General features: G+C 49.0%; 1 protein-coding gene and 3 long non-coding RNA genes across 7 annotated transcripts; 2 read left to right on the top strand and 2 right to left on the bottom strand.

Annotated features, from left to right (window-relative positions):
- The first annotated feature begins 61616 nt into the window (after window positions 1-61616).
- Window positions 61617-93823, top strand: LOC139437133 (uncharacterized). Its single transcript, XR_011646803.1, has 3 exons — window positions 61617-61790; window positions 69568-69632; window positions 91957-93823. It is a non-coding gene; the product is annotated as an uncharacterized lncRNA (long non-coding RNA).
- LOC111761934 (uncharacterized) lies at window positions 65490-96660 on the bottom strand. Of its 2 annotated transcripts, none has more exons than XR_009182359.2 (3): window positions 96508-96660; window positions 96197-96431; window positions 65490-65578 (listed from the first exon to the last, which is right to left on the bottom strand). It is a non-coding gene; the product is annotated as an uncharacterized lncRNA (long non-coding RNA). The 2 variants fall into 2 exon arrangements; XR_009182358.2 differs by lacking the exon at window positions 65490-65578 and adding an exon at window positions 87414-87898.
- Window positions 96426-140305, top strand: NLRP1 (NLR family pyrin domain containing 1). 3 transcript variants are annotated; one of them, XM_058283727.2, is made up of 16 exons: window positions 97174-97866; window positions 98232-98530; window positions 99339-99494; window positions 100792-100980; window positions 103967-105593; window positions 108646-108816; window positions 114288-114458; window positions 115162-115251; window positions 117355-117446; window positions 118023-118185; window positions 119502-119725; window positions 128207-128466; window positions 128981-129106; window positions 134961-135102; window positions 136935-136979; window positions 137395-140305. In XM_058283727.2, exons 2-16 carry the CDS (start codon window positions 98254-98256, stop codon window positions 137727-137729), a joined length of 4068 nt encoding a protein of 1355 aa, XP_058139710.1. In that variant the 5' UTR covers window positions 97174-97866; window positions 98232-98253; the 3' UTR covers window positions 137730-140305. The 3 variants fall into 3 exon arrangements, with proteins under 3 accessions (XP_012377066.2, XP_058139710.1, XP_058139709.1); XM_058283726.2 differs by having other exon boundaries at window positions 118020-118185; XM_012521612.4 differs by having other exon boundaries at window positions 96426-98530; window positions 118020-118185; window positions 137422-140305.
- On the bottom strand, window positions 97765-99953 carry LOC139437134 (uncharacterized). The gene is made up of 3 exons (XR_011646804.1): window positions 99440-99953; window positions 98290-98878; window positions 97765-97849 (listed from the first exon to the last, which is right to left on the bottom strand). It is a non-coding gene; the product is annotated as an uncharacterized lncRNA (long non-coding RNA).
- Window positions 140306-143060: the final 2755 nt, after the last annotated feature.

The raw sequence follows: 143060 nt of genomic DNA, 5'->3' as shown, positions 1-143060 counted from the left end.
AAGGCTTTATTCACTTACCGCAGTAATGTAAGCAAGAGGTCAGAAGGGACCCCCAGCTGCCCCCGGTTCCGTTTCCCCATCCCCAACGAACGGCCCAGGCGAGGGTCAGGCGTGGTGAGCTGGCCTGGAAATCATCTCACTGCAGATGAGCCTGTACAAAAACTGTTGTTGTGTTCTGGTTTCTTTAATGTATCTGAGGACCAGGTGGAGGGAGAGAGATAGCGAGTGAAAAAGAACTGAGGTGGAGAGAAGTGCCTTAGTCAGGAGCCCCTGATGAGGAGGTCTAGGGGAGCTACCTGCAATGCCTGTGAGCACAGCTGGGGTGCAGGGGAGGGGGACTGAGCCCGGAGCCGTAATTCCCTCCAGAGACTGCAGGGCACCGTGTCTGGTACGGGGAGGGCAGCGTCCCGCCTCCCCAGGAAGCCTGCCAGGCAAAGCCTCTGCAGTGACCCATGGGGAAGGGAGGCAGGTGCCCCAAGGATCACCCATAGGCTTGTCGCCTGGAGCCTGATTCCTCAGGCTCAGCTGAATTCGGAGTGAAGAGACAAGGAGCAGAATGTGTTGTGTGAGTTGGAAATAAATACATCAATTTTCGTTACCATAAACCACTAAGATTTGGGTTTTGTTGTTGTTACTGCAGCTTCACCGAGTCTATCTGGACTGGTAGAATTCAATCAACAGACCCAAAACCCAGGGACTTCAGCTTTGGTGCTGGGACCTTCGACTGAGTCGCTGAGCTTTCTTTGGGCACATCACCCCGCTGAGCCTGAGTCTCCTCACCATTAGACCTGTCCTGTCAGGACATCGTCATGAAATGGAAAACGCTTCTCTCACTCCTCCCTTTCACCTGTGCCCCCATCTTTCTACTCTTGAGTCAACAGGACAGGAGCAGTCCAAGGTCCAGGGCCATGTGGCAGATGAGGAAAAGAAACCCTGGCCTCCTCTCATCAAGCACGCCCACCAGCTCCACAGATTTTCCACCAGAGGAGCCTGCCGCCCTGCCCTGCCCGTGAACTTGTGCCTGCCAGAGAATCAGTCCTTTGGGAATCCTACTTTTTTTTCTCTCTCTTTATTTTTTTTTTTGAATGTTACATTCAAAAAATTTAAGAGGTCCCCATATACCCCCCACCTCCCTCACCCCTCTCCTCCCACATCAACAACCTCTTTCATCATCGTGGGACATGCATTGCATTTGGTGAATATATTTTGGTTTTTTTGTTTGTTTTGGGGGGGTTTTGGGGTTTTTTTTTCCCTCTTTATTATTTTTTTAAATATTACATTAAAAAAATATGAGGTCCCCTTAGACCCCCCCCCAACCCCCTCACCCCACTCCTCCCACATCAACAACCTCTTTCATCATCGTGGGACATTCATTGCATTGGTGAATATATTTTGGAACACTGCTGCATCACATGGATAGTGGTTTACATTGTGGTTTACACTCTCCTCCAGTCCACCCAGTGGGCCATGGCAGAAAATGCAATGTCCAGCATCTGTCCCTGCAGTACCACCCAGGACAACTCCAAGTCTGGAAAATGCCCCCATATCATATCTCTTCTTCCCTCTCCCTACCCTCAGCAGCTATCATGGCCACTTTCAACACATCGTTGCTACAATTTCTTCCATTACTAATCACAATAGTTCCATAGTAGAATATTAGTAAGTCCACTCTAATCCATACTGTATTCCTCCATCCTGTGGACCCTGGGATGCTTATGTTCACTCCACCTCTATACCAAGAGGAGCCTTAGATTCCACATGAATGATGGATGCAAGTCTCCTGCTTGCAGTTGTAGGCACTCTTGGCTCCCTGGTGTGGTGGTTGATCTTCTTCACCTCCCTGTTAGCTGGCCAGCGTAAGTCCAATAAACCAGAGGGTAGGAGTTGCAAGTCTGCTGAGGCTCGGGGCCTGGCTATCACATGGACAGTCCAGAGATTCAGATTCAGGTCTCCTGAGTAGATCCCAACCCAGCGCCAACCACAGGTTAAGTAAAAGTGACGGAAGAGGCATGTGTAGAAAGGTCACATCTGAGTCCAACTCCATCACACTCAGGAACACAAACTCCAAAGTAGGGCCAACTGACACGGCACTGAGCAATCTGCCATGACCATAGAACCTGTAGGTTTCTGTAGTCCTCAGGAGAACCAGTACCTGGGGTTGTATCTACTTTGGCTGTCTCTGGGACCCTGCTGAGGCGTGCATAAGTGCAAGCCCTCTGATGACCTCCTGACTCTTTTTTTGGAGACTGATAGCCATATAAACTCATTTGTCCTTTCCATTTCCCCCTTTTATTCAAGGTCAAAAAGCAGTTTTTAACACCTGATATTACATGTAGGCTGAGATATTCTGCTGGTCTGAGTTGACCCTTTTATTCAAGGTCTTTTTCTAGTTACATCATCAGCTGGTGCTTGGTAGTAAATGCTTGGCACCAGGGAGGCTCATCCGTGGGAGTCTTGTCCCACACTGGGGGGAAGGTAATGCATTTACATGCTGAGTTTGGCTTAGAGAGTAGCCACATTTGAGCAACATGGAGGCTCTCAGGAGGTAATTCTTAGGCACCCTGCAGTTCTAGGCCTAGTTCATATTTCAGGCAACGGGCACATGAGCATAGTCATCAGTATCAAGGGCTCATTGTTGAACCATCCTTCTTTATTGGTCTTTGCCATTGCACTTGAGGGATTGTTGCTGTTCCACTGGGGAATGTGAAAGAGCTCCCCTGGTTAGGAACTCAGCACTCCCTCAGTTGTCATTTTTAACTGTAACCACTATGAAAATATGCAAGCATTTTTATGTACCCTGTATACATGTCCTGGAGAACTCCCTCCCAATCATATGCCCCCCATCAATAACAACCCACACCAGTGTTCTTCCCCTGCCATAGTTGAACCTCTCTGTGGTCCAAAACTTCTTTGAAATTGAAGCCTAATATATTACCAGGATCCATTAATAGTAAAATGGAATATAGTGATGGGTGTAAAGGTTAGATATAGAATATATACTAATTTAGAAAAATTAAATAAAGTAAAAATAAATTGGGGTATCAAACAATGAAAAAATGAAAAAACTTTGTTTTCGATGTTTTGCCTTTCATCACTTCAATAGGTGTTGCCCTGTATGTACTTCCTCAGTGTCTACATCCTTTCTTTTTTTTTTTTTAATTATTAAGTTTGTCTTCACAAAAGTTTTAGGTCACGGTAATTCACATATACAATATACAGTACTACCACATATCCAACGTCAAGCACTTTGTCCCTTCCCCAGCAGTGATCTTTTTACATGTTCATATTATATTTGCTGCAGCTGATGTATAGATATTGAAACATAGCTTTCAAACATGGTTCTATTTGGGTTTACATGATGGTTTATATTTTAGACTGTACAATTTTCTAAATTTTTAGTTATGTTTTACATCATGGTTTACATTTTAACCTATAGACTTTTATACATTTTTGGTGTAAGTTAACATGTCCCATATCCATCATTGCATGATGTTGTGGAACACTTCCATTGCCCCACAGTTACACTGGGAATCCTACATTTTTTAGGGTGTGGTGTGTGCGTGTCTATGAAGCTCTCTACAAACAGGAGGAGGGGGGACCTGCACAAAGCAAAGCGTGACGAGGAGATCTCTGACGACAGTGGCCATTTGTCCTCCACTTTACAGCTTACAAGGCACGTCCTGAGATGCACCATCCCCCTGCAGAGGCGGCCTTACAGGTGAGAAGACCGAGGCACAAGGCTGCGGGACTGGCCCACGTTTATCAATAGGAGACTAAGAGCCAAGGTTTCAAATCTAGACCTTCTGCCTCCCAAGCCCATTCTCACTCTGTGACATCAAACTGCAAAGCCAAATGCAGTCATTTTTCAAATAAACAGGCTGGAGGTGGGGCATGGATAATCTGACACCATGATTGGAGCAAAAGTACAGCCACTCCTGGATGAGCAGGTGTGCAAGGCAGGTGAGGGGTAAGTTCCAGGGCTCTGGACAGGTAGGCCTGCGTTCTGACCCTGACTCAGTCACACACCTGTGTCATGACTTTGGGAAAAACATTTCTCTCCCCGCCTCCCCCCTTCCTCTGTAACCTGGAGATGGTCATTGCTCCTCAAGGGCGAGGACTGAATGGGATGATGAGGCCTGTGAGTTCTTAAAAGGAGGATTGCAGCTGTTTTTCACTCTGCCTGGAGACTGCACTGTGCACCCACAAGTCTCCTCACACGATGGCTTTTCCTTGACCTTCAGGTCTCAAATGTCACCTCTTTGCTGTCACTGACCTCCCAAAATAAATGATCACATGTGCACTCACGGTCATGCTGTTTTATTTCCTTTGCAGTGCTTATATCGCGCTGAGGTTTCTTTGTTAACTATCTTATTGTCTATGTCCGCCACTAGAGCATAAGCTCCGTGAGGGCAGGGGCCTTGTCTCTCTTCACTGCTGAATCCTCTGTGCCTGGCAGGGTCTGGCACAGAGTAGGTGCTCAGTAAATATTGATTGACTGATTGATTGATTGACTGGGAAAGCATTTGGCTCTGAAGAATGGAAAGGTAGAGAGGGCTGGAGAAGGGAACATGAGGCAGAAAAATGGCGTGAACTAGGCATGGAGGTCTCCAATCATGAGGAAGCATGGTGGAGGGACAGTAGTTTTGAGCTTTGAAGTCAGACCTGAGTTTAAATCCCTGCTCTGCCACTTACTGCTTATTTGACTTTGGGCGAGTTGCTAATGTCTGTACCCTCAGTTTCCTCAGCTGCAAAATAGAAATAATCCTGGCTATCTTGCTGGTTGTTGTCAAGCTCAGAAGTGCTGGCTTTTAATCTAAGTGGCCAATTCTGTACACACTCTGAGACTCAGCCAGCTGTCCAAGCCTCCTGTAACATCCACATCCTCAAAGGTCCATGAGCGTCAGCTGGTATTTTCACGCAGCAGTGGCATGCCACGTGGCCCACTGAGGCAGGGCATGGCATGTATTGCCTTTCTCGAACCAAAGACGTCCTCTCCCTGCGGCTGAGCCAGGGCTTCCGTATCTCCCTTCCATCCTTGTCCAATATGGTGGCATGGCCCCTAGGAGTGAAATGTCCCCAGTTAATGCCAGGCTGATAAGCCCCATGAGACGGGTGCAAAGGCAGGCTCGAGAGCCTCAGTGCTCTGTTCACCTTTGAATAGGTGCCCTCAAGAGAAAAATTGTATTGGTCCCCAAGAATAGGTCGGGTCTGCTCATAGTTGAACATGGTGAGAAGTGACCTTAAACCAATCACAGAACTCTCCAAGGCTTGGTTTCCTCATCTGTATAAATGATGGAGAGCTACCATGAGGATTCAACGAGCTGAATTATTTAAGAGCACTTAGCACAGAGCCAAGCCACAGAGTAAGAGCTTAGTAAACGTTTAATTGAGATTATATTTCCCCATTGAGACCCATGAGTCTATAAGAGCAAGTCAGCAGCTGTTTCGCAGGTGTGAGGGCAGCCCCAGCACCCGCAGAGCCTGGCATATAGTAGGCACATAAATACGTGTTGACTGAATGATGGTCTTCTCATTTTCACTCAGTCCTGGAACCCATCACCTTGTGTTGAAATGGACTATTTCGCTCTCAGCCCCCAGAAGGCCCAGCCTGTGACTGCAATGGTCACAGTGTGCCTGAGGACCCAGCTCGAGGCTGGCACAACAGAGAGGCGCCATCCAGTCAACCAAGTGAATGAAGGGGAAGGACAGCTCCGCTCACAGGCTTTGGGATCAGAGATAGAGGTTCTGATGAAACCTTAGGCAAGTTACTCCGTCTCCCCATACCCCGGTTTTCTGCTTTTTCATAGATTAAATGAGCCAGCAGATGTGAAACCCTTAACCCAATGCCTGGTATGAAATAATCTCCTAACTGATGCTGCTTGTTATTATTAGGATCATTAATAGCCAGCAAGCATGGATGCTCAGCGCAGGTGTGCATCCTACGAGGCACTGAAGACTGGCAACCCTCTGTCCAAGCTCTCATTGAAGCCCAAGAAGCCCTTCCTTCCCCTTCTGCAAAAAGACAAAGGCATATCCGATTCAGGCTGGAGCCAAGAGCGCTGTGAGAGACTATGAGAAGGTGAGAGTGGCTTCGTTTTCATGCATCTTCCTGGGCTCTGGCACCGGCAACAGGGCTTTCACCTTCTGCTGTTGGCTCGTCCTGATTCACGACCTGAGCCTCTCCCTGCACACCTGCCCCTGCCGGCCGAGCAGGAAGCCTGGCTCCAGGTGGGCCTGATCAGAATTTGAGGGCTCACCCAGTCCATGGACAGGACTCGGGGTGCCTCGTGGCTCCTCCCTACCTCACCCGGCTAAGCCGTCTCCTGTCCTCATTTGCTCCTTCCTCCCCCCACCTCAAGAAACCAGACCAGCCCTCCCGCGTCAAGTGCAAATGACCGCAGGGTATCGGCTTTTAAAACACCCGAGTGCCTCAGGTGTGCGGACTACGCGGCGTTTCCCTGTTTGGCTTGGACGTCCAGCAGAGCATCAGACAGCAGTTTAATCATTATTACCAGGGCTGCGCCGCGACTCTCCCGAGAAGCACTAAACTGGAATGAAAAGGAACTGACATAATTAGTCTGACACAGTTCAATAGGGAACTATTACACCAAAGGTAATGAGCTCCAATGATATGTTAATATTATTGTAAGAAATTATGCCCATGCAACAAAGTGGCTTTGTGTCGGGGAGGGAGCGGGGGAGATCACGCTTGGAGTTTTCCCAGGCAATGTGTTCATGGAAAAGAATACTGACAAGGCTCATAAAGGCCCCTCTTCTCTGTCTCCAAGGTGCCTGTGGTCACTCGGGGTTGAAGATCTATTATCAAAGCCACGGGATGCTGCCGGGGCGCACAGGCAGCGCTGCCGCTGACAATATGCACAAGTGGATGGATATTTGTTCAACCGGGAAAATAAAAGGCGCAAGAAAATTACTCTGAGCACTAAAAATCAATGGAGGGATATTGTAATGACGGTTCTTTACAGTTGTTTGAAGCTGCGCAGTTTACAGTGTATTTTCACATCCCTTATAAGAAGCAAAGGGGAGCAGTCAAAGGACAAGGATTACTAAAGTATCTTAACATTTACGGGCCTCAGTTTCCTCCTCTGCCAAGTGGGAACAACGATGCCTACCTCACAAAGCGGAAATGATGCACATCAACCTTTTATTACTGGGCAGGTACACAATACGATGCCGTTAATGTGCCAATTAATTGTCCCCGTGTGGGCAAGGCTGGCAAAGGCCAGACCCTCTTGATAAACATTCAGTCTCAGAAGAGAGGACACGGGCAGCACCGCTGCCATCCCAAACCAGCAAATGGCAACATTTCCGAAGCATGACAATTTCCCAAGCCCAGATAACAAACTAGCCCGTCTTTCGTGCTAGCTGGAGCCTTGGCCAAAATTGGTACGACAGCCAAAGTCTGGACTTTTGCCTCTGTGATTTCCTGTTTTGATCTGAGTTCTCCAAACATACGGAGGAAAGGGGAGGAAGCCAGCACCCAACTCCCCTCTTCATTCTCCTTTCTCCTCTGTTTGCCTTTCAAACTTAAAATGACACTAAACACACATGCACACGACTCGCCATTTTCACCTTGAGTTCTTATCCTCCCAAAACATTCCCAGTGGGAAGGGGGCATATTTTCATTATGTCCATTCCACAGATGAGCAGACTGGGGCTCACTCAGTAGGTTAAGTGCCCCCCAAGATCACAGGTGCAGGAAGGTAAGGCAGGACATGAACCTGAGCTTCAATACCAAGCCTGGCAACAGGAAGGTTCTGCCACTGTGCTGCCCTCTGTTCCAGCCACCCTGTCCCCCCACTAACTTCAGCACCCTGGCCCAAGGCGTCCTTGGGTAACTATGCTAGCAGGCTCCTACCTTCCATCCCAGAAAGGGTTTTGCTTGCCCCTGGAAGGGGTGGGGGTCCGGGGATCTGCCTTAGGTTTCTCAGCGGGGAGCCTCGCTCCTGGTCCGTTATCCCCAAGGGAAGGACAGGGGCCCAGACCCGTGATCTGGGGGATTCCACTGACCCCAGGCCTCCCTCGATACTTTCCCTCTGCCTTCGCAGACCCAACACATCGTGAACCAGATGGACGTTTAAGCAGCTCTCTTGCTGAAAGCTAAAAGCTGTGCCATCACAGCGGAGCACATCCAGGCTGCTGGTTCTCCAAGTGTGGTCCCAGAACCAGCAGCATCAGTGACACCAGGAACTTCCTAGAAATGCAAATCCTCAGGCCCCATCCCAGCCCATTCGAATCAAAAACTTGGGTTGGGGCCAGCAAGCCATCCCTGCTCAAGCCCTGCAGGTGAGGCCGGGGTTTGCTGAAGTCAGAACCACCTGTCCAGACGTCTTGCCCTGGGTGTCACGGGGTAGAGAGAAAGGGACAAGGTCTCACTGGGGTGCATCGTTGCCCCTTCCTCCAGCTCACCAGCCCCTCGTGTCTCCTGCCCAGAACCCCCCACCTTTAAATCCGGCCCCCGAGTCGTCCTCAGCCGTCTTTTGGGACTCTCCCCATCTCCCAGTGCAGCCACAGTCGTGCCCGCTCCGTCCGCAGCCAGAGGCCAGGTTTCTGCCAGGGGCAGGAGGAGGAGAGCTCGGGCCCCTGAGCTGAAGGCAGAAAGGGCTTTATCTCGGGGTCAGCCTCTCCCCACCAATGACGGCTGCTGCCAGGTTTCTTCTAACTCTTCAAGGGCACCTTTTAACCAAAAATTGCTTTTGCTCTGAGCCCAGCCCAGCTAGCTGACAAGTGACGAGAGGCCTATTCCACGGGAAGTCACGGCCCGGCCGCCTTACACCCGAGCCGCGTTTGCTGCCTCCCTGGCCTATTCTCACACCGCGGGGCCAGGACTGAACGGAAGCTGCTCCCGAGTCACCCCAGCTGGCCCCGAGTCCCTACTTCTTGCTTGATGCCGAGAGGGGCTCAGTTCGCCTCCTGAATGGGTGGCTCAGTCGAAGGAGCAGGACTGGAGGGACCAGCAGGGAGGCTGCAAAGACCACTGGCCGTGGGCACAGGCCGAGCAGCATGCCCACCCCCATCGGGACTTCCTGGGGCCGGGCTCACTGGACACCCCTGTCCCCAGAAAGGAGGCAGCAGGGCAGAGACAGGGACCCCAGGAGGGTGCCGGGCTCCACCTCCTAGAGCTTTCCTGGGACAATCCAAAGACAAGGGAGGCCCAGCTCCACGGCCCCTGACTTCTGCTCACCCCACACACACACAACTATGGCACGGGCAGGCCCAGCTCTGCAGCCTCAGGGGCAGGAGGCCCAGCACACGAATTCCTGCTCAGAAACTGCTCTCCCGTGTGGCTGCAAGGGCCTTCCACCCCAGTGAGTGGGCTGCAAACCACAGGTGTGGGACCCCCCACCCTGGGCTGGTGCCGCCTGCGTGGGCAGCAGCGTTGCTCACGCGAGGAGCATCACTGCGGCCCCTCCTCTTCCCACCTGCACCCGGGAAGCTGCAGGCCTGAGCCCTGCCCAGCAATCAGGCAATCCCATGGGACTGCATGGAAGCAACCAGAGCTCCCCAATGGGCTCTAAACTGAGGGACCTCCCAAGAAGACCCCCAACCCCAGCCTGCGCCCCCTGAGCCCTGGCTCTGGCACATCCAGATTGGACAGGTCCTGGGCCCCCCACCCCCACCCATGGGTGCCCCAGTGCTATCCCTGTGGAGCAGTAAAGAACACAGTAGATAGGAGCTAAGGTGCCTGCTCAGATGGACCTATGTTCAAATCTCAGTCCCACCATTCCAACCTCTGCGGCCCTAAGATGCTGCCTTATCTCTCTGAATCTCCCTCCACATACATGAATAATAGTAGCTACTTCATAGCCGCTGGCCCCGTGGTATGCACTCAGTAAGAAGGGTAGAAGGGCCTTTTCGTGATTATCACTTCATTGTTTACAATGGGAGCACGATGAAAGGTAGTTACAAGTGGAGAGTTATAAGAAGCCTGGGGACACTGGGGCCTCAGACTCCCCTCTGAGGGTAAAGAGTGCCCCCTTGCACCTAGAATGTGTCCTGGGAGCTGGGCCAAGAGCCCTCAGGCACGGAGAGCCCACCCTAAACCTGGACAGCCAACCTCTCCACAGCTGGACCGGGAGAGAGCCAAGGTCTACAGCCCTCCCTAGACCCTCGCTCTGGCTTTGCCAGGCCCCAGAAGGGTCCCCACCCCCACCCAACCTCTCCAGGCTCTTGCCCACAACGTCATGCCCTATTTGACTTCAGACTCTTAGGGTGCAAGCAATCAAACCATCTGACTCAAGCTAGCTTAAGTAAAAGAAGTATAGGCTTATGTAGCTAGAACCCAGATAAAGATCTGGCTGGCTGCAGACATGGCTGGATACAGGGGCTTAAAAGTCTATCATTTGGCACACTGAGTACCTCCCACGTTTCAGGCAGTGTCCTCAGCACACAAACCAACCCCTGTCGTCTTGGAGCCTAAGACAACATATAAGTGGGCACCCTCACCCCATCTCTCAGAGTCAGCACAGCCAGGCTCACCTCATGGCCACAAGTGGCTGGAGCAGCAACGAAGGCTACATCCTTCCAGGTTCAAATCCATCAGGAAAGAGTGAGTCCTGGCAAAATCCCAGAAACACTCTGAGCCAGAGATCCAGCTCCCACCCCTGAACCATAACTGGCCAGGGGAACGCGATGTCGTGGTGGGTTCCGGCCTGACTATTGAAACAGGGTGGAGGGGGCAGCGGCCAGAAGAAGGGGCAGCAGAAGCCGGGGAGGCAAACAGCAGGTGTCTTCTCTGCTCCCGTGGCAGTGGTCTCCTTGCCTGGGGCTCGCTCTCCTTCCTAGGATGTGAAGGATGAGGGTGCTCTCCTTTCTCCCCTATTTCCTCCCGAAAGAAAAGCAATAATTTTTTTAAAATCTACATATGTACATAATTTACAGTTTACACATTAACTTCACATCCGTTGTCACATCCTCTCCAAACAACCCCTGTGAAATAGGACGCCGGGCTGGACCCCTTCGTGCAGGACCGTTTGGAGGGGCAGCAGGGCTTTGGGGAAAGGTCTCCGCCACCCCATCTAGCCTGGAGGAGGAAGGAGTGGAGTGGAAGGAGAGGCTGGGGATCAGCTCGCACAGATCCAGCCTCCCTCCAGCCCCACGGCCTTGGGCTCTGGGGTGAGGAACCAGGAACCTCAGAGCCAGGGAGCCAGTCACTTCCTTTCCTTTCCCGGGCCTCAGCTTGTGTGGGAGCCAGAGCACCGGCTTACCAGGCCAGGCACCTGGTCTTCAGTCTTTGCTTTGTCCCTGGCTTGCTGTGCGGCCTGCAGGTGGCGCCCCTGTCCCCACATCTGTAAAATGAGGGCGTTGGATTACAGACCCACCAAGATCCCTTCCGACTCTCGCATACTTGTCTGTTCCCTGGAGATGCCGAGGAGCTCGGCCAATAGGGAGGGGTGGAGAGCAGCTGCCCAGGGCTGGGCGGACCTCTGCCCGCCCATCCTCCACTCGGGGTGGGAGGGGAGGGGGGACAGGGTTCCCACAGCCCCAGGGAGACTGGCATCACCTGTCCCCCCACAGACCCCCCCGGCCGGGCCCAGGTCAAGCCGCTGATAGAATTTCAGATGCTTAGTCATACTTTTTTGAGTAAATATCATGGTAAAAAGACATGACATTTCCGGGGCCAGTCTTCAGCATTAATAAAAGATTCCAAGAACAGGGTGACCTTTTCACAAAGGATTTGTAAATGCCAAAAACTACATAAAACCTCTCTTTCTGAGGCAGACAGGATTGTCACAGCTCAGCATTTCTTCCCCACATGTGAGGCTGGCTCTTGTTTCTCCTCTTCCATGTGCGGGCTGCTGAGAAGCTCTAGAGCCCTGTCCAAAGGGGTGGGGGGGAGAAGAGGGGGAAGAGAGGAAGAGGAGGGAGGAGGGAGGAAGAGTGCAAAGGGAGGGGAGGAGGAGAATGAGAAAGAAGAGGAAGGGGAAGAGGATGAGAAAGAAGGCAAGAAGAGAAAAAAAGGGCGGCGGACTTGGCCCAGTGGTTAGGGCATCCGCCTACCACATGGGAGGTCCATGGTTCAAACCTCGGGCCTCCTTGGCCAGTGTGGAGCTGGCCCATGCGCAGTGCTGATGCACGCAAGGAGTGCCCTGCCACGCAGGGATGTCCCCACGTAGAGGAGCCCCACACGCAAGGAGTGTGCCCCATGAGGAGAGCCGCCCCGCACGAAAGAAAGTGCAGCCTGCCCAGGAATGGTGCCGCACACCTGGAGAGCTGATGCAGCAAGATGATGCAACAAAAAGAAACACAGATTCCCGTGCCGCTGACAACAACAGAAGCGGACAAAGAAGATGCAGCAAATGGACACAGAGAACAGATAACCGGGATTGGGGCGGAAGGGGAGAGCAATAAATAAAAAATAAATAAATTTTTTTTAAAAAAAGAGGAGAAAAGAAGGAGGGGGAAGATGGGAAGGGGATAAGAGGATGATGGGGCAAGAGGAGAAAGGAAGAGGAGGGGAGGAGGAGGAAGAGGAGGAGTCAAAGCAGAATGTAGGGTGGGGCCAGCCCTGGAACGCAGCCTGGGAGGGCGCTGGAGTCTCCCTGCTCCTTAGCAGGCCCCCTGAGGACAAAGCATCTGAACTGCCACCATTCAGCCACCTGAACGGGTCTACCTCACACCCACCTGGACAGGGCTATCTCACACCCACTCAGACCAGGTAAAGACAGCTCCTGCCAGCCACCGACCAATTCAGTAGGAAATGAAAAAGGTGCCTGAGGCGGCTGGCCAGTCCCGTGGGAGGATAAGAGCCCCAATACCCCTTCCTTGCCCGCCTTCTCCCACCCTTACTGCACAGAAGCTTGGCGGGGAGGCAGCATGGCACATTGAAAAGAACGTGAGTTTTAGGGGCAACTCACCTGGTTCCAGACCAGGGTCTTCCCGTCCTCACAAGGAGCCTCCTTCCTGAGGGTTGACGAGGACGCAATCGTATCTCCTGGCAGCAAACACCTGGACACTGCAAGGAGCTGCCCCTCCCCGCGCCCCGCACCCTTCCAGTTCTGAGGCCCTGGAGACCTGTCTGCTCCCAGGTTTCTGTTGTGCGGGGCAGATGCGGAATTCTGAGCACTTAACAAGTGGCTCATACTCTCAGGCCCGAAAGTTCTATCAAATCCCTCCCACTCCAGAGAGAGGGAAGCCTCCCATGTGGAGCCGCCGTCTGCAGTGTCAGTAACAACCAGCGGACAAGCAGCGGGGGCAAACGCTCCCCCTGCACGGCTGCTTCTGCTCCGCCAGAAACTTGACTCGCTGCCACTGGCTGCCCTCTCGCTAGCTTTATTGTGTAATGGTGCTTGACAGATCCTAATTTTCTTTTAAAAAGACATGCATTATAGCAGAGGAAATAATAATACACGTTGGTGACATGAGGCAATTGTCCAGTTAGTGAGGATAGAGTGGGTCTCACCGGCCAGCTCAAGTGCCTGACCCAGGAAGGATTTTAGAAAGTCTGGAGTCTGGGAGGTGATGTTGAATCAACCAAGTCTGCAAAGAGCTTTTCAATTCAACCGCCGTGCTTTGGGGGCTCTTGGCAAGCCAGACCATGTGCTGAGCAATGAGGATCCCCTCCCAGATAGAGAAGCCTGGTCCCTGCCCCTTGGAAGCCCCAAAATAATGATAGACAGGGCAATGTGAAACAGAAGGCCAGAGTGGGTAAGTAATTTACCTCAAATTGCACAGCAACCAGAGCTCAGAACTTTTCCTGTTGGTCCGTTTGCTTTTGCCCACACCGGAAGCCAGCTCTAGACTAATTCCCAGGTGTCATTTAGGCAGGATAGCACTAAGAATACTGAGCTATGGAATCAGACAAACCAGGTTCTGGCTGACATTGATTATGCCAATTAAGCCCATTTCCTTTGTCAGTGGGCAGGAATGTCCCTTGACTCAGTGAGGCCATGAGCAACTTCATGGACAAGATGTCTGCATGGGCAAGGTGGAGAAAAGGGGCTAGGTTTTGGACTTGGGAGGCTTCCTAGAATCTGCTCCTCACACACACCTTTACCTGGCTATCTCCCCTTTCACAGGGTGCCCAAGAGCATCAATTAAAGATGACTCAGGAGCAACCTGGAGGAAGGTCTCTGTTGACCATCCTGGGTTTTCTCTGCTCTTGGCTTTGTCCTTATTATCATTCATACATTCATACATTCATTCATTCAATACATATTCATCGAGCACCTGCCGTGTCCCAGGCTTACACCAGGCAGTGGGGATATGATGGAAAATAAAACGATCCCTGCCTTGACGGAGCTTACAGCCTGGAGGAGATGACAGATGACTCAATGAGCAATTGCCATGGAGGGGGACAAGTGCCATGACTGGGAGGCAAGAGTCTCATGGGAGTCGGGACGCAGGGAGGGGTGGGGAGTGGCATCTACACTGGCAGGCAGAAGTGAGTTAGCCAGGCGAAGGGGGTGGCTGGGAGCAGGTTACAGCCAAGGGGATGCATGTGCCAAAGCCCAAATTTCAAAGAGAACGAGGAATTCTGAGAATGGGCCAGTGTGGTTAGAACACGGACTGGTGGGGGTAGAGGGGTGGGAGGTACCGAGCCTTGGGGATGGAGGAGAGAAGAGGGACCAAATCAAGAAGTGCTGGGACACGGGCCAAGGCCAAGGAGTTTGGACTTTATCCTGAGAGCAGTGACGCTCCACTGAAGGTTTCTGAACAGAGTTGCCATGGTCAGATTTGTCCTTGAAAGAGGCTGCTCTGGTTGCTGTTGGAGAATGGGCTGAAAGGGCCGAGCCTGGAATCGGGGAGCCCAGTAGGGAGCTCTGGAGTGGCCCAGGTGACAGCTGGATTGGACGAGGGTCATGGTAGTGGAGATGGAAAGAAATGGACCAACTCAAGAGGCATCAGGGAGGTAAAATGAGCAGGCCTTGGGGACTGAGGAGGATGCTGCTGGAGTTGGGGAAGGTCCTGGAGAGTAACAGAGTTCACCTAGCAAGAGCACATGGTGGCCTTTCACCACGCTCAAGGTGCCTAGGTCCAGAGGTCAGAACCCAAATCCCCACCCTGGGAACTCAAGGAGGTAGAAACTGGAAGACGAGTCCCAGGAGGCCCTGGACGTGCAGAAGGAGGAAGCCGAAAAGGGTCGGAAAACCAGGGAAGGTGACCCTAGGAGGGCCAAACAGGGGCAGGGAGGGGCCAGCATTGTTCCACCCTCTAAACAGGATCCTGCTGCCCCTTTGTGTGGGGGGTGGGGGTGGGCAGTCCTTTTAAAGGGGCCAGCACAGAAGAGACAGCCGGAGTCCAGATTACAGCAGAGGTTGGCAGTAGAAGTGGTCCATGGGGACAAGGTCAGAGCGGGAAGCCTGCCCTTGGGCTCTAAAGCCAGGCGCGGACGTCTTAGGCTAGCAGCATCTCCAGGGGACGGGCAGGGCACCTCCATTTGACTGTAGGTTCTGCGGGAGCTGTCAGCAGCGTGTGGCTGCCAAGAAAGCAATTGCCTTTTCTGACTACATTAATAGAGCTTAGTGTCCCGATCAATGTGGCTAAGAGCCCCGCTGCACTCGGCGCTTGTCAAGCTGCATCGGGCGCCCAGGCGCAGTGACGAGCCGCGTGCCTCAGACTCTTCCTGGGGGCTGCCCCAAAACCCCAGTCCAAAAGGCCTACACTCTCCCCCTTGGGTGATGGTGGCCCCAGGTGCTGGGCTGCTGGGCCTGCTTCTCTTGGGGGTGCCCCACCTCCAGCTGGAATTGGCTGGGAGGCTCTGGTCGCAGGCGGGCAGGGCCAGTGTTGCCAGATTTCCCCATATTTTAGGACGTCAACAGGCCAGCTCTGTAGCTGACAGCTAGTGATGTTCTATTGTGTTTTAAAATCCAGTACCGGCCAAACGTGCCTATGAGCAGAATCAAGCCTGCTCAGGTCCAACGGGTGAGGACAGTGAGGCTCAGAGCACACTGTTGGAAGGGAGCCCCTCCTTTGTTCCGTGCTTTTTGCCCAGTCCCCACGTCTCTATCCTGATGCCTGCTCCCTGAGCCCCTATATTTGTGCCTGCCTTTGCCTAGGATCTCAGCACCCACAGGGCTCTGTGGAGCCTTGTCTTCCAAGGGCCCCCAGTTCGGCTCTGACCCCCAGTCTCTCGCCAAGTTCCCCTCTCTGCTGCCAGACCTGTCTCCACGTTCTTCCTGCATCAAGAGGCTTTCAGCGGGGCTGGAGGGCTAAGGCATCCGCCTGCCCCCATGCCTGTGCCTCCCTGACTCCTTACATGAGCGTCTGATTGCTGCTCTAACAAATACCACAAACTGAGTGGCTGAAAACCACACAAGTGTGCTGTCTTGCAGTTCAGGAGATCAGAAGTCCAACGTGGATCCTACAGGCTAAAAGCAAGGTGTCAGCAGAGGCTCTAGGGAAGAATGTCTCCTTGCCTTTTCCAGCTCTAGAGGCTGCTCCATCTTCACAGCACACCACGCACACCTCTGCTTCTGGCATCACATCCTCCCTGACACCCTCCTGCCTCCCTCTTACAAGGACCCTCCTGATGACACTGGGCCCAGCTGGATAATCCAGAATCATCTCCCCATCTCAAGAGCCTTAATTTTTTTACATCTGCAGAGTCCCTTTCGCTATGTAAGGTAATGTGGTCACAGGCTCCAGAGACAAGGACGTGGGCATCTTTGCAGGGTGGGCATTATTCCATCCTCCGCACTCTTGGTCCTTCAACCTGAATGCCTGCCCAAGGGGGATGGATCCAGTCTCCGGATCCTGCTGAGCTGTGGATTCCCACCAGCTGGCAGACGGGCAGGTGGAAAGACATGTGGACAGGGTCAGACTAGAGCAGAAAAGGAAAGATATCATGCAGGTATGGGGGGGTGGGGGAGGTCACCGTGGAAGGGGCAGGAAACCCTGACTCACAGGAAGGTTCTTCCCACCCCCACAGGTACTGCTGCCTAAGGAACCCCTTGCCCTGAGTCCATATCATCGTCTTTCGCCATCCCCAAGTCACTTACCAAATTGGATTAGCTGTGGACAGGGCCCATTAAACAAAGCACCTCCCAGCCTTGATTTACTGGAAGAAAACAAGAGACGCTTCCCTTTCTGGGAAGGTATCATTCTTCTTGCGCTAATGTGCAAAGACCTGCAGGCTGTTTGTATAACCTGTCTCCATCAGGTCAGGGGATTCCGCTATTTAGAATCCTAGGATCAGAGTATCAGAACTGAGGGTTTATTCATCCCAGGTGTATTCGTCAGCCAAAGGATCGCTGATGCAAATTACCAGACGTATGTCGAGTTTTATAAAGGGTATTTATTTGAGGTAGAAGCTTACAGCTACCAGGTCTAAAGTGTCCAACTCAAGGTACCATAAGAGGTACTTTCTCACCCAAAGTCATTTGCACCTGTTGAGCAAGATGGCAGGCGATGTCTGCGAGGGTGCAGCCTTCCTCTTCCTCTTAAGGCTCTGTGGTCCCATTTTCTTCCAATCTCAGCTGTAGGCTGGGATAAGTCTCATCTCTCTCCTGGGCTCATTTCTCTCCGGGCTCAGCTGCAGCTATAGGTTATCAGGCTCATTCTCTTCCCGGGGCCTCTGCTGTGTCTAATGAGCTGTCTCTATTCCTCTGTGTTCTTCTCCAGTGTATTTACTTGCCGAAGCTATAGCATAAAACCCAAACTACAACTCTCTCCTCTGCCAGGTCATTTTCTCTGTGAGTCCCCACCCCCTTGGTGGGCGGGGACGCAATAACCTACTGACAAGGCTAAATCAAAGCCTTAATTTTCATTTAATCATGTAAGAGTGAAACCTCTGGACTTAATACAATCAAGGGGGAACACGCCCAGAGGAACAGACCAGTTTACAAACATAATCCAGTATCTATTTTTGGAATTCATAAATAATGCCAAACTGCTCCACCAGGGAAGAGGCAAGGATTTGCCCAGAGGCGACACTGCTTGTCAAGTGAAAGCAAATGGCCCAAAGGGCCTGGATTCCCAGCTCTGGAGAATTAAGAGTTGGGAGGGGCTTGGAAGTCAAGCCCATCAGGGAACTTGACAGGTGACACCAGCACATGACAGGACCTCGGGTGCTGCCCACTCCATCCCATACTTGACGAGGAGCTCAAGGTAGAAACATACTGGGCAGATGGGGAACAGACTGCAGCCTGGATAAATGAACCAAGCTCGCTGAGCAAGACAGCATGCGCAGGTTAAATTCTGGATTTAAATTCTGGGCCCAGTGTCATCGCAAGGGTCCTTATGCCGTGGGAGGCAAGAGGGTGCGAGTCAGGGAGGAGGTGAGGACGGAGGCAGAGGTTTGAGAGGTGTGCTGTTAAGATGGGGGAGGAGGCCACACGCCAAGAAGTGTGGGCGACCTCTAGAAGTTGGAAAAGGCAAGAAATGGGGTTCTTCCCTAGAGCCTCCAGAAGGAATGCAGCTCTGCTGACAACCTGCTTTTAGCCTGTAAGATCCATTTTGGTCTTCTGGCCTCCAGAACTGTAAGGTAATACGTCTGTGTTGTTTTAGCCACTCAGTAGTGGTCATTTGTCCCAGCAGCAATTGGAAACTAATCCGAGGCCTCCGGGAGGCTCAACAAGGCCCCACTCCCTGCTCCAACACTTGTTAGTCCTGGGATCTCAGGCAAGTCACTCAGCTTTGTGCCTCAGTTTACTCCTATGTAAAACGGAAAAAAAAAATTCACCTCTTACAGTTATTAGAGAAATAAATGCGACACTAGGTGCAAAGTGATCAGCACAGTGCTTAAACTATAAAGACAATTATTTGTAAGGTCTGTATATGAGGGCAGGACCAGGTTAACAACCTGGAAGTCTTGCTGTGGAGCCCTCAGTGTGACAGCAGAACCACCTCAACCCAACTGCTGTGGTCCAGAGCCATTCTAGGGCCCAGGCTGGGACTGCACCAAGGTGGGACTGAGTCAAGCAGGTGTCCAGCATGGCACTCCCAGGCAGGGTCATCTAAGACCAAGAAACCTTTTCTCAGACCTCCCTCCCCCACCAGGGCCAATTTCTCCAGGTGAATGAAGCTGGTGAAAGCACCTTCCAAACTAGAACACCCATAGCTAGCTCAGCCCCAGGCCTCCAGGACAGGACTGAGTGGACAGAGGCCCCTGGGCCGGGAGGGACAGGGAGGTGAGGGTGGCCTGGGGCACGTGGCGTATCCCCTTTGGGTCTCTCCCTTCTTATCTGTAAAAAGTAGAAGTTGGATGCAGTGGTCCCTAGGGCATTTCTGGTCATTTGCAAACACCAGAATCTGCTCTCCACATAGTTCCAGAAGAGAAGGGATTTATTAGCATGGGGACAAAACTGACCTTGTTTCTGCAATTATGGATAAGTGAGCACATGGTGTCTCCAATCAGGAAATGACACCAAATATAAGAGAATAGCCTTGTCTAGTTCTAGTTCCCAAAAACAAATGCAATCTTTAGCCTTTCTGGTAATTTGCTAACTTCATAACAAAGCAAACTTTATCCCTGACTTTTGCTATGCCGATCTTTGAAAATCAGTCACGACTTTGTGGACATGCCAATATGGGAGAAAATCTGCTGTGTCCACCAGGAGTGAACCAGCTCTAAACTCAGCAACCTCAGTAAGTCTGTGCTGTGCTATTTGTTTGGGTTTTTTATTTTCTTTAAATTCCTGCTGATGTATTTGATAGAGTCCTTATGAAGCCTGACTCCCTAGCCCTCTTTCCAAATTAGCTTTTCCTTTTCACATTAGGTAGCCCACAAAATCATTGACTGATGAGAGAAAAAGATTCACAGGCAAGCTTCCACAAGAAATATATAAACTGACAACCACAGAAGTGGCCGGAAGTGGAACCAGGTGGCTGGAGCTGCCATGCCCTGAAGGTCAGATAGTAGTGAGACAGCACTGCCAGGGGGTCAGCGCCCCAGGACAGGAGACACACCCCTTGGGGACCAAGTGCAAGACAGGTGACCTCAGTAGATACGTGACTATACCAAGACTCAGAACACCCTTTGCAGCCCCGTGGATGTGGGTTGGAATCTTGGCCCCATTCCTCATACGACCTTGAATGAGTCACTTAGTCTTCCTGAGCCTCAGTTTCCTCTTCTGTAAAATGGGAATAATTAGAACCAACTTCATCGGTTTGTGGTGCATTTAAAGGATGAGAAGAAAAACAGGGAAGCAGACTTGGCCCAATGGATAGGGCATCTGTCTACCACATGGGAGGTCCATGGTTCAAATCCCAGGCCTCCTTGACCCTTGTGGAGCTGGCCCATGAGCAATCTGATGCGCGCAAGGAGTGCCCTGCCACGCAGGGGTGTCCCCCGCACAGGGGAGCCCCACGTGCAAGGAGTGCGCCCCGTAAAGAAAGCCGCCCAGCACGAAAGAAAGTGCAGCCTGCCCAGGAATGGCGCCGCACACACTGAGAACTGACACAACAAGATAACTCAACGAAAAGAGACACAGATTCCCGGTGCCACTGATAAGGATAGAAGTGTCACAGAAGAACACACAGCGAATAATGGACACAGAGAGCAGACAACTCGGGGCAGGGGGGAGCGGGGAAGGGGAGAGAAATAAATAAAAAATAAATCTTTAAAAAAAAAAGCATATTTAAAAAAGAAAAACAAGTCCTCAGCACACAAGGTTTGCTTCCTGTCCCTGAGTTTGGAGGCACCATTATGGGGCTGGGGTACAAGGATGAGTCTCTGTCCCTGAGAAAGGGCAGCCAGCAAGAGCTTGGTGGGTTTTACTCTGAAGAGGGGCCCTCCATAGACTGAACGAATTCAAGCTGGAAATGGACCCCATTACCAGAAATGGGAGCACATGGCACAGGGGGCAGAGGGGTAAGGGCCAGGGTCGAGGTCTGGAGAGCACAACTCAGCCCCAGCACGGGGGTCTGACCACCTGCTGCAGAGACTGGATGCCGAGCCCCAGAAGGGTGAGGCTGGACCCGTCTCCAGGCTTGGGTCAGATGGCTCCCACTGTGGGGTGAGGAGGGTCTAGAGGACAGGAGCTGGGCAGGATCTCACAGAGTTGCCACCCAGGAAGGAAGGGACTGTCACAGGGTGAAGGCACCGTGTCCCACATCCCTGGCTGCCACTTCTGCCCACAGTGGATGGGGCTGCAACTGCTGGTTTCCAAACTTGGCCACCTTCATTACCACTGAGGTTGCCCCATGAGCAGCTGCTACCTGAGGCCCTACCTGACTCTGAAAACAGACGACCTTGGCTCGAGACCCATGAGGAAATCAAGTTGCAGCCCCAGCGTGAATCCCCACTCCTTCTCCTAACAACCACATTCTGGGGGGTCTCCCGTGTGCACCCCAGCCTATCTCCCCCAACACTCAGCAGACATGGTCTGCTAAGACATTGCCAGGCACAAACAGGCATACCACCTGTTCCCTGGTCCCAGGCTGGCCCACGGGCCAGAGGCCTCCTTGAAGGAAAAATCACAAACATGGCCACTGGATACTGCACCTGAGCCCACGCTGCCCTCTCCAGCCCCAAACCCCAGCCTGGCCTCTGGAGTGTGGCCTCGTTTTCTAGGCCTTGGACTTAGGAACATCAGAAGCTCATAGCTCTCGTACAGACACTTGTGTAGTTCTTCAGGTTTACAAAGCATTTCACGCTTCCGGTCCTATTAAATCCTCACAACACCCCTGATAAGTAGGCAGAGCAATAATTATGCTGCACATTGCACAGACAGGGCAGCTGAAGCTCAGAGAGGACAGGTCACTTGCAAGGGTCAATGGCTCGTAAGTGCTAGAAGGTCCTCTGGCCCCAAGGGGCATACTTTCTCTTCTCTCCCTTGCTACAGCTTTCAAGGAGTGAGCTCTCCATCTGGTGAAAGCGGTGAAATTGTACAGGGGCCTCCTTAGGAGTTTGTGTTAGGGAAGTCCCTAAAGTTCTGGGTGAAGGCATATGTAGATATGTCATGAGTTACGTTGAAAAGAAATCATGCTCAGTTTTTGGGCAACAACCACACACCTGAAAGCATTAACCACTTCTCTTTCTCACCCCAAGGAGGAGAAAACACCAAAAATGAGGCAAGGTTGCTTTTATTCCCCCCTCAAATTAAGCAGCAGGAGGGACAGGGTACTCACAGTCAAGACGGAGAAGAGTCCTGGTCCTGGCCTGAAGTCCCATGGCTTTGGGTACAGCAGCGCTCATCTCTCTGACCTTGGTGTCTTCATCTCTAAAATGGAATAAAACCCTCCCTTCATCACTACACAGCTCCATCTTCCTGCTTCGGACCAGGAAAAGAGAAGAGAAGACCTGCTTGGAATCCTCTCCCAGACTTTCTTGATCCACCATCCTCCAGCTCCAGCTCAAACCCAGTTTACTCGGAACAAAACAAGAAGCTCATTTCAATGGAAAAAATCAGCCCAAGCAATTGTCTGACCAAATTGACTTGTCAGTCACCCTGCCTAGACAGGGCCTTGGAGAATCACCTGATCTGCACACAGGAAAGAAAGATTTGTAAGCTTTGAGGCCAAGAGGAAAATCATTCAGGAAAAGGCTAACAAGAGAGAACAAATCAGCCTGAGTTTCCATAGCAATCCTGGGAGAAGCAGAAGGCGCTCATGCCAGGGTGGTACCCAGCAATCACCTTGCTTCACCACCGAGCGCTAAAGCCCCCGGATCCCCCAAAACATCCGCATGACCCACCCAACCAGTTCCCCCTCCAAAACTGCTGCAATCCACCCATCCAGTCCCCAGCCCCTGAAGCCAGCAAATTTCCTTCTCTGAATCCCTCGCACCCTTTCTCTGGTTTGGGAGAAGAATCCTAAAACGTTGCAAATCTGGGTTCATACAGTATATCTCTCTGGTCTGGCCTGAAGTAAAAACATCACATTTACATATTTGTCCTGAGAATCGAGAAAAAAACAGCGCTGGACTGCCAAGCTTGCCCCCTTCTGAAGGTTTGTGCACCCATGTGGCATAGCCACACCCCAAATCAGGGCTACCAACTTTTGTTGGTGGTTACAAATAAACTTGAATATTAACTTCTGAGATTTTAGCATCAAAAGTGGTTCTTTTTCTAATGCACTTTGGCTTTGCCTGTCTGGAGGTATCTCGTATTTGGCAGTAGATACCTCCTGTGCCACCTATTCTGGAAATAATAAGAAATATGCTCCAGATGTTGCAAAGCCGCTCCCATTCTGTTCCAAACAGGTTTTTTCATAACCTGGCAAGCTGGAAATTCAGGGAATTTGGTCTCTGCCTCTCATGCCTGGGTGGGGTACGGGGGGTCTTCTCTGCCCCTTCTCCTCCACCATCCCTTCTTTCCAGCCTCTACCTCCCTCACCCCTTCCCTGCTGTGGTCTCTCTGCCCCTCTCCACAGCCTCCTTGTTTCATTGCCATGTCTCAGGCTCGGGCTGTATGTAGTGCAAATCTCTCCTGCTCCGCCTTGCTGAGCCTCCAAGTGGAGCCTTTGGACTTTGGTCCCAGGAGTGAGAGAAGTGGGGCCCCGTGCCCCCTGCCGCTGATTTCCTCAATAGTTTACTTAAGATGCAAACACACCACACCTTAGCCAGTGAGGAGAAAAGGTTATTCTTCCTATTAATAAAACGTTGACCTTGTCCTTTGAGGAAAAAAAATAACCCAGCACATTTTTATGCTAAGGAAAATTCAGCTCTGTCCTGGGCTTGGTTTATATGGCAAGAGCTTGTGTTCGAGCTGGAAATAGCACTCCCTCAGTGGGTGCAGGACAGCTCTGCTTGGCTTCTTACTTCACCTCTCGTGCACACACGTACCTGTTAGAACAGGATGGAGGAAATTCCAGTTCAATTTGCCACATCATGATAATTTCACTAAAATAGCATTTATAATTATTTGAATATTATTATATTAGTAATATAGTATTACTATATTATATATAATATTCTGTTATATATAATATATATTACTATATAATATTACTATATTAGTATATTAGTATATAGATATACTATATTAGTACATTAGTATACTATATTAGTAATTAGTATATTAGCATGTTGAACAGCATCATACCTTAGCATATCATCCACATTTGGGGAAGCGGACTTGGCCCAGTGGTTAGGGCGTCCGCCTACCACATGGGAGGTCCACGGTTCAAACCCCGGGCCTCCTTGACCCATGTGGAGTCGGCCCATGTGCATCTGCCCTGCCACGCAGGGGTGTCCCCTGCATAGGGGAGCCCCACACGCAAGGAGTGCACCCCATAAGGAGAGCCGCCCAGCACAAAAGAAAGTGCAGCCTGCCCAGGAATGGCTTCTCACACACAGAGAGCTGATGCAGCAAGATGACGCACCAAAAAGAAACACAGATTCCCGGTGCCGCTGATAAGGACAGAAGTGGTCACAGAACACACAGTGAATGGACACAGAGAGCAGACAACTAGCGGGGGGGGAGGAGAGGAGAGAAATAAATAAAAAATACATAAATAAATCTTTAAAAAAATATATTTGAATAGTATTTGAATTACTCGACTATAACAGAATTTCAGGGTCTGTCACCTCCCTGGACCACACAGCATTTCACAGGTTGGGAAGCCCTTTCAGAGTGAGGCGATTCGCCTGCCTTTTTTTTTTTTTTTCAGACCAAGCAAAAACCAAATTTCAGCAGAGTCTGGCTAAAGGTCTTAAGGGGTTACCCTGAACAGTATGAACTCAGAGCGTGTGTTCTTGGTTTAAAGGAAGAACATCACATGCTCAGATATGTTTCCCCTGAAAAAGACGGTAGTGACCATCTTGTACAAGTGGCTTAGTCTGGGGTGGGAAAAGCCTCACGTCTGAAGCAAAAGAACGAAGGGTTTAAAGGAAACACATCAGAGTACCTGGAAATGCACTCAACTGCCTCTGACCCAGCACTGCGTGTGTGACTCTTGCCCATTCTTCATTTAAGAATGAGCTTAAGTGCCACCTCCTCAGAGAGGCCTGCTCGAGTCCCTGCTCTCAGTTATGTCCTCCTATTAATCTTATGAATAGATTCTGGATTGTTTCCCAACAAGTAGCTCCCGTCATGTATGAATTTATACTTATTAGCGGGTATGTTTCTTTTAATGTCTTGTCCCTATAATGAGAGTGGAGACCATATCTGTTTTGTTCATCCTGTATTCCTAGGGCCAAGCATAGTCTTTCCCCAAAGTAACCACTTGATAAATATTTCAGGAAAGGGAGGAAAGGGTGCAGAGTATGTTCCTTTTTTTTTTTAAAGATGCATAGATCACAAAAAAATGTTACATTAAAAAATATAAGCGGTTCCCATATACCCCACTCCTCCCACATCAACAACCTCTTTCATCATTGTGGCACATTCATCGTATTTGGTGAATACATTTTGGAGCGCTGCTGTACCACATGGATTGTAGTTCACATTGTAGTTTACACTCTCCCCCGGTCCATTCAGTGGGTTATGGCAGGATATATAATGCCCAGCATCAGTCCCTGCAATATCATTTAGGACAACTCCAAGTCCCTAAAATGCCCCCACATCACATCTCTTCTTCCCTCTCCCTGCCCTCAGCAACTACCATGGCCACTGTCTCCACATCAATGATAAAAGCTCCCCCATTGCTAGAGTCACAATAGTTCTATAGTTGAAAACCAGTAAGTCCACTCTAATCCATATTTTATTCCTCCATCCTGAGGACCCTGCGATGGTGATGTCCTCTCCACCTCTAAAGAATGGTCCAATGTTGGGCCTTGATACTGATGACTATGTTTATGCGCCTGTGCGCCTGAAATATGAGCTAGGCCTAGAGCTGCCGGCTGCCTAAGAGTCATCTCCTGAGAGCCTGCATGTTGCTCAAATGTGGCCCCTCTCTAAGCCAGAGCATGTTCTTTTAACAATGCAGGATCAACACGCTTGAGAGTGGGAGGATCTGGGGAAGGGCCAAAGGGCAGAAAGAGAAGCCTGGTGGTTGCAGGAAGGTGTCCCAGTGGCCAGATGAGAGGTAAGCCTGGGGAGGGGGTGGCTTTCAGCAGAGCTCTGGACACAATGACAGGAAAGGTTACCTCTTAACTCTTCACCTCCGGGTAGACCCACCCCGCAAAAATGTCAAATCTGATGGGCTCTTTAAGGGCTTTGAACTGGCTTCCGATCAGAGCAGCCCCAGGGCTGCTTACCCTGCTGGCTCCAGGGACAGTGGTGCCACCCTCATGCCGTATTGCTGCACCAAGTCACCGAAAACAGAGGCTTAAACAGTATAAATTTACCACCCTGCAGTTCTGGAGGTTAGAAATCGGACATGAATCCTACAGGGCTAAAATCAAGGCGTCGGCAGAGCTACGTTCCTTTTGGAAGCTCTGGGGGAGGATCTGTTTCCGTGCCTTTTCCACTTTCCAGAGGCCGCCCAGATTCCCCCGCTCCTGGCCCCTGCCTCCACCTTCAAGGCCAGCGATGGCAGGTGAGTCCTCTTGCATCACTTCACTCTGGCCTCCTCTTCTGCTTCCCTCTTCCACTGTAAAGGACCCTTGTGATGACATCGGGCCCACCCAGCTAACCGGAGACCAACCCCCTATCTTAAAGTCAGCTGATAAGCAGCTTTAATTCCTTCGGCACCCTTCATTCCCCTTCGCCATGTCACATAGCATATGCACAACTCCTGGGGATTGCACTGTGGACATCTTTGGGGGAGCCATCTAGTCTGCCTACCACAGTCAAAAAGTCTGGTAGCTGCCACCATCTCCACAGACCAAGGGGCCCCGTTAACACCATGGGGAGACCACCCGCCTGCTCACTAGCTAGACTAGACCTTGGGGGCTCTGGCTTCCCTGGCAGCTGCCTAGAGGACATCACATGGCTCTCTGGAAACAGCCGCAAGACCGAGCAACCCCCTGCATTATGGCAAAGCAGTGGCACACTCAGCAACAGCCCTTTGTTTTTGCTCTTCCCACTTCCCTGCCTCATTTTTCCTTTGCCCTCCTTTGATTCCCAGGGATTACACACATCCCCCTCCCCCAATAAAGCATCAGAGAGGAAGCCTTTGCCTCAGACTCTGCTTCTAGGGAACCCGGGCTAAGACAGTGGTTATCAAGAGTAGCCCAGAAAGCAGAACCTGGGTATGGAACTCGAGCACTGGACTGCCCACCTGACTTTAAATAATAAGACTCGACCCGATAGCTGTAGTAAAAGGATGGTGATAATTTGGGGCATGTAATGGCAACGAAGTACAGATGCTGTCACCTGTTAGTGGAAAAAGGTTTATGTGGAAGGTGCTGTGTTAAAAGATCCGACCTACCCACCCTGGGGCTCAGCTGCCTGTCTTGCTTCCCAGCCAGAGCAGCCCAGTGACATCTCATCCTGTTCCCACGCAAAGTCCCAGCTGCTCTTCCACAGGCCAAGCTCCTTTTCGTGGCACTAACGAAGAAGAGAGATCATGTTCCAGTGCAATAACCATCCTGGACTGCTGGAGGCTCTGGCTTCCCCAGGGGCTACCTAGAGGCTAGAAAACAATGTTGGGCATTGTATTAGTCAGCCAAAGGGGGCTGATGCAAAATACCAAAAATCCACTGACTTTTTTTTTTCAATTTTATATATTTCTCTCTCCTTCCCCCTGATTCCCCTGTTGTCTGCTCACTGTGTCCAATCGCTGTGTGTTCTGCGTTGCTTGCCTTATCCAGCAGCACTGGGAAACTGCGTCTCTTTTTTGTTGTGTCATCTTGCTGTGTCAGCTCTCCATGTGTGTGGTGTCATTCCTGGGCAGGCTGCACTTTTTTCATGCTGGGCGGCTCTCCTTGCGGGGCACACTCCTTGTACATGGGGTTCCCCTACGCGGTGGCACCCCTGTGTGGCACAGTACTCCTTACACATGGCAGCACTGCACATGGGCCAGCTAACCACACGGGTCAGGGGGCCCTGGATATCGAACCCTGGACCCTCTATATGGTAGGCAGATGCTCTATCAGTTGAGCCACGTCTGCTTCCTTCCATTGGCTTTTTTTTTTTCCCTTAAGATTCATTTATTTATTTATTTCTCTCCCCTTCTCAGTTGTCTGGTTTGTTGGTGTTTTTTTGGTGTTTTTTTTTTAAAGATTTTTTTATTTTTTATTTCTTTCTCTCCCCTTCCCCCCCGCCCCCCAGTTATCTGCTCTCTGTGTCCACTCACTGTGTGTTCTTCTGTGTCCGCTTCTATTCTTGTCAGTAGCCTGGGAATCTGTGTCTCTTTTTGTTGCGTCAACTTGCTGCATCAGCTCTCCATGTGTGTGGCGCCATTCCTGGGCAGGCTGGACTTTCTTTCACACTGGGCGGCTCTCCTTACGGGGTGCACTCCTTGCACGTGGGGATCCCCTATGCAGGGGACACCCCTGCGTGGCACGGCACTCCTTGCACTCATCAGCACTGCATGTGAGCCAACTCCACATGGGTCAAGGAGGCCCTAGGTTTGAACTGCAGACGTCCCATGTGGTAGGTGGACGCTCTATCTGTTGAGCCAAGTCCGCTTCCCTATTGGCTTTTATAAAGGGTATTTATTTGAGGTAGAAGCTTACAGTTACCAGGCCATAAAGCGTAAGTTACTTCCCTCACCAAAGTCTTTTGCCACTTGTTGGAGCAAGATGGCTGCCGACGTCTGCCAAGGTTCAGGCTTCCAGGGCTCCTCTTTTCCCAGGGCTTGTTTCTCTCTGGGCTCAGCTGCTGTGCTCATTCCACAAGGCCAGCTATAGATTATCTTGCAAACAGCTCTGTCTTTCTCCTTGGGGCTTCTGCCATGTATAAGGAGCTGTCTCTACTCCTCTGTGATTTCCTGTGTGTTCACTTCCTGGGCTCCAGCTCAGAATTCCAGCATCAAAAACTACAATTCTGTCCTTTGCCATCCCTTTTATCTGTGAGCCCCACTCACCAAGGGGCAGGGACTCAATGCCCTACTGACATGGCCCAGTCAAAGCCCTAATCATAATTTAATCATGCCCAGGTACAGACCAGTTTACAAACATAAACCAATATCTATTTTTGAAATTCATAACCATATCAAACTGCTATAGGAGTTAACACCCCATTGGGTTGATCTTTACCTCTGAGAAAGAGAACACAGGAAGGTTTCCACAAACAGCAGCCTTGTCCTTCCTTCCTGCTACAGACTGAATCATGTCTCCCCTAAAGACATGTTTTTGTGGATGTAAACCCATTTGTAAATTGGATCTTAGAAGATCCCATTAGGATGAGGTAAAAATGAATCAGGGTGTGTCTTAATCCAGTATGACTGGAGTCCTTATAAAGAAAGGAAATTTGGGGGAAGCAGACTTGGCCCAATGGATAGGGCGTCCGTCTACCACATGGGAGGTCCACAGTTCAAACCCCGGACCTCCTTGACCCGTGTGGAGCTGGCCCATGCACAGTGCTGATGCGCGCAAGGAATGCCCTGCCATACAGGGGTATCCCCCGCATAGGGGAGCCCCACGCGCAAGGAGTGCACCCCCTAAGGAGAGCTGCCCAGTGTGAAAGAAAGTTCAGCCTGCCCAGGAATGGCACCACACAAGTGGAAAGCTGACTCAGCAAGATGACGCAACAAAAAGAGACACAGATTCCCGGTGCCACTGACAAGAATAGAAGTGGACACAGAAGAATACACAGCCAATGAACATAGAGAACAGATAACTGAGACTGAGGGGTGGGGGAAGGGGAGAGAAATAAAAATAAATCTTTTTTAAAATTTTAAAAAAAGAAAGGTAATTTGGACACAGTAGTAGGCCTGAGTAGGGGACAGAGATGGAGTTATGGATTACCAGCAAGCCGCCACCAGAACGCTACAGATTTTAGAGAAAGCATGACCTGCCGACACCTTGATTTTAGATTCTAGCCTCCAAACCTCTGAGACAGTAAATTCCTGCCACCACCAGAACGCTACAGATTTTAGAGAAAGCATGACCTGCCGACACCTTGATTTTAAATTCTAGCCTCCAAACCTCTGAGACAGTAAATTCCTGTTGTTTAAGCCAGCCAGTCTGTGATATTTGTTATAGCAACCCTGGCAAACTAAGACACTTTTTCCTCACACACTGTTCTGAAATGCAGTCATTTGATACAGCCTCTCTGGTAATGTCTCCCAAAGGACATTTTTACAAAGCTGTGGCCATCTTGTACTTGCTCTTCCCCCTTTCCTCTCTCCCTCCCTTCCTTTGATTCCTCACTCTTATCCCCTGGGAGTACACCAGCCAACAAAGCATTAGACGTAAGCTTTGGCTCACAGGCTTTGCTTTCTAGGGAACCTAGACTAAGAGAGATTTGTATTTCTCCTTTCAAGAGATTGAGAAAGCAGTCAGGAAAACACCTTCTTCTTGCCTATAAGTGACCCAAAATAAATAATGGTTGGTAAAATGGTAGTGGTGGGAGGGTGGGGAGAAAGTGTCAGTGTCTTCTTAGAATCCAAAACAGCAACAGATGAGATGTGGCCTTACAACGTGTTAAGCAGGGAGACTGCAGCCAATATAGGGAAAATACATAAAGGTCATTCCCAAGGGCAGACACTGTAAAAGGGAATTTAGCTCACAATGGAGAGAAGTAAAGAGTGAGGTGGAAAAGGAGAAGAAGGAGATGAACTTAATGGTTAACAGCTTGGGCTCTGGACTATATAGCATGAGTTCAAATCCTACCTGCATTATTCGGTAAATGAGTCCCCTCATCAAGTTACCACACCTCTCTGAGCCTCGAGTCTTTAAAATAAGAATCACTTTTCTGGGTGGATTGGATATGGGGGTTAAATAATGCAATGTAACATTGAATAAATGTTAGCATAATTACACTTTGCGAATATTCTTCACATCCATTATCTCACTGAACTCTCTCAGCAATCCTGTGAAGTGGCCAGAACCAATATAACCCCAATGTGATGATGAGGAAACTGAGGCACAGAGTTTAGTGATTTTCTGGTTCTGCCACTAATAGCATGTGTGGAGCTTAAGCCAATGGTTTAGGACTCTTGGTTGAGGTCTCCTTCTAATCTATCATTTGGAAACTGGAGAAAAAACATTAATTCTGAAGCACATATGAAAAACTCCTTTTAAGATGAGAGAAACCAGCATGACTGATGGAGGAGGGGCACATGGCCAAGGGCAAACAGATGGCGGCTGAAATCCTCTCTCGTGGCTTCTGCTGCGCTGACCCCAGAGTGGGCAGAAGCATGCGGGGAATAGACAGACAACAAAACCAGAATCTGCCTTTTATTGAGCTTTCTGTATGCCAGATGCTGCAGATTGGTTTGCATTGGACAATCCCCCTCAATCCTCAAAACAACCCTATGAGATGGGTACTTCTATCAGAATCTTTTAGGTTGCAAGTAATAATATTTTTTTAAACTAAAAATGGTTTAAACACTGAAGACCGCCTTCCAGCCAAGATGGCACCATAAGGTCAGTTCATGCTTTGAGCTTTCACTCTGATCCCAACACATGGCACTCATAGATAAAATATAAATAGTGAGAACTGAAAAGACATTGCCACTCTCAAAAGCCAGATAAATATCTTTCTGGACTAGAAATAGTAGAAAAGAACAAAGAGTAAAAGCTGGCTGAGTTACAGGTCTGCTGGGATTGGGGCCAGGAGGCAGGCAGAGGTGGCTGGGAACTCTATGATGAGGGGTAAAAAGACTAAACATGCCCCACAGGAAGTGAGGTTTCTGACCCAGACTCATTGGGCATGGAAGGGGGTTTGCCTTCCAGGGAAAGGAACTAAAAACAAACTGCAACTTACCCCAGCCTGGGGTTATGGTTTTCATGAGGCCGTGTGATTGAGAAGGTGGCAGAAGGCAGGTGCAGCTTCCCAGCCCAGACCTGGACAAGCCATCCATGCTCCAGGGCCTCTAACTTCCTCTCTATCCTCACAGAACCAGAGGCCCAACTTCTAACATGACACCAGGTTCTTAGGTGGGGGCCTCAGTATCTGGGTTAGAAATGACTACAAAAGGTGAATATGGGGTCAGGGGACTTCCCATTCAAGATAATTCTACAAAGCTAAGTTGCAAAGCACTAAGAAAGCCAACAAATCCAATTCTTGGGACATTAATTCACTCCAGGCCAAATTCAAATAATTGAGCCATCAGAAGATCATTTTTTTTAAAGATTTATTGTGGGAAACAAAGACATGTTGTTTCCATGTCTTTCATTTCCGATACCCTTCGGGTCTGTCGACTCTGACAATTTATTTTTTATCTATGTCTCTCCCCTTGTCCACCCCACCTCCCACCCCCCTTGTCTGCTCTCTGTGTCCATTTGCTGTGTATTCTTCTATGTCCACTTGTATTCTTGTCAGCGGCACTGGGAATCTACGTCTCTTTTTGTTGCATCATCTTGCTGCGTCAGCGGTACCACTCCTGGGCAGACTGCACTTTTTCGTGCAGGGCAGCTCTTCTTATGGGGCACACTCCTTACATGTGGGGCTCCCCTACACAGGGGACACCCCTGCGTGGCACAGCACTCCTTGCACACATCAGCACTGCACATGGGCCAGCTCACCACATGGGTCAGGAGGCCCTGGGTTTGAACCCTGGACCTCCCATGTGGTAGGCAGACATTAAGCTAAATCCACTTCCCAGAAAATAATTTTTGTATAAAAGAAGAAATGATGTGAATAATAACAATAAGAAATTGTTAAACAAAAGCAAGTAGAAATGAAACAAGATCAGGTGGATATTGTCTAAAAGAACCAGTTAAAAATGCCTAACACAAAATACATAGGCCCTTAATTTAAGATATTTCAATGGAAGGAATAAATGCTAGAGAATAAAGTCAAAGAAAGAATGAATAAATTGGTTGGTGGTCCCAATATGTCACTCTGAACACAACTCTGAGAAATAAAGAGATGACTATGTGAAAGATATCATAAGAAACTCTGGGAAGCAGATGTGGCTCAACTGATAGTGTGTCTGCCTACCATATAGGAGGTCCAGGGTTCAAATCCAGGACCTTCTGGCCCATGTGGTGAGCCAGTCCACATGCAGTGCTGATGTGCGCAATGAGTGCCGTGCCACGCAGGGATGCCCCCCGTGTAGGGGTGCCGCACACACAAGGAGTGCGTCCCACAAGGACAGCTGCCCCACACAAAAAGCACAGCCTGCCCAGGAGTGGAGCCGCACACATGGAGAGCTCAAGCGGCAAGATGCCACAACAAAAAGAAACACAGATTCCTGGTGCTGCCGAGGATGCAAGCAGACACAGAAGAACACACAGTGAATGGACACAGAGAGCAGAAAATGGAGGAGGTGGGGAAGGGGAGACAAATAGATAAAATAAATCTTTTAAAAAAAACAAACAGAAACTCTGGCTAAAACATGTATCTAATAGGTGTTAAGAGAATAGAGGGGATTACATAAAAATAATTTCAAAGAGATAATGGCTGAGGGTTTCAGAAATGAAAAAAAATTTTGGCCCTCAAATTAAACATGTACAGTAAATTTAGACTAAAGAGAATAATTTTTTAAAATCACACCTAATTATATACCAACTAAAGAACATCAGGGATAGATAAGAGCTATTAAAGCTATCATATAGGGGGAAAAAAATTACCTACAAATTAAAACAGCATAATGACTACAGACTTCCCATCACTACCACAGAGGATAGAAGGGAATGGAATTATATCTTCAAAGGGCCAAGGGAAGATAATAGGCAGCCTAGAACTATAGCCCTGCTAAATTATAATTTAACAGAAAAAAATCAAGATATTTTCACACATAAATGTCTAGGTATTTATCACCCAGAGAACCTCACTGAAAGGACTATGAAAGGATATACTTCAACAAGATGAAAAGTAAAACCAGAGGGGAAATGTGGTATGCAAGAAACAAAGGCAAACTCAAAAATTGGTAAAATATGGGCCATGATGTGAACCAATGTATATGAGGTGCAGAGGTGCCCAAAGATGTACTTACCAAATCCAATGGATGTGTCATGATGATGGGAACGAGTGTTGTTGGGGGGGGGGGGGAGAGGGGGGGTGGGGGGGTGGGGTTGAATGGGACCTCACATATATATTTTTAATGTAATATTATTACAAAGTCAATAAAAAAAATTAAAAAATTAAAAAAAAAAAAAATTGGTAAAATATGTTGATAAATTTAATTAAGGACTAAATAATGCTAATAATTTTGAGGACTGAAAGTACCAAAGTCTGGAGAACAATGAGAAAGCTCAAAGGATTCTGTGCGGGGAAACGGACTTTGGCCCAGTGGTTAGGGCGTCCGTCTACCATATGGGAGGTCCGCGGTTCAAACCCCGGGCCTCCTTGACCCGTGTGGAGCTGGCCATGTGCAGCGCTGATGCGCGCAAGGAGTGCCGTGCCACGCAAGGGTGTCCCCCGCGTGGGGGAGCCCCACGTGCAAGGAGTGCGCCCGTGAGGAAAGCCGCCCAACGTGAAAAGAAAGAGCAGCCTGCCCAGGAATGGCGCCGCCCACACTTCCCGTGCCACTGATGACAACAGAAGCGGACAAAGAAACAAGACGCAGCAAATAGACACCAAGAACAGACAACCAGGGGAGGGGGGGAAATTAAATAAATAAATAAAATCTTTAAAAAAAAAAAAAAAGGATTCTGTGGGTAAAGTATGCTCAGATCTTATCTGAAGGATAAGACTTTATTAGAAAAATTAATAGTAAATAGAAATGCTAAAAATGCAAAAGTCATTTCCAAAAGAATAGTACTACAGTTTATAGTTTCTAAATCAGCAAGAGTAGGGAGAAATAGAAAACAATGAAACTTTATCACTTTAGCAACAGCTGAAAAATAGAAAGAAACAGATGTGAAGAAAAACACAAAATAAGATGGTAGGCATAATACACTAGGAATGACAAAGAAATGTAAATAGATCAAATTCTTTTGTTAGGTAAAGGACAGTCTATCAGATTGGATTTGTTAAAATCCGACTATCAGGTCTCCCAAACAGAACACTAAAAAGAACCTTCCAACCAACAGGTGTTGCTCCAACAGAATTTGGCTTTGCCCCTTCACTTCTTCCTGTTGAGTATGACCAGGATTTCCTAGGGAAGGAGTTGGGTGCCTCCTCCCCTCCTCCCAGAGCTGAAGGTGGGTGCTGTGGGAGGAGGAAGGCCAGGGGCCCCTGAGAGGTGATAAAGGACCAGAATGAAGTAAGAAAAAAATTCAACTCTGTCACTTACAAGTGACAGAGAAAAGTTGGAATAAAGCGATGAAAAAGTCATACCAGGCAAATATTAAAGGAATGTTGGTATAGTGATGTTAATATGAGACAAAATTAAATTTGAGGAAAAAAGAAAAACACTAGTAAAAGAGATAAAAAGGGACAATTCACAATGATAGGAGGAACACATTCCACCAAAGAGATGTGTAATGATCATGAATTTCTGTGCATCTAAAATATCCGGTCTCAAAATGTATACAGCAAAACCTGGCAGAGTTACAAGGAGAAATAGGCAAATATCCCAACACAAAGGAAGAATTCAGTGCACCTTCCAGAAACAAAAATATCAGTCACTAAGTATATAGATTATTTGAACCACATAATTAAAAAGCTTGATCTAACAGATACAGCTGGAACCCTGTTCCCAATAAGCAGGAAATAATTCTTTTTATGCACATGAAAAAACATTATAAAAATTGGCTGTGCCCTAGGTCACAAAGACAGTATCAACAAATTGATATAAAATCCTTATCACACAGACCAAGTTCTCTAACCAGTGCAATGATATTAAAATTCAATAATGAAAGTAGTTTTAAAATGCATTTAGAAAAGAGAAACACATTCCTAAATAACATGAGCTAAAAAAGAAAAATTAGGAGTTTCTGTAGTTCAGTGGTTGAGCATGCACTTCATATGCGGTCCTAGGTTTAATCCCCAGTACCTCCTAAAAAAAAAAAAAACCAATTATGGTGGGAATTTCTGTACTATTTAGAACTGATTGATAACGTCTATACTTCATGCAAAATTTATGGGACATGGCTAAAATTGTACCTAGAAAAAAATTTTAGCCAAAGATTAAAAATATATGTGTTCCTGGGAAGCGGACTTGGTCCAATGGATAGGGCGTCCGCCTACCACATGGGAGGTCCCTGGTTCAAACCCCGGGCCTTCTTGACCCCTGTGGAGCTGGCCCATGCACAGTGCTGATGCATGCAAGGAATGCCATGCCACCCAGGGGAGTCCCCCGTGTAGGGAGCCCCATGCACAAGGAGTGCACCCCGTATGGACAGCCGCCCAGCACAAAAGAAAGTGCAGCCTGCCCAAGAATGGCACCTCACACACAGAAAGCTGACAAAATAAAATGATGCAACAAAAAGAAACACGGATTCCTGGTAAGGATAAAAGCGGTCACAGAGAAACACACAGCGAATGGACACAGAGAGCAGACAACTGGGGTGGGGGGGAAAGGGGAGAGAAATAATTAAAAAATAAAACTTAAAATATATATATGTGTGTGTGTGTGTTCCTTATTTAACTCAAGAGGCTAGGTAAAGAAAGCCAGGGTAGAATGAATGAAAAAATAAATATGACATTAGAAACTAACGAATAGAAAAACTATTTGAGATGACTAACCAAAACTTGACTTTTTAAAAGATTAACAAAATAGACAAGTCTCAAACAAGAAAAAAAATACAATAAAGGGTTGAGGAAAGTGGACATGGCTCAACTGATAGAGCATCCACCTACCTTATGGGAGGTCCAGAGTTCTATACCCAGGGCCTCCTGACCTGTGTGGTGAGCTGGCCCACGCGCAGTGCTGCCGTGCCCCACGCGCAGTGCTGCCGTGCCATGCAGGGGCACCCCCACATAAGGAAGCCTCACACGCAAGGAGCATGCCCCGCAAGGAGAGCCGCCCTGTATGAAAAAAGCGCAGCCCACCGAGGAGTGGTGCTGCATACATGGAGAGCTGATGCAGCAAGATGATGCAACAAAAAAAAGACACAGTTTCCCAGTGCTGCCTGATAATATAAGCAGACACAGAAGAATACACAGGGAATGGACAAAGAGCAGACAACGGGTGAGAGGGGGGCAGGTGAGGGGAGAAGAATAAAATAAATCTTTAAAGTAAATAAATAAAGGGTTGAAATCATAAAAAAAAAACTATGAACAACTTCAAGTCAATGATGACATGGACAATTTTCTATGAAAACTGACTCAAAAAGAAATAGATAAAAAATAAGGAAATAAATGGCTTGAATAAGCCATTACATTAAAAAATATAATGGAGAATTAAAAATTTTCTTCCCTTCCTTAAAGACACCAAGCCCAGACAGTCACAGACACAAATTTTACAAAATCCTCAAGAGAGATCATTTCAATTTTACACAAGCTGTTTCAGAGACTTGAGAGGAGAGAGAGAGAAATATCCTCATTTCGTAAGGCTCAGGTGATCTTGCTAGCAAAACTGGACAAGAACAGTATAAAAAACAAACTCAAACTCCAAATCTGGTTGTTAGTATAAACATAAAAATCCTAAATAAAATAGTGGCAAATGAACTCCAGCACTGTATAAAGTATAATATGACCAAATACAATTGATCCCAGGAATGCAAATGCAGTTGAATATTAGGAAATCTGTCAATGATCCTACAAGCGATACACAAAAAGCATTCAATAACATTCGACACTCATTTGTGATTTAAAAAGAAGAAAAACTCCTGGCACATAACAATTAGAATGTAATTTCCGCAATCTAATAAAGGGTAGGTAACAAAAACTTCCAGAAAATATCATGCTTGAAGAAAATTTAGGTTTCTTCCCAATCAAATCAGGGGAAAGACAAAGATGCCTTCTATTGGCAATACTACTCAAAATTGTACTGGAATTTTAGCCAATGCAATTGAGACTGGGGGGCGAGGGAGAGAGAGAGAGAGAGAAGGGGTGAGAGAGAATGAGAAAGGAAGAACTGGATGGAAAGGAAGATATAAATATAAATTTTCATTATTTTCAAGTGATCTTTATGTGTGTAGAAAAATATCCCACCTCTGTTCGCTGCAGGGATGAGTGTGTGAATGAATAAGTGAACGCATGCATGTAGCTTGGTCCCACTAGATCAGGAAGCACAGACAGGAGACCGTCACAGGGCCCTGGAAACTCAGAGCTGTGGGAGACACGCTGACCTGTTCACAGGGCTGTGCCTTCTAGAAGCCAGGAAAATCCTTTCCATCCTATTGATGCTGTTTTTCGTTAACATTTTTGTATTTGGTTATCATGGGTATTTTGCATTGCTTTTTACGTACTGCGTTAAAACATATTTATCTTGATTACTGAGTGTGTGGATGCCTCCTTGGATTGTGCCCCCGGGACAGCACCTCTGTCCCTCACCCTAACTCTGGCCCTTCGGGAGGTTGGTGACTTCTCGTGCGTGGACGCTGCCCCCACCGAGGAGCGGATGCGGAGCCTCAGGCCTGAGAGGCACCTGATCTATTAAAGGATCCCCAGCTCTCGTGCCTCCCACACACATGTCATCGCTGTCGTTCAGTCAGGCTTGACAAGACGAGGCTGACAGCCCTCCTGAGTCTGAGGAGGTGGGAGGCGGAGATGCGCCTCGGAGCCGTTTTCACATGAAAGGAAGGGGTGGGGCAGCTTCTGGAGGCAGCTGGGGCAGCTGCCGTCTGCTGTTGAGCCGAGGGCCTGCTGCTGACTGATGCCCACGAAAGACCCGGCCCCCCGGGGGGCCACAGGTCTGCAGTGCTACCACCTTTGGAGAAACAGATACACAGATACCCGGAATCCCAACCCTCCATCTCCCTCTCCGCCCTTGGCCCCTACTTGTGCTAAACAGTCAAGCCAATATATCTTGGAGGTTCAGAGCAACCTCCATTCAAACTCCAGCTCTGCCGCTTACGAGTGTGACCTTGGGAACATTACATGGAACTTTTCTGAGCCTCCGTGTCCTCACCTGTAAAATGGAGATCGGAACACCTGCTTCCCAGTATTTGTGAAAGGATTAAATGGAGATAAAAGCCATAAAATGCCTGGCACTTACAACCTTCTCTGCAAATGGTGGCTATTGCCATCCACCTGCCATGAAAGGCACGATGGCTTTGCTATGGACAGGAGGGTTTGCGGAGGAGGTGGCCCTGGAAATGGATCTGGGAAGACAAGGGGACCTCAGTAGGGAGAGAAGGGGCAGGGGGCTTGCAAGGCCGAGGCTGGGCCTGTCGGAACGCAGGGGACAGACTGGAGTGGGGGGAGCCAGCCTGGCAGACGGGCGCCCGTGTGTGGTTAGACAGGTGGCTGAGAGTCAGGGCGAGGGGCTTACCGTGTTACGCAAAGGAGGCGGACCCCGACCTGTGATGAGGCCCCATCGCCATTTCTTAAGGAGTGCAGTGGGGGTGAGATCTGAGTTAGGAAACTGGCTGTGTGGCCCTTCTGAGCACCATCTGCACGGGGCAGCCTGGAGGCCATTCTGCTATTTCCTGCCCACACCTCTTCCGCAAAGAGAGCAGCGACTGGTCTGCTCATCTGAGGGTCCCCAGAGTGCGGCGTGTGCCCAGGCTCACTGCCCAGGGAATGAAAGGAGTCCGGCTTCCAGAAGACCTAAAGCTCCTCTCTCCCCACCAGGATGAATCAGAATCAAGGGCAAGAAGGAAGAAAGTTCACTCCCTAAGGCGCAGCAGGCTCGGCCTAAATAGCTGATTTCAGAACACTGATTGGATTGACTTTTCTAGGGGCACGGTTTTGCCTGGATTTTCAAGCTTCTCTCCCAGGGTGGCCCTCTTGCTTCTGCCCTTTGAACCCTCCCTCCCCTGAAGCAGTCAGGCCCGGGGCCACTATTACGCCCTAGAACTTAGAAGAACTGCTCTGGGCTCTTGCTTTCCCCATCCCACTGTTAGCCATTGTCCTGTGGATTGGCTTTTCCTTACTTTGTGAATACAAGATTTAAGATTTGGGTTTGAGCATTCAAGAGGGAAGCAGTGTGAACCTCCTGGCCTTGGACGCAAGGCTGTTCAGGCCTACCTAGCTTAGGAGAAAGAAACCATCCATGGGGCTGCACTGAATTCTGCACCAAGGCTTCAGGATCCAAACCACAGCATTTTTTTTTTTTTTTTTTTTTTGAGGTACTGGGTCTGGGGATTGAACCTGGGACCTCGTACGTGGGAAGCTGGCACTCAACCACTGAGCCACATTGGCTCCCCTGAGTTGATTTTTTGTTTGTTTTGCCTGTTGTTTGTCGTTTTTTCAGGAGGACCAAACCCAGGACCTCCCATGTGGAAGGCGGGCAGTCAACCGCAGGAGCCACATCTGCTCCTCCCATCTGCTATTTTTAAAAGGGTTGCTTTGCTCTGTGGCAGATGGTATTTTCCTAAAGGATGCAGCAATATCTCTCATCCCACGAGCCCTTCTTGCAAAGCAACTTCAACATTCCTCCCATTGAGAGGTGGCAACTATGTTCCCTGCCCTGGACACTGGGCAGGCTCAGGACTGCTCCCAACAGCAGAGAAGAGCAGAAGCGACTCCCAAGACTGGCTTATAGCGAGGCCGCAGCCCCCATCTTGCTCGCACTGTCTGGGGGTGCTCGCTCTGGAGAAGCCAGCCACGGTGCTGGAAGGAAGCCCCCTCCAGCCCCCGCCCCCCGGGGAGACCACACGCAGGGGCACGAGGCCTCAGGCAGCAGCGGCAGCAACCACCAGGTGGGAGTGCATGAGCCTTCAGGTGACCTCGGGGACCTTGAGGGTGGAATGAACTTCCTGGGTCCTCTGACGTTAACACCTGCTCCAAGCACTCCAATCTCCACGTCACTGCATCCGTCACTGCATCGTGGAGAAAAGGAGAGGTGAAAGGAGCAAGGAGGGGAAGCAGAGAGCCTGCCCCAGCTCAGCAGCCACCCCAAGGAGCTGTACTGAAAACAGCCTGTTCTTCAGGTGTTCATGCAGCACTCTTAACTGCACGATTATTGGAAACATCCTAAATGTCCAGCACGAGAGGTCAGAGAATAGCATCCATTGGTATCAGACCCTGGGGCAATCCTGATGCCAGTATGAGAACATCTCAGTTCGGCCCCTGTGGTGGCTTGGAGCCACGTACCCCACAAAGCATGCGCTTCATCTTAATCCATTCCTGTGCGTGTGAACCCACTGCAAATAGGGCTTTTGATGAGGTTATTTCAGCTAAGGGGAGGCCCAACTGAATCAGGATGAGTCTTAATCCTATTACTGGAGTCCTTTATAAGCAGAATGAAATTCAGACACAGAGAGAGCCACGGGAAGAAGCAGGAAGTCAACAGAACCCAGGGGGCCAGGAGAGGCTGCCATGTGCATTGTCATGTGACGGAAAAGCCAAGGAGCACGGATCTCCGGCAGCCAGCTCAGAACGCCGCAGTCTTCTGGGAGAAAGCCTTGCCTTGCTGATGCCTCAATTCTGGGTTTCTCCTAGCCTCAAAATCATGAGTCAATAAGTTCCTGGTACTTAAGCCAAGCCACAGCACGGTATTCATTTTAGCAGCCAGGAAACTAAAACAGCCCCAAACAACGGCACACACAAAGCAGGGGAACAAGCTAGACAGACGTAACTCTCCTTAAAAGACAAAATGGGAAGCTGTGAATGCTGTTTTTTTCTTATCATATACTTAAAACATGAAGTCCTGAATGACATGCCAAAATGTTAATGGGTGACTTCAAAGAGTAGAGATTCTAGGTCCCACTCCACCTTATTGCTTATGTGTTCTGATTTTTCAACAATAAGCATGAAATACTTCTGTAAAGAATTTTTATAATCAAAGCCATTTAAAATTTCAAAATTTTACGAAGAGCCTCCTCTTTGTCTTCTTAAAGGCTGCACCTGGTAGCTGGGAACTTCCCCCACACCTGTTCCCATGCTGTGCCCCAGTGGGAAAGACAGCACGGGCAGGCAGCAGCACCAGGCTTGTCACAAGGTCCTCTGTATTCTAACGACCATCCTCCAGTGGCAGAGTTAAGCAGGGTGGGAGGCCTGGCCCAGAGTGCTCAGCTGAAGGTAAGTCACAGCACAAGCTCCAGATGCCAAGCCCAGCACCAAGCAGGGAAAGAAAACTATTATTGGAACCTCAGAGTGAGAGTCAGAACAAGAGGCTCAGGTGAGTTGGAAGCCAAGTCATCCACAGACACGGGTCACAGAGCAGGTGGCATGTGCAGGCATGCAAGGTCTGAGGAATGGGCTGGACAGGCTGCCCACGCCTCTAGCTGCCCCATCTGGACCAATTAACAGTGGAGAGGCACCCTCATCATCCCCTGATGTGTGGCATGAGGGTCTTAAGAAGGTTCTGGTCCCCATTCAATAAGGAGGAAGAAAAACCAAATCCAGGACAAGATCACCTTTCCTGCTCCTTTTCAGTCCTTTTCAGGGACCCTCCTTCAGGAAATCTCTCCGCCATCCCTTGCTTGGCTGGCTCAGACACCAGTGAGAGGACCAGCTGGCCGTGGTCTTGCTTGAATGAAGCCTCTCGGCTCAGGGCTTGGAGGAAAAGTGCCAAGCCCAGGACTCAGACACCTGAGCAGACATTGGCCATCTGACTGAGCTCACAGCCAAGCAAATAAAGATCTGGTCCCTGACAGCCCTGAATCTGAAACCCTTTGACTTGGCAAAGCAAGCAGGTCCCAAGGAAGTCTTGGCAGGTGCCAGTGGGCAGCCTGGAAGCCAGCGAGAGGAGTGGAGTCAAGGCGTCAGCTCACACCCAATTGATGAGGGGAGGCTACTGAGCCCCTCACCTCCTCCCTGACGAGTCATGCTCAGCTGACCCAAAGGAGCATGCACGCCCTCATTCCAAAGCTCTCCACTGAAGGAAGTTCTTTGTGGCGTCTCCTTCCACAGCTCCTTCACCCTGCAGCTCACACTTTGTCCTGCCTATCACGGTGTTCAATACAGGATGCCCAAGCAAAGATGCTTACTATGGGTCATTCCATTTATTCCTGCAGAAGCCCAGGGCCCAGAAAGGCCGACCCCCAGGTTCTAGGACTTGATGGGACAGCAGGCTTGGCAGGCAGGCCCCATCCCAGAGCTCTGACCCTGGCCCTGGATTGTGTACACACCCACCTGCATGCTGATGTAGCCTGCCTGAACCTGCCAGGCCCAGGCACAGCTATTTCACCCAGGGAAGTTCACAGCTCAGCTTCACTTTAGGACTTGGAGATAAGTGAATGTGTGGGGCTATGTCAACTTAGCTATGTGGGAACCACAGTTCTCAAAAGTCCCTTTCCTGAATGCTTCCAGATTTGGGATGGCCACAGGAGAAATTTGCATAAGGTTTTGGAGACAGAAGTGGGGCACCAGCCCTTACTCTCTGAAGGTCAATGAAAGACACCAGGCAAAGTTGCAGCTCACAAGGAAGACCTGGACAGTACCTCCTCCAGCTCCTGCTGGGTCTCCTCCTTCGGCCTCTCCAAGTCTTGGGCCAGGTGTGTAAGCAGCTCTGCAATAAAGAACTTGAGCTTCTCCTCCAAGTCACCTGAGTCACCAAGACTGGAGGCATGAGAATCACCCACAGGTTCCAGTTTATCTTCATGGGTTCCAGTCCTTAGTGTGCTGGTAAATGCTGAACAATGAGCTCTCCAGATACAGTTGCAACGTGAATGTTGTCTGATAATTTTGTCTATGTTAATGAGTAAGACAAAAGTGAAACAATGAAGATGTATCTTGGGAACTTCTTCTTTGCTGAATTGGTTAAGAGTTTTCTAATTCTAAAAAAATAATTCCTTAATTCACAATGTAAAGGCTACAAAAACAATGCATTTTTAAGTTTTAGTCTGCATTATTAACATTTCCTCCATCACTTTCTTAAGTCTAGATAATCAAAACAATTAAGCCCTGGTTTGTAGAGTTTGCTGATTTCTATGGTGTAAATACTCCCACCAGGACCAATTTCAAGTTCCCAAAACAATGTCACTGAACATGAGGTTCGGAAGAGATGTGCGAGCAGTACATCTAAATTATATAGTGTTCCCACCATATAGGTACAATAGATGTGAATAACCCCCAGAGCATAGATACTAGTAAATGTAGTAAAATAATTAGGCATTTATAACTTTTTAATATTTATTGCCTTTATCATAATGTAATTTACATAAGTGTAGGTTTTATATAATTTAATTTTTAATAACGACTATGCCTAATAATTGACTTGCAAAATTCCTAAAAACTTAACAATCATCTCTCAGGGGCTATTATAAGCCAACTCAGGCACACCCCTGGTTCCAGTTATCTTCACAGTTTCTGGTTTTTCTTCGTTCCCCCCAACTTCACATCTAGCCCTTCTCTAAAACTCATTGTGTTCTGTCATCAAACCCTGGCTGACACAGAAACAAAGGGAGTTCATGAGGCCAAAGAGGATGCTTGAGGGGGCTGTGACCGTTTCTCAATATTGCAGAGATGCACCCCTCTGCAGGCTGCTCCCAGGTCAGACACACACACACAGCCACAGGTATGCACATACTCTCCCCACTGACGTGGGATGGCAGACACAGAATCAGGGCTTGGGCCACTATTTCCAGCCTGGCAGAGCAGCCAGGATTGGTCTAAGATAGGTGCTGAGCGGCTGGCCCCACAACAGGGTTGACCAGATCCCGGTGGGTGGGGCTCCCAGTATGAGTGGGGAACACAGCCACAAACTCTAATGGCAACTAATCAGGGTGGAAGGCCTGTCCTTTGTGAGCACTTTTGCTCATTCGTTCATTCCCACGCCGCCTCTTCTGTGCCGAGCCTTGGGCTCGACTCTGGGGAGTGGGGGCGGGGGGGGCAGTGATAAAAGCAGAAGCTTCCTAAATACTCTGTGCCCTGGAATGGATGGATTCTGGGTCCAAAAAAGAGCATTAGTAGAAAATCTGATGAAATCTAAATGAAGTCTGTGTTTAGTTAATAGTATTGTACCAATGTTAATTTCTTAGTTTTGACAAAATACCATGGGTGCATCACACGTTAACAGTAGAGCAAGGTGGGTGAAGGGTATACAGGAATTCTCTGTACTATCTCTGCAAACTTTTTGTAAATCTGAAATTATTCCAAAATAAAAGCTTTATTTTTAAATGTAAAAAGAAAAAACAGGTGACTGTCCAAGGTCAGGGCCAATCAGACAGGAAACAGGCAAGGATAAGGTCAGGCTTCTGTTCTAGGAAGGGTATGAGGTCTAAGCCACTCACCACAAGTCAGAGCAGAAATCAAGTCCAAAGCTTGAACGAGTCCTCGGGCCCTGGGCTCAGGAACCCGACAGAGCAGACATTGGGGCTCAAAGGGTGAGAGCCTCCTCCTGACCTCTAGTGCTGGCCTAGCCCTTCTTATATAGGGATGCCCCGGTAAGCAGAATGCAAACATTTTTAAGGAGTCATGCTGCCATTTAAAAGGTGCAGCCACTTCTCTGTGTAAGCAGATTGTTCTGGGAAAACTCTTTGTGTCTCTATGCGAACAGAGAAGTAGTCACACATTGCCTTGTGGGGGTGGGGCCGGAACTGGAAATTGCCCTCCCAGGTGCTGCTCCTGCTAATACTCCTTGGCAAGCAGAAGGGGTTTGTTATTTCAAAGATTGGGTCCTCAGGCAGCTTCTCAGCAAACAGGCTAATGTTGCCCTCTTCTGTTTTGAGTTTCAAATCTGTTGGAACCTCTGAGGGACTGTGATGATCTGATTGAGATTGATCAGTGGGAAAGGATGTGGGGTGGGAGCTGAGACCCTCCCTAAGGAAAGGGGGCGTCTGGAGAGGTGACCCAAGCTAATAGTAGAGAGTTGGTCTCTGCCCCATGTCTGGCTGAGGGTGGCAGAACCACCATGCCCACCGTGGAAGAAGGATGAGGCTGAGCACGGGGGTGTGAACAAGGGAACTGTGAGCTCGGGAGTCCCGAGGTGGAGCACTCAGGGCTGAGGGTAGCACTGAGGAAAGGGTATTGTCATTCCCCAAAGAACCACCTTGGCCAGTGCGGGGATCCGAATCAGCCAGAGCATCATCACAGCCACAGGCAGGAGACATCACATTTGTGCTGGACCAGTTGGCAACGCCAATCGCCAGTGGCAGCATCAGCATCAGTGGCGGCTGATCAGAGTTCCCATTTCTTCCAGCTCAAGCACACGGAAGCTGGACTGACCACTTAGGACTGAATAAGCCCCAAGGTTTTTGTAGACTCCACATGCCCCAAGAGACTTTTAAAAATCTGGCAGCTGAAGGGGCTGAAGCCCCATTGTTATCTGAAAATAAGAGACATGACCAAATTCACAGTCTATACTGAAGAAGCTGGACATCCCTGTCATGGAAGCACAACTCAGCTCACTTAGAGGCCTTCCCTGATTAGCTTCCCCAAGGGCCCACTTATTCATCTATCCCGGGAGGTCTATGCTTAGAGTTTTGAACCCAGGACTTGAAAAGTATATTTGGGGGAAGTGGATGTGGCTCAAACGATTGGGCTCCTGACTACCATATAGGAGGTCCAGGGTTCGATGCCCAGGGCCTCCTGGTGAAGGCAAGCTGGCCTGTGCAGAGAACTGGTGAAGCAAGATGACGCAACAAAAAGAGACACAGAGGAGAGACAGTAAGAGATGCTGCAGACCAGGGAGCTGAGGTAGTGCAAGAGATTGAGCACTTCTCTCCCACTCTGGAAGGTTCTGGGATTGGTTCCCAGAGCTCCCTAAAGAGAAGACAAGCAGCCACAAAAGAGCGCACAGTGAATGGACACAGACAGCAGACAAGAGTGGGGGGAGAAAGAAAGAAAGAAATCTTTAAAAAAAAAAAAAGCATATTTGGTTTCTTCAAAACAGAAACAAGAGTGAATGTGGAAGGCGACGCTGCTGATAGAAGAAGGTGGAGGAAGTGTACCAGCTGCTTGCCAAGTCCTCAGGCTGGGCCCTATTGCCAATGGGAGGAGGCACCCGGACTCTGAAGAGCTCCTTTTCCAGGCACGATTCTGCTCTCTCTGGACAAATGAGGCAGTGAACATCAGGTCTCCTTAACCCCTGTTGCCCAAAAGCATTGGTGAAAATACTAACTCCTGAAAGTGATTGATCTGAGCGCGCCCAGAGCAGATGGCCCTTCCCTGAGGAGGGTCTGTAATCCGTTTCCCCCAAGTGTCCTCCAGTGGGTCTGAGGTGAGCCTCTTGGACATCTCAGGGTGGCTCTGCCAAGTCAAGCCCTGCCATCTGCATGGGTCTCCGTTAGTCCATCGGGACCTACAGGAATGCAACCACAGCGTATCCCCCAAGACAGGGGCAGGGGCAGGATACAGGAAGAAGACAAGAACTTTGCAGCCGAGCAGCCCTGAGTTCACGTCACAGCTCCATCTCCCACTAGCAGAGGGACCATGGGCAGGACTCAGCAGTCTGCAGGGGCCTGAGTTTCCTCAGCCCTTGAAGGCACCGACCTCATTAGGATTAATGAGAAGGTGCAAGGGAAGCACTTAGCCCTCAAAACACGTGTGCTGGGAAGGGATGGTGGCTCAACTGATAGGGCATCTACCTACCATATGGGAGGCCCAGGGTTCAAACCCAGGCCTCCTTGACCCATGTGGAGCTGGCCCAGTGCAGAGCTGATGCGCGCAAGGAGTGCCGCACCACACAGGGGTGTCCCCTGCGTAAGGGAGCCCCATGCACAAGGACTGCACCCTGTAAGGAGAGCCACTCCACAAGAAAAAAAGTGCAACCTGCCCAGGAGTGGAACTGCACACGTGGAGAGCTGACGCAGCAAGATGACACAATAAAAAGAGACACAGATTCCCAGTGCCGCTGACAAGAATACAAGTGGACACAGAAGACACACAGCGAATGGACAGAGAGAGCAGACAACAGGGCGGGAGGGGAGGAAGGGGAGAGAAATAAATAAATCTTTTTTTTAAAAAAAGTGTGTATGGGCACGTGAACAACACTGCATTTCCAAATTCTCTCTCCCTAATTTCTGTTCGAGCCTCACAACAGCTCTGGAGGTAGCTGGGGCAGAGCTCCCCGCCTCCTCCAGTTTCAGATGAGGAAACTGATAAATCCTTTTGCCCAAGAGCACGCTGAGTGAATGGTGGGGCGCGGACTGGGGCTTTGCGTTCCTACTTTGAGCTCAGCGCGTACATTTCTTCTTCTAAGGCACCTGTCCCTGCCCAAGGCCCTCCCCCTGAGCCTCCCTCCTTAAAGCAGCCAGGAGAGAAGAAATCCCAATGCCCTTGTCGTCCTTTAAGTCACTTTAAGTGACACTCCAGGAAGCTTCTCTGAGGGATAAAGTGCCACGATTCTCCTTGAGAAGGGTTTCCATGGGAAAAGTGCCCTTGCTTCCAGAAGGGCCGGCCCCTGGCTGCCTCAGGGAGCTGCTCTGGGCCACAAAAGCAGGAGAAATAAATACCTGCTTCCAGTCTGCGCCTCTGCAGTCCAGAGACCAGGAAGGCCCTGCCACTGGAGCTCCCGGGGAGGCTGTGCAGGGAGGGGTTAACTTTTTTTGTGGGAAGGGGGCAGAAAGGCGGCTGCTCTCCCAGCGCAGGGAGTCCTGCGTGCTGGAGGTAAGCTGGACCCTCGAAGGGAAGTTCCTCGACCTGCACCGGCAGATGCAGAGCCCCTGCTGAGCGCTGCTCAAGGAAAGCCACTGCTGTCCATCTCTGTTCCCCAGTGAAGGAGGGAAGGGGAGGGGAGGGCAAAGGAGGGGAGAAGAGGAGAGGGGAGGGGGAAGCAGGAAGGTGGGAGGAAGGAAAGAAGGGAGGGAGAGAGGAGGAAAGGGATAAAGGGAGTGAGAGACAGTGACAGAGAGTAGGAGAAGTAAGAGAAAGATGGAGACAGTGAAAAAGAGTTAGAAAGAGATACCGAAAGATGGCGTGACGGTCAGAGACAGACAAGCAGAGAAAGAATAAAAGTATCACAGACAACCAAGAGACAGGCACAGAGATAGAAGAGACAAAGGTAGGGACAGAGACTCAGCCTGGGAGAGAGAGACAACAAGAGGGCATAGAAGGAAGACTTGGTATTGCAATGACAGATACAGGCAAAGTGTAAACCATAATGTAAACTGCAGACCTCGCTTAGCGGCCATGCTTCAGTGTGTGTCCATCAGTTGTAACAAATGTACCACACCCGTTAAGATGTTGTTAGCGGGGGAAAGCGTGGGAGGGAGAGCGTTGAGGTATATGGGAATACCCTATACTTCCTGGTAATAAAATGTAGATTTATGTAATCTAAAGCTTCCTTTAAAAAAAGAAAAAAGAAAAAGGACTTGGATAGAATTTTAAATCCTGGTTCTGTTTAAGCTCAAGCTGGTCGGCTTTCTGAGTTAAACAACACAAACAAGAGTTAGCATTTATGGAGCACTTCCATGAGCCAGACACTAAATGAAGTACCCACTGGCATCAGTCTCTGATAATCCCAACAGCCCTGCAAGGCAGGTATTGCAATCACCCGATTTTTCACATGAGGAAACAGAGCATGTCAGCTGAGATGAGCTGTCAGCTGAGATGAGTGTCAGCCAACACTGAGAACCAGGCCTGGCTTTTGGCTACTAGCGCTGAAAATGTCTTCTACTTCCACAGTCGCAAACTGCCTATCTTTACTGAAGCAGGTTCTCCCTGAAAACTCCAGTTCCTCTTCCCTCACTCTGCTTAGCTAAAACCGGTCTTCTTGAAAACATCAAGTCCATGCCTGCCTCAGGACCTCTGCACTTGCTGTTCCTCCTGCCTGGAACTCTATCCCCCGGATCTTCACATAGTTCCTTCCCACCACTCAGATGCACCCAACATCACTCCTCAAGGAGGTCTTCCCCAAATGCCCTGTGTAAATCCGACCTCTTACATGCACATACACGCCCTCATCGCCACCACCCTAGAGCCCCTCACCCAGACAACTTTGTTTATTGTGATCCGTCTCTCCCACTAGAAGGTAAGCCTCATCAGGGGTGGGGCTTGATCTTGTTCATACTTGTTCACCAGCTTGAGAGGAAACCTGTACTCAATACTGTTTGAATAAAAGATGAATGAATGAGCTGTTCTTTCTGGGACCGAGCAGTGTTTGGTCAGATGCTGCCCAGGAGCCAAGCTCTTCAAGCTAGAAGAGAGCAGTGTCATCCATGGTCACCCCTCTCCATGGGGGCAGCCACATCCAATATCTAATCAAAGTGGGGTTTCAAAGGTCTCAATCCGGTTGCGTGTTGAAGGACCCCCTGCTCCAGGCCTCCCCGTGGATCAGCTCCAGCCTCTGTAGCAGCTGCAGCCCAGCTCCCAGCTCCTCCCTTTGCTCAGGCGTGCTCCCTTTAGCACCACGCTCCCCCATCCCCAGGTGCTGGTCTCGAGGGCAGCCTCTAGGAAACTTAGGCATTCGAGATCCATGGCAGGGCCGTTTCCCGGGGTCCCTGGCTAGGCCACAGCAACTGAGCTTCCCATCTCCTGCCCTGGCGGCTGTGATGAAGAGCCACTCCTTCCCCTCACTAACCTGAAGTGTGCCTCTCTCCGCGACCTCCCACCCACAGGTACCAGTTCTTTCCCTCAGGGCCGCACGAACAGGTCAAATCCCTCTGCCCCCAGACGTCCCCAGCTATTTGAAGCTGTCCTGTCTCCTGAAAGGCATCCCCCAGCCAATCGTCCCCTCTTCCTCCAACCCTTCTGACTCTGAGCACCCACCCCTTCTCGCTCGCTCTTAAAATTTGGCGCCCCCCACACCGCCCCCCACACCGCCACCAAAGGGTGTCAAGAGAGGGAAACCGTGCAGCGTTCGCACCCCACCCCTTCCCTTCCACCCCAACCACAAAACAGGGGCATGTTGACGCCAGAGGGCTTGGAACACCCAGAATTACCCTCCCTCTCGGTGACTTCTCCTAAAACCTGGGCTTTTTTCCTTCAGAAAATGGAAAATGTAAGCAGACCCCAACTCCCACCCCTCGAGTTGTATAAAAATCACTGATGATTGTTTGCGTCAGAGACTTTTCTCTTTTGTTCTAAACTACAATTTTTGGCCAAAAAGAATCCAGCTCTTATGTCACCCCACAGGGGTAACAGCCAAGGACTCTCACTGGTAAGAAAAACAGTCTTCTATCCCCATCTCCAGCTTTGGTGGATTTGCGAATCTAATGAATGACTGGGCTGTCAGGGGTAAGAACGCAGTGTAAACTCCGCCCTTGTCCTTAAGGGAAGGGAAATGCCACATTAAGAGGCAACACGCATGTTACTATGACTACACTTTTAAAAAGATTATGAGCAAGCCAACTGTCTTCTATTATTCATAAAGATACTGTTTTGCCATCACCACGCGATGCGCCCTGCATTGAGACACGCAGCCTTTCATCTGGATGTGTGGAGGGGGCTGGCAGCTTGCTGGGTTTTGTCAGCATGGTTAGCTCCTCTGGAGAGAATATTGGAACATTTGAGGATGGAGCATCCGTAAAGCTGCAGACAACTTCTTCCCAAGTGCTAATTTTCTCGGGGTTGTGCAATCTAACTCTGGCGTCAGCTGTAATGTGATAATCAGCTCTAAGTGTCCTGCTTCAGCTAAGACAACAGGCTGAGAAAGGCCCCTTCTCGGTGTAGATTTACATACTAGAACCTAGACAAGGGCTTTTGACTGCCTCCAGCTTCAAGATGCCAAAAAGGGGGCGGGGGGACAGGAAACAGGGGAGATACCAGAGTCTAGAGCTGCTTTGGAAGAGGGCAGCCTGGAGTAGACCATGAGTGGAGTGGAGCGATCCAGTTAGAAAGGAGGCAGGGCTTATGCTGTGGGGAAGACGGCAGAGATCAGTTTCTGACCCTCACACCAGAGAACAGGGCTGTGGATACCAAAGCGCTGACCCCATAGGTGAACATGAGCTCTCCAGTGCCCACCACTCCCCAGCTCTGACTTCACTCCATGGGCATTTACGTCTGAAGCCTTCTCTACTTTTCAGGGAAGGAACTTTTAGTTTGGGCATTGCAGGGTGAGTAAGAGTTCTCCAGGTTGAGAGGCTAAGAGGTGAGGGAAAGAGAAATGCCTACCAGGCAGGGAGAACTATGCATCCAAAGGCTCATGGGTAGGGAAGCAGATTTGGCTCAATGGATAGAGTGTCCGCCTACCACATAGGAGGTCCAGGGTTCAAACCCAGGACCTCCTGACCCGTGTGGTGAGCTGGCCCACATGCAGTGCTAATGCACGCAAGGAGTGCCGTGCCACGCAGGGGTGTCCCCCGCATAGGGGAGCCCCACACACAAGAAGTGTGCCCCGTAAGGAGAGCCGCCCAGTGCGAAAAAAGTGCAGCCTGCCCAGGAGTGGTGCTGCACACACGGAGAGCTGACGCAGCAAGATGATGTTGTTGTGGAATTTAAGAGAAGTTCAATTATTTGAGTATAGAGAGGCCAGGACTCAGCAAAGATTTTGAGAAGGAAAATGGTTTATTGACGGCCGGCCGGACTCGGGAGCTTTCAGTTTGAATCCCGAGCCCCGAACAAGATTTTCAAACGTCTTTTATACAGAGAGGAAAGGCCAAATGGTCCCTTTGTTTCAGTTCTCAATAGGCTTCAATTAGCATATATCTTCCACATCTTAGGTAAGCTTTTAGCATGGACTCCAGACATTCTAGATAAGACTTTAGCGTATTTGGTTTTTGCATTTCCCCTAAATACTTAAAGTTTATAGCCCTCGCATTGTTAAACATTTCCTGGGACTGGAGCCGCTGCTGGTCCCTAAGAGCAGGACTGCAGCCTCTTACCGTTCCACACCCACAAGTCAAACAACTTAGTTATCTCTGAAGAGACAAAGAGCCTTCCACCCATAGCCCACATCAATGTAACAAAAAGAAACACAGATTCTCAGTGCCGCTGACAAGAATACAAGTGGACACAGGAGAATACACAGCAAATGGACATAGAGAGCCGACAACTGGGGGGAGACAGGGGAGGGGAGAGAAATAAATTTGAACATAAATCTTAAAAACAAAAAAGGCTCATGGGTATGAAATAGTGTTGAAGTCCCAGCTCAGTGCAGTAGAGAAGGGGGGCATGGGGTTCTGGTCAGGCTCCTCTGGTTGGTCTAAGCAAGGGTACAGGGGATGAAGAAGGAAGTAGGTCACAGCCTAGGCCATAGGGACAGAGAAAGGAGGCATGGTCAGGGGCCAGGGTCACCCTGAAGAAGCCAGAGCCACGAGGAGGTGCAGCAGCTACTGCAACTCCAAAGCAGAGAAGGTGGGGAGAAATAAGCTGGTTTCTCCCTTCTATTCACCCCTATTCTTCTGCCAGTGCCTCCCATAGACTGAGGCCAAAGGCTGGGGAAGGCTGCCTGCGGGGTCAGCCCTCCCTGCCCACCAAGCAGAGCAGACAAGGGGAAAAACTGATCTGAGAGCCATCAGCACCAGGACAAGGGCAGTCTTCCAAGCCCTTCCTTCTTTCTTTCATCAGCTCCATGCCTGGCCCTGCCCTGGGTGCCGGGGGAACAGAAATGAATCAGACGCTGTCCCTGCTCGGGAGCAGATGGAATCCATACACAGCGTGCCCTGCAGAACTTCTCACCAGGAACGTTTCCTCTCGCTTCCTAAGACTCAAACCTAAGTGTCTCTGAATACAATGTTTTTGATATTTATATAGGAAAAAGATAGTTGCCCCATAATTCCCTATTGTAACAAAATCTGCAGGACAGCTACATCAGCCCCCTGTATGGGCTCCCCACCTCACCTCTTTCCCCCTCCCCAACCCATCTTTTCAAAACACAAACTTGGTCATTCACTCCCTCCCTGAAAGCCTTTGAGTGTTTCCAAGAGAAAGACTAAAACATCCCCCGGGGCCCTAAAGGGCTGACCCCCACCTATCCAGCTCACCACCCTCTGTCCCCAGATCTCGGCACGCCAGCCATGCCAGCTGCCTCTCCTTCTGCCTTCTTAGCTCTCTTCCTCCTCCTGCCACAGAAGGCTCTTCCAGCTCCGCGTTCCCCAAGCCCACACCTCCCCACCTTGCTATCAGCTCCAGCTGAGAAAGCTTCCTTCCCCTGACTGGGCTCAATCTCCGGTTACAGCTTTTCATAGCACCATGTATGGCACCTCATGGCACTTGTCACAGTTGAGAGTTGGCATTTGTCTGCCTTACTGTCTGTCTCCTAGACAGGAAGCTCCCTCGGGGTGGGGACTGTTTCTGTGTCTCTCATCATTGCATCCTCAGCACCAAACACAGTGCCCGAATCATGGTAGGCGTTTAGGACACAGCTGTTGGATGGATGCTGGGTGGCGGGTGGAGGGAGGAAGGGACAGATGGAGGGGGTGTGGTGGCCTTTGAAACACATCACCCACTAGAAGAGTTCTGGGACGAGGCCCTGGGCAGTGTGCGGTGCCCAGGAAATGCATGCCTCCTCTCTCTTTGTTCCCCCCTTTTCCCACCACCTGAAGGAGACGTATCTTCCGTGGGCGAAGGATGCCCACATGGGCTTGGTGGGGAGTGTGGTTCTGCCTGAGCTACTGAGGTGGACTCCACGGTCACCTTCTCCAACCATAAGCCATTTGATCAGAATTCCTTTTTTAACCTGCTGGTTGACACCAGAGCAAAGAGGCTAAATTGGATTCTTCTTCCTGCTAAAGTCAGGAAATGAACCTGGTGGAGAAGTGGCGGCAGGGATCCTGATGTGGGCTATGGGTGGAAGGCTCTTTGTCTCTTCAGAGATAACCTAAGCCGAAGGCTGTGGGTGTGGAACGGTAAGAGGCTGCAGTCCTGCCCTTAGGGACAATGGCCACAGGCTCCAGTCCCAGGAAACTGTTTAACAATGCAAGGGCTATAAACTTTAAGTATTTAGGGGAAATGCAAAAAGTAAATATGCTAAAAGCTTATCTAGAATATCTGGAGTCCATGCTAAAAGCTTACCTAAGATGTGGAAGATATATATGCTAATTGAAGCCTATTGAGAACTGAAACAAAGACCATTTGGCCTTTCCTCTCTGTATAAAGGACTGTTTGAAAATCTTGTTCGGGGCTCGGGATTCAAACAGAAGTTCCAGAGTCCGGTCGGCTGTCAATAAACCATTTTTCCTTCTCAAAATCATTCCTGAGTCCTGCCCTCTCTATGCTCAAATAATTGAACTTCTCTCAAATTCTACAACAATCCTAGAAGAGAGGCTGCGCTGGGGAGGTGTGGGAGCCTGCTCGGATGAAAAGCCGTGTGCTCGTCCCAGGATGTGGGAACCCCCCAACAGGGCCAGCGGACACCCTCCTTTACGGACGTGAGGATGCCCACGCAGCAGGGGCCTCGCCCCTCCCAGCAGCCCCGCTGGAGGGCCTGGCTGTCCTCAGGCCGCAGGAGCCCGCTGGAGGGCCTGGCTGTCCTCAGGCCGCAGGAGCTCTCCCTCCCAGCAGCCCCGCTGGAGGGCCTGGCTGTCCTCAGGCCGCAGGGAGCACGCTCAGAGCTCGTGACTCCTCGGCAGGGCCCTTTCCCAGGGTCCAGGAAACACCCAGATCCTTCGTGATGGCAGAGCCGGCCTTTCCCTGGAACACCGTCAGGCCTTCCCAGCCCTTGGCTACACCTCACCAAGCCCGGGTGGGGCTGAATCCCAGACTTATTATTAAATTCGGGTCCCCATTTTTCATGCCAGTCAACTCTCCCCTGGGCTGTGACACCCCCTGGGGCAGAGCTCTCGTCTCCTCCCTCCTTCACAGTGGAGCAGGCCCGGAGCTGGGCACCAGGAATGGTCTGGGGTCCCTCCTGGTACAGCAAGTTCACCGTAAATGGCCAAGACTCGATTTGACGGAAGCTGTCCCCATGGTCACAGCCTCTAGGCTGCTCAGGGTCCGCAGGTGAAGGCTGACGATCAACACACCGGGAGGTTGCAGTGTGATCAGGACAACACTGGGGGAACAGCACAGGGATCATGGGAGCCCAGAGAAGGGGAAGCACTAACCCTTTCCTTCAACACACCGGGAGGTTGCAGTGTGATCAGGACAACACTGGGGGAACAGCACGGGGATCATGGGAGCCCAGAGAAGGGGAAGCACTAACCCTTTCCGGAAAAGTCAGAGAAGGTTCCTAAGGCTTGAGGATTGAACGATGAGCAAGGATCCACCCGGGGATGCTAAAATGAACATTTTTTATAACTTTGCATTTTTCTCAGGGCTGTACACGGGCAATCTCACTGTATTCCCACAGTAGCCTTAATGGGGATTTTCCATCATATCTCTTCGAAAGATGAAGAAACTGAGATGGAGAGAAGTTAAATAATTTTCCCCAAATCACATAGCTGGTGAGTAGTGGTACCAGGATTTAGAACCCAGGACCTTGCCTTAACCTACACACCTAGACAGGAGAAGGGGGCCGTCCCAGGTGAAGCAGCCGCAGCAGTGCCCCAGAGCCGTTTTGGAGCCTGACAGGAAAGCTACTTTTCCCAGAACTAGAGTTTGAAAATATTATTGATGAGTTTCCTCCCATTAAAGCCAAGAAAGAGAAATTATCATTAACTCTGATTTGGGTGTAAATGAAATATTTAAACCTTAAAAATAATGTGAGTTCTCATATACCTACTTTGCTACTTCTCAAGATTTTTCAACTTTAATGCTCCAGGAAAAGTAATTATTTAAAAAGATGAATAAGAGCCTGCATGTGCAGCTTGCGTTTTTCTTTTTGCCTCCAGCTCCAATATGGCTTGGCATTGTCGGATCCTGTCTTTATGCAAAATTTTATTATTTTGTTCATCATGGCTTTTTCCACATTCATTGGGAATTGTCAAAATATCGCATTTAAATATTATCTTGATTATTGACTTTTTTGACATCCCCAAGCATTCTGCACCCAAGGCAAGCGCCTCCCTTGTCAACCTGGTCTTACCCTGTGCTGCGTAAGCAAAGAGCCAGGACGACGTCCAGCGAAGCTGGAGGGGGGTGGATGGGACAGTCGGAGGAAAGAGCACTGCAGGGTGACGGTGGGCCAGATCACAGAGGCCTTTTTATGGCGCAAGGAGGAGTTTAGGTTTGTCCTGTGGGCAATGGGGAGCCACGGCCCACCTTAATCAAGAAAGTGCTGGGGTCAGACTTGTGTTCTAGAAAGATCACCCTGGCTGCTGGACTGAGGCAGGGAGACCCTCGAGAAGGCTGAGGCATTGGTCCGATAATAAGGGCAAAGGCCCCACTTGGGGCAGGGGCCAGGCGAATACAGACCCAGGCCACAGAGGGTGTGGCATTGCCAGGAGCCCCAGGACTGAGCAGCAGGAAGTTCTGTCTGTCTGGCAGACTCGGAAAGCCTTCCAGGTTCTGGGGATGCACACTGGGCTGGTATCAGGGGAAGCTGGGGAACCGCTAGGGAGAAAGGGGCCAGGCAGGCGGCGAAGTTGATCCATTTAAAAGAGTAATATTAGCAAAGGCTGCTTCTTCCAAGTCCTGAGACTGGCTTCCCCATGCCCCGTTACCCAGACTTGAGTTCAGCCAGAAGGCGCTGCAGACACCCCCGGAAGTTAGATGTGGAACCTGAACTGTGTGGGGCCCTGACGGGGCTGATCAGCACAGCAGGGCACGGGAGCACACAGCAGACCCTTCTCTTGTTAGTTGCCGTAACTCGCACACTTTTCATTCCAAGGACCTCCAGGGCCCTGAGGCTCCACCTGTCTTGCTTATGTGAATCGGCTGCTTTTAGACAGTGATTTCACATGCAAACCCTACGCAATAAATAAGATCACCAAAGCAACACCCGAGGTGCCAACCCATTTTTCAGGTTTCAGTGAAAATGCCACAAATTCTCTTCTTGGTCTTTCTCTTGGCTAAATTTTACACTCACCATCCTCCTCATCTGTCCCAAAGTCAGAGAGGCTGAGCTAAGAATGTGCCTTCAAATTCTTACCCAGGAAAAAAATTAAAAGTAAATAAATAATTTTTTAAAAAATTCTTACCCAGGAAACCCCAGCTGAGGTCAGCTCTGTGGTCAAAGGACTAGAGGGTCTAAGCCAGAAAGTCTTTAAAGGTCATTTCAAAGATGTAAAGAAATACCACAAAAAAAAAAAAAAAACTTGCAAACAAATGTCCATAGCATCTCTATTCATCACAGGCAAAAACTGGAAACAATCCAAATGTCCATCAACAGGTAAATGGAAAAACAAATGATGATATATATGTATGAAATGGAACGTGACTCAGCAACAAAACAGAACATTTGATACATGCACAAGGTGAATGAATCTTAAAAGCATTATGCCGAAAGAAAGAACCAGAAGTCAGAGAGCCCATTCTAGTTATAATTCCATATGAGTTCAAGAACAGGCAAAAATGAGCTATAGTGATAGATTGCAAAGCAATAGTTACCTTGGGGTTGGAGATGGAGGAGTGAGGCAGTGGATGTTGACTGGGAAGAGAGAAATTTCTGCAGTGGTGGAAATGTTCCATATATTGATTGGAGTGGTAGTCACATTGATATATATACATTAAAAATTCATTGAGCTGTATACTTAAGATTTGTGTGTTTTTGCTGTATATAAATTATACTTCAATTTAAAAATATATAAAAATAAATTAATTTTTAAAAGAGGAAGTGTTGATGTGTGCATATATAAATATATGTAACCATGTTAAAACTCAAGTTTCAGCTCAAACCTAATGCTATAGATCAGCACTGTCCAGTGGAATTTCCTTCATTGATGGAAATGTTCTATATTGACATTGTCTCATATGGTAGCCACTAGCCACATGAACCTTTTAAGCCCTTGAATTGTGACTAGGGAACTGAATTTTTTATTTATTTCTCTTTAATTAATTTAAATTTAAGTGTAAATAGCCGCACATGGCTAATGACTATCATTTTGGACAGCAGAGCGTAGATCTCAGATACCAAAGAAAGATACCATATTGAGACACATCGATTTTCCACACTGAGCCAAAAGAGAGGCCCTTCAACTGGTCCACTTGATATGGGCTATGTGGGGGGGCTGTGTGTTTCTTCATGAATAACCTGGGCTGTGTGTATAAACTTGCTAAAATTTAGGATTCCAGCATAAGCCATGGGTGCATGCAAACAATAAGAACTGCAGCCCCGCCTTTCGTAACCATGCCAACCATTCCACTCTGCTTAGTTCCTGGAAAGCCAATTAAGTGATATAGGCCATATAGGCTTTGGATATTCAGGGAGGATGCAGACTAAATGTGATAATTCAAGAGTACCTGGAATGTGGGGGATGTGTGTTAATTCAAGCTTATCTGGTACTCAAAACAAACACCTAAAACTCTAAGAAACAAACAAAGACCTTTTGCATAAAAGTACCATTTGACTCCTCACTCCTACATCCTCTGTATAAAAGGGACCCAAAAGTCCTATTTGGGTTCAGGTTTTGGACAGGCGTCTCCAAGCCTGGCCAGTCATAATAAATCTTTTTCCTTCTCAAAAGTATTCCTGAGTCCTGGCCTTCAATACGCGATCAATGAATCTTTCTGCATCCACAACACACTCAGAGAGTCTGATACCTTCAGAGACAGAGTGAATGCTTTGGAGAGGAGAGGGGTTTTATAAGGTCTCTTCCATTCCCTAATCATCTGTTTCCTCTGCGGTCAACTTTTCTATTTAACTTATTCTTTCCACTGATTAATTCAGATTCCCCTCAAATGCTTGGGGATCTTTGGTCACCCACTCATTTTCACAAATGAAGTGACGGGAAAGCTGACCCTGAGCTCTGCATCCAAGGTTAGGGCTTGCCATCTGGCAGGTTTCATGATCAGGGAGTCACAATTACAATAAGGAGCAACCCAAAAAAAAAATGCCATAAGGCAGAGGACCTAACTCTGGGGTCCAAACTCACACTCGGCACCCCAATTCTTCCTAGGCACTCCATGCAATTTGTTAAGGAGTAATCACTCTGTTTTGTCCTGGGGGTAACTTGCAGGCTGTCATCTAGCCTGCATCTTGATGAGAGGGAAAGAGGTTTTGAGAGTCAACTGTTTTTGTACAGATCTTCTATTATTCCCCCTGCTTTCCACCTCATGCTCTCACATCCTAAACATCCAGCCTAAAGTCCTATCTGTTGTCTAAATCTGAGACTTTCTCTGGGCTCCACTAAGCATGTCAAGCACTCCTCCACTGCAGTTTACTTTGCATGTATCCTGAGCTGGGAGGGTCTCCACTCTGCTCAATCAACCAACATTTCATTTTTTATCCACTTTGAGCCTTCTAGACATCTGTTGAAATCACTCACCCACGCCCCTCCCACTGTCTTCATTGTTATGGGATTATACTGTCCATATTCCTTTACTGTCATTTTAATGGATTCAGGGAAAAATAATATGTGTTAAGTTCAGCATCTTGAACAGGAAGTCCTCCAAGGAGAACTTTAAACTCTCATGAATCCAGGTAGGTTTCCAGTCTTTACTACCTCTTAGAAAAAATTCCCAAGATCTCCTCACCATATAATCACCCATTTAATTCCTTCCCTGGGCTGGCATGGGGGAAATAGGACGAGCCTGTATGGAGCAGAAAGAATGAGCAGTATGACAGCATTAGAAGATCAGGAACTTCTACCTCATCCTGATGACCCAAGGTTTAAAAGTCCTGTACACACAGGGATGATACTCAAAATAGTTAACAACTAGCATGGCACAGGCACCAACCCATCAAAATGGACACTGGCCTTAATAGCTAGTCCAGCCCAAACAGGTGCTGTCCATGGACCCTGCTCATGTGCATGCCCAGCCTTGGTCAAGTACACCAGTTGTGTTAGGCTGTACAACCTGGCTACTTAGCCGTGCCTGGTTGCTAATGTACTCTGGAGACCCACATTGGAGGAGTTTCTAGGAAAATTCCCTTTGGGACCTGGGTGACCTTTGCATCTGCCACTTTGTAATAAATCTTTTACCTTTGGTCTCCTGACTATTCCTACAATAATGAGAAGCCTCTAAGCCTTATATTAAAAGTAGGCTGGTACAGTGTTATAATGATGCACCAGTTTAAATTCAGGGCCAATGCTCTGCTGGGCCTAAATGAAATGAAAGCATATGTTTGGTTTAGATTTTTAAAATTGGTGGGTTACTTATACACAGGCCACTCCACCCCTGGCTGTTCTTGTTGAGACCTATGACACTACCCACATAACCTCATATATTAGGAGCTGCATTCAGAAATCAGCAATAGAAACTAGAAATAACCATTTATTTCTTGCTCATATAAAAGAAGCCCTGAGTTAGGCAGTGAAAAGTGTTCCATAGGAATTAGGAGCCAGGGTCTTTGATCTTTCTGTTCTACCATCCTTAGAACATGGCTCGCATCTTCAAGGCCACCTCATGACCCAGGATGGCTGCTGGATATTTAGCCATTATGTCTGCGTCCCAGATAGAAAGCAGTCAGAAAGAGAAAGAGAGGGAAAATTCACATGCCACTGTCTGTCCCTCTCAAAGTGCCTTCTCAGAAGCCCTTCCCAACCACTTCTGCTTGCCAAGGGAAGCTTAAATACTTAGTCATTTAGTTAGGCCCATTGCTGCATGGAATGGAATCAGGGTTTGTTATGAAAGAAGAAAGGGGGCTGGTATTCCGGGGTGCTACGCTCCATATAAGAAAGCCCCATGACTTTCTCTGGGGCCATCTGAAATGATAGGAGACCACCCCTCAGCTGTTGCCCCAGCTGAGTCCTTCTGGATGAATCACTGGCCCTCCTCTGAGCAGATGAGGCAGATCCTGTGCCTCAGGGGCCCACAGGCTGCAGAAAGAAGCCCTCCTCGTGCCTTTCCGCCTGGATCTTCTTGCCTCCTCACAGGGTGGCAGGAGGTGGCGCTAAAGTTTGGAAATGTGACTTCCCTGAGAAAAGGCGCATTCATGCAGGGGAAAGAAACTGCTGCTCTTTAAGCCCCACCTGGAAAAAGGAAATTCATCTTCAAACCAAGAAGACAGCAGGGAGAGTGCAGTGGGGGTGGGGGAGGTCAGGGGGTCAGGACTAGGCACCCGGATAAAAAGCGCCCGCCGGAAGTGGCCGTCGCCATCTTCCATCCGGGCGCCCCTGTCAGGATTTACTCCCGGGGACTGAGAGCAGCCCGAGGGTCTAGGCGGCAGTTTAGATGCCTCAGCCCATCTGGAGACGGTGGGTGAGTCGGGAGTGTCTGCTGCCCTCGGAGAAGTTAGTCACAAGGAACTCGTGTGGAATCCCAAGTCGGGAGGTGAGGAAGGGGTCCAGATGCGGACCTCGGAGGGAGCAGTCAGACGAGGGCGGCCCCCTCCCAGTTTGGGGTTCAGAGAGGCTGAGGGCGCCTTAACTCCTTTTTCAACTCTGGGGAGGGTTTGGGTGTGGAAGACGGGGCAGCGTTCCTCCAGGGGCAGGCGCAGCACCAGCGGAAACGGGAAGCCGCCCTGCCCTCCGCGCCTGACCTCCTCCCCGCCCTCCTTTCCCGCCGCCTCCCCTTCTCCCTCGCCCTCGCCTTTCTCCCCAGCTTCCTGAGGACGATGGACGGATGTGCCCCGCGGCCACAGCCCACGCCTTCCCACCTGGATTCTGTCTGCACATAACTGGCACTCAGTAAACATTTTTTGAACAAATTTAATGGGTGAACAAATAACAGTGAAACAGGGCCTCCACCCCCAGCCGGCGGGAAGCCATCTACAAAACGCACTTCCTTCCGGGCCACCCTCGCCCGTCTCAAAGGGAAACGCGACCCCTAAAATATGTTTGCACAGTAAAACGAATGATCTTGGTGTCAATTATTTAGAAACAAGCCTCTAATGTGAACAATCAGAAATGAGGAAAAATCAATACACTTTTTCTCATTGTGGAGAAATGGAAACCAAGGTCTAGTCTACTCTAGGCTGGGGAGAAAAGGACAATTAATGGCTCGGGTCAACGGCTCCTGCCCCACCTCTCTGCCCAGGACCAGGCTCAGGCAGGCTCTGGTTCGAGGCGCCGGATGGGTTCAGATGTCGGGCCGGAAGTCACGTGAGTTCAGGGCACCCACCTGTGCACGTGACTATAGGCATTGTCATAAGGAGGCACGTCATAAGGAGGCACCTGGGCGCTGTCCTGCCTTGTGCAGGCATGTTCACGGACACCCAGGCCTGCATCCATGCGTCACATGCATAAACATAACACCATCTGTCTACACACTGGCATGTCAAGGATGTCACGTGTGTATTCACACCCGTGCCCACATGAATGTTCACAGACGTATGAACACATGAGCACAGGTGTCTGCACCCCCTCGCTCACACAGACGCTCACCTTTGGATCCTCTAGCATGTAACGCTTGTTGAGCTAAATCACGCCGAGCTAAATCGCAGTGTTGTGCTGGAGTGTAGTGAGCTAATAAAAAAGTAAATGGCTGGGGGTAGCGCTCCCTGCCTTCTCCCAAGGAAAGATGGAAAAACTGCCGCTAATCTCTGCCTAGGCTAAGGTTTATGAGAAGATGGGGACCTAGAGGAGCGGAAGGACACACAGACATATCCCTTTGCCCAGAAGCTAAACTAAACTCATTATCCCTAATATCACCAGATGATGGTATTTGGAGCCACCATTATAAGACCTGGTTCTGTACTGGAGACGGGAAGCCTGGGTGAGGAGGACTTCCAAACTACTTGACACTGAGGCAGTTTGACAAGCTGGGAAAGGAATTTGGGAAGAATTTGAATAGAGGATAAGATCAGGGTCAAGAACTTGAGTTGTAAACAACAATTGCAATGACTGTATGAGTCTATGGGTTAATTTCTTGGGAGAAAAAAAATTTTTTTTCTCCTATTAGCAGGATTTAACCAGTGGAAATTAACTATAAACTCTGAGAAATATTTGTTCAAGGAAAAGTCTACAGGCTTCCAGGAATCTTTTTGTTTCTACACCCCTATTTGGGCACCCAAGGGGATTCGCTTACTCAAGGATATGTAGACTTTTAAGAAGGTAAACCTATTTTAAAAACCTCATATGGGGAAGTGGATGTAGCTCAAACAGTTGGGCACCCGCCTATCACAGGGGAGGTCCCAGGTTCGGGTCCTGGTGCCTCCTAAAAAAGAGGAGCAGGTGCCGCACGTGCTGCAATGAGCAGACGCCTAATCAAGCAGATGCCACAAGCCAGCAGACACCACAGCCTGCGGGGAGCAAATGTGGCTCAGGCCATTGGGTACTTGCCTCCCATGTGGGAGGTTCGGTTCCCAGTGTCTCCTGGAGAAGGCGAACAAACAATCAGCAGGCTAGATAACCGTCTGGGGAGGGGAGCAGGGAATAAATAAAATTTCAAAAATAAAGTAAATAAATCTTTAAAAAAGGAAAACCAGGGAAACGGACTTTGGCCCAGTGGTTAGGGCGTCCGTCTACCATATGGGAAGTCCACGGTTCAAACCCCGGGCCTCCTTGACTTGACCTGTGCGGAGCTGGCCATGCGCAGCGCTGATGCACGCAAGGAGTGCCGTGCCATGCAAGGGTGTCCCCCGCGTAGGGGAGCCCCACGCGCAAGGAGTGCGCCTGTGAGGAAAGCTGCCCAGCGTGAAAAGAAAGAGCAGCCTGCCCAGAAATGGCGCCGCCCACACTTCCCGTGCTGCTGACGACAACAGAAGCAGACAAAGAAACAAGACGCAGCAAATAGACACCAAGAACAGACAACCAGTGGAGGGGGGGAAATTAAATAAATAAATAAATCTTTTTTTTAAAAAAAGAACAAAAACGTTGAAGAAAATATTGAGGGACAATAAACATTTAAAAAAATAAAATTAAATTAAAAAAATAAAAAAGGAAAACCTCATGTGAACATTCCTCTAAAGCACTCATTCAGGGATACTCACTGTATTAGCTTCCTATTGCTATTATAACAAATTATCACAAATGTAGTGGCTTGAAACACAAATTTAACTTGTACTTCTAAAGTGAGACGCCCCAATTGGGTCTTACTGGGCTAAAATCAAGGTGTCAGCAGGATTGTATTATTTCTGGAAGCTCTAGAGCTGGGGTTCTTAACAAGGGGTCTGTAAGCTTGAATTGAAATTCAAAAAAACATTATTCTTGTGGGGAGTTGTTGTTGTGGATATGATCTATTTATTAAATTATCCACAGCATAGTGTGGACTTAGTAAGGGGTCCGTGGTTTTCACCTAACTGGCAAAGGGGTCCATGAAACAAAAAAAAAAGGTTAAGAACTCCTGCTTCCAGAGACCTCCTGCATATATCATGGAATCTTCCTCCATCTTCACAGCCAGCAGTGTAGCATTTTCAAATCCCTGTGACTCTAATTGTTCTGCCTTCCTTTCTACTTATAATGACCTTTGTGCTTGGAATCTTAATGTAAAACGTTGACTATAGTTAATACTATAATTATAATAATATCCTTTCATCAATTTGTAATGAATGTTCCACACTAACGCAAGGTGTTAATAATGGAGAGGGGTGGGATATGAGAACTCTGTATTTTCTGCATGATATTTCTCTAAACCTACAACTTCTCTAATTAAAAAAAGAGAGCGAGAGAGAGTCCCTCATGGTTACATTGGACCCACCTGGATAATCCCCATTATAAGATCAGCTGCTTAGCAAACTTAATTCCATATAAAATCTTAAATCCCCCTTGCCTTGCAACATAACTTATTCACAGTTTCTGGGGATTAGTATGTGGACATTTTTCTTTATTCCTCTCCCCCACAAAATGGTTCCCTCATCTGTCTATTCATTGTCTTGCTCATCTTCTTTAGGAGGCACCAGAAACCAAACCCATAACTTCCCATGTGAGAGACTTCCCCCAACTGCTTGAGCCACATTCACTCCTCAGGACTTGGATATTTTTACAGGACCATTATTCTGCCCACTGCACTCACATGCATTTATAGTAAAGAGAACAGAGAAACTTCCAGAACAGCTTCCTAGTTAAGCACATGAATTTTGGAATCAGCTCCATCATCAAATTCCAATCCTGGCTCCGCTTCAGAAGAGCTGTGTGACTTTGGGTATGCTTCAACACCTCTCAAAAGTTCCATCTCGTCATCTGTTAAATGGAAATAATAGCACCTACATTATGGGATTATTGTAAGACATGCAAAGTGACTGGTAGTAAGAAAGCTACCAGAAGCCATTGTTGTGAAACAACCCACAAAATCTTATAGAGCCCTGAAGTAGGTCTTTTCCCCATGGCTGTGTGGTCATGGCCACACCTTTAATTTCATGAGAAATCGGGTTTTTTCCCAACTCTACAATTTCTGGGCTCTCTATAGTTCTTCTGCTTGCTAACTGGTCTATTTTTTCTTGTGCTTATCTCTTTCAAATGCAATTAACAGCAACCAGCTCCTGCTTTCAACATCCTGCCTCAAAATCTCTTTACCCTGGACTTTCAGGAAGATGGCAAACTAGACAGACACAGGACTCTCTTCTCTCCCAGAAAAATAGCTAGAGGACAGGCTGAAACAGCCTGGAAAAAGATCTTCTAGGGTTTAGGACACTAGGCAAAGGCTGGACACTGCCCAGAAGAGAGAGGGACAAAGGAGGGGAATCGTGATGCCAAAACTATGAGTTAAAAGCCACGGCTGTAGGAAGCGTATGTGGCTCAACCGATTGGGCTCCCATCTACCATATGGGAGGCCCAGGGTTCAATTTCCAGGGCCTCCTGGTGAAGGCAAGCTGGCCTGAGTGGAGTGCTGGCACAGCAAGATGATACAACAAAAAGAGACACAGAGAAGGCGGCGGACTTGCCCAGTGGTTAGAGCATCCGTCTACCACATGGGAGGTCCGCGGTTCAAAACCCCAGCCTCCTTGACCTGTGTGGAGCTGGCCCATGTGCAGTGCTGATGCGGGCAAGGAGTGCCCTGCCACTCAAGGGTATGCCCTGTGTAGGGGAGCCCCATGCGCAAGGAGTGCGCCCCGTAAGAAGAGCCACCCAGCGCAAAAGAAAGTGCAGCCTGCCCAGGAATTGTGCCGCACACACAGAGAGCTGACGCAGCAAGATGACGCAACAAAAAGAAATGCAGATTCCCGTGCCGCTGACAACAACAGAAGCAGACAAAAGAAGACGCAGCAAATAGACACAGAGAACAGACAACAGGGGTGGGGGGGTAGGGGGAGGAGAGAGAAATAAATAAATAAATAAATAAATGACCTAACCAAATGGAAAGATTCTATGTTCATGGATTGCAAGACTAAACATCATAAAGATGACAATCCTACCCAAACTGCTTTATAGATTCAATATAATACCAATCAAAATTCCAATAGCCTACTTTACAGAAATAGAAAAGGCAAGGCAATTATCAAATTCATTTGGAAGGGAAAATGCACCTTAATAGCCAAAAGCATTCTATAAAAGAAGAGCAACAGGGAGGAATTTCACTGCCTGACCTTGAAACATATTACAAAGCTACAGTGGTCAAAACAACATGGTACTGGCATAAAGATAGACACATTGATCAGTGGAAAAGAATTGAAAGTCCAGAAATAAACCCTCACCTTGGTTTTTTTGTTTGTTTAAAATTTTAAAGACTTTTTAAATTTTTCTTTATTTATCCTCTCCCTTCCCCCAGATGGTTTGCTCATCTGTCTGTTCATTGTTTGCTCACTTTCTCCAAGAGACACTGGGAACTGAATCCAGGACCTCCCACATGAGAGGGAAGTGCCCAACGGCCTAAGCCACATCCTCTCCCCCTGGGCGGCAGCACCTGCTGGCTTGTGGCCTCTGCTTGCTGCAGTGGGGCAGAGTTCAGCTCAGTGCTGCGGGAGGTGGTGCTAGCTCTGTTATGGCAGAGAGTGGCATCTGCTTCTCTTCTTTTCAGGAGGCACCAGGACCCAAACCCAGGGCCCTCTATGTGGTAGGTGGGTGCCTAAGGCATTGAACTATATCCGCTTCCCTCAAATGGTTTTTGACAAACCTACCAAGTCCATGTTAACAGGACGAAACAGTCTCTTCAACAAATGGTGCTGGGAGAAATGTATACTCATAACCAAAGGAATGGAAGAGGACCCCTATCACTCCCTATACAAGAATCAACTCAAAATGGATCAAAGGCCTAAATACAAAATCCAGGACTGTAAAACTAATAGAAGGAAGTGTGGGAAAACATCTTAAAGGCCTTGTGGTTGGGAAGCAGATTTGGCTCAACTGATAGAGCATCCGCCTACCATATGGGAGGTCCAGGTTCAAACCCAGGGCCTCTTGACCCGTGTGGTGAACTGGCCTACACGCTGTACTGGTGCACGCAAGCAGTGCCCTGCCATGCAGGGGTGTCACTCATGTAGGGGAGGCCCACACTCAAGGAGTGCACTCAGCATGGAGAGCTGCCCCGCGCAAAAAAAAAAAGCGCAGCCTGCCCAGGAGTGGTGTCGCACACACAGAGAGCTGATGCAGCAAGATGGTCCAACAAAAAGAGGCAGATTTCCAGTGCTGCTGACAAGAATGCAAGCGGACACAGAAGAACACACAGCAAATGGACACAGAGAGCAGACAACGGGGGCGGGGGGCGGGGAGCAGGGGAAAGGGGAGAGAAATAAATTTAAAAATAAATAAATCTTTTAAAAAAATTAAAGACCTTGTGGTAGGTGGTGGTTTCTTGGACCTTATACCCAAAGCACATGCAACAAAAGAAAACAGATAAATGAGACCTCCACAAAAATAAACACTTGCATCTCACAGAATTTTGTCAAAAGGGTGAAAAGGCAGCCAACTCAATGGGAGAATATATTTGGAAATCACAATTACAATAAGGGTTTAATATCTGTGATATTTAAAGAGATGTTGCAACTCAACAATAAAAAGACAAATATTCCAATTTTAAAAATGGGCAAAAGACTTGAATAGACATTTGTCCAGAGAAGAAATACAAATGGCAAAAAAGAAAAAAAGAAAAAGAAAAAATGTTCAGCATCACTAATGACTAAGGAAATGCAAATCAAAACTACAATGAGATAGCATTTCACACCTATCAGAATGGCCACTATTAAAAAGACAAAGAACTACAAGTGTTGGAGGGATGTGGAGAAATAGGAACACTTATTCACAGCTGGCAGGAATGCAGAAGGGTATAGCCACTGTGGAGGACCATTTGGCAGTTCCTAAAGAAGTTGGATATAAATTTGCCACATGACCCTGCAATACCACTATTGGGTATATACCCAGAACAACTGAGAGCAGTGACACAAATAAACATCTGCACACCAATGTTGATAACAGGGTTACTCACAATTGTCAAAAGTTGGAAACAACCCAGGTGTCCATCAACCAGTGAATGGATAAACAAACTGTGGTGTATTCACATGATGGAATATTATGCAGTGGTAAGAAATGAAGTCATAAAGCATGTGACAACATGGATGAACCTGCAGGACATTATGTTGAGTGAAGCAAGCCAGACCCACAAGGACAAATACTGTATGATTGCGCTACTATGAACTAAATATATTGTATAACACATTGTATGAGTCCATTTATATAAGATGTAAATATAAATCAATTTATAGAGATAAAATTTGACTTGTGATTATGTAGGGCTATGGAAGGTATGTTAAGGGGTATGGAGTTTTTCTTTTTGGAGTAATAATTCTAAAAATTTTTGTGATGATGAAAGCATAACATTGTGATTATACTAAAAGCCACTGATTACCCTCTTTAGATCATCTGATATGTGAATATATCTCAATAAAACTGCTTAATAAATAAAGAAATAATTGTGCAAGAATAGCCAGAAATAAAAGCTATGTACAGCAGGGGGAAAATAAAGAGCCTGCGAGGTAAAGAATTTTGTTTGTCTTTTTATTGTTTATTATTATTATTAAATAATGAAAATGCTTTAATAATGGTTGAAGTGAATGCCCAACTATGCCACTATGCTAACTACCATTGATTGTACACTTTGCATGAATTGTAAGGTTTATTAATATGAATCAATAAAATTGATTTGTTAAAAGAGAAAATTTTTAATTTTTTTTTAATTAAAAAAAGAAAAGAATCTTTTTACCCAACTTAAAATTTTAGACATATTTTCTACTTTGCAGGTTGTCACAAGCAACAGTTTTGCCAAGTGTTTCACCACTTCACCTCCTATAACACTTTCCTCAAGGTGAGTGACCATTGGTTGGGAAGGGGCTTTACCATTGCCAGGAGGGGCAGAGAGCTCTAAAAAATGGTGCAGTCCTTTGCCTTTTCTACAAAACTCGTGGTCTTCACTCACGCTGCTTCTCTCAACATCTCTTCTTTTTTTTTTTAAGTCTTTATTTTTTTAATATTACATTCAAAAAATATGAGGTCCCCATATACCCCCCACCCCTCTCACCCCACTCCTCCCCCCCATAACAATCTCCTCCATCATCATAAGACATTCATTGCATTTGGTGAATACATCTCTGAGCACCGCTGCACCTCATGGTCAATGGTCCACATCATAGCCCACACTCTCCCACGTTCCACACAGTGGGCCATGGGAGGACATACAATGTCCAGTAACTGTCCCTGCAGCATCACCCAGGACAACTCCAAGTCCCAAAAATGCCTCCACATCTCATCTCTTCCTCCCATTCCCTACCCCCAGCAGCCACCATGGTCACTTTCTCCACACCAATGCCACATTTTCTTCGATTACTAATCACAATACTTCATGAATAGATTATCAGTAAGTCCACTCTAATCCATACTCTATTCCTCCATCCTGTGGATCTTGGAATGGTTGTGTCCACTCCACATCTATATCAAGAGGGAGCTTAGATTCCACATGGATGCTGGATGCAATCCTCCTGCTTTCAGTTATAGGCACTCTTGGCTCCATGGTGTGGTGGTTGACCTTCTTCAACTCTATGTTAGCTGAGTGGGGTAAGTCCAGTAAACCAGAGTGTAGGAGGTGAAGTCTTTTGAGGCTCAGGGCCTGGATATCACATGGTCAGCCCAGAGATTCAGGTCCCCTGGGTATATATTAAACCTCAGTACCAACCAGAGTTCTGGTAAAAGTAACAGGAGAGGCTTGTGAACAAAGATCACATCTGAGTCCAGCTCCATCACACAGAAACACAAAACTCCAAAGTAGGGCCAACTGACATGGCACTGAACTCCATCTGCCATGACCATAGAAACTGGGAGTCTCTGTAGCCCTCAGAAGAACCAATACCCAGGGTTGTTTCTACTTTATCTGTCTCTGGGACTCTGCTGAGGTATGCATAAGGGCAACCCCTCTGATAACTTCCCAGCTCTTTTCGGAGACTCATAGCCATATAAACTCATTTGTCCTTTCCATTTCCCCCTTGATTCAGGTCAAAAAGCATTTTTAACTCCTGGTATTATATGTAGATTGAGATATTCTGCTGGTCTAAGTTGACCCTTTTATTCAAGGTCATATTCTAGTTACATCATCAGCTGGTACTTGGTAGTGATCCCTCGGTGCCAGGGAAGCTCATCCCCAGGAGTCATGTCCCACGCTGGGGGAAAGGCAACGCATTTACATGCTGAGTTTGGTTTCAAGACTGGCCACACTTGAGCAACACGGAGGCTCTCAGGAGGTAACTCTTAGGCCATCATATCAACATATGAGCATGCCCCAAAAGGCTGGATAGCTGAATGGGTAAGAGCTCAGACTAGAGCTGGAGCACCAGGATTTGTGCCCTGATTCCATCACTTACTAGCTGTATCATCTTGGGCAAGTCACAAGCCACTTACAACTATATAAACATTAGCTAGTAGTATTTTCTTACCATAAAATTGGGGAAAATGGGAGGCAGTATATCTCAGTGGTTAAGAGCTGGCTTCTCACATACGAGGTCCTAGGTTCAATCCCTGGCCCTGATACCTCAAAAAAATAAAAAATTGGAGGAAAGTTACCAACTTACAAAGCTATGATTGGTGCAGCCCAGCTCCTCCCATCCAGCAGCTCTCTCTGTCACTTAACTAAATGAGCTTTACAGCCCATTTTAGTTTCCCATGCATAATTTCAAGCTTATTCTATATCCAAGTATACCTAGTTCCCTGGAAAGCCAATTGAGAGGTATAAACTCTATAGGCTTTGGATATTCAAGGAGGATGGGAACTAAATATGTTAATTAAACTCCCCTGGAATGTGGGGGGTTTGTGTTAAAAGCTTACCTGGAATGTGGGGGATATGTGTTAATTCAAGATTACCTGAAGGATATAACTATCTGATATTCAGATTAAACACTTGAAGAAACTAACAGAAAGTCCTTTTGCTTCTAAGCACTGTTTGACTCCCTACTCCTACATCCTCTGTATAAAAGGGACCCAAAAATCCTATTCAGGGCTCGGATTTTATTAGGACAAGCATCCACCAAGTCTGGCTGGTCGTAATAAATCTTCCTTCTCAGAATCCTGGCATCCTGGCTGTCAATACCATGTATGCTCGACTTCTCTCTGCTACAACAATTTAGCTCACAGTGTTGAGGCTAGAAGTCCAAAACTGAGGTGTCGTTAAGGCAATGCTTTCTTCCTGGAGACTGGCCTTTCCCAGCTGGCTACTGGAGGCCGTTGGTCCTTGGCTTTTCTGTCAGTCATCAACACCCGTGGTGGCCTCTCCTGGCTTCTCTGGATTCTCTTGACTTCCAGCTTCTTCTATGGCTTTGTCTGGCTGTCTGAATTTCATTCTGCTTATAAAGGACTCCAGTAACAGGGTTACTACCCATCCTGATTGAGTTGGGCCACACTTTAACTGAAGTAACCTCGTCAAAAGGGCCTATTTACAGTGGTTCACACCACAGGCATGGATTAAGATTAACCCATTAAAAGCATGTTTGTCTGGGGAACATAGCTCCAAGCCACAACTGTTGCGGAAGCAGAGAGATTCAATGACCGCGTGTGGAAAGCCAAGACTAGGACTCAGTCATATTCTCAGGAAGGAAAATTTATTAATAACTGGCTGTTCTTGGGGACTTCTGTTCAAAACCCCGAGCCCCCGGCCCCCGAATAGGATCTTTGGGTTTCTTTTATGCAGAGGATGTGGGAGTGGGGAGTCAAACGGTACTTATATGCGAAAAGACGTTTTGTTAGTCTCTTAGAGTTTCAAGTGTTTTATCTGAGTATCAGATAGGTCTTGAATTAACACATACTCTCCAGGTAAATTTGAATTAACACATTTAGCTTATACACACAGCCACCCCACACAGCCCTTATCACTACAAGTTCCCTCAGTCACCTCCCAGATAGGATTTCTTGTACTTCATGTGGACATAGGTGGGGAGAGGGACTCCTGAGGAAAAGATTCCTTGAACGCTCAGTGAGTAACTAGGACTCAATTTACAAGAAGTGCTCCCATTTTTTTTAGAACTTGCGTTTGGCAGGAAGAAGCTACAGAGTCAAAAGTTTCCAAGTTTTTCCCAGGGTTTGTGTGACTCATTTAGAGCAACGGTGATAAATGAGGGAAGGTAGTGAAAGGCGCAAATTCTTGCCTCAAGTAGAGGGAGGAACAACGCGCCATTGTTTGTAATGGATTGCTGCAGGAAATTCTTCTTGCTTGTGAGTCATTTGTAATTAACTCAACCTGGGATGAAAAATGCTGTGTATATGAAAATGTTATACTACCCGTGTAATAATAAATCGTTAGCAGATGCTACAGGGAAGACGATTGTTATTGATGACTTTGGAAGAGAAAAAGATGTGTGGGAAACGTTTGATTCAGAGGGAGGACACAGTTGTTGCTCAACTCCTGCCTGTTTGGTTGGCCCCGAGGTGTAGGAAAAGCAGGAGAGCGTGGTGTGCTTGAGAACCTCGATCTGATTAATCCAGGCACCTGGGACCTCTCCTCCCGTACTGTCTTGAGGGAAACTGAGGCAAGGCTTCTCGCCCTCGCCTAGGTCCTGGGTTCTGGGAGGTTTGGGGCCTCGGTCCTCCTGTGCTCACCGCAAGGGCATCTGGGCATAACTGTCAGGCTCCGCCAGGAGGATCCACCCTTTGATGTGTGCTCTCTCTGTGCCAAGGCTCCACTCTCACAGGAGTATTCCAGAGAGACAACCCTCAGTATCCACAAATAAGCCTGCCCCGTCTCCTACCCAGCAGCCCCTCAGGTATTTGAGGATCGCATCACGGCTGCCCACAGCAGCTTTGGTGCACAGGTCAAAGGGCCCCAGTCCTCCCGGGCCCACATAGAACTGGAGAGCAGGAGCTGGACAGCGCCGTGCTGGCTGACCGGGCAACCCCCGGGCCACCAACTGGTTTAGGGCAGGACATGCAGCCCCATTCAAGCTAGTGAAACACAGGGAGAGCTTTGCTGGAAGAGTGGGGGGGGGGGGGGGGAAGGGGAAGGGGGGGAAGCTTCCTTATTCTTTTGCAAAAGCTTTCCGTTCCTCTGGACTTTATAATGTGTGACTGGGAAGCCAGAAACTGTTACCTCTTTTTTGCCTCCATAAAAGAAGCAATCTGAAGACAAGGATAAAACAAGAGGAGAGCACAGATGAGGGAGCTGCAGGCAGTGGACACTGGAGCCATTGGAGGACGCAGACTCAAACGGCAATTTACACCTGGGCTTCAATTTATATGGGACAATAAATTTCCTTATGGTTTAGGCCAGTCTGAGTCCGTTTTTCTCTTATTTGCAGTTAAAGGCATCTTAACTGATATATCTCCTGTCGTAAAATGAAGAATAAATTTCTCCCAAATGACTACGCTTCCCACACAAACATCTCCACTCTGCAAGCTTTTCTCCCACCCTACCCGATGACACGTTGAGGACCCTGGTCAACAAATGACCGCCTCACTCACTCTGAGCCAATGGGTCAGGTCCCTGGGAATTTTTTTATTGGTGTTCTATAGCGTCTGGCTCTTCGGTGTTTAAAACTGTGACAAGTAAGACTTGGAGCTGCCATGAGTCCTGGCACATGAAGAAAGCTGTTCAAAATGGACACAGGAAATGAAACAAACATGCCCAAGAGGCAAAGATAATGAAAAGAGACCCGATAGCATTCAAGCCCCTACTTCCAGTTCTTCCTGAAACCCAGCTGCTTCCCTGCCTTCCCTGCAGCTTGGCTGATCTGCCCTTCCTGGTATTCTGGAAGCCAATCAATTGTCCTTTCATGCTTAATCTTGTTGGAAGTTGGTTTCTATAGTTTTCAGTCCAAAGAATTCTTTAAAATGTACTCTCTTCCCCATCCCCTGATCTTGCCTTTAATGAAGCCAACGTCAGGGTGAGCCGCCTCTAACATGCTGGTCTGACAACTCTCCAGCTCCTCAATTCCAGTGCCATTGCCCTCTGTGCCACCAGCTCCCAGGCCTGGGACCTTGTCCTACCTCCTCCACGTCCCACATCCCAGGCACAGCTGTGCTGTTGTGCACAACCACGGGACTTGGACTCAGAAGACCTAGATTCACATCCAAGCTCTGAAGGTTGATTTGAGCTTGGAAATCCAACCTGCCTATTTCCAGGGACCAAAACAACTGAGCTCCTTCTACACCCATCTCCCTATGAATTCTGGACCAAGTGCTGCTCTCACTGAAACCCTGGGGTCCCGTGAGCCTTACTCTTTGACCCATCACCAGCTTCAGACTGCTGAGCTTCACTGGAAATTAAATAAGCAGGTGCTGGTCCGGTGCCAGCACCTCTCAGTGATTCATTCCACAAACGTTTATTGAGCACCAATAATGGTCAGAGATTAATAAAGCCCAGTTCCTGCTTTTGCCCAGCGCTCATTCTACCAGGAGATATGCACAATTAACAAAGAACATCAACATTGTATAATAAGCTGTATTTTAAACCTAGTAGAGAAACAACCTATAGGGACAGCTCCCTGGAATTGGGGTCTGGTGTCTTTAATCTTGAAGAACAAACAAGAATTTAGAGGCAAAGGATGACCCAAGTAGAAGATAAAGGCAAAACTGCCTGAGTATTTATTCATCATTCAACAGATATTTATTGAGCACCCACTAAGTGGCAGGCACCATCTCAAGGAAGAGGATACAGCACTGAACTACACTCTGCACATTCCTGCCCCTGCCCAGGCAAGCCCCTAGGTGTCCTCTCCACTGCAGCCACGAGAAACCATGGCACATGGAGAGAACTAATCAACACCTCCATCTCCAGCGACGCTTCTCTCTCCTTCACCCCAGCCATCATTAGCCATCGATCCACAGACCTTTTCTGGGCAATGCTTCAAATTTATCCATGTTCAGTGACATCGTGTTAGTTTTAGGAAATTCTTCCACCCTATCAAGATCACTGCAGAGCCTGATTAATCATTCAGCAAGTTCATTGTCACTTCCAGGTTTGTATCGCCAGCAAAGTCGGAAAAGCATCGGCCCCCTGAGTCTTCACCCAAGACATTCCCAGAAATATTAGACACATCGTGCTGGAAATTACATAAGCCTCATGTGACAGACACATAGTGGTGACCAGGCATGGCTATCCTCCCACTGGCTTCAAAAATTCCACCACTTCCCTCACTCAACAACCTCAGAAAACTCTGACAATGTGCTTGCTATTGTTCAGTCACAGAGGTAACCAGCTCTGCCTTTGACAGGCTCAGTGTCTAGCCAGATTTAGAAAGTACTGATCCTGACAGCAAAAGGTGGGAAATAGCTCTGAAAGAAGGGAGCATTTAGGCTGGCCCATAGCAGATGCATAGGAGTTTTCAGGGTGGAGAAATGGAAAAGGACATCTGGAGGGAGGGAATCTGTGAGTACCAGAGTGGGGCTGCAGCTTGGGGAGATTGGGAGAGTTGGAAAGGTGGGCAGGGGCAACTAGTGGGAGGCTGTGTGCCAACACTCCTTGCAAGATTATTGAAACCCAGCCTGTCCATAAAGAAGCCACCCTTTTGTTGTGGGGCTGCCTATGCCTGAGGTTCCAAGTAACATCACTTCTTGATAAATAATTCAAAGCCCGGGCTTCATGGGTCCACATACGCCTTCTCCTTCAAGGAGCAATTGATTTATGGACACTTAGCCTTCAAACACAAAAGACTGTGATTCTACTTTTTTTTAAAGCAGAAGCACTCAAGATTTCCTACGCTGATAGGCATGAATGGAAAATGAGAGCAAGAAGCTGCTTCGGGCTGGTTGGTGTAAAGATACAGGGCTGCTAACGTCATCTGCCAGGAGAGAGGACCATCCTGCCACCTTGAGGGCAGCGAGGGACAAGAATGCTGCCATAGGCCCATGAGCTTCCCTGTTATAGCTGGGCCCCTTCGAATCACACACGGGAAAATGGTCTATAATCACACAGAAAAAGGGGCAAAATCAAAACTGAGCTGTGCATCCCAGGCTAGACCAGGTTCCACTTCTTTCAGGCCTCACTGGTTTCTTCAATACAATTTTTTGGTTATTTGGGTCCACGGAGGCAGCGTGATTCAGCAACCAGAGCAGAGCCTGCTGACGGGGTGTGAGCAGAGCTTCTGGGTCTGCCAGACACCAGCTGCCTGGTCTTGGACAAGTTGCTTCATCTCTCAGTTTTCTCATCTTTAAAATGGGGTAACAATGAGCAGTTCTCGTAAGGATTAGAGAATGTTCAAAGAGTGCTCCTTGCACGCACTCTCATCTTTGATTCACAGATTGCACTGAAGGAACTGGATGTCCTTTGCCATCTTTTTCTATGGGCTGTTTGTGTCTTTCATGTTATGTATGCCTATGGTGTAAAACAGAGACCTGACTTACTATTGGAGCACCATCTTTATCATATACAAAGTTAGTTAATTTCTTCAGTCCAGCAGTTATTAAATGAGTAAATCTAATGTTGGGTAGGATTGAGGCGGTGGTGAGAATACAATTACACAATATTTTGGCAAAAATTTAAATATATAATCGTATTTAAAAGATATATGTCCTAAAATCCTGCCATCCCACTTCTAGGACTCTGGCTCACAAATATTAAGCATAAGCATGTAAAGCACAAGGCTGTAACATTGTAACAGTTTTTTTTTTAGGTGGAAAGTATTTCAGTATCTGTTGTTTCTGAATGAAGAAATTATAATACATCCACACAAACAAAATTCTTCACAACCATAATTTTTAAAAGTGTTCCCATGGGGAGCGGATGTAGTTCAGTGGTTAAGCACCTGCTTTCCATGTATGAGGTCCTGGATTCAATCCCAGTACCTCCTAAATATAATGAAAAAAGTGTTCCCTATGTATAGACTTGGAAGGAAGTTCACAACATGTTGAAAAGTGGCAAAGGAAGTTGCAGCACAGTATATACAAAGTTAATATTCATTTTGGCCTTAAAAAACCATATATGGGAAGAATAGCTAATGATTTCTTGAATACTTGTTCTTTGCCAAGCGCTTATCTAAACACTTCATCCTTAGAACAGTCTCATGAGAGAGATACTACTACCCCATATTCCAGATGAGGTAACTGAGGCTCAGAGAAGTTAAGTCACTTCCCCAGGGTTGTGGCGCTGGTAAGTGGTGGAGGCCAGATTGAGGCAGCACCCTCACCCTCTGCCCCACTTGTCACAAGCATGGAAAAAGTTCCAAAACTGGGAGAAGGGAGGACTTTCTGTTTCCTTTATCCACTTTTGTATTGTTTGGATTTGTTACAACAAGCATGTAATTGAAATATAAGAAGTTTACGAAAGCACCCAACCATGTGGGATCCTTGACTGGAATAGGAGCCAAGAGGAGGGTAGAGGGAACCACACATGCTTGTCACAGGCTGGGCTGAGCTCAAACTTGATTTTACAGGGAGTAGATGCAGCTCAACTAGTTGAGTGCTTGCTTGCCACGTACAAGGTTCCGGGTTTGATCCCCGGTACCTCCTAAAAACAAACAAAATAGACTAACTTTCATTAGAGAGCGGACGTACCTCAGTGGCTGAGCACCTGCTTCCCATGTATGAGGTCCTGGTTTCAATCCCTGGTACCTCCTTTAAAAAAAACTTGATTTTATATGGTTCCCCCATCCACACACTCCTCCCCATCAAGGAGAGGGACGGGCACCAACTTTGGCATAACACAACCTGAATTCAAATCCCGATTCCACCACCTACCAGCTGGATAGGTGCTTCTCTTCTGTAAAAGACAAATACCACCTTATGGGCTGACCCTGAGGATTAGAGAGAGTGACCGGCAAATAGCAGGGGGTCGTACGTCATGGTTGTTATGGAAACATGACTCCATGCTCTCTGCAACTGTGGTCCCCAGGGACCTGGTATCACACGAATGAAGTCCAAGGTCTTTCGGCTGACATCACCTGGGGAGATTTTATTACTACACAGTGTCCACATCCAATGCTCAGGTCTAAACGCAATTCAGAGCAAGAAGGCTTTGCAATGGTATTATAAATTCAAAAGCCTGATAACTTCCCATGTCTCCCCCAAATTCCAATCCCCCTCCATTCTAAGGGACAAAAGGGACAGGAAAAGGGATTTCTGGTCCTATCTTTCTCAGAATCTAGTCTCACTCTTTAGTATTCCAAGGCTGGCCCAGTGCTCAGAAGAAGCACTTTGCCCCAAGTTTCTCACTCAGTGGGCAAGGAAACCACCAGGACAATCTAATGCCAAGTTGGGACATGAAGAGAACCAAGTCATGGCATCAGCATCCAGACTTTAGAAAGATGGAGTTAAGGGTACATTGGCCAACAGGGGAGGGGGAGGGCTGGGAAGTGTTTGGGCCCCTTTGACGACTTTAAAGGGACTTTAACATTTGTCCTCTAAATATTACCCATCACTCGTTGCAGGGATTGCATTGTCCAGGTAATTGCCCAGGTTTCCACTATCACTATCCCAAACCCTAACTGCACACTTACCTCAAAGCTGGAGCAGATTCCATTCTGGAAGGTCCTTGAGAAGTCTGAGCGATGGTCTGTAATCTCCCAAGCAGCTTCGTTTATCGCTATTGTGCGTTTCCACAGATTCTTAGTTTAATGACACCCTTTCTGAAGCAGCAGCAATGGTGCCAAATGGCACTTGCATTTCCAGGAAAGCAGCCAAACTCATTAAGTTAATAAAGGAATTTAGCTGTATAGAGATGCCTTCTTCACATACATTCTCGAAGCCACGCTCTCAAAACTCATCATCAGCCATTGAAGCTCTTCCTCCACCTGCAAAGCACTCGCCCCACTGAGTCAACACATCGGCCCCATGTCGGGCTGCAGAGGACAATGCACACGCCATGTGCAAGGTCGGGATGCATATTTCAGAGCCAGAACAGTGACTCCTCTGCCTCTTCTGCTTCCAAAGCAGCCCTCCAAGGCACCATTCTCCAAGTCAGAGTGGGCAGCATTGGAGCCTCACAGACCCTGGTCAAGGAGAGGGCCAGACCCCATCTATCTATCTGGTTTGCGAGAGCTGGATTATTGGGGTTCACAGCAAACCTGGGGTGGCAGATGAGCCATCACGACAGCTTCCTGTGTGATCTCCCACCTGCCTTACCCCTCTCCTACTGTGCTCTTCATTATAGCTGAGCAATGTTTCTAAAATATCAATCGCATGGTGTCACCCCTTTGCCATACTCATCCAGCAACTTCCTACCACCCGCAGGAGAACAGTTCAAACCCCACGTCTCAAGACAACCCCCAACACCACTTACCTCTCCATCACCCCTCTCCCCACTCACCCATTCCCGCACCCCTCACTCCAGCTCCCAAAACACACCCTGCTCTCGCTGCAGGCCTTTGAGTATCTCCCTCCAGATGCCTGCCATGCCCTTCCCCACCCCACTGCTTCCTCCTCTCCTGGATAACTGCCACTCCCCCTCCAGTACTCGGCTTAGAAGTCCCTCCCCAGTCCCCCCGGGCTTCCCTAAGTCAGGTGCTCCTTGGCGACAGGTGCAACAGTGTATCGGACACCTTGTTCATCCAAATTTTAATCCCTCGCTCTATTGTCCATCTCTACAACTAGAGTATGGGCTCCCTAAGAGCAAGAACTTTCTCTCCTCACCTCTGCATCCCTGCATACCTGGTACACAGAGGTGCTGAGTAAGTGCAGTCAGAAGCTACTGCCTGGTGGTCAGCACCTGCATGTTGGATTCCTTTCTTTCCTAACATCCTAGCTCCCCAGTGAACTTTGTAGCAATGTTCTTTTCTTTTCTGGGCCTCTGATCTCTTCCCCACTCCCTCTCTTAGCTCTTTCTCTCTTTCTCTCTCTTGCTCCACAAGAGCCATATTTACTTGTCAAACTGAAGCTTTCCATATTTTCATTTCTCTGCTCAAGGGGAAGCTTGCACCTGGTTCCATTCACTTCCCTCAAGTGGCCCATTCATCTCCTCCATCCCCACTCCCCTCATCTCAATTCCTACCCTTGTAACTCCTCCAGAGGTTGAGAAGAGTCTCTTCACCCTCTTGCCATCCTATGAAGGCACACAAGAAACCACCCCTGGGGCCAGACTCGGGTCCGCCCTGCCCAAGTCTGGCATTTGGGGGTGGGGGGGGGTGGGAGAGACAGCCCCATGGCAGACTCATTTCCCTCTGTAATCCTACACAGACCAGTCATTTGAGTTCAGCCAGGCCCCTCAGGAAGGACTTTATATTTCCGATTGACACCAGCTCTTGGCATAATGAATTCCTGGAGTTTCCCACCATCTGAATGTGTTTTAAACATTCTTCTCCCCAGTGTTAAGGGGCAGATTGTAACCAGCATCCTGGAACTGTGACTATGTCTAGGTTGTGGTCTTGCACAACTGTGATGATTAGGCTAATGTGTCAACTTGGCCAGGTAGCGGTGTCCAATGTCTGCTCAAGCAACCACTGGGCTAATTGTAATACAAGGGCATTTCATGGACTTTAATCATCAGTGAGTTGATTGCATAGATGGCTGGTTACATCTATAACCAACTAAGGAGATTGCCAGCAACAAGTGATGTCTCATCCTATCAGCTGAAGGCCTTAAAAGGGGAAGTGATTTCAGTATCGAGAGAGAGAATCCCCATCTCTACTTCAGACAGCCAGCATCTTCTGGGGACTCATCAACAACCTTCATTAGAGCCCCTAGTTTACAGCCTGCCCTTTGGAAAATTTGGACTTGTGCATCCCCTCAGTCACAAGAGACAATTTTATAAAATCTTATAATATTTAAGGTATCTTCTGTTGGTTCTGTTCCCTGATCAATACAATCACATTTTACCCTGCTCTACCAGGATTCAAGATTCTTCTTCATAAGAATCAGAGGGCATGGAAAGATTGGTTCCCAAGAATCTACCCAAATCACCTAATAATGGGAGTCCTAAAGGCACATGGCACTGGCTCTTGATGGGCCATGAAGACCTAGTTTCAGGCACAGGGTGGTCAAGGCAAGGGACCCATGTGGATAGAACCAAGGACAGAGGTTGACCAAGGGACCCCAGGACTGACCGTTCAGCTCATCTAAGCAAAAAGACTGGGGAAGCGGACTTGGTCCAATGGATAGGTCATCCATCTACCACATGGGAGGTCCGCGGTTCAAACCCCGGGACTCCTTGACCCATGTGGAGCTGGCCCATGTGCGTCTGCCCTGCCATGCAGGGATGTCCCCTGCATAGGGGAGCCCCACGTGCAAGGAGTGCACCCCGTAAGGAGAGCCGCCCAGCGTGAAAGAAAGTGCAGCCTGCCCAGGAATGGCGCTGCACACATGGAGAGCTGACACAGCAAGATGATGCAACAAAAAGAAACACAGATTCCCAGTGCCGCTGATAAGGATAGAAGTGGTCACAGAAGAACACAGAGCGAATGGACACAGAGAGCAGACAACCAGGGGGGGAGGGGGAGAAATAAATAAAAAATAAATCTTTAAAAAAAAAAAGACTGTAAGAGTCAGGATCCAGTTGGGAAAACTGAAACCACTCTACTATTTCAAATGCAGGGAATTTAATACAGAGGATTGGCCACATTGGGGATGGAAAAGCTAAGAAGTCAAACAGGAGTGGGGAAGCAACTTAAAAAAATAGCAACTACAAGAAAGCAATGCCCTCTCCAGGGCCACAGGACACAGGAGTTGATGGTACTACCAAAGCCCAGAAGCCAGGGTGATCCAGCAGGAGCTAAAGCCTCTGCAGAGGCTGCTTGGCAGAAGCGAAGACCACCAAGGAGGGGCTCTCCATCAGGGGGCTGGAACAGCAAGCAAATACAACCATTGCCAGAAAACATTGTCCCCCAGGCAGAGCAGAGAAAGAAGGAAAACTACTCTGACTTCTTCCTTCCACCCATGCTCTACTCTCCAGAAAAGCCTAGATAGAAAAAAGTGGCAAGAGGTCCTGGGAAACACAGTTTTTAGGATAGGGTAGAGAAGAATCACCTGAAAGCTGAAGAGTCTATCTCCCAACAGGGCATATTCTAGGGCCATCCTATAGGCTCAATTAATTTTACAATTCACAAAACACTTATCATGCCCCAGGCACTCTTCTGGGCAGTGGGAAAAAGAGAATATCAAAAGATAAAAGACGTAATTCTTGCTTTCAAGAAGCTCGTGGTCTTGGGTGAAGGGGACACAGATAAATACACAGCTATCTAAACTAGGAAAAGAATACTGTACATGAGCCCAAAGAAGAAAATCTGGCTGGGAAAATGGGAGAAGGCTTCCAGCAAGATGTGAATCTGAGCCGAGTCTTAGATGAAAGAGACTTCATGGAGTAGGGGAAAGGCTGATCAAAGACCCAAGTTGTTGATTTGGGGAATACTGAAGAAACAAGGCTTGGAACAGAAAGTGCATGGGAAAGGATTAGAGGTGAGACTTGAAATGTGGTCTGGGATCAGATTGTGAAAGACCTGGAATGCCATATAGGCAGTAGGGAGGCACTGAAGGGGTTAACCAGGGGTGTGAACTAAACACTGTGGCTATGGATGAAGCATGAGGCATTTGGTCCATTTGGTTCTGTGCCAAGAAACACTCTTTTGGTCCTGAGTCAGCCAGATCTTGGGTCATCAGAGAGACAGTGAAGCTTCCAGAGGAGCCTGAAATTCATGAAATATGTGTTAGCACCTCTAGGGAGAAACCCTAGGAACAAGGCAAGAAGACAGAGGAACAACCGCCAAAAGAAGCTGGTTGCTGGCTAGCACCCAGGACAGCTCCAAGACCCAGCCTCTTATCCTACTCTTCATTCAAGTTTCTGCTACATAAAACTAACAAACTGCATTAGGTGCTAGGGGTACAGTGGTGTACGACATAGAGATGATCACTTCCCTTAAAGGAGCTACAGTCCAGGGCAGGACAGGCAAGAGCAAAGGAAAGATCAGTGACATCACCCTGGCTTTGTCCCTATAACCATAGACGTCCTTGTCCGGGCCCAGTTCCTGGGGGAAATTCTGCAGATCCAAAGGCCTTGGTCTGATTGTTCCTGGTCATAGCTTCTTTGAGAAAGAGGATGCACTTCATCTATCCAAGATCCTTTAGGTATCCAGATGTATCCTGTGACCATGGCGGGAGCCCAGGAGTTCCCTGAAAAGCAGGAGACATGTCCCATGGATGGCATTTGCTCCCTCTTCCAAGTTTTCATTGCTCAGAGTTCCTCTCTAGGGCCTGGGCAAGAGTTAAAATTAACTAGAGACTTCGACCTCCAAATTGTACCTCAACTAACCCACCCTATGGGCCCTCTGGCTCCACAGAGAGGTTTCTGAGAGCTACAAAGTTCAAGAGCAGAGAGTATTCCATCTTGGTCCCAGAGTCTTCCAGAATCCAAAGTCAGAACCCACTGGGTTTGGGAGGTGGCACTTTTTTTAATGCCCTCTCTTGGCTTGAAGAAGCCCTGCGCCGTCTTTTCCTGTTGAATTATCACCACCTGGTGGCCTGAAATGAGCTTCATCAAGAAAAGAGAGCCTGGGTAATGGCGTTTAATGACCAGTTGACATCTCAGATTTGTAGTTTTCTTACAGAGGCTTAAGGGGGCTGTCACAAGAGGCCTCATTAATTCTCCGTGCTTAGACCCAGATGGCTGAGGATTTGTCCTGTTCTTAAAGGCTACTAATAACTCATTCCTGTATTTAGCATCTCTCACTGGGCAGAAGTCCTTCCTCACAGCTAATCCCAGTTCCTTCTGCTGCAGTTAAAGCCTCTTTGCTTTCAATGACTGCAGTGGAGCTAGATGCACATACTCAAAGATTACCTGACCTCCGTATTTTGCTATCCAAAAGCCTCAGGGTGAGGACAGTGGGACAAGAATCCATTTAATGCAGTAGACACGTGTGTTCCAAGAAGTGCAGGGACTGGAGCAGGCTCAAGGCACGCCCCAGACCTGCATTCCAATGGCCTTTGAAATGCAGGCTTAGGGGTGACAAGGAAAGCTCATTAGAGGCAGGTACACTGGCCAATAACCCTGAGAGCATACCTTTCAGTAATTCGGGGTGGGGGGCAGCGTGATGCATGGGTGAATGCAGGGGCTCAAGTCTTAGGGGTCTGATTTGGAGGCCCACACAAGTGGCCTTTGGCAAGCTGTTTTCTTTCCTTGAGCAGAAGTGTCTCCTCTGCAAAAGAGGGACAATAGCCCCAATCTTACAGGATGACTGGGAAGAAGAGGGGAATTAGCAACGTGCCTGGCACAAACCAGAGCCCACACCATGGAAGTTAATCATCTCGTCTACCCCTCGTCCTAGTCCTAGTCCCAGGACCGTTGTGAAAAGTCTCAGTTAGGCCCATCTTACTCCAGAAGGACTCTGCATACAAGTTAAAATTAAAATTTCGAGAAGATGGTACTATATCAATCAGGGAGGAGATTATATGAAACCAGGAGTGAGAGTCCTGCAGGGATCATGGGCTTTACCATAGTAATGTGTATGTATTAGGTTGGTGCAAAAGTAATTGTGGTTTTGCATTGTTGAAATTTGCCGTTTGATATTGGCATACATTCTTAAATAAATGTGACTATGTCATACATTATTTTAATGTGCATTTCTCTTTTTTTTTTTTTGCTAATGACTTATTACTTGCTTTTATTTTCTTTTTGACTATGGAAATGATGTTAGACAAAAAGCAAATTCAAACGATTTTCTTGAGTTCAAAATGGGTTGTAAAGCAGCAGAGACAACTTGCAACATCAACAACACATTTGGCCAGGAACTGCTAATGAACATACAGTGCAGTGGTGGTTCTAGAAATTTTGCAAAGGAGGCAAGAGCCTTGAAGATGAGGAGCGTATTAGCCAATCATTGGAAGCTGACAGCAACCAAATGAGAGCAATCATCAAAGCTCATCCTCTTAAACTACACGAGCAGTTGCGGAAAAACTCAAAGTCAATCATTCTATGGCCATTCGACATTTGCAGTAAATTGGAAAGGTATAAAAACTCGAGAAGTGGGTGCCTCATGAGCTGACCAAAAATAAAAATTAAAAAACATCGTTTTGAAGTGCCGTCTTCTCTTATTCTACACAATAATGAACCATTTCTCAATTGGATTGCGATGTGCAGTGAAAAGTGGGTTTTATACGACAACCAGTAATGACTAGCTCAGTGGTTGGACCAAAGCACTTTCCAAAGCCAAACTTGCACCAAAAAAGGTCATGGTCGCTGTTTGGTGGTCTGCTGCTAGTCTGATCCACTACAGTTTTCTGAATCCTGGCGAAACCATTACATCTGAGAAGTATGCTCAGCAAATGATAAGATGCACTGAAAACTGCAACACCTGCAACCAGCACTGTTCAACAGAAAGGGCCCAATTCTTTTCCACGACAATGCCCAACTGCACATCATACAACCAACGCTTCAAAAGTTGAACAAGGGAAATGGATGTGGCTCAAGTGATAAGGCCTCTACCTACCATATGGGAGGACCCGGGTTCAATCCCTGGGGCCTCCTGATGAAAAAGAAGAGAAAGCATGCCTACATGGTGAGCCAGTGCCCATGTGGCAAACCAAGTGCCCATGCAGTGAGCCAAGGACCCACTTGGTGAGCTGAGTGCCCATGTGAGTGCCTGCGTGGCAAGCCAAGTGCCTGCATGGCAAGCTGAGTGCCTGCATGAGTGCCCATGTGGTGAGCCAGTACCCGCACAAGTGAGTCATGCAACAAGATGATGATGCAACAAAAGAGAGACAAAGGGGAGAGTCAAAGTGAAGTGCAGCATAGACCCAGGAACTGAGGTGGCACAATTGACAGGGAACCTCTCACCACATCGGAGGTCCCCAGAATCGAATCCCAGTGAATCCTAAAAGTGAAAGATGAGAAGAAAAGACAAAAAGAAAAATAGATAGAATAGATCACATGGCAAATGGACACAGACAGCAAAAACAGCAGGGCAGGGGAGGGGAAGGAGAAAAATATATATATATAAAAGTAAAAAGGAGAAAATAAAGATGGAAAAACTTTTTTTTAAAAAGTTGAACAAATTGGGCTATGAAGTTTTGCCTCATCTGCCATATTCACCTGACCTCTCCCCAACCAACTACCACTTCTTTAAGGATCTCGACAACTTTTTGCAGGGAAAACACTTCCACAACCAGCAGGATTCAGAAAATGCTTTCCAAAAGTTTGTCGAATCCCAAAGCATGGATTTTTAAGCTACAGGAAGAAATAAACTTATTTCTCATTGGCAAAAATGTGTTGATTGTAATGGTTCCTATTTTGTTTAATAAAGATATGCTTGAGCCTAGTTATAACGATTTAAAATTCATGGTCCGAACCCGCAATTCCTTCTGCACCAACCTAATAATTGTAAGAGACAAGCCAGCAGCAATGCTTCAATATTTGTTCATCAATTGTAACAAATGTACCACACTAATGAAGGATGTTATTAATAAAGGGGAAATGTGAGAGGGGGCGGGGATGGAGTATATGGGAATCCCCTATATTTTCTTTTTTTTATTATTAAAGTTAATAGATCACATAGAATGCTAAATTTAAAAAGACATAAGAGGTTCCCATATAACCCACACCCCACCCCCCCACTCCCATCATTTTTGTAAATTGTATTTTTTTGAAGATACATACATCACATAAAGGTTACACTATAAAAAACATAAGAGGTTCCTGTATACCCCTCATCCCCTCACCCCACTCCTCCCACACCAACAACCTCCCCCATTATTGTGGCACACTCATTGCATTCAGCAAACACATTTTGGAGCACTGCTGCTCCACATGGATAATAGTTTACTCTGTAGTTCACACTCTCCCCCGGTACATTCAGTGGGTTATGGCAGGATACATAATGTCCAGCATCTGACCCTGCAATATCATTTAGGACAACTCCAAAATCCCAAAAATGCCCCTCATCACATCTCTTCTTCCCACTCCCTGCCCTCAGCAAGTACTGTGGCCACTTTCTCCCCATCAATGATACAATTTCTTCTATTAGTAGTCACAAAAGTTTTATAGTAGAATATCAGTAAATCCACTCTAATCCATATTTTATTCCTCCATTCTGTGGGCCCTGGGATGGTGATGTTCACTCCACCTCTATATCAAGAGGGGGCTTAGATTCCACATGGATGATGGATGCAATTCTCCTGCTTGCAGTTGTAGGCACTCTCAGTTCCCTGGTGTGGTGGTTGACCATCTTCACCTCCCTGTTAGCTGACCTGTGTAAGTCCAATGAACCAGAGAGTAGGAGTTGCAACTCTGCTGAGGCTCAGGGCCCAGCTGGCATATGGACAGTCCAGAGATTTAAGTCTCCTGAGTAAACACCAATGCTAACACCACCCAAGTTCCAGTAAAAGTGACAGAAAAGGCATGTGTAAAAAGGTCACATCTGAGTCTAACTCCATTACACTCAGGGACACAAATTCCAAAGTAGGGCCCACTGACACGGTACTGAGCTCCAGAGCTATCTGCCATGACCATATCCCTGTGGGCCTCTGTAGCCCTCAGGAAAACCAGTACTTGGGGTTGTATCCACTTTGGCTGTTTCTGGAGTCCTCCTGAGGAGTGCGTAAGCGTGACCCCTCTGATGACCTCCTGACTGCTTTTTGAAGACTCTTAGCCATATAAACTCATTTGTCTTTGCCATTTCCCCCTTTTATTCAAGGTCAAAAGCTGTTTTTAATACCTGATATTACAAGTAGGCTGAGATATTCTGCTGGTCTGAGTTGACCCTTTTATTCAAGGTTTTTTTCTATTTACATCACCAGCTGGTGCTTGGTAGTTATCCCTCAGCACCAGGGAGGCTCATCCCCAGGAGTCATATTCTCGTGGCTGAGGAAATGTAATGCATTTACATGCTGAGTTTGGCTTAGAGAGTGGCCATATTTGAGCAACATGGAGGCTCTCAGGAGGTAACTCTTAGGCACCCTGCGGTTCCAGGCCTAGTTCATATTTCAGGCACACAGACTCATAAGCATAGTCATCAGTATCAAGGGCTCATTGTTGGAAAATTTTCATTGTTGGTCTTTGCCGTTGCACTTGGGGGATTGTTGCTGTTCCACTGGGGAATGTGATAGAGCTCCCCTGGCTAAGAACTCAGCACTCCCTCAGTTGTCATTTGTAACTGTTATCCAAACATTTTTATGTCCCCTATATACAAGCCCTGGAGAACTCCCTCCCAACTATGTGCACCCCCATCAATAACACCCCACACCAGTGTTCCTCCCCTGCCATACTTGAAACTTTCTGTGGTCCAAAACTTCAACACTGAAGCCTAATATACTGCCAAATTCAATTAATAGGAAAATGAAATATAGTGATGGGTTTAAAGATTAGAAGTATACATACTAATTTAGAAATACTAAGATAAAATAAAAATAAATTGGTGTATTAATGAAAAATGAACAATATTGTAAAGACTTATTTTTAACATTTTGCTTTTCATCACTATAGTAGGTGTTGCCCTGTATGTACAGTGTCAAGGTACTTTCTTTCATTTCTTCCTCAGTGTCTACATCCATTCCTTTTTTAAAAATTTTTTTTCTAATTTTTAATTTTGTCTTCAAAAAAGTTTTAGATCACAGTAATTCACATATACAATATAGGAGACTCCCATATATCCAATATCAAACCCTTTCCCCTTTCCCCAGCAATGATCTTTTTACATGTCCATGTTATATTTGCTGCAACTGATATACAGATTTTAAAACATAGCTTTCAAACATGGTTCCATTTTGGTTCACATTATGGTTTATATTTTAGACTGTACAATTTTCTAAATTTATCGTTTCCTGATGTTTTACATTATGGTTTACATTTTAGCTTATAGACTTGTATACATTTTTGGTGTACGTTAACATGTCCTATTTCCATTGTTCCATGATCTTGTGGAGCACTTCCATTGCCCCCCAGTTGCCCTGCTTCCATCTATTCTTTACCTCTCTCCCCCTCCCCTTGGAGCCCACAGTGACAATCAATCTTCACTATTTGAAGGACCAGATTTACAGATACTTGCAACAATGCTGAGGCCTTAACACACTAGACTCCCCTAACCCATTGGGAGCCACCAATTCTCTTAGGGGACACAATTCTCTCTGCCTGAGTACATCAGGTCTCCCCAGGACGTGGGTACACCTTCACCTTCACACTCATTGTATGGTCTACACCCAATAATTTAACACACTATGACAAACTGAGCACTCACACACTCCCTAGCAGCCTGATGCTGCCAGATGTGCCAGATGCCCCACCTTAAGCACCTTAAACATGTATTCCTTCCTTCGTATATTTTCTAAAAATTTTTCTCAACTTTATAGTTTCAACAACATACCTGAGATTCTCCCATATTCAACTGTTTCCCCGGCCCTCCCCCCAATTCCTTAGGCCATCTGACCCATCCTCCTATCCCTAGCCCCCCTCAAGCCCACAAAGCTCCACCCAGTGGTATCCCTATGCCCCCATCTTATCTCTTCCCTGTACAAATACTTACCATAGCTTATCATAGAATTCACCCATGTAGGCATCAGCTCACAACATTCCTCCCCCTTCCCACCCCCCAAAGTTCCTTTAAGCCTATCTTCCAGTCTCTATTTCTCTGAGACAGTTTGGTTTGCTTGTTTCATATCAGAGAGGTCATGTAGTTAAAAAAAAAACTGATGGACCAAAGCTTTGACTTAAAAGTTTCCAAGAAGACAAACCAAAGAGGCACATAGGACCTCTGGTTTAGTGCAGGGACTGAAAGAAGAAAAAAAAAAACTGAGTTGCCAAGAAAAGCACATTTCTGAACCAAAATGGTTTAGTGTTAGTCCCTTCAACCTGGAAATTCCTTTTCTAGGAATCTATTCCTTAGAGGTACTCACTTGTGTGTGCAAAGAAATACATGTGTGCAAAGTTGGGCACTGCAGCCTGGATGGTAACAGCAAAATGAAAGGGAACCAAAGTAAATTTCCATTAAATTGGACTAATGAATAAATTATAGTACATCCAAGCTATGGAATATGATGCAACTACAAAAAAGAAAAATGATATTCCTTATACTAACATGGGAGGATCTTCAAGATACTTTAAGAGAAAAAAATCAGCTTATAAGAAATTGTGTACAATATACACAGACTATAGAGAAGTATAACCCCATTTATGTAAAAATATTAATGGTGGTTACCCCTGTAGAGAGAATATGACGTGGGGTATGTTATAGGGAATTTTTACTTTTTACTTTAAAATATTTCTGTGTTCTATTTTTTTAATCATAAAGAATAATATAAAGAACAAGGGAAAAACTGCCATTTAAAAAGTTATATGTATTGGTTACCACAAGGCAGGGTAGGGATAGAGAATGGGATATACAGGATATACAGGACTGGGAGGAGATGTGGCTCAAGCGGTCAAACACCTGCTTCCCACATGGGAGGTCCCGTGTTCAGTTCCCTGTTCCTCCCAAAGAACAAAAAAAACAACAACAAACAAATAAATGGAAAAAAAAACAACTCAGGGGAGCCAATGTGGCTCAGTGGTTGAGCTCTGGCTTCTCACATTCTAGGTCCCAGGTTCAATCCCCACCCCCAGTACCTCAAAAGAATAAAATAATAAAATAAAATAAATACAGGACTCTTATTTGCAATGATGAAAATGTTTTGGTAACGGATGGTGGTGATGGTAGCACAACATTGTGAATGCAATTAACAGCAGTGAAATATATAACTGAATGTGATTAAAAGGGGATTGTATTAATGGTATACATGGTAACAGAATAAAAATTTTAAAAATAGCCGTGGGACTACACTACATAAATAGTGAACCTTAAATTAAACCATGGACTTTAATTAATAATACAATTATATAAATGTGCTATCCTCAATTGTAACAAGTGTTGTCCCTCAATGCAAGATCTTACTGGTGGGAGAGTATATGGGAATCCTGTATTTTATGCATGATTGTTTTGCCAACCCAAAACTTCTCTAATAAAGAAGAAAAAGCAAGGAGAAAAAGTTACATGTAATTAGATAGTATTGTATCAATATCAAATATTCTGAATTAAAACATTATACAATGGTTATGTGAGAAAATTTTCTTCTATGTAGAAAACACTTGGTGAAGTCATTAGAGGTAAAAGATTGTAAATGCCTGAAACTTACTCTCAAATAATCAGCAAGACATAAAAATAAGGTACGGTTATATGGGAGTTCACTGTACTACTCTTGCAAGTTCTCTATACATTTGAAATGTTTTCAAAATAAAAAAGTTTTCTAAAAATTCGCATGTGATTTCTTCCTTCTAGGGTGGTGGCTTTGGCACACCTTGCCAGGTTTCTAGGAGATCCCAGTGGTGAATGCTTTTACGCACAAAGTAGGAACAGATAATTCTTCTTGGGCTTAAACACAGGTAAGAAAGCCCAGTGAGAATACTCCGAGTGAGAGGTGATGTTCTATTGGAAATGACATGAATTGTGTTCTTTGCAGGTGGGGGTGAAGAAGGGGACCTGGGGACTTACTTCACAACCCGCCAGGGCAAAACCCTCATAAACAGCTGAGAAGAGGGAAATTTGAAGGAGACCAATTTCCAGAAATTATCCAGGTTTGGATTCATGTCATAATAATTTGAATAGAAAAAGAAAAAGTCACTTTACCATTATAAGTGTGGGACATAAAGTTAATTTTTAATAGAAACTACCATTATTTGAATAAAAGTAGGTTTTGAGTGTGCTCCTAAAAGCCCCTGCGGCATCAGAAAGGGAACAAAGACCCAAAGCACCAAAAAAGGATAATTTAAAAATCCAGTCTCACAGGGAGAGCGCCAATGGATCCTCCCTTGACCAAATTTACTGTTGTTTTAATGCATAGGAAGTACTTGAGTGCCATCTAGTGGCCAGAATGAGTAGCTGTTTAGAAGATTAAAGAAGAACTTGCTCAGTAGACAGTCAACGTGGACTGCTGCATTTACTGGGCTGACGCTGTGAGCCGGGCACTGTTTTCAGGAGCAGAGGATACAGTTAATACCCTCTGGGAACTAACATTCTATTGGCATGTGGGGGTGACAGACAATAAACAAATATAAAACGTCAGATGGTAATAGTGCTGTGGAGAAAAATAAAGGTGGGTAATGGGGCTAGCAGGAGTAGGAGGTGCTACTTGACAGGAGGGGAGGTAATAAGCTTTCTGGCTACCTGGGTGAAATCATTCCAAAGGACTGGAAAAGCCAGTGCAAAGGCCCTGAGGTAGGTGTGTTCTTGGTGTGTTCAAGAAACAGGAAGGGGAAGAGGATTTGGCTCAACTGATAGAGCGTCCACCTACCAGATGGGAGGTCCAGGGTTCAAACCCAGGGCCTCCTGGCCCATGTGGTGAAGCTGGCCCACACGCAGTGCTGATGTGCACAAGGAGTGCCATGTCACGCAGGGGTGTCCCCCGTGTAGGGCAGCCCCACGCACAAGGAATGTGCCCTGTAAGGAGAGCCGCCCAGTGCAAAAGAAAGTTGCAGCCCGCCCAGGAGTGGCACTGCACACACGGAGAGCTGATGCAGCAAGATGACTCAACAAAAAGAGACACAGATTCCCGGTGCTGCTGACAAGAATACAAGCGGACACAGAAGAACACACGGCAAATGCACAGAGAGAACAGACAACTTGGGGCGGGGGAAAGGGGAGAGAAATAAATAAATAATAAATCTTAAAAGAAAAAAATTATTAAAAAGAAAGAAACAGGAAGGAGATCAGAGGAGCTGGAACAGAGGGAGAGGTCAGGGGTGGGAAACAAAAGAGACATCAGGGAAAGATCATATAGGGATTTGTGAGCCATGGTGAGGACTTTGGCTATTATTTGGAGTGAACTTGGGAGTATTGGAAGATGTTGAGCAGAGAATTGAGCTGACCTGATCTATGTTTTAAATGGGTAACTCTGGCTACTGGACTGAGCTAGATAGTAAAGGGGCAGCCTCAGAGAGTCCAGGAGAACAGCTAGGAGGTTATCACAATAATCTGGGTAAGAGACGGTGGCGGGCTGGACGAGGGGCACTGGTGGTGGCAGATTCAGGACATATTTTAAAAACAGCATCAGCAGGACTTGCTCAGATGGGAGGCTTGAAAGAAAGAAAGAAGTTGAAGATTATGAATGACTGAAAAGGAGTTATCAATGACAGGAGGTGGTGGGATCGGCGTTCAGCTCTGGAGGTGTCTAACAGGGCATGCCCCCGTGGCACTTCGGCAGAGGGCCTGTAGTCCAGAGCAAGGCTCCAGGCGGAAGCTGTAAGCGTGGGACTCACAAGCCAGGGGTGGCATTAAAGGCCTGAGACAGGGCAAGGCCCCCAGGGGAGTGGAGCGTAAAAGATGCAGAACTTCTGACCCATGAACTCTGCTTCTAAGCCTCTAACCCAAGAAACCCCAGCACTATCCCAGAAGGTAGGTGCAAGGATGCTTCCCACAGTACTCCTTGTCCTTAAAAAGACTTAAGGATGTTGTATAATAAGTATGTATTATCCAAAGTGAAGCTATGTAGCTGTGTGTGTCTGTGTACATGTGTGTGTGTGTGTGTGTGTGTGAATGCAGAGACTAGTCTGGAGGGAACTACAATACGCTGGGAACAGTTATTTACATGGAAGGGCCTGGGACTGGGAAGATCAGAGGGGCAGTGTCAGTACTGCTTGAACTTTTAACAACAAAGCCTTATTCATATATTATTTGTGAAATTAAAAATAAGTAAAAGTAATGTTTGAAATTATTTTGGTTAAATATATTACCTGAACACCAATTCTGTGCAAAGCATGGGGCTTTGTGGTCTATTGAGTTATGTACCCCAGAAAAAACACAATCTTAAATCTTAACCATGGGAAGCAGATGTGGCTTAAGCAATTGGGTGCTCCCTTACCACATGGGAGGTCCCAGCTTTGGTTCCCAGTGCCTCTTTAAGAAGACAAGCAAGACAGCGAGCTGACACAATGGGCTGGTACAGTGAGCTGACGCAACAAGATGATGCAACAAGATGACCCAATGAGGAAACACAATGAGAGACTCAACAAGCAGGGAGTGGAGGTGGCTCAAGCGATTGGTTGCCTCCCTCCCACATGGGAGGTCCCAGGTTTGGTTCCCAGTGCCTCCTAAAGAGAAGAGGAGCAGATACAGACTCAGAGAGCAGACAGCAAGCATGAACAATGAGGGAGGAAGGGAGAAATAAATAAATGAAATAATCTTGAAAAATAAAATAATCCATTCCTGTGGGTGAAGCCCCATTGTAAACAGAATCTTCTGAAGATGTTCTTTAGTTAGGGTGTGGCCAACTGAAAAAAGGCGGGTCTTAACCCTATTACTCTTACTGAAGGCCGTTAGAGAAGGCCACCCAGGGAAGCCATCAGGGAGGAGCAAGAAGCCAGAAGCCAATGGAAGCTGGAGGAGAAAGAGAAGACATCGCCATGTGCAATGCCACGTGACGGAAAAGCAAGGGCCAAGGATGGCCAGCAACCAGCCCAGAATGCCAGGATCTTCAGGGAGGCAGCGTTGGGTGGCTGACGCCTCCACGTCGGGCTTCTCCTAGCCTCAAAACTGTGGGCCAATACATTTCTCTTGTTTAAGTCCACCCGTTACATGGTATGTGTTTTAGCAGCTGGGAACTAAGACAGCTACTTTTCTAGATACAAAAAAGACAAAACACAGTGCTGGCCCTCAAGGAACCCACGATCTTAAAGAAGGAGAAGGTAACAGGTAACTGGTGACTGTTTGCCCTTGGCTACAGCCCAGCTCCTATATTAGGCATGTTCGGATTTGTTCATTCAACCTTCCCAACCAGGTGGGGATGGGAATTCCCTTTTTCAGACAAGATATAGAGAGGCAGGTGTCGAGCAAGGCCACACAGTCAACAAGTGACAGAGCCAGGGCTGGAACCCAAACTGATCAGACCCAAAGCCCTCGTGCTTCCTAATGTGCTTCCTGGCCTCCAGGTATATGTGGCGGGGCTGCAAGGCATCCTGGGATATGAGCCATGGAATGGGAGCTCAAAGCAGGAAAGGCTTCATGGGAGAGGTGCTGTTTGGGTTAGCCCTTAAAGAATGAGTGGGATTTCGGCAGATGAAATTTTTTAAAAAGGCAAACTACTAGTCTTAAGTATGTGCTAAAGCTCCAGTAACTGCTTACTGCAGTCACATGCATTATTTTGTTTTATACCCTCTGAGGTAGGCATTATTATCCCCATTTTACACATGTAGATATTGAGGCTCAGCAAGTTTAGTGACTTCCCCAAGATGAACTAGTGACTTGCCCAAAATTAACAAAACTGTTAAGGACAGAGCTGGGCCTTCTGACTCAAAGTCCCATGTCTTTCCTTCCAAACCCTGCTGTCCTAGAATTAAATGGAATGTTCTGGAAAATGAAAGATGCTTGTTCTGGGAATCGAAGACCTGGCTCCTGGCCCCAGGTTGGCCACTGACCTGTAGTGTAGTCTGAATAAGTCCTCTTGCTTTTCTGGGCCTCCACTCCCCCTTCTGCTGGCCTTTTTTTAAAAATCCCCCTCCCCCCACCATTGTATTTTTGCACTCACTGTCCGCTCTCTGTGCCCACTTGCCAAGGGCTCTCTGCGTCTGCTTGTCTTCTCTTCTTGTCTTTTCTTGAGGAGGCACTGGGGACTGATTCCAGGAGATGTGGGAGAGAGGCACTCAATCGCTGCACCTCCCACGGTCCCTCCTCCATGTCTCCTTTGTGGCGTCATCTTGTTGTACCAGTTCTCCATGCAGGCCAGCTCTCCCCGCAGGCCTCTGCTGGCCTTCTTGATGTGCCTGAGAGTAAAGCTTTAGTCCAGAATCCCCAAACTCCATGTTTGATGCTCAAGGCCATTAAAGCTCACACACTTACCCCTCAAGCTCAGACACATACGAACAGAAATGGAGGCCGGTGACGGGGTGGTCACATTTTCTGCTTGGCTGGGAGGTGGCCCAGAAGACAGGCACTGGGGGAGCACAGGCCTCGGGCACTGCTCTGCTCCTGTCAGCCTCTCTCTGCCCGATCTTGACCTCCAAGACAGGGTTTCCCACATTACCCAGAATTCTAGGAGCCCCTCTCCCACGCCATCCCTCCCCACCACAGTCTCACATCCTTCATCGGATGCTCAAGTCCTGCTGACCGTCCCACCCTTCAGGGCAGTGCATTCCACTCCTGGTAAGTCTGATTGTTAGAATGCCCTGGAGTGTGCTTATTGGCCATTTACAAAAACTGACATTCATATATTTTTAGAGGTTACTGAGAGTGTTTGGTTAAATTGGAGCCTCTTGCCAAATCTATGATGGCTCACTTATCAGAGGAGCGAAGTGAGTCTCGGAGAGATGAATCGGCCCCCCGGGGGGCAGGTGTCCCAGGAGGCAGAGGGCTGAAGCTCCTGAGGCCGCTCCCTGCCAGTCAGGGCATCTGCCCCACCCCCTGGTGCTGTTGCCCAACAGCGGGCGAGTTGGGCAATGTCATCCCAAAATTGGAAACCCCAGGCTCTGCCTCTTCTGCAAAAGAAGAAGAGAGCCTGTGCCTAGCGCCCGGGGCCTGGCTTTGCGGTGGCAAAGCAGAGGCTGTTCCTCTTTCGGGTGAAATCTTTTACCACCCAAATGCTGGGCTGCCGGCTAGCAGAGGGTCCCCGGGCCTGGGCCACACTCCTCAGGGCCCCACTAGCACTGCAGGATGTGTGCTGGAGCTCAGGAAGCTCCAAACACCAGGAGAGGTTGGGTGAGATGGTGCACGGCCCGCGCGCACGATCTCCGGGCAGACACAGGGGCGCCCCACCCGTCCCGAGAGCCCAGGCTGGGTCCCACGCCGCCTGCCTTCTGGGGGGGTCTACACTGGCCCCGCGGCAGGCTCAGATGAGGGCCGCAGGCCTGCACCTGCGAGGGTGCACGCACCTGTCTGCGTGGACCCGCCTGCAACTACGGGGTAGAGGGGAGGCTTGCACGGCCCCCAGCTCTCCCGGCCTGCCTGGGACTCAGGCTCCGCGGGTGCCCGCCCTGGCCCCGCCCGCCCCGGCCGCGCCCCCACAAGATTTCCTCCTGGGGACTTGGTTCCTGCTCCGGCTGAGGGAGCACCCTTCTCCCTGGTTGGTGTCCCAGGGCCAGGCCAGGTCTGAGGAGATGCCTAGAATGGTGTACCCTCAGCTCGGTCCTGAGCTCTGAAAGCAACGCCCACCTGGAGGTGCCCAGGTCCCAGAAGAGGGAAGAATCTGAGGAGCAGAGAACAGTGAGTGGCACATACACCCCATTCACCCACGCTCTCTCTCCTTCTCTCCCCTTCACCCTTCCTCCCTGGACCCTACCCCAGCACCCCAACTAACCTCTCCCAGTGCTCCCCAGGTCCCACTTGGCTCCCCTCCTATGGTTTCCCACTGCTTCCCCTCCCCTCCCCCTTTCTCCTTCCAACACCATCTACTGACACATGCCCTGGAGTTTATAAAACGGGTTCTAAAGGCTGAGTAGGAGTTCACCAGGCCAGAGCAATAATCCCAGTGGGAGAGTTGTGTTGGGAGATGGTAGGGGCCAAGGCAAATGGAGAACATTTCTCTGCCTGCCTGATGCACCCTCTTGCCTGCCCTCAACATCCCCAAGCCCCCCCACCCCCAGGGTAAAGATGGCCGGTGGAATCAAGTTGCGGCTGGCCTGGTACCTGGAGCTGCTGAGCAAGGAGGAGATGGCGGAGTTCCAGCTTCAGCTGCCCAGCAAGGCACTCCACGAAGGGTCTTCTGGAGTGACCCCAGCCGAGACGGGGACGGCGAATGGCATGGAGGTGGCCTCACGCCTGGTGGCTCAGTATGGGGAGCAGCAGGCCTGGGACCTGGCCCTCCACACCTGGCAGCAGATGGGCCTGGACAGGCTGTACACCCAGGCCCGGGCAGAGGCGAACCTGGGTGAGGAGACACACCTGCCTGCTGCAGAACTGGGAAGCCCCACCCTCTGGCCTTCCCCCAAGCCTTCCTCTAGAGGGTGGCCTGGGACTCCCTGGGGAGGTGGGCCCTGGGCCCCAGGCTAGGCTGGAGCTGGAAGATTTGCTGGGGTCCCTTTCTGGAACCCCACCCTCCTTTCTGGAACCCCACCCCAATGGGGTCCTCAGAGTGTTGGGAGGAGACGCTTGCTGGGGGACAGTGTGGCATTGGAGGTATAAGCCCAGATTTTGGAGATGGGCAGAAGTAGGTTCCAGTTCCAGCTGTACCACACTGGGAAAGCCAGTTTACCATGCTGTGCCTCTGTTTCTCCATCTGTAAAATGGGAGAGTAAGCTCAATGCCCACCTCAGGACTGCGTGCGGATGATTAAAAGAGATAATCCATGTTAAACATCTAGCACAGCACCTAACACATAGTAAGTGCTCAATAAATAAGCTTCTTTGGGCCTTGCTCTTGTCCTTGCCCTGAGAGGCAGAAGCTCTTAGCCCTTACAGGAGGGCTGAGGCTCAGAGAGAAGTGACTTACAAAGGAGGGGAGAGTCAGAACCAGAACAGAGACACAGATTCCCTGGACCCCAGACAGGACGTTTTGCCCAGCGATGTCTGTCTGTCTGCAGATGAGCCTGTAAGAGGGTCCCGTAGGCTCCCTGGTTCACCCTGAGCTCTCTCAGGCAGACAGAAGACCTGCCTAATATGAAGAATCCCAGCCCCAGACCCCTGGCTCCTGCCCCTGCCCTCTGACAAGCTCCCAGGCACTTTGTCTCTTTCCTGCAGGCTCCCACACTGCCCTCCTCACCTCCCCAAGTGCGCCCGGCCTGGAGTCCCCCAGCTGGCCCACCTCCACGGAGGTGCTGAGCCTCTGGGGCTCTAAGTACCTGTGCTCTCAGGACTCGGACCCAAAGGCTCCGAAGGCCGGATGCAGCTGGCAAGGTGAGTCTTGATGAGCAGGCCCGTGGGCCCGGGGTGGGGCTGTGAGTCAACCAGTGGGTCCCACCCAGGTGAGCATGTCCCTGCACGGGGACCAGGGCTGCGGGAACTGCAGAGGAAGAATGCAGTGGTGGGAGCAGCAGGCCCATAAATGATCTTTCAGGGACCTCCCAAGGCTGAGATCGTGCCCCCGCCCACTTGACACATGGGGAAACTGAGGCCCAGGCGGGGCAGGCAGTGAGTCATACCCACACTGGGTGCCATGTACGGCACTGTCCGTGCCAAGGCAGAACTCACCCAGGCTGCAAACCTCAGCCTCTTCCTCTTCCCACCCCAGCAGCAAAATGGCCACCTCTTCCCAGAGCAGAAGTGCAGGGGAGGGCAGTCACCTGCTGAAACTCACGCAGCACCTAGAGGCAGAGCCAGGGCCCGAGCCTGCAACAACACACCGCTTTGCAGCGATTTCCCCCTCCACCGTTCCACCCTCCCTTTCCCCGAGCCCCCTCCCACCCCTAGCCCTGGCAGCGGTGGTTACGAGCTCAAGCTCAGTTGCCCTCCTTTTTCACCTCCCTTGCTGTGTGACTTGGAACAAGTGCTTTCATCCCGAGCCTTCATCCTGCTCAGTCTTCACTCCTCACTCCACCTCCTAATCCCGCAGTACAGGATTTGCAGCTTTTTGAGTGTCACATGCACACAAAAATCTCTTTGCACAAAATGCTGAGCTTATAAATTCTCCTGAAGACATGTAGGAGGAGAGGGTTGGATCGCTCAGCCAGCTTTCACGGCATGTGTCCTGATGAAGAGCCTCTCTTGGACCCCACCAGTGTTCTCTCTCTGGCCCTTCCCCCAGGCCTAGCCTCACTGGCTCTTCCCTCCTCTATGAGACAAAGCGATTTCACTCTGCCCCCAACTTGCATGCCCCATGAATTTTGTGCCTAGCAAGACAGTGCCTGGAAGTAAGCAGAACCCACTCTCCTTAGAATGCCACTCAGTAACTATCTGTCATTACTTGAAATTTGCTGTTACTTACTAACTATTAGTTGTTACTCAGGGAGATCAACCCCCTAAGCGGCTTATCAAAATCTTTCTACCTAATACACTCTGTCCTCTCCCCAAGAGTAAGTCTCAGACCAACTAGTAAGAGAATAAAATTGTATCTCTAGCATTTCATGGTTTTAAAACTAGTATTGCTAATACCCATCTCACAGCATTGTTGTGAGAACTCAAAATGTCTGAGCCCGAAACGAAAGGGACAGTGCTCGATAAACGGCCATTTCTTTCTTCTCAATCTTCCCCATAGACTGCTCGTCCTGGCTCGGCCACATCTCAAGCTCCCCAAGCCACACGTCTCCAAACCAGCAGTCGCCCACTGCTCCCATGTCCACAGCAGTGCTGGGAGGCTGGGTGCCGCCACCTCAGCCCAGTCCGGATCCCAGAGAGCAGGCAGCTTCTCAGGCCAAGGGGCTTCTGACTGAAGGCTCCCACAAGGGTGAGGCACCGCTGAGCTCCACAGAGGGGGTGGGGGCATCCCTTGCCTTGAGGGGGCTGGCAGGCTGAGCAACAGGGCCTTGCCAACATCTGAAACGGCTCTCCTGAAATGCCCCCGTGGGACACTCTCCACTGGGGGAAGGTACTGAATCCTGGAGACCCCCGGGTTAAAATACAGGTATGTCGTCCAGTCTAGAAAACGCATGACCGGGTTTAGCAGAGAGAGCACTGGCCTCAGGTCAGGAAAGCCGCCTTGAATTTCCACTCGGGTCCTCACTGCCAGTAGCCTAGAAGGGTCTGCTTAGGTGCTCGCTCTGTGTGGGGCCTGCACCCAGCGCTTCACTTGCACATTCTATTTAAATTTCCCAACCATTCCGAGAGGTAGATGTTCTCATGATCCCACCATGGAGATGAGAAAACTGGGGCTCGAGAAGGTGAAGCTGGACGCACGGTTGGTCGTGGCAGAGGTGGGATTCAGCCCTCGCTCCCTCTCGGACACACGGTCCACACCTCTAACTCCTACATCCTAGTCCCTCCAGCATCGGGGCAACAGGGACGGTCACAGCAGAGCCCCAGGCTCCTGACCCCACAGTCTTACCCACTGCCTACACGGCCCCTCAATGTTAGGAGATGCCCTCTTAGGGCCTGAGAGAGGTAAGTTAAAGGAATTCCTTCTGCACCCAACTAGGAGTAAATCATGGAATTCATGGTCCTGGATATGGGCCAGGTTCAAAGTATATCAATTGACGGGCCTACCACCTCATTCAATAAAGGGAGGGAGGGAGGAAGGGTTAGAAACCTCTTACAGAAACATACAAATGCAATAACTTTACTAGAATCAAATCAGAGTCTTCGAAATGAAAAAGCAAGTAAGAAAACTATAAGGGTTAATTAGTTGTTATGGTTAAACGTACTATTTGGTTTTGAGTATCCTAGCAACCAGAGCAAAAAGGGAAATATGAAGTTACATAATATGTTATTCAACAGAGGAGGAAAGACCTGTTCAAGAGAAGTACATCGTTTTTCCCTGGTTCTAAATTCTGAAGGAATTCTTCAAACGGGGAACTTGAACAAAAAAAGAGCCACAGTACTGTGGCATGTGCAAAAACCAAATGGTATGCATTTTGAAACAAATCAAGAGCAGGGGTCAGCAAACATTTCCAATAAGTGGCCAGATTGTAAATATTTTAGGATTCGTAGCCATATGATCTCTGTTGCAACTACTCAGCTCTGCCTTTGGTAGCATGAAAGCAGCCACAGACAATGCATACAAGAATGGGTATGGCCACATTCCAATGAAGCTATTTATGGACACAAAAATTTTAATTTGAAATAGTCTTCTTTTGATTTTTCTCAACCATTTAAAAATGTAAAAGTCATTCTTAACTTGCAGATTGTAACAAAAAGAGGTAGGCGGGCCAGATTTGGCCTACAGTGTATAGTTTGCCACCCTGGTCAAGAACAGAACATCAAAATGTAACTTGTTTGAGGTATTGGGGGCGGGGAATTTTTTTAGTGTAACTTGATTCAAGAGGATTTAGGTATATGGCTTGGTAACCAAGTCATGAAAACCAGCATGATTTGGAGAACGTGACACTGAGAAGAGCCAAGCCCTCCCCCCGTGCCCCAGGGAGACACAGGGTCCTGAGCAGGTGGGCTGTGGCACTGGCTCAGAGTGGCCGTCCTGCTGCTCTTAGAGGATTCACACATTGCCAAAAACGTTCCCAGAAGAGAGATTTCAGAAATGGTGCTGGCCCCTGATATTCATCTCACCCAGTCCTGGGGATGTTAATTGACACTGTCCCAGCCCCTTCCTCCTCCCCTCCCCCAATTTCCTCAGGACACCCACTAAGATAGAACTAGTAACTTCGAACCCTAAAGGTTCAAAAAGTGACTTCAGGATCCCAGATGGGGCACTTGCATCATCTCGAAATTTCACCTAATGAGAGAAGTGAGAGGCACTCAAAACATTTGGAAGGGAAGAAGGAAGCAGTTGAAACAATCGTTCTATTTGGAGTCTAAGGGACAATCGCTTACCTGTGCTCAGCTCCTCTAAGTTCCTGTCTGTCTCAGGTTGGATTTTACCAGAAGTGGATCCTGAGGCAGGATGATGTGAGCCCAGGCAGTTTATTTCCGAGTCGCTTTTGGAGGAAATGCTTGCAGGAGGGTGGAGAAGTGAGACGGAGAAGGGAAGGAAGCCAAGCAAAGGGTGTGTTGTGGAGCAGGTTAGCCGCGGGGGTCCCTGAGGCTGGCTCCTGCTGGGGAACTCCAGGAGAGAGTGGAGAAAGCGCCTGGGGTTTTCTCTCTGGGTGGGAGGAACTCCCATCTGTCGCTGGACTGGACAGTGCCTCCTGGGGCACTAACTCCCTAGACACACCCTCAGGAGCTTGCAGAAGGACACTGTCGCATTCCTCACCACGCTGAGTGCTGAGATGACACCATCGGGCACCAACAGCGTCTGCTCCACCGTCCATCATCTCATCCAGTATCATGAGCCCCAATTTACAGATGAGAAAACTGGGGTTTGGGTGGGGCTCCTTGCCCAAGTCCTGGGCTTAATGAGGGCAGAGAATGGTATCTGTTTTTTCCACTGTTTTTATCTCCAGCCTCTAGAACAATGACTGGCAGATAGTAAGCATGTGATGAATATTTAAAGAATGAAAGAAAGTCATACAGGGGGAATGACTTGTATGTAGATTCTCTACCCCAAAACCCACCTTCCCTCCACTACCCAGGAAAGAACTTACAGCATCAGCAGCCAGCACAGCATGTGGCTAGTGGGTGCCTAAAACAGTTATTGGATGGATGCACGCATGCGTGGATGGATGGATGGATGGATGGATGGATGGATGGATGGATGGTTGGATGGATGGATAGTTGGATGGATGGGTGGATGATGGATGGGTGGATGATGGATGGGTGAATGGACAAATGAACCAGTCTATATTATACCTTTATGTTCCTTCCATCTTTCCTCCCTTACTTAGAAAACAGAAAAACATACAAGAACCCAATCAGAGGGAGGTCTCACTTCACACTAGGCCAGAAGTCTCAGTCCTGGAAAAAAGAGGACTTCCACCAAAAGTTCACAGAGCTGATACTTCTACACAGAACTGGCCCCCAAGTGCAGGAGTTCCTGTTCACTGGAAGCTGGCCTCAGGAGGCGAAGGAGCAAGGACATTTGATTGAGGTCCAAGACTTATTTGGCCCAGGCCTGGGCACCCAGGAAGGGCCTCGTACAGTCCTACTGATGGGGGCTGCAGGAATTGGGAAGTCAACCCTGGCCAGGCAGGTGAGAAGAGCCTGGGAGGACGGCCAGCTGTATCGGGACCGCTTCCAGCATGTGTTCTACCTCAACTGCAGAGAGCTGGCCCAGACCAAGGTGGTGAGCCTCGCTGAGCTCATGGCAGACCAGGCTGCCCCTCTGGCACCCATTGGACAGATCCTGTCTCAGCCCACGCAGCTGCTTCTCATCCTGGATGGTTTCGATGAGCCCGGATGGATATTCAAGAAGCACAGGTCTGAGCTATGCTTTCTCTGGAGCCAGCAGCAGCCGGTACACATCCTGCTGAGCAGTTTGCTAAGAAAAACCCTGCTCCCTGAGGCATCCTTGCTGATCACGGCTCAGACCACAAGTCTGCTGGAGCTCCTTTTTTTTGTGGAGCAATTACATTGGGTGGAGGTGCTGGGGTTCTCTGAAGCTGGCAGGAAGGAATATTTCTACAACTACTTCACAGATGACAGCCAAGCCACCAGAGCCTTTAGCCTGGTGGAATCCAACCAAGCCCTCTTGACCATGTGCCTCGTGCCCTGGGTGTCCCGGCTCGTCTGCACCTGCCTGAAGCAGCAGATGGAGCGGGGAGAAGAGCTCCCGCTGACCTCCCAGACCACCACTGCCCTCTGCCTGCACTACCTCTCCCAGGCTTTCCCAGCTCAGCCCCTCAGGGCCCAGCTGCAGAGCCTGTGCTCTCTGGCTGCGAAGAGCACCGAGCAAGGAAAGGCCCTGTTCAGTTTGTGTTACCTCAAGAAGCAGGGCTTCAGTAAGGCCGTCATCTCCACCTTCGTCAAGATGGGTGTTTTTCAAAAACCCACATTTCTGAGCTTCAGCTTCGCTCACTCAGGTCTCCAGGAGTTCTTTGCAGCAATATTCTACGCATTGGGAGATGAGGAGAGAAGCCATTACCCCAAGAGCACCCACGATGTGAGGAAACTGCTGCGTGTGTGCGGAAGGCAGGTCGTGTTTGGGACGCTGACCACGCGTTTCCTGTTCGGCCTTGCGGGCGAACACGGGGCAAGAGAGCTGGAGAACATCTTCAACCTCAAGCCATCCGGGGAGTTGCGGGGGGAGCTGCTGCGCTGGGTGGAAACAGAACTCCGGTGCGGGGGGTTCTCCAAACAGCCGTACCGCCTGGAGTTGCTGCTCTGTTTGTATGAGATTCAGGATGAGGAGTTTCTGACACAAGTGATGGCCTATTTCCAAGAAACAAGGGTGTGGATTCAAACAGACGTGGACCTCCTGGTGTTCACTTTCTGCCTTCAGTTCTGCCGCAACGTGAAGAGGCTTCAGCTGAGTGGGCAGCACGGACCAGCCTGGAGGGCCCACAGCGTGGTTCTGTGAGTAGCTGCCCTGCCTCTCCCCAGCTCCTCTCTGTGGATTCCAGGAGCAGAAATTTCCTGAGCCCCAGAGGCTCGCTCCCTAAGCCTTGTGCCAGGGACTATGGTCACCAGTGACCTCTAACAGCCAAACCTGACCACCACTCCCCATCCACCTAAAATCCTCTGCGGCGTCTGTCCGTGTGGGCGTGCCCTGCTTTGGAGGGGCCACTGTGGCGTCTCTCCCTGCTCCCTCCGTCACGAGGGCCTGCCGCCTCTCCCCGGTGCTCCTCACCTGCTCGCGGACCCTGGCTCCCCTCGGCATTCCCCAAGGAGCCGGCAGTCACCTGCCTCTGCTCCTCTCTCGGCATTATTTCTGGCCAAGAGATTGCCCCTCGGTAGCTTCAGGCACCCCCTGACAGGAATGACTCAGAACACATGTGGCTAAAAGGGAGTCCTTATTTTCCCTGCAAAACTGCCTTCGTCGTCCGCATGGTACTTGATACTGGTGTTAGCCCAGGCAGGCACCTGAAACCACCATTGGGGCATAACCACCTCCAACCCAGCAAACCATTGCCTTTCTCGCCCAGGTTTCCCTGCTGCTGCTGTAGGATTGATCAGATAGTGTTTCTACCTGCCTGCCTTCCCCTGTCCGTGAATGGTTATTAAAGATTGGGTCTACACAGGTCTCAGACGAATAGAGCACAACCCCTGCCCACAAGGAGCTCAGAACCTGGGGGAGAAGACAGGCAGACACCCCAAAAATTACAATAGAGGGTGATGCCTACAATCATAGAGGTAGGAAGTGTGGTGGCCCCAGGGACATGAGCACATGAACGGACTGGAGCAGGAAGGAGTCACAGAGGAAGCAACGCTTGAGTTGAGTCTTATTATTATCAGATTTTTTTATTTTCAGTTTTCCTCACAATAAAAAGCAACCCCCATTTGTTGTAGAAAAATAAGAAATAAGACGAAAAATAATAGCAACCAGAATCCTGGAGCGCATCCCCCTAGTGTTTCTGGCGATATTGTGTCTACATACTGTATGTACTATTTTGCAATCAGGTTTGCTTTCTTAACATATCAAAGCTGTCTTCTCATGTTATTCAAGAACCTGGTACATCACTTTGAATGAGCACGTGATATTTGCCATAGACAAGGTGCCGTGGCTGATTTGACATGTCTATCATTTTGGCCGTTTCTACTTGCTCTGGGTGTAAATGTAAACTAGGCCTGGGAGGAGCAGAGCACGGTGCTGGAAGTGGGGGTGGCCTGCCCTGGGGCCTTCAGAAGTGTCTCAGCAGGTACAGAGGCAAAGGGCAGGTGACATCTAGCAGGAGCCAGGGTGTTGGGCCAGGGCAGGGGCGGGGGGTGTCGGGACCAGGACAGGGGCGGGGGGCGTCAGGGCAGGAGCAGGGGGCGTCGGGACCAGGGCAGGGGCGGGGGGCATTGGGCTGGGGCAGGGGCGGGGGGTATCAAAGCCAGGGCAGGGATGGGGGGCATCAGACCGAGGCAGGAGCAGGGGAGTGAGGCTGGGACAGGGGCAGGGGGCCTCAGGACCAGGGCAGGGGTGGGGGACGTTGGAGCCAGGGCAGAAGAGTTTGACACATGGAGCCTGGAGAGAGTCCCCTGGGAGAGCGACAGGCTCCAGCCGCAAGTGGAAAGGGAGCTTTTCAAGGCGCTGAGTCAATGTGCAGGGAGACCAGAAAGGAGGCTGTTATAATACTAAGAACAGTCCAAGAAGAAATGATGATCCTGGGCCAAAGGCAATGGGAAGCAGGAGGAAGCCACTGCTCTGAGATTCAAGGAAAAGATGGCAGGATGGGCGGCTCCAAGGCATCTGGTGGGGAATTGAGCTTTGTGAGTTCTGAATAATACTTTCATAAGTTTTGTTTCAGTCCCTCGGATTAAAGATTACAGATGGAAAATGGTGACCCAATCAAAAAGATTAAAATTTATTATTCGAATTTCACAGTATGAAATAAGTGCAAAAGAAATTCAAACAATTGAACTTTCAAATGATTTTGGGGGTGGTAAGTTTGTAGCATATTTGCTCCTGAAGTTTCCAACACTTAAAACCACACTGACCTTTGGGACAGACACTCCGTAAAATCTTTTAATCCTCACTTAACCCTCTGCAGTGGTCTGTACTGTAGTGGGTACTGCCCTCTTCATAGCTAAGGAGACTGAGTGAGGCAGTGGAAACTGGAATTCATGTGCAGCCGGCTGGAGCCAGAGCCTCTGCTCCTAAACTCCATGTTGCTCCACAGACTTGGGGGGACATGAATTGAGCTGGGAACATTTTGGTACTTATTAGGGCTTAGGATCAAGATAGAGATGTCTGGCAAGAAAATAGAGATGCCAGTTACAAATTTCCTGGAGAGTTTGAGTAGTTGAAACCCCAGAAGTAGATGAGACCCTGAAAGTGTGTGTGAAAAAGTGAGAAATTAAACAGGTAGAAATTGTACGAGACAGAGCTCACTCTAACAATCTCCGATGAAGCCATCATCCCCTCCCCTTCAGGCTTCTAGCGTTCTCTCCTAGGAATCCCCCTTGGCCACCTCTCTCCCACAGGCCCTCACCATGCCCCTGCTGTCCTTGGAAGGGAGTGGTGTCCCATGCAGGCCAACCCATCTGGTCATGTGCAATTTCCCCATCACAAAGTCATCCTGAAACCACCTGTCCCGGCTCTATGCCGCCTCCCATCTCCACCTTTCCTTTTGGGGCACTGGGAACCTAGAAGGTCTTTCCAAGGGCAGGCAGATGTGTCTGCATGGAAAGAAGGCAAGCTATGCGAATGGCCGAGCTCCTCCTTTGTGCCAGGCCCTGTGCTGGGCACCTAGGACAAAAAAAAAAAAAGTGAACAAATCTTCCAGGAACTGCAGTTAGAGGCAGGAACAGACACACAGAATGAATACAGTCCGGTGTGGGAAGGACTGTGGCAGGATGAAGAGCCCACGGCGTGGTGGTGTGGGGTGGAGAGGCCATGCAGGAGGGTGGACCCCCGGGGAGATGGCGCCGCCCCTGGCACCTCAGGCACCGGGCACCCAAGCCCCCTCTCTCCCTCCCTCAGGTGCATGGAAGTTCCAATTACGGACGCCCGTTGGCAGATTCTTTTCTCCATTCTTGGGGTCGCTGGGAGCCTGCGGGAGCTGGACCTGAGTGGAAACTCGCTGAGCCACTCTGCAGTGCAGGGTCTTTGTAAGGCTCTCAGGCACCCTCAATGCCACCTGGAGACCCTGCGGTGAGTCTGGCCTGGGTTCTTCTCGGATGTGGGGATGGGCATGAGAGCCAAGAGGGAGGCTGAGTCTAGGTGGGGGGTGTGGCTCTTTGTATTTAACAACTATTCATTGAGCCCCTCCTGGCCAAGCACTGTGCCAGGTGCCAGGGCCACTTGGGTAAACAAACACAGACAGGGTTCTTTCCTCGCAAACTTTGCAAAGTGGCTGACATTAATCATGAAAACGTACAGTGCCAGATAAGGGCTCCCAGGGAGAAAACTTCCTTGCGGAAGTAAGGCTTGGAGGAGATCTGAAGAAAAAAGAGCAGTTAAGTAAGTAAAGCAGGAGGGAATAGCACATACAAAGGCCCTGTGGCTAGAGGGAGTAGAAGCTGGGGAACCAGTTAGTAGGAACACTGCAGTAGTTCCTGTGAATGTGGCGATTGGGCTAAGGAAAATTGCAGGTGTTTCTATAAGAAATGTGACAGTTTGGACTGCGGTCTTGGCAGTAGAGATGGAGAGAAGTGGTTGACAGGAGGAGGCAACAGAGAAGACTGAGAAGGAGCAGCTAGGGAGGCGGGGGTGGCAACCAGATGGGCGTAGAGTTATGGAAACCAGGGGAGGACAGGGTTTCAAGAAGGAGGGCGTTGTCAGCATGAGCTATTGTTCCAGTAAGTCAAGGAAGATAAAGAGGGGAAATTGCCCATTAGATTAGGGATGGGGAAGTTGTGGATGATTGTATTAGTCAGCCAAAGGGGAGCTGATGCAAAATTCCAGAAATTGGTTGGTTTTTATAAAGGGTATTTATTTGGGGTAGGAGCTTACAGATACCAGGCCATTAAGCATAAATTACTTCCCTCAACAAAGTCTATTTTTACGTGTTGGAGCAAGACGGCTGCCAACATCTGTGAGGGTTCAGACTTCCTAGGTTCCACTGGGCTCAGCTCCTCTGTTTACTCCACAAGGTCAGTGGTAAACTATCAGGTGAACGGCTGTCTCTCTCCCTGGGACTCCAGCTTCAGCATCAAACTCCAACATCAAAACTCCAACATTAAAAGCCCCCACCTCTGTTCTTCACCATGCCTTTTACCCTAATCGTAACTCAATCATGCCCAGGTACAGATCAGATTACAAGCATAATCCAATATCTGTTTTTGGAATTCATAACCATATCAAAATGCTACGCTCCACCCTCTAAATTCCAAAAAGACATTATAATATTCAAAAAAAACTTAAATCAGTAACAATGCAAGTACTAAATCATATTACAATCAATTTAAAGAAATACAGTCTGTTTTGGGGCAAAGTCCTGTCTGCTATAGACTCTGAAACTTATAAAAAACAATTCATCTGTTTCCAATATACAAATAGACAGATATAGGATAAACATTTTCATTACAATAAGGAGAAATTGGGAGGGAAACGCGGGTCACAGGTCCTCTACAGTTCAGTAAACCTGCAGGGCATCCTCCATTCAATTTCAGCCTGAGAGTCATTCCTAAGATAACGGTCTCTTCTCCGTGGGGCGGTATAGGTACCCACCCTTTCCAGAGTCTTGCCCAAAGGCCATTTTCTTGGTTCCACCCTCATCAAGCATTTGGGTGTCGACCAAGCTCCAGATCTCTTCCTCCAAGAGTATTGGGGTGATTGCCACACCTCATCCAATCTTTGAATTAGCGTCTTAACCCTCCTAGTACAGCAATGTGAAGACAACATTTCCCCTAACCTTTGGCATACAGGCTCAACCCTCTCAGAGCAACGAGTTGACCACCTGGCCTCCCCTAACTTTTGGGGGAAAGGTCCACCCCTCTCAGACCTGTGGGGTGTTGACCTTAACCACCCTAATCCTTGGGGAATGTGCTCCACCCTCTCTGCACCCTGGGGCAGCAAAACTCTCCCAGAACATCAGACAGGAACATCCACCCTCTTCAGCTGCTGGGGCAAACTCACCTTCTCTGTACACATGTGTGGGGTTCCTCTCTTGGCCCAAGGTGAAGTCTTAATTCCTAATCTCAGCTTCCATGATTTTCCTCTTAAAAGCTGTTTCTCCTTCAATCTCTCCTTTCCATGTTCTTTTTATTCCAGGCTGACAGTGGTTTTGTTCACACAGCTCTCTCGAAAAGTCTGTTGGTTTAGCATACAGGAAGCAGGGGTCCAAGCCATCAGACAGTAAGACTTTCCACAAGTCTTTCCTAGATAACTGCATCTTCAATCTTGATTTACCAGTTCCAAGTTTAGTTAAGCCCTCAAATGGGGCACTTTCATCTGGGAGCTTGATTTCCAGAGGCCTGTAATTTCCAGAATCAGTTTCTGTTTTCTTTTTGCCAAACAGTTCAGTGCTTAGCTTATCTCTCTCATCTAGCATTTTGCTATAAGCTGCAAGCAGAAGCCAAGCCTCATTCTCTGCGTTTACTTTGGAAAGTTCTTTAGCTAAATGCCCAGGCTCGCCATTTTCAAATTTTGCCTTTTGTACAACACCAGGAGTTACTCTTGCTAAGTTCTCTGCAACTTTAAAACACAGATTGCCTTTCCTCCAGTTTCCGATAATAAATTCATCATTTGCTTCTAAGGCATCATAAAATGTCTCTTTATCATCCATATTACTACCAACAGTCTCTTCAAAGCACTGTAGGTCTTCCAAGCATCTCACAATTCCTCCAAAATATACCCCTTACCTATTTTTTAAAACATTCCAGCATTTTGGTAATTGGAAAAGCACTTCCCCACTCCTCAGTACCAAATTGTGTATTAGTCAGCCAAAGGGGTGCTGATGCAAAATACCAGAAATTGGCTGGTTTTTATAAACGATATTTATTTGGGTAGGAACTTACAGATACCGAGCCATAAAGCATAAGTTACTTCCCTTACCAAAGTCTGTTTGGAGCAAGATGGCTGCCGATGTCTGCAAGGGTTCAGGCTTCCTGGGTTCTGCTGGGCTCAGCTCCTCTGTTTATTCCACAAGGTCAGCTGTAGACTCAGGCTTTCTAGGCTTTACCTCTCTCCACAAGGTCAGCTGTAGACTATCAGGTGAACGGCTGTCTCTCTCCCGGGGGCTCCAGCTTCAGCATCAAACTCCAACATCAAAACTCCAACATTAAAAGCCCCCAACTCTGTTCTTCACCGTGCCTTTAATCTGTGAGTCCCCACCCACCAAGGGTTGGGGACTCAACACCCTAATCGTAACTCAGTCATGCCCAGGTACAGATCAGATTACAAGCATAATCCAATATCTGTTTTTGGAATTCATAGCCATATCAAACTGCTACAGTGACCTTCACGGGAGCAATTTTTGTGGAGTAAAAGGGGTAAGAATCCAGATTAGAGTGGGGGAGAGAGGTGATGAATGGGACCACAAATACAGTTTTTTCCAAGACTTTGACAATAAAGAAGAGGAAAGCACTAACAGAGGGGGATATGGGGCCGACTAAGATTGTGTGTGTGTGTGTATGTGTGTTTGCTTACATTTAAGAAGAAAGAGAGTATCAGTGGAGAGGAGTTTATGGGAGATAACAAGAGGTAATTGATGGTCTCCCTTTCCTCAGAGCAGGGAATAAGGTCAGAAGCCCAAGTGGGGAGGCAGGCCGTGAGGAGGATGGAGGGGATGCTGCCTGCTATGTGCAGGAGAGGAGGGAAGGGACGTAGGCTTGACAGCAGGAAGCAGAGGTGTTCCCATCCCATGGCTTCATTTTTCTCCATCAGTAGGAATTGATTTGTCTGCTGAGAGCAAGTGTGAGGGTTGAGCATATTTTCTGCACAAAGGAAAAGTTGCTGGTTGAGAAGAAGTTGGAGACCTGAGAGAGAGAATGCCAGAAAGAGAAAAGGCAGGGGAAAGGCAGGACCTGGGCTCAAAGACACTCAAGGGAAGAGCCCTGACCTCCTCTGGGACAGAAGTGAAAGAGAAGGATGGCGTGAAAGGGCAGGCAGCTGAGGACGCGGAGAGCGAGGGAAGCTGAGGACACAGCAGTTCTCATGCCAGGCCCTGCTCAGAGAACTTGGCATGTATTATCTTCTTTGAACCTGCAACCACCTTGTGTAATAGGGGTGACGAATCCACATTGTAGATGAGTAAACTGAAACGGGAAGATAAAGAAATGCATCCCCATTCTTCAACTCATAGCCAGCAGAGGCAAGGTTTGAACCCAGGTCTGCCTGGCTCCAGAGCCTGGGTCCTCCGCGGCCCCTCCACAGCCTCAACCCCTTCCCTAAAGCCTGATGCCAGCTGGTCTCAGTTGAGAAAGGGGAGGGGAAATCTACATAGCACAGCTGGTAATGGTGAGTCAGCCGGCGATGAAGAGACCCCCAGGAGAAGCACTTCTGTTTTCCCAGCAGGAAATCCCGTGGGCCAGGAGGGTGGAGGCCATCAGCCTTCCGGGAAGTAAACCCTTGGCTGTGAGAGGTGGCAGGGAGGGGCACAGCGCCAGGTCCGTGGGGCCATCTGCCCGCTGGATCCCTGACTTCCTCAGGCCACACTCTGCAGCGCAGGTTTGGGAGCAAAGAATGAAGATGAACATTGCCCAGGGAGACAAAACAAAGGCCATGTGCTCTTGAACCCCAGTGGAGGGACACGTCTTTGATAGGGCTGACCTTGGATTCCAATAAGGAAGCCTGGAAGGAAGCCAGAATAAAACAAGGGGGATGGGGTGGGAAGCAGGCCTGCGAGAGCAAGGGGAGACAGGGAATTGTGAGTGGGGCATGTCTGACACCCCACCAGAAGAGTGACTGGGGTCCAACTCCAGCCTCCTCCCACCTCCTGCCATGCGCCAAGCCCTGGCAGTCACCTCCCATGCCCCCTCCCTGGTGGTGCCTGCCGAGCCCCCGTCTGCAGCACACAGCCCACCAGGTCCTGGGGTTCCCCTCCCACCAGCCTCAGGGGTGGAGAAGTCACCCCAGCATTTGCCACACTGTCACAAGCCTGCAGCTCAACCGAGGGATGAGGCAGCGCAGGCCAGAAAGCTGGAGCTTTGTGCTGGGACAGCACATACCCCAGACCCTAATACCTAAGTGGGGAGCCCAGGGTCGGCCCTTGATTCTGATGAGGCCCTCATGCACGCCCTCAACTTTCATTCTGATCACAGGCGCTCCCTTTTGTGTTTTCCCCTCCTGAATATGGAAACCCATCACAGGATCCTGAGTTGGCTGGCTCCGGGCATTTGTGACTGACAAGGGCTGATGTGGTTAGCAAGGAGCCCCAAGGGTACAAGTGGACCCTGGGCACGGGAGTCATACCAGGTTGATAGGGTGAGCGGGCAGGAGCCGTGTAAATTGCACGGTGTGAGGAGGGGTGGGGCCGCCGGCTGTCCTGAGGGACTCCTTGGCTGCAAGAGTGCAATTAAAATCGTCTACGTTCCTGCCAGCCGGGCAAGTCTTTCTCTTCCTTTAAAGTCACCCAGGACCCCCAAAAACCCCCAGCTACTAGGAAGGAAGACCAGGCCCCACTTACCCAGGGGAGGAAGCCCTCGGGACAATGACGAGGTCCCTGTGCCTCTCTCCTGCAGGCTGGTGGGCTGCGGCCTCACATCCAGCTGCTGCGCTGACCTGGCCTCGGCACTCGGCGCCAGCCCCAGCCTGAGGGAGCTGGACCTGCAGCAGAACGACCTGGACGCCGCGGGCGTGGGGCTGCTCTGTGAGGGGCTGAGGCACCCCGCCTGCCCCCTCAAGCTCCTGCAGTAAGGCCCTGTGGGTCCTTTCGGGGCAAGGGAGGGGGTGGGGTAACGGGCTGGGGGTGCCACTGGGCAGGGGAAGGAAAGGGGATGGGTGAATGCACCGTTGGCCTGGGTGACAGCCCAGCCCTGCCACTCACAGCACGTGACTCAGGCAAGTCACCGTCTTCTCTGAGACTTGGCTTCTTCGTCTGTGCCGCGGGAAGACAATATTCCACCTCCGGGTTGTAATGAAATAAAATGTACGTGGTGGACCCTGCAGCGCTCTGCCTGGTGCGGAACTCCCAGCCCCCGGGACTGCTGCTGGCAGCCACTAACGGGATTGCCTCGGCCAAAGAGGGCCACCGTCCCCAAGGTCCTGGCCCCATCCTGGTGGCCTGTGTCCAGTGACTGATCCATGATGGGGTGTAAAGGCAAGTCCCGCCCAGCCCTGGGCAGCTCCGAACTCTCCAGAGAGTGGGCTGAGACCTCCCCTGAGACTGCGTCGCAGCCCGACTTCTCCTCGCCTCTGTCCTGCCGCTTTGCTAGCCCTTCCACTGAGGTTGACCCAAGGAAGCTCCCCCGTGAACACGTTCATCCGCTCCTGGTTCCCGGGGAACCCAGCCTGCAGTGGGCTCCTCCCAGAGGGGCAGATCCCAGGGTCCTGGGCCCGGAGGACCTCGGGATCGTGGGGGCACCCTGGGAGGACCAGGCATCCTTGTGCTTGCAGGCTGGGCCAGATCCCTTGGAGTGACAAGGTAAGCCAGGAGCTGAGGGCCCTGGAGGAGGAGAAGCCGCAGCTCCTTGTCACCAGCAGATGGTAAGCGCCGGGCACAGAGCTCCCTCCAGCTGACCCAGTCCCTGGGCTGGGGCGGTGAGGCTGGCCCAGACCCAGGAGGTGGGCACAGAGACTGGGTGGGGTGGGGGGAGAGGCGGACGGAGCCCAGGGGAAGCAGGCCTCCTGGAGGGGGCACGGCAGCCGGAGGGAGGGTAGTTTAGTGCAAATACAGTCTTGTCATTTCTCTGCTTAAAACCTCCTGATGAGATGAATAAGGAGGTTTTTCCAAACAAAAGAGCGAGTGAACCAATCACTGAGTCCTCTGTGCTCGGCATAGTTTGATAGAGTGCATGCTGGGACACGCTTGCTCGATGGAGAACAGAGCGGGTTTGAAAATGGAAAGAAATGACCACAAGGGGGAGACAAAGACACAGAGATCGCCTAGGGGAAAAGCTCACCCCCACCACCACGCACACACACCACAAACACACCATGTGCACGCACGCCATGCGCACACACCACGTGCACACACATGCCACGCACACACGCCATGCACACACCACGTGCACACACATGCCACGCACACACGCCATGCTCACACCACGTGCGCACATACGCCATGCGCACACACCATATGCACACATGCCACGCACACACCACGTGCACGCACACACCACGTGCACTCACACCGCACACACGCCACGTACACGCACACACGCCATGCGCGCACACACCACATATCCCATGTGCACATACCACAAACACACCGTGTGCACACACCACATACCACGCCATACCCAATACCCCACACACCACACGCACACACCGCACACATCCCATATGCACACACCACGCACACACCATGTGCACACACCACACACACACCACGAGCACAAACACATACACACCACTCCCACAGGCCACACACACCCCAGCACACACATCACATACTCCACACACACCACCTTGGGTCAAAAGTCACGGCCCAGGGGCAGGAAAGTCCCTGCAGAGCTCCCCCGGGACCCCCATGCTCTCCCAGTTTGGCCCATTTCAGCCTGTGGCTGTGCAGTGCATCTCACTGCCTGTCCCCGAGTCCCCGGCTTCTGTGTCTCACCTGAAATGGGAGCGACAGGGCTCGTGGGCCTAGGAGGAGGATCCATCCATTCATTGAGCAAACATTCCCCGCAGACCCCCTGTGGGCCAGGCACTATGTGGGGCTCTGAGGATACAGTGGGGAACACGTCAGACACGGCCCCAGCCTCCAGGAGCGTGGCCTAGTGGGGCGCAGACCAGTCATCCCACGAACCTGGGGCCAGCGAGTTCCCTGACAGACCTACTGACCTGTCCCAGCAGCTGAGCTGAGCTCTGGGAGCTGAGCCAAGAGGGTCCAGTCCAGGCAGGGGCAGAGGCTCCGGCCAAGGAAAGAGCTTAGCTCCTTTGAGAAACTAGGAGGAGGTCAGGGGTCTGGAGCAGGGCTGGTCACACCGCAGTCCTTGGGCCAGCCAGCGTCGCCACCACCTGGGAGCACAGTGGAAATGCCACTTGTCAGGCCCTCCCCACACCTGCTGAGTCAGAATCCCTGGGAGTGGGGCCCAAGAGTCTGTTTTCCAGAGGGGCTAAAGTGATTTTTAAGCACACCAAGTTTGAGACCCCTTGGCCTAGAGGTCAGTGCCAGGAGGAGCAGGACACAGCTGGGGTTGGAGGTTGGATGGGACAAGGCGAGGCCTTTTGGACCATGTTAAGAACTTTCAGGCTTCCCTCAAAAGCTTTTAAGCCAAGCGATGTGCCAGGTTCAGATTTTGAGATGAGCTGCTCTGTAGAAAGCGGATGGAGAGGGACAAGAGCTTGCAGAGGAGGAGGATGCAGAGACCAGGCCTGGACCCCCGGATGGCAGGGCCTGGGACCAGGGGGGAAGCCTGGCGGGGGGCGGGGGGGGGGAGGTTTAAAGGAGAGCTATTTTGAGGTAGCACCAGGGGGCTGGATCAGGTGGGAGGGGGCGGAGCCAGCATGTCCTGGTTCTGGCCTGGATGGGGGGGCCGAAGGAGAGCCAGCGCGGGGATCTTGGCTGCACGTTTGGATGAGTCAATTTTGAGATGGGGGTGTCCCCTTCAAATTCTCCGGGGCAATGAACAACTTTGTTTCTAGGAAACAAAGTGTGGCAATGGCTAAAGAGGACCCGGATTGGGGAGAGACGAGTAGTGAGACGTCCTCACTCAAGCGACAGAGATCGGAATCAGGTAGTTTAAAGAGGCCAAGCTGGCAGCATCGTGACTGGGGGGGCGGGTAGCAGCTGTGGAATGTCATCCCCTCCATCCCCCTGCCTCGGGCATGAGGAGGAGGTGCCAGGGCCCCACCCCGTGCCCGTGTGAGATCTTCTGCTCCTGGAACCTGGCGGGGACTTCCGCTGCCCTCTCTCGCAGCCTCGGAGGCTGGCGCTGCCCCTCTCCGGAACGTCTGTGGCACGTGTCAGACGCTGAATCAGGTCCCAGCCTCCCAGGGCCCGTTCCGGGCTGCCCCTTTCCGTCCCTGCCCCTTCACGTTGGGCCACGCTCCTCTCTCACCCTGCCCACCCGAGGCGGACTGGACCCCGTGGGAAGGGGAGGTGGGCGGAGGCTGTGGCGGGGGGCAGTTGGAGCTGGGCCTCCTCGGATATCAGGCAGGGAGCCCCCGGAGCAGGGACGGAGGTTGTTCCCCCCCACCACGGTTCAGGCGGCCCCCAGGCTTGGGAAGGGCCCCTCCACGGCCCACCGGCGGGGGGCTGGGGGAGACCGGGCAGGAGAGCCTGGAGCTGACCACCGCCCTGCCCGCAGCAGAGGAACACTCCCCACAAGCAACGCTGGCGGAGCCCCGCTGGCTGGCTGGCCCCAGCCTTCCCGAGGACCTGCTCACGGAGCCGCTGGCGACTGAAGATGACTTCCAGGGCCCCACGGGGCTTGTGGCCACCCAGGTGGTTGACGAAGAGAAGGGCCAATACCGGTGAGTGAGGAGCTCCGCCTGCCCCCAGGCTGGCATCCCCTACCCCATGCTGGGTCCCCATAGTTGGCACCACGCTCGTTCCCCTTTGGGCCCCCACCCCTTGCCTATCAGCAGGCAGGGTCAGAGCCAAGCTATTGAGTCTGTGCTTTTTGCTATTAAAAAAAAAATAGTTCTGCTTTGAACATTTCCAAATATACCCAAAATAGAGTAAAAGAACCTTCCAGGTATCGCTTGCCCTGCTTCAATAATCGATTTGCCAAACTTTGTTTCACAACTACCCTCCCTCCCCTCTTTTTGTTATTGTAGTCTTTTAAATCCAAGACATCCAGGGGATTTTATCCTTGAATATTCCATTATGCATTTCCAAAAATAAAAACAAGACATTTTATTCCATAACCACAATGCCAGTATTGCATCTAACAAAATCGATAAACCTTTTACATCATCTAATACCCAGGCCATATTCAAATTAGCTATTTATCTTTTAGCAGTTGTTGTAATCAGAATCCAAACAAGAGCTACTCATCATATTTGACTTCAATCTCATCCCAATCTCATTTAATCCATATGCTCCTCTTTTATTAATACTACGTATTAAGTGCTGCACTGGTGATTGGGGACACTAAAATGATGATGGCCCTCTGAAGGTTTGAAGTCTCACAGTTAATAAATGACCAAAATCATAATGTATTGCTACTTATATTACACTTCACCACTCACCAAACACTGTCACAGACCTTCTCTCAGCTGGGAGATAGTATCACTCACAACTTAGATTTACAGAACCAACAGCCAGGGACGCCCACCGTTTACCAGATGGGAAGACTTGGGGAGACTTGATTTTCCAGATGGGGAGACTTGGAAGTCACTTATGATCTCTGTAAAATATAGTTTCAGGTTCAAGGGATTATCATTAATATTGCCATGAAGATCGTTATTGCTCAGTGGTAAATGGACCCCTTAAAAAGAAGAAAGGCTTGCCTATTCTATCATTATCATCATCATCGCCATCCTAGAAACAACTGACCACTCCCAGGCATAGAGTAAACCGTTAGCGTGCATGCCTTCACTTATTACTCATGGTCCTATGACATGGGTGTTTAATTATCCCCATTTACAGATGAGGAAGCAGAGTTTCTGAAGTTAAATGACTTGCTCAGGCATCCACAGAAAGTAGAAGAGCCAAAACTCAAACCCACAAAGTCTGGGCTTGTAACCACTCTACGTATCCACAGTGCCCAGCACGGGGTCTGGCACAGAAGTACAATGAGTCTGTATAAAGTAATTTAGAATCTGCCTCTCCCTCTTCTTTCCAGAGTTCACTTCCCCATGGCCGGCACCTACCGCTGGCCCAGCACGCGTCTCTGCTTTGTGGTGAGATGGGCAGTGACCCTTGAGATTGAGTTCTGTGCCTGGAGCCAGTTCCTGGATGGGACAAGCCTGCAGCACGGCTGGATGGTTGCAGGACCCCTCTTTGACATCAAGGCTGAGCCAGGAGCTGTGGCAGCTGTGCACCTCCCTCACTTTGTGAACCTCGAAGGTAAGCAGGAGGGAGGGAGGGCTAGACAGGAAGAAGGTGGGGGGAATAATGGGCCTGAAAGGGGCTGTAGGCTGACAGTGCTCTAGGGAATGAGCTTTGTGGCTTCATTTGAAAGACTGGGAAAAGGTTATGGAAATAGAGACAAATTTTCCCTCTTTCCACAGTGCTCTGAATCTTTTTTTTTTTAAGATTTATTTTTACTTTTATTTATTTCTCTCCCCTTCCCCTCTGCTCCCTTGTGTCTACTCGCTGTGCGTTCTTCTGTGTCTGCTTGCATTCTCGGCAGCACCAGGACTCTGTGTCTCTTTTTTGTTGTGTGTGTGGCGCCACTCCTGTGCAGATTGTGCTTTTTGTGTGGGGCAGCTTTCCTTGCAGGACGCACTCCTTGCACGTGGGGCTCCCCTACACAGGGGACACCCCTGCGTGGCATGGCACTCCTTTTGCATGGCAGCACTGTGCATGGGCCAGCTCACCACACAGGCAGGGAGGCCAAGTTTGAACCGTGGGCCTCCCAATGGTAGGCAAACACTCTGTCAGTTGAGTCACATCCGCTTCCCTGAGTCTACCTTTTTTGAAGCTCTTGTTTCCCAGCCTCAAATTATTTTTGCTTGAGCATACTTTGCAAGTCGCCCTAAATAGAAAGTTATCTCTTCAGTAACAGTAATAAATCACATTTATTAAATTCTAGTTACATGGATTGTATCAGCCCAGGTCCCAGGAGTAAACAGATAATAAACTCAGCAGGGATTTTGGGGGTACATTTCAAAGACAGGACTATTTACAAAGTAAAGTTAAGTGAACTAACAAATATGGTTGGGATACTTAGGGACTAGCAACAATGAGAAGCCATTACTATTACTACAAGTAAGAAGAAACAGCCACCAGAATCCAGCTGAGAACTGGAGCCTTGAAAGAGGGACTTCCCAGTAGATATAGTTATAAAAGGCAACGTGGTTATCCTCACCTCCCTCACCCCCAAAGACTGCCCACAGATTAAGATCTAAAACATAGGCTCGTGGTCAAAAATCTCACCAACAGTAAATAAGGCACCATAAATGAGAGCCAGCAGAAACTAAGGGCACCAGTGACTTTAGACATGGGGATTACAAAACAAGAACATAAAATAAATATATTTCATATACTTATATACACATATATATGGTCTTTAAAATATGAGCATGAAGCAAGAAACCATTAAAAATGATAAAGCAGATTTGGAAACAAAATTGATGGAAAATATGAAAAAATATATGAAAAAAAGATAGAGTGACATGGAGGATAGTGTAAGAAAACCTAACCCTCAGCTCATTGGAATTCTAGAAGGATGTGTCAGAGAGAATGGAGAAGATGTAATATAGAAAAATATAATGGCCAAAAAATGTCTAAAATTGCTGACAGTGACAACTTCTCAGAATCAGACATCCTGACAATCCAAAGCAGTAAAGAGAGAGAGAGAGAGAGAGAGAGAAATTCTGCACTAGACCCATTATAGAGAAACCACAGAATACCAAGTCTAAAGGAATATCTTAATACCAGCCAGAAGAAAAATAGATTACCTAGAAAGGTACTGCAATTAGGCTGATGACTGGCTTTTGAAGAGCAACAATGGAAAGCAGAAGACAATGGACTGGTATCTTCGATGCAGTGAGAAAATAATTGTCAACCCAAGAATTGTAAACTCTGAGAAATTTCTATTTCAGAAGGCAAATTAGACGTTTTTAAACTAATTAAAACCAAGAGATTTTTCCACAAATACATCCATACTGAAGGAAATTCTAAAGGATATACTTCAGACAAAAGGAAAATGATATAGAAGGTCACAGGTACAAGATGAAGTAATAAGCTATGATACTGTTACATATATAGGTAAGTTTAACAAAGCATGGACTAGAGTAGGCAACAATAATAATGTCTAATATGTGGGGATTTAAAGAGAGAGGGAAGCAGATGTGGCTCAACTGATAGAATGTCCACCTAGCATATAGGAAGCCCAGGGTTCGATACCCAGGGCCTCTTGGCCCATGTGGTGAGCTGGGCCATGTGCAGTGCCACCGCACGCAAGGAGTGCCATGCCACACAGGAATGTCCCCCTGCGTAGGGGAGCCCCATGCGCAAGGAGTGCGCCCCGCAAGGAGAGCCACCCAGTGTGAAAAGCGCAGCCCACCCAGGAGTGGCACCACACACAGAGAGCTGGCACAGCAAGTTTACACAACAATAAGAGACACAGATTCCCGGTGGCACTGACGAAGAATGCAAGTGGATACAGAAGAACACACAGCGAATGGACACAGAGAACAGACAATGGGGGAAGAGGGGGAAGGGAAGAGAAATTAATAAAAATAAATCTTTTAAAAAATAAAATAAAAAGAGAGAGACAGCTAAAATACCAACAATAGCAGCAAATAAGAATGTCTAAGAAGTCTAAGCTCTTTGTAAGGGTCTGAAGGATGGTGAAGGCAGGGAAGACACTCATTCGTACACACCAGTATGACTGTTCCGGTTGTTAAAATACTGAAATGCTTCTGAAATGCTTCCTGTTTGTGGAGACCACAAATTACATCAGTGTCATCCACAGAGGCGGGTAAGGGGGCCCGGTGCGGTGCAGGCCATGGTGGGGAGGCAGGAGGTCAGGGCCCTCCGAGCAGCAGGACAGGGGCCTCCAGAGCCCGCGGTGGACGGGGATGGTGATGCAGGCTCTGCAGATCCAGCCAGATGACATAGGGTGCAAATCCAGCCAATGCCAGGTGCCAGGGACCTAATGTCTATCAATCTATTGGGAAGGTCTTCAAAAGAATCTGATGCAGCTCCCCATGTCAAACCATGACCCGTTAATGAGTGATTTGATAAACAATATGTCCTACTATTTATGGTAGTTGTAAGCACTTTCATGATAGGAATCGTTTAATTAGATAATGAAAGGGGAACTTTTTTCATTTATATATTGATTCATATATTCATTTATAGTGCTGTCCCTGTAGTTAAATATATTTAATTTTTCCTCTAGGTAAATGTTCTGACTAACTTTAGACTTTAAGTAAGCACATTAAAATATTAAGGTAATCAATCAGAAAATAAATGTCGGAAGAAAACTGGAATGAGAAAGATAAAAAGCAAAGATGTACCCAGCACCCAGGACCACACCCAGGAAAGGTTCATTTGATGAGGTTACGAATGCTCGGAAACAAGTCAAGCTGCACACCAGGCAGACAGCATGGGGCATAGGAAATCGAGGCCATAACCAAGGGGAGAGCCGTACCATTCTCACCAAGGTGGAGGCAGGGAGGGAAGAAGTGGGAGCCTCAAGAGCCCCAGGGGGGAAGCGGACTTGGCCCAGTGGTTAGGGCATCCGTCTACCACATGGGAGGTCCGCGGTTCAAACCTCGGGCCTCCTCGACCCGTGTGGAGCTGGCCCATGCACAGCACTGATGCACGCAAGGAGTGCCCTGCCACACAGGGGTGTCCCCCGCGTAGGGGAACCCCACATGCAAGGAGTGTGCCCCATAAGGAGAGCCACCCAGGGCGAAAGAAAGTGCAGCCTGCCCAAGAATGGCGCTGCACACACAGAGAGCTGACACAACAAGATGACGCAACAAAAAGAAACACAGATTCTTGGTGCCACTGATAAGGATAGAAGCAGTCACAGAAGAAAACACAGCAAATGGACACAAAGAGCAGACAACTGGGGGAGGGGGGAAAGGGGAGAGAAATAAATAAAAATAAATCTTTAAAAAAATAGAGTCCCAGGGCACCTGACCTGGCAGATGGATCACACAGGCATTCACTAGGCAGGATTCTGGAGTAAAGCAGGGAGTTGCAAGTTGAGTCCTGGGGCTGCAGAGGCCCATTCACATGGGAAGAAGTTGGGGGGATGGCTCAGACATCAGGCTGAGTTATTTTTCCCCACAATCTCCAGCATTGTGAATATTGCCACTACAGCACCCATTCTACCTCTCCCTCAAAGCAAGACCTTGGCCCAGGAGTCTTTGGGTGCCCCATTAGGGAGAGAGGGACTTGGCCAGTGGAGTCAGTGGGCTCAACGCTGCCATTGCTCGGCCTGTGCCCAGCAGTGAGCGAGCTTGGCCCGCCCTTGGGGTGCTCAGGGCTGCATCGTCATTCCCGGCCCTTCCCCAGGAATTCCAGGAAAAGCCTCCTGCGCCGAGGTCTGGAGCCACGAGGCACCAACAGGGCCTGGAGGCCAAGTCGGCCTTTGGCTCCTGCCCTCAGAGATGGGCTCGCAGCCCCTCCCAATTGGGAAGACCCCGGCCACACGCGGGTCAGTGCGTCCATCTCATGGGCCTGGGAAAGGGATTTGCCCAGAAAGAGGTCACCCTGGCGGGCTCAGGAATCCAGCCTGAGCAAGCCAGGCTGAAGTCCTTCTGTGGACAGGAGTGCATCGCCAGGTTGGGGGCTCGTTCCTGTGAAGGCTCCCGGAGCATGGCCAGTTGCAGGTGGAGTCACAGAGCACCCCTTCCGGGTACCACGCCGAACAGCAGCCTCTCCATGCTCCCCAGGACCACGTGAGTTAGGCACTAGTGCTTCCCCACAATGTACCGAGGAGGAACTTGAAGCTCAGAAAGAGTTTCCTTCAGTCTCCAGAGCTGGGATTCTAACGCCCCCAGACCCACCCCAGGCCCGCCCAAGCCTGGGTCCCCCCAGCCCACAGTCTGGGCCTCGCCCTGTGGCTGCACGGGATTTATTCCCTCCAGATTCTGCACGCGGAGCTAGAGGCACCAGGCTCAAAGGCTGCTTTTAGCTCACAGTGCCAGGGCCCAGGTCAGGAAACCAAGCCCCTCGCTGGAATCTCTGCTTGCTGGGCGGCAGCTGTTTGTCGTCCTGGAAGCTATGACCTCACTCCCTAACGCGGGCCTAATTTAGAACTTGGCTGTCTCCACCACCATCGGCTCAAGTTCTCCCTCAAGTGCTGAACTGCCCACAGTAGGGTTTCTCCCACTAGATCAGGGGTTTTAGCAAGGGGTCCATGAGCTTGAACTGAAATTTAAAAAAAAAAAACATTCATATAGGGATGTGTTAGTGCAGGTGTGATAGATTCATTAAATGACACACAGTATCATGTGGCCTTAGTAAGGGGTCCATGGGACAAAAAGGGTTAAGAACCCCTGCACTAGATAGAAGGCAGAGCTTTCAGCATCTTCCCTTCAGCTCAGGGTCCAGCAGACCCCACCACTCAGGCTTCTGACCTTCCTGCAGGACTGGCGACATCATTTGTGGGTTCCGTTGTTCAGAAGTTGTTAAAATGTCAGAATGCCAACAGCAGAGCATTAAATCCTGAGCGTGGGGCAGTTTCCGGCCCTGCCACCTCCTTCAGCTCACACAGCTCCCTGCTCTCCACACCTCCTCCCTCCACTCCCTTTTTTTCTACTCCCTACTCTCTGCCTCCCACCAGGAATGAGGGTGCTCTCGCAGCCACCTTGGGGGCTCCTTCTCCAGCTCTACCCACCCCCATGCCTCTTCCCCCTCCCCCAGGATCTGAGCCAGGAACCACGGTGATAGCCCACGCACCCCAAAACTGTCCCTTCTCTGGAACCAGCACCTTTTGAATCCTATCATAGAGAGTCCCAAAACTCCTCAGGTTCAGCTAAATGTGTCTTTGAAAGATATTGTGACAGAGTGGGTGCAGCTCAGTGGTTGAGCACCTACTTCACAAGTACAAGGTCCTACGTTCGATCCTCAGTACTGTCTTAAAAAAAAAGAAATTAGTACCTGCTTTTCCCAGATACCAAGGGATGCCAAGCCTGGGTCAAGTTGTCTGAGAAAGGAACCGAAAGAACCACAGCAGCCATCCCCTGATATACTTGATACTTGGTCAAGCCGCATTTAATCTATATTAACAACAGGTGATCGTGCCATTCCAGGTGCTTTACAGACATGACCTCATCGTGTCTGTACATTCTCGTAGCTGCTAAGTGCTTTTCCTGGCAGTCTCTCATTAACACACTGCCAATGCCCCCACCTTCACGGGGCATGGCTACAGGTGACCCTCTTCGCACAGGGAAATCGTTTTACCCCTCAACAGCTTTCCTGCAGGGAGGGTGAGCCGCAACAGCAGACCCCAGAGGAGGCCCCGGCTGCTAGAGTGATCCGAGTCCTCCCAGCAGAGAGCTTGTTATGCTAGTGGCTGGCCGTCTTCCCCGTGGGGCCCCACTGCCCTGCGCACAGGGCTCGAAACCCTTTTGTTTAATAAAGGCATGCAGGATCCTGGGCCCCAGACCCTGCTTCAGACATGCGCCCACCTCATGATGGGCTGTTCTGAACATTTCTAATGAGACCAGCCAAGTCATCGGGGAGAGGTGCTGGTCTCTCTGCCAGTGATACTTGCCCCGGCCACCTCTCAAGCATCTTGCCTTTCAGTCCAGGATTTTCCCTGTTGCTTCCCTCCTCTCTGCAATCCACCAGCACAGAGCTACTGTCAGGTAGCAGGTTTGGGGAAAGTAATTCTGCTACAGTCTGTGCAAGATGGTGACCAACTCATCTCGGTTTGCTGAGAGCTTTCTTGGTTTTAGCCCTGAAAGCCCTGCTTCCCAGGAACCTTCTCAGTCCCAGGCAAACTGGGATAGTTTGGTCACCCCAGAGGGCAGGTAAGTTAGAGCCACACAGCACCTAGAATTCAGCCAAAATTAGCTTGGCACAGGGCCAGGAGCTGTGATCGGAAGGCAGTGATCTAGTCCCAGTGCCAGGGCTGGCTGGGTGACCTTGGGAAACCCGCTTCCCCTCCAGGATTTCAGTTCCCCTGTGTGACATGAGGAAGTCCCAGTGCCGTGGAGGGCGAGCGAGATCACTCCACCTAACGTCCCTGCTGGCCACACAAGGCAGCGCTACCTCTTTGAGAAGCAATTTGGCAACACACAGCAAGCCATGACAATGCTCACGTCCTTTTACACACTTTTTTCATCCCTTGGCACTTATTAATTCCAAGGCAATAACCCAAGGGAAATAGCGAAACTGCACAGCGAGAGATGCGCAGCAGTCCTGTTTATCATGGGGAAACAAGAGGGGGACGATTCATTACAAGCTGATGCGTCCCCGAGCAGGAGTCATATGCACTCATTAGGAAGGCCTGACAGATGCCTGTGGCAATGGAAACTGATGTGGAGAAAGCAGGAGGCAAAGCTACGTAGGCGAGGATGGAAGCGTGAAAATGTGGTCCTGCGGAGAAAGGCTGGAAGGACAAAGGGGAAGGCGGTGATAGTTGTATCATTTGAGGAGGGAGCTCGTAGGTGAATTCTTCCTCATTGTTCCAGACTGTGAGCACCACTGCTCTATTATTTTTCATACAAAAAAGCAATTAATAATTGCGAAAACGTAAGCCATGGCCTCCCTGGCCTCTTCTGGATAAACATCACTCCGTGATGTTCTGGCTGGCACCCACCCAGGAAAGGCTTTGTCTGGCCTGCTGAATGGCTCTGCATTGCCCAGAAACCACCTGCACTGCAGCAGTTGCCTGGCAATGCAGGGGTGGCACCAGGACCCCTCCCTCAAGTCCATCATCTCTCCCACGGCCACCCCTTGTCCCTCAAGCTCTCTCTTGTGGCTTCAAAGCCCCCACCTGGTGCACTAGTCAGAATTCCTGGCTGCAAACAAAGAAACCAGTTCTGGCTAATGTAGGTAGAAAGGGATATATTAGAAGACTGCGGAGTAGCTCATAGACTTAACAAAAGCTTAGGCCACCAGGCTTTAAAAAGAAAAAAAATCAAGGCAGTGACCAAAAGATGCTGAGAAACCAAGGACACTACCACAGTCACACCAAGAAAAGCTGGAGAGGCCTCTGCTGCAGACACAGTGAGCTCCATGCCCACGTCCACGGCAGGACCCTCCCTGCCACGGTGGCCGCCGGGCTCTTGACTCCACTCCCGCTGCCAACATAGGTTCTAGTTTTTCATCTCTGCTTCACCCCCTCTAGACTCAAGGTGAGGAGCCTAGTCTTGCTCACATGCCGGGGAGTAGCAGCTTCCTGAGTGGGAGCCCCAGCTTTCCTTCTGCCAAGACCCCCAATGGTGGAAGAGGGGTTCTTCCCCAAAAGAACAGTTTGAATAGTGGGTGGCCAAACACTTGGCAAATGCACGCTGCCGTTGGTCCCTCCATTCTCCCACTGGCCCTCCCTCCTTATTCTCCACCTACCTGGAGTCAGACCTGCCAGCCTCACTCAACAGCCCCTCTTTGTTAGAGTCCATGACAGCTCAGGTCACCATCGATTCAGCAGCTTTCCCAGCCCTGGGCAAAGGTCTGGGCTGTGTATGAACTGGCTGTGTATGGCTAGGCACAAGGGGGCTCTTGTGATGCTCCCATCCTACAGATAGTGTCACCTGCAGCCTCCAAAGGCCCCAGACCCAGGCGTGCTCCCTCCCTGTGGTGAGTTCTCCCAGGAAGGCTGCTGCACTGGAACTCTGGGATCTCCCTGCTCCAGCCAGAGCCTGACTCAGGGAGGGCACTAAATCCATGATGCTTGAATCCATTCTCTGACAGAGGGCAATGTGGACATCTCTCTGTTCCAAGTGGCCCACATTAAAGAAGAGGGGACGCTCCTGGAGAAGCCAGCCAGGGTGGAACCAGAGCACGCAGTCCTGGAAAGCCCCAGCTTCTCCCCCATGGGAGTTCTCCTGAGAGTGATCCATGCGGCCCTGCGCATCCCCATTACTTCCATCGTGTTGCTCTACCATCGGCGCCATCCCGAGGAAGTCGTCTTCCACCTCTACCTGGTCCCCAGTGACTGCTCCATTCGGAAGGTGAAGCTGCGCGCCGGAAAGGCCAGAGAGCGCCTAGGTGGCTCCCAAACTAGGAAGAGGGATGGGCTTCCTAGAAGCGGGTCCTTGATGAGGGTGAGTGAGTCTTCCCGCTGCTCAGCCAGGACTGGTCTCCTGGTTCTCCAAGGCCTCCCCAGGCTGAGCCCGCAGCTCCATGGCTGATCTCTGTGCGACCTCCTGCAGCCTCTTTCCAGGAGTCAAAGGATGAGAGGACTCCATGCCCAGAGCTCTAGCTTTTCCCCCCATTCTCTCTTCTCTAGCAATGACCCTGTTCCCCCCGTTCTGTGCAGCCAGACCCTCTATATAGCAGGGGCCGAGTGGGGGGCTCTCTGATAGTAGAGCCTAGGGGGACAGGGTTGTGGGGATGGCAGCACCCCCTTCACCCACACAGACACACTGAAGCACATCTCACCTTCAGGCTCCACCATGAGGTGGAATCCCTGCGCCAGGCGCCCCCCTCCCAACCCCTTAACAACTACCTCTGCATGTTCCTTAGGCCATAGATGATGAAGAAAAGATGTCCCAGTTTGTGCAATTGCGCAAGCCACCGCCGCTGACCCCGCTGTACATGGGCTCCCGGTACGTCGTGTCTGGGTCAGAGAACCTGGAAATGATCCCCAAGGTGAGCAGCCCAGAGTTCGCCCCCCTCCCTGCCCTCAGGGGACCAGAAGTCCTGCCAGGCGGGAAGGTCTCAGAGTGCGTGGGGGGGTGGGGGGGGAGGGCAGAAAGCCAGTGGGATTTGGGTTTCAAAGATTGGGAGAAAGGATAGGAGCGAGGAGCACATTCTGGATGGGAGGGCAGTGGGGTTTGACTTGGGGAACCTGAGAAGTGTCTGAGTTATAGGATATCAATGCCTTCCAGTCAAAACCACCAGGAGCACACCTGAACAAATTGGGTTTATTAATCTTGCAGCGAGAAAGAACACATACCACGGGGAGCTACTCCAGGGCATCTCTGTAAGAGGGTAATAGAACCTATTATAGAATTTGGGCCTTGATTGGGTAATTTGGGAGAGGGTCTAAGGAAACAGATTTGCTCTAGATTGGGTATAGTCAGAAAGCAGGGGTAACTCTATGCTTGGGAATCTCAACAAGTCTCATCTCTAGGAAAAGCAGACTAAAGTGAGGATAAAGCTGTAATTTCTAAAGAAGTGGTAGTCGCTCAAAAGCGAGGGGCAGATGTTCAGCATTTTGTGGGTTGCACAGTGAGCTTGTATGAAGTCTGACAGGGAAACACCATGAATTAGCTATAAGCATCAGCTCAGTTTGTAATAAATTGAGGTCTAGCTGTGAGCATCAGATTAGTTCCTGGGTATCAAGGGCTGCTCTTTCACCACCCCCACCACCACCACCGCCTTCCTTCCTCAGTCCCTCCATTCAACCAAAAGCAGATGAAGTTGCTAAAATTTTGCTGATTAGGATCACAGGTGTGTCCGTTGCCCTAGTCTTAGCTGAACCATGATTAATCCTTCTTTCTCCTTTTCTTGTAAGATGAGTTTTTGAAGCACCTGAAGTTAGAGTGACTGGCAGTAGCATTTAAGATTCTGAACAGGGAGATGCGGACTTGGCCCAGTGGTTAGGGCGTCCGTCTACCACATGGGAGGTCCGCGGTTCAAACCCCGGGCCTCCTTGACCCGTGTGGAGCTGGCCCATGCGCAGTGCTGATGCACGCAAGGAGTGCCCTGCCATGCAGGGGTGTCCCCCACGTAGGGGAGCCCCACAAGCAAGGAGTGTGCCCCGTAAGGAGAGCCACCCAGCGCAAAAGAAAGTGCAGCCTGCCCAAGAATGGCGCCACACACACAGAGAGCTAACACAGCAAGATGACACAAAACAAAGAGACACAGATTCCGTGCTGCTGATAACAACGGAAGTGGACAAAAAGAAGAACACACAGCAAATGGACACAGAGAACAGACAACTGGGGCGGGGGAGGGAGGGGAAGGGGGGTAAAATTTTAAAAAAATTTTTAAAAAGATTCTGGACAGGATACACAGGCCAACTATAACACAGGCAGTTATAAAAACAAACAAACAAAAAAACAACTCTTGGGAAGCGGACTTGGCCCAGTGGTTAGGGCATCCATCTACCATATGGGAGGTCCACAGTTCAAACCCAGGGCCTCCTTGACCCGTGTGGAGCTGGCCCATGTTCAGTGCTGATGCACGCAAGGAGTGCCATGCCATGCAGGGGTGCCCCCTGCGTAGGGGAGCCCCACGCGCAAGGAGTGCGCCCCGTAAGGAGAGCCACCCAGCACGAAAGAAAGTGCAGCCTGCCCAGGAATGGCGCTGCATACACGGAGAGCTGACAAAACAAGATGACGCAACAAAAAAACACAGATTCCGGTGCCGCTGACAACAACAGAAGCAGACAAAAAGAACACACAGCAAATAGACACAGAACAGACAACTGGGGCTGTGGGGGGGAGGGGAGAGAAATAAATAAATAAATAAATCTTTTTTTTTTTTTAAACAACTCTTATTGGGGAGCAGATGGAGATCAAGTGGTTGAGCACCTGCTTTCCATGTATGAGGTCCCAGGTTCAATCCCTAGTACGTCCTAAAAAATAAATAAAGCAATGACTGTTAGTCTTTCTAACAAGTCACAAAACCAGGGGCCTAGATTATGAAGTTCAGGCAGTGAACACATGTCTGGAACTCAGCTGAGTCTTCTAGAAAGCAGGTAGCAAAAAGGCAGGGAGCAGAGGTGGCTCAGGCAATTAAGCACCTCCCTCCCACACTGGAGGTCTTGAGTTCAGCTCCTGATGTCTCCTGAAGAAACAGGGAGAACAAAGAGACTCAGCAAGTGAAAAAAAACAACGGGATGGGGATAAATAAATAAATAATTTTTTTAAAGCCAGGTAGCTTATTCCGCTCCCCTGTCACAAATTGCTCTACTGGTAGTATTTATATAGGTGCAACAATATTTGCTATAGCAAAAATTCCCCTTTTGGCCAGCTATTAAATTTTGTCTGCATGGTCAGGTGGGGGGTGATAGAGCCAGCAATCAGCTAAACTCAGAGCAGTGTCTATGGTCTGGGAAAAACATATAAGAGAGTTTTGTTTTTCCTTAAGTGGAGAAGGAAACCATAAGGAGTCAGAAATAATAGAATAAAGGTAAAGGAGACAATGTTGGTATTTTAGAGGGTGTCAAAGGCAAGATTAGTGGTAGGAATAAAGGAATAGGAAAGAGTAAAAAGAATCAGAAAATGAATGGTTTTCCATCCTCTTGGGCAGAAGCTGTCCATCTCTGAAGTCAATGGCTTCTGGAAGATTGCAAAGAATCCTTAGTTTGATTTTCCAGATGGATAGATGTCCAGTAGTGAAGTGGAGTTGGAGAACATGAAGCCAAGGATCAATACCTTGGAGTTTACTGCTGTGTCAGTTGTTAGCAAGAGATGAGAGACACAATCCAGTTGTTCAACCGATATTTACCAAGTGCAAATCCTGTGCTGTCTTCAGCCCTGGGCATAGTTCAGCGAACAAGCAGACTAATGCCTGCCCTGGGGAAGATTCCAGCCTGGTGGGCTGAGACCTACAGTAAATAATTCAAGAACTAGCAGCCCCGGACCACGAAGTGCTGTGAAGAAGATACAGCAAGGCCAGGTAGGCGAGCGATGCCGCGGCGTCCGACTGGCTGGTCTGGAAAGCCGTCCTGAGGGGGCAGTGTTTGGGCTGAGGCCTAGATGACAAGAAGGACGAGGACGTGGCGGAGCATTTACATGGCAGAGGCACAGAGGGTGGAGCAGCACGGCACCTTCAGATGGCAAAAAGGAGGCCAGCGTGGCAGGGCTTAGTGAGCGCAGCCAGAGAGGAGGAAGACGGCGACGCGAGGCAGAGGGCTCCTGCGGCCCTGCCAGCCCAGATTTGTTCTAAGTGCAATGGCAGGCCCTCAGAGGGTCTTTTTTTTTCCCCCAGTGATGTTTTTTCTTTATTTTTAAAGAAGTTTTGGTTACAGAAAAGTTATATCAAAATATAGGGGATTCTGGGGAAGCGGACTTGGCCCAACGGCTAGGGCATCTGCCTACACATGGGAGGTCCGCGGTTCAAACCCTGGGCCTCCTTGACCCGTGTGCACTGGCCCATGCTCAGTGCTGATGCGCGCAAGGAGTGCCCTGCCACGAAGGGGTGTCCCCCGCGTAGGGGAGCCCCATGCGCAAGGAGTGTGCCCCTTAAGGAGAGCCACCCAGCATGAAAGAAAGTGCAGCCTGCCCAGGAATGGCACTGCGCACACAGAGAGCTGACACAACAAAATGACACAACTAAAAGAAACGCAGATTCCTGGTGTCACTGATAAGGATAGAAGCTGTCACAGAACAGCACACAGTGAATGGACACAGAGAGTAGACAACTCGGGGGGGGGGGGCGGGGAGAAATAAAAAATAATAATAATAAATCTTTAAAATATATATATAGGGGATTCTGGGACCGGGTGTGACTCAAGCAGTTGAGCACCTGCCTCCCACCTGGGTTCCCGGTGCCTCCAAAAAACAGAAAACAAGCAAACAGAAAAGCCAACTCAGTAGAGCCAATGTGGCTAAGTGGTTGAATGCCAGCCACCCACGTACAAGGTCCCAGGTTCAATCCCTGGTACCAGTACCTCAACAAAAAAAAGAAAGAAAGAAAATAAAGGGAATTCCCATATACCCACCCCTTCCCCCTCTCACATTTTCCCCTATTAATAACATCTTTCATTAGTGTGGTACATTTGTTTCAATTGGTGAGCACATATTCAAGCATTGCTGCTAACCATGAACTATAGTTTACATTATGGTTTACGCTTTGCACCACACAATTTTAGAGGTTTCAACAAAATGTAAAATGGCCTATATCCATCATTGCAATATCATGCAGAACAATTCCAATGTCCCAAACATACCCCATGTTACACCTGTTCTTCCCTCTCCCTCCCATCAGAACCTCTGGTGACCCCTATCTTTATGTCAGTATTACAAGTTCTTCCGTTACTAGAATAATAATGTCTCCTTTAGTCCATGGCTGCACTCCCCCCTTATGTTTGTTCATTCCTCAGTCTTGAGGATGGTGATGCCCACTCTCCTGATTGAGAGGGAATTAGACCCATGAGCAGATGGAAGGAACTGTCTGCTTGCAGTTGTAGATCCTCCTCAGAAGGTCTTAAACATGGCAACTGCGCAATCTTGTCTACTTTCACAAATACCCCTCTGGCTGCTGGGTGAGGATGAGGGATAAGGGGGCAAGAGTGGACGCAGAGAGACAAGTTAAAAGGCTGTTGCGATACTGCAGACAAGAACTGATGGTGCTTCTCTAACAATAAAACAACAGCCACAACATGGAAAAAATGATAGCCAATGAATTATTATTGCAGAATTTTAAAAAATTTCCTTCAGCTTCTTTCTCATATTTTTAAAGTCGTCTCTCATAAAATGTCATTTCTGCACATTTTTATAAGTATAACTTTTTGGTCTGTAATAGGACATTAGATTTTGATGATTATTCTTACATAATAGTCTTTATAATTTAGTAAACTTAAGGACTTAATAAAACTTTAAAAATAGTAATCAATTGTCTCTTATGAATGAAATACTTGAAAATTTAGATTCCCAACAGAACTGTCAAGAAACAATGTATTTATTTAGTACCCTAGTGTGCCTTGGAAGGAGTGGCCATTTTTCAAGCCTTCTGTAATAATAATTCTTTGTCTATCATTTGTTGTCCATCCTCTTTTTCAGAGGCAGGAAAATGAAAAGGATGTAGGCAATATCCATATCTGACATTAAATCATATAACTTCTATATTTTTGTCTTCTATGTAATTTCTTTAGGAGATCACTTATTTTTCAAAATATATTCTATTCAATTAATTATTTTAAAAAAAGAGTTGACAGTTGCTTGACATGGAAGATAGCAGTGGAGATGGAGAAAAGTTGATAAATTCAGGGTGTATTTTGGAAGTAGAGCCAACATATGGCTGTGTATGGGGAGAGAAAGGAAGGAATAAGGATGATGTCTAAATTTGGAGTCCAAGTTCTCAGTGGATGGTGGTGCCATTTACTGAGTTTGGGGAAACTGGGGAAGTAGCATGTTTGGGAGACAGCTGGAAATTAAGAGTTCTTTCTTGATATGATTTGGGAAAGAGGAAGGGTATAAATTTTGGGTTGATTGCAAACAGGTCAAGTTTAGGATCCACTGAGAAGACGGTCTTTGGAAAAATGAGGGTTTGGGTTCTAGGTGGAGCAGTTGCCAGGGGAAGGATCTGGTTTAGGATATGTGAGCATTACTTTTAAGGATGAGCTCCAGTTCATCAGTTGTTCTCCATCATTCTGAATCAGGATTGAGGGGAATGAAAGGAAGAGCAGTATCTAAGGGTATCATTTGATTTCAGCGCAGGAGATAAGCAAAGGGTCCCTATGGGGTTGGGGCCTAGAAGGTGTCAGGTGGGAAAAGACATTATTTGCAGGATGAATGGTGGCTTCTCACACGGTGGCTCTTTCTCTCTGCAGGAACTAGAACTCTGCTATCGGAGCCCCGGACAACCCCAGCTCTTCTCTGAGTTCTATGTTGGCCACTTGGGGTCAGGGATCAGGCTACAAGTGAAAGACAAGAAGTGTGGAACTATGGTATGGGAGGCCTTGGTGAAACCAGGTAAAGCCAGGACAAGTCCAGCAGGCTCAGAAGTAGGAGAGAGAGAGTCAGTAAAAGCTTAGGTGTGAGTGCCCATGTCAGGCAGGCAGTTTGGATTATCACAATTTAGGGATGAGAAGAAATAGCCCAGAGAGGTTAAGTGACTTTTTCAAACTACATAACAGCTGATATGACCAGAATTTGAGTTCAAGTCAATCTGACCCCAAACCCCCATGCCCTGTTCTGTGCCCCAGGTTGTTGACAAACAGACTGCACTGGAATTAACTGATTTTGACCTTCTAAGATTTTGACATAGTGGAGAACAACAGGTGGAGGCCTCTGGCAAGGTTCTCATGATAGCTTAGATGTGAGATGAAAGAGTAAGAACTTGATCGTTATATAGTTGTGTGGATTAAGCCAACTTTGGCAACACCAGATACTCTCAGGTGGATCATTCAGATATTTTCAAGAGGGAGTCAAAGAATAAACTTTCAGTCATGCAAGAAAACCTACCATCTCTTAGTCCAGCACCGCCACCCCTCAAAAGCCAAAATCCCCTAAAAACCCTTTCCAGAAATGACCAGCCCTTGAATGGCCGGCTATTGAAATAAGATGGAGCTGCCTCCTGAGCTGCTTCACAGAGTGAAGGGAAGAGGATGAATGAACCACAGGTGGAGAATGAACCACGCCCCAGCATCAGGCATGGGTTTGAATCCCACTCGGGCACTTGCTTGCGCTGTGACCTTGGGAACATTACTGACCTTGTCTGAGCCTTGGGTTCCTCCTCTGTAAAATGGGGATTGTACTGCCTAACTTGCAGGATTGTTGGAAAGATTAAGTAAAATGATGGATGGATGTCTCATGCCGTGGTCCCCAATAAACAGAAGCAATAGTATTCTTTCCCCTCAAACCTAGCCGATCTCTTCCTAGCAGCAGTCTTAATTTTGTCCCCCAGAGCTCACAGAGGTCTAACTCCTTGCTCAAGGGAAAGCCCTTCAGGTCCTTGAAGATTGATCGTGGCCTCCCTCAAGGCTCCTCTTATTCAAGTGAAATATCTTCATTTCCTCCGTCAAAACTCTTCTATTTCTGGTTTTCGAAATTCTTAGCATTCCAGGAGCCCTCCGCAGTACATGCCCCTCTGTGAATGGAGTCAGGAGGGACTCCAGGACTTTCCAATCAGCAAGGAAGAAAGTGGCGCACCCTCCTCCCCCCTCCAGACAGACCCAGGCCTCCCTAAGGCAACCTGAGCTCCCAGGCTGGGAAGTCACATTGAACTTGGGATCTGCTCAGATTCTCAGGCCTTGTTCCTGTGAACTGCTGCGAACGTCCCCTTCCTCCCCTTATGCAAATCATTGTTTAAGCCCCTTCATGTTTTTGTTGTTTATTCTTCCCTTCAAATTCACCCATTACTCCCACTGCTAAGATCTGCTCCACTCCAGATTCTGACAGGCCAGTGTAGGACAAACAGACAAGGTCCGCTTAGAACAAGGCGCTCTCAGGCAGTTTACGCTATCGAGCAAGGGACTGGGCTAGTTCTTCACCAGGGGTTCTGTTCAAGCCAGGGCTGGATAAATCCATGCCGGGGTGTTGTGGGAGAAACTGTTGCTGACTTCTCTCTACATATATTAGTCTATGATCAAGGCCTCTAGGCCTCAGTTTCCCCAGAAGCATAGGAAGGGATTCGCCTAACGCTAAGGGTACTTTTAGCCCTTACTCCCAGATTCTATTGGAATTTGTCTGTAGCTTGTTTACACAACCCAAGTATCTCAGATGTGGGTGGGAGTTTAAGGTGCGCTGTGTGTGGTAATAACTGGCACTGCCACGGATGCTGCTTCATCTCTCTTTTCCCCCAGGAGATCTCAGAACTGCAGTCACGCCGCTCCCTCCAAGCCCGAAAGGTTAGTGCACGTTCTTAGAGCCCGCAGGAGTGTTCTGTGTGGCCCTGGAGGGAAGACGAGAGAGAAGGGAAGAACCTGTCACTGCGAACCTCAGAGGGAGCAGGCCTTGGGAAGTGGGCGCATGCCCAGGGCCAGAGGCCCTCCCCGTGCCCCTTACTCCTGCCCTTGGAGTCCTGGCGCTTCCACCGAACAGCCTCCCTTGGCCCCGTCGTGGCCACGTCCCCTCTCCTCTGCGTTTGGGCAGAATGCCAGGCTGGAGACTGACGTGGGGGAGGACAGTGTTGTCTTTCTGGTGGTCAGGTGCCCTTACAGGGAGAAAAGGAAGCCAGGAAGGCAGATGGGGGGAGCCGAGGGGGCTGAAGGTGGAGGTTGGAGGTAGAGGACATGATGGGAGCCCTTCTTTCTTGGTCACCAGCCTCGCCTCCACTCCCATATGCCTCAGCCCTGCACTTCGTGGACCGGCACCGGGAGCAGCTGGTAGCCCGGGTGACATCAGTGGAGCCCATCCTGGACAAGCTGCACGGCTGGGTGCTGAGCGAGGAGCAGTACGAGAGGGTGCGGGCCGAGGCCACCACACTAGACCAGATGCGGAAGCTGTTCAGCTTCAGCCGGTCCTGGAACTTGGCCTGCAAAGATCGGCTCTACCGAGCCCTGGAGGAGATCCATCCTCACCTAACAGTGGAACTGCGGAAGTGCGACAGCCACAGAGACCAGGAGGGGCTCCTGACAAACTCGGCAGCCGAAGTCTGAACACCGTGTTTGAGTCCTGGCTCTGTCTCAGCCTCTCTGGTCCTGGCATCCTCATCTCTAAACGAGTTGCCCTTGGAGGTGCCTTCCAGCTCTAAAGTTAGGGAGCTTTGGTGATGCCTCTGCTGGGTGTTGTGTGTCCATGCCCACACAGGCACCCAGCCCCCTCCCCTGTCCAGGTGGGATAGCAGCATCTCAGGGAACGTCCGTCTGGAGCTGACAAAGGCCCTGCAGACCCTGTTGAAGCCAAACCCAAGAGTCTGGGTAGTGGCCCCCCGCAGCCAAGCCAAGAGCCCCCCGTACCCCATCCCAATGCAGGGAGGAGTCAGCGGGGTAGGGGAGTTGGCATGGGACTGGCAACCCTGGCTGGAGACAGACGGCAGACACGATGCTTTGGGGGGGCGTTGAATGGTTTGCAGATATGTGCAGAAACTGATTGACTTTCAGTGTCTCGTGTTGGGCTTGGCTTTTCTATTGGCATGGTTTGTGCTTGGTCATTTCTGAGGTCTAGGTGCGTTAATAGATCCAGGAGAGGGGTGAAGGAGGAGGCAGCGGGGGAAGTGGGGTCCGGGCCTTAGCTCAGACTGCCCCTGTGCTCCTGCAGCAGTCCGAGCCTCCCCTTCAGAGCACTTACCACGCTGCATCAGCCCTGCCTCTTCCTCACCTGCCTACCCCCACAAGATGGTACATCCCTGAGGACAGCATCAACGTCTGATCAGCTCATCCAGCACCTAGTACAGTGCCTGGCACATGGTGCATAGCAAAATCAATGAGGATTTGTCATTATTATTATTTATTTGTTTAGGAGGTACCAGGGACTGAAGCAGGACCTTATACATGGGAAGCAGGCACTCGACCACTTGAGCTACATCTGCTCCGAGGATTTATTATTAGGTAAATGATCTCCCTTAACTCCCTTCTGGTCACCATCCCACCCGTGTGATAGCAGGAGCCACCCTAGCAACAATACCCAAGTGAGGACGCAACCTCCATGGCCCCAAAGAATCAGGAATCTTAGAACCAGAGCCACTGGTGTTGGAACATTTCTACCAATGTTGCCTCAACTCGTGAGAGCCTAGCCTGCTCACATCACCCCGGCCCGAGATACAGAAGCCCGAGTTGACTGCACCTCCCTCCCCAGGCAGCAGCCTCCTCCATCAGAGTCACATCACGCCCTCCACTGGGACCTGCCCCCCCTGCTGCCCTCTCCCTGCACCGCACAACCTTTAGGGGGTCTGTTCTTTGGCCTCCCTGAATCTGTCCAAGGGTTAAATGAGATACAAGTTTTGGTTCTCAGATCACTGGCCAGCACATCATAAGTACACAGTCAGTGACAAGAACAATCTCTTGGTTTCATTGCTCACTCACTCGGTGAGAGAAGTCAGCAAATCTCAACCTTTCCCAGCTAATCCCAGAGAGAGTCCAAGAAGGTGGGTGTAGGCGGCGGACTTAGCCTAGTGGTTAGGGCGTCCATCTACCACATGGGAGGTCCGCGGTTCAACCCCAGGCCTCCTTGACCCGTGTGGAGCTGGCCCATGCGCAGTGCTGATACGCGCAGGGAGTGCCCTGCCAGGCAGAGTTGTCCCCGTGCAGGGGAGCCCTACACGCTGGGAGTGCACCCCGTAAGGAGAGCCGCCCAGCGTGAAAGAAAGTGCAGCCTGCCCAGGAATGGCGCCGCACACACGGGGAGAGCTGCCACAACAAGATGAGGCAACCAAAAAAAACACAGATTCCTGTGCCGCTGACAACAACAGAAGCGGACAAAGGAGAAGACGCAGCAAATAGACACAGAGAACAGACAACCGGGCTGGGGGGGGAGGGGAGAGAAATAAATAAATAAATCTTTTAAAAAAAAGAAGGTGGGTATACAAACGTTTTAAAAAGATGAGAAAGGACAGGACCGCACCTATGGCATCAGTTGCAGCAGCATCAGAAGCATGACCTTCTGGGTCCACTGACTTTTGGCTCAGGCCATGTTGCTAAACATGTTCAATACAGTTGGTTGACTCCTTGAGGATCTCCCCTGGGGATTCAAGAGTGTTCCTGAGCTCTTGTATCCCAGCTCTCAGAGCTGTCCAGTGATGGAAGTGGATTCTGGCAGGACATCCATACTTTGAGAAGGTACATTCTAAGATCTGGGCACCTGTGGATGCTCTTGCACAGGTTGGATGAGCATGCGTAGAAGGTGTGAGATCTCCAGGACTCTGCATACAGGGCTCTGACTCTGCATTTCCAAGGACAGCCGAGCTGTGCACAGCAAGCTTGCTGATTTGAATGGATTCTAGACCAGCTGCCTGTGTTCACAATTGTCTGCTGAATGTGGCAGGTGCATGACTTGCATTTGAATTCAATGTCCTCAGTCATCTTAAGAGGAAAAAATAGGCTATACATACAGACAGACATATAAATACATATATATACATATGAAGAGCGAGAACTTGCTTCTTCTCCAAATGGCCAAAGCACAAATGTCAGTCCCTCAGAACCCCGGGAGGGTACTTGTATTAATTTGCCAAAGGGGTGCAATGCAAAGTACCAGAAATTTGTTGGCTTTTATTAAAGGTATTTATAGGGTAAAAGCTTAAAGTTACAAGGCCCTAAAGAGTCCAACTCAAAGTTGCTTTCTCACCAAAGTCAGTAGCCACGTGTTGAAGCAAGATGGTCGCTGAGCTCTGCCTGGCCTCTCCTTCCTGGGCTTCCTCTTCTTCTCGAGGCTTCGTGAGCCCCGCTTCTCCCCAGTGTCAGCTGTAGGCTGGCACAGGGCTCATCTCTCAGGGCTTCCTGTATCAGTCTCGACTCTCTTCCTAAGACAGCTGCAAATGATCAGGTGAATGGCTCATCTCTCCCCGGGGCCCCAGGATCAAAAATGACAGGGCTGCCCCTCTTCCAGTGTGCCTTCTTTTTTTTCTTTTCTTTTTTTTTTTTGTATTTTTTTGAAGGTACCTAGTTCACAAAAAATGTTACATTAAAAAGTATAAGAGGTTCCCATATACCCCACACCCCACCCCACCTACTCCTCCCACATCAACGACCTCTTTCATCATTGTGGCACATTCATTGCATTTGGGGAGTACATTTTGGAGCACTGCTGCACTGCATGGATTGTAATTTACATTGTAGTTTACACTCTCCCCCAGTCCATTCAGTGGGTTATGGCAGGATATATAATATCCAGTATCTGTCCCTTTAATATCATTTAGGACAACTCCAAGTCCCAAAAATGCCCCCACATCACATCTCTTCTTCCTGCCCTCAGCAATTACCATGGCCACGTTCTCCACAAACAATGCTACAGTTTCTTCCATTACTAGTCACAATAGTTCTGCAGTAGAATAAAAGTAAGCCCACTCTAATGCGTATTTTATTCCTCCATCCTGAGGACGCTGGGATGGCAATGTCCACTCCACCTCTAAGGTATGTCTTCTTGAGTGAATGTCCGTTTGTATCAGCCCACCAAAGGGGGTGTGCCCTCAACCTGAGTCACACACTACTGACATGTTCAAATCAAAGCCCTAATCTTAACAGGTAATTTAATCAATGGCTCCTCAACTGAATCCAATATAATCAAAGGGTATCAACACCCAGAAGAATAGATTAGTTTACAAACATAATCTTTTCTCTTTTTGGGATCCATAAATTAATCCCAAACTGTCACAGTACTCTCAGAAAAAACTATTTGCTTCTATTGCCTTGCAATGGGCATTGCATTGCCTAGAACAGTGCCCCAGCAAGTGGTGCTAATTTATTCCATTCTCAAGGCAAAAGTCCCCATCTCCCCAGAGGAAGCTCTGATCCTCTCCCCCAGGAAGCTGCAGGTGGACCGGTGGCTCAGGGTCTGCCAAAGGCACTGACTTCTCATTTTTAGCCCCCAGCTGGGAGCTGAGAGCAGGCAGGGTGTTTGGGGGCAGCCTCCAACTTCTTGTGGTGCCACCTCGGAGTTTCCAGCCTTTGGGGGAGGCCCAAAAGTCCCTCACTCCCTTACTGAGGAGTTGCGGATATTTTCAGTAGCCTGTGGGTGTGTTCAAAAAGTGGGAGAGTGTCAGATTCCTGGAAGCAGAACCTAGATATGGGTGAATGCTGACATTACAGCCAGCTATCTCTGCCCTGTTCTAGAAGTTTTCCATGCATTAACGCATTTAACCCTAATGACAGCTCTGTGATAACAGGTACTATTATCCTCACGTTACAAGAAAACCGAGGCAGAGAGATATTAAGTAACTTTCCTAAAGGCACACAGAGAGTGGCAGAGTTGGAATTCAGCCCCCGGCAGGTGGGCTGCAGAGTCTGCTCTCCTAACCACCACCCCAGCTTCTATGGAGTAAACAACTCTCCATCATGCCAAACCAGCTAGCGATGACTGGAACGTGTTTGTGATTACCTACTATAGGGCCAAGAACACACGTTTGGGCCTAGATCATTATTTCTTACCATCCACTAGACTTCAGATGGCAAAAACTAGGACCTTCTATTCCCTTTTGTGAGCCTGAAATCTTTTTTTAAAACTCCCTCTGGTACCCACTGAATTCCAAGATATACTACTTTTCTTTAACTGGTAGGATACAGACAATTGGTAAAAGCACAGCTATTTTCAAGGTCTGTGTTCTGCCTGCAGCAGATTTTACCCAAGTCTGACAAAAATGACTTTGGTGTGGAGACTAGGCCATGTTTTCCACCGGAATTACTCATGGGGTGGATCCAGCTCCTTCTGCCTGAGGATTGACCACTCCCCAGAATAACTGTGGGAGTAGCCGGTGCCTTCAGAAAACCCCCCTCCCCACCTCTGCTTGCAGGAGCCAGGCTTGTTAGGGCACTCCCTTCCACATTCAAGTAACTTTGCTGCTAGTGTAACTGGGGCAGACAGGCGAGGTCAGGGCTTCTCTGAAACAGCTGCATGGAGGGCAGCTGGGCTGTGCGGGTGGAGCGCTGCCATGTTTTTGAAGGCAAGGAGTGGAAAGGAATGGACCCCGCCCACGGCCACCCGTACTAAATTGTAGCAGGAACAGCCACGTGTGTACAAGTGACCCTTCCCCCCTAGACCCAGCAGACTGGACACAAAGGAAACACTAGCCGGCAAAGATGGGTGCCTGCGAGCTGGTTCCTGCCGCACGCTTTTCCCCTCAGGTCCCTGTTCCCGCCTGCCTCAGCAGGAAAGCAAAAGGACCATAAGGACAAAACAGGTCTGTGTGAAACTCCAGCTCTCCGACACCCTCTAACAGACAAAAACCCTATCAACAAGGGCCGAGTCACCCGAGGCGGAGTACCTGAAGACAATAGATAAAGAAAAGCCCGTGCTGCCCCTGGCCCAGACCCCCAACCAGAATGGGAACATGGTAG

The sequence above is a fragment of the Dasypus novemcinctus genome, chromosome 21, assembly GCF_030445035.2.
Source record: "Dasypus novemcinctus isolate mDasNov1 chromosome 21, mDasNov1.1.hap2, whole genome shotgun sequence".
NCBI classification, from domain to species: Eukaryota; Metazoa; Chordata; class Mammalia; order Cingulata; family Dasypodidae; genus Dasypus; species Dasypus novemcinctus.
Note: the sequence above shows the minus strand (reverse complement) of the source record. Positions and strands in the feature narration are given on the sequence as shown.

Excerpts from the sequence above, each read along its gene's own strand:
- NLRP1 (XM_058283726.2), top strand. The coding sequence starts at position 98,254 with ATGGCCGGTGGAATCAAGTTGCGGCTGGCCTGGTACCTGGAGCTGCTG. Across the intron at positions 119,726-128,206 it reads TCACTTTGTGAACCTCGAAG|AGGGCAATGTGGACATCTCT; the intron begins GTAAGCAGGAGG and ends ATTCTCTGACAG. Across the intron at positions 129,107-134,960 it reads ACCTGGAAATGATCCCCAAG|GAACTAGAACTCTGCTATCG; the intron begins GTGAGCAGCCCA and ends TTCTCTCTGCAG.